General features: G+C 34.9%; 1 protein-coding gene across 4 annotated transcripts; it reads right to left on the bottom strand.

Moving 5' to 3' along the window:
- Nucleotides 1-16,865: 16,865 nt before the first annotated feature.
- LOC138320503 (sonic hedgehog protein-like) lies at nt 16,866-110,894 on the bottom strand. Of its 4 annotated transcripts, none has more exons than XM_069263495.1 (5): nt 110,251-110,894; nt 54,219-54,478; nt 42,748-43,673; nt 23,104-23,365; nt 16,866-19,127 (listed from the first exon to the last, which is right to left on the bottom strand). In XM_069263495.1, the coding sequence occupies exons 3-5, from the start codon at nt 43,045-43,047 to the stop codon at nt 18,460-18,462; spliced, it is 1,230 nt and encodes a 409-aa protein (XP_069119596.1). In that variant the 5' UTR covers nt 43,048-43,673; nt 54,219-54,478; nt 110,251-110,894; the 3' UTR covers nt 16,866-18,459. The 4 variants fall into 4 exon arrangements, with proteins under 4 accessions (XP_069119596.1, XP_069119597.1, XP_069119599.1 ...); XM_069263496.1 differs by lacking the exon at nt 110,251-110,894 and adding an exon at nt 91,303-91,574; XM_069263498.1 differs by lacking the exon at nt 110,251-110,894 and adding an exon at nt 84,188-84,310.
- Nucleotides 110,895-132,719: the final 21,825 nt, after the last annotated feature.

The raw sequence follows: 132,719 nt of genomic DNA, 5'->3' as shown, positions 1-132,719 counted from the left end.
TACCTGATACTCCATGACAACCCTCTGTTATTGTTTACCTGATACTCCATGACAACCCTCTGTTATTGTTTACCTGATACTCCATGACAACCCTCTGTTATTGTTTACCTGATACTCCATGACAACCCTCTGTTATTGTTTACCTGATACTCCATGACAACCCTCTGTTATTGTTTACTGATACTCCATGACAACCCTCTGTTATTGTTTACCTGATACTCCATGACAACCCTCTGTTATTGTTTACCTGATACTCCATGACAACCCTCTGTTATTGTTTACCTGATACTCCATGACAACCCTCTGTTATTGTTTACCTGATACTCCATGACAACCCTCTGTTATTGTTTACCTGATACTCCATGACAACCCTCTGTTATTGTTTACCTGATACTCCATGACAACCCTCTGTTATTGTTTACCTGATACTCCATGACAACCCTCTGTTATTGTTTACCTGATACTCCATGACAACCCTCTATTGTTATTGTTTACCTGATACTCCATGACAACCCTCTGTTATTGTTTACCTGATACTCCATGACAACCCTCTGTTTATTGTTTACCTGATACTCCATGACAACCCTCTGTTATTGTTTACCTGATACTCCATGACAACCCTCTGTTATTGTTTACCTGATACTCCATGACAACCCTCTGTTATTGTTTACCTGATACTCCATGACAACCCTCTGTTATTGTTTACCTGATACTCCATGACAACCCTCTGTTATTGTTTACCTGATACTCCATGACAACCCTCTGTTATTGTTTACCTGATACTCCATGACAACCCTCTGTTATTGTTTACCTGATACTCCATGACAACCTTGTTATTGTTTACCTGATACTCCATGACAACCCTCTGTTATTGTTTACCTGATACTCCATGACAACCCTCTGTTATTGTTTACCTGATACTCCATGACAACCCTCTGTTATTGTTTACCTGATACTCCATGACAACCCTCTGTTATTGTTTACCTGATACTCCATGACAACCCTCTGTTATTGTTTACCTGATACTCCATGACAACCCTCTGTTATTGTTTACCTGATACTCCATGACAACCCTCTGTTATTGTTTACCTGATACTCCATGACAACCCTCTGTTATTGTTTACCTGATACTCCATGACAACCCTCTGTTATTGTTTACCTGATACTCCATGACAACCCTCTGTTATTGTTTACCTGATACTCCATGACAACCCTCTGTTATTGTTTACCTGATACTCCATGACAACCCTCTGTTATTGTTTACCTGATACTCCATGACAACCCTCTGTTATTGTTTACCTGATACTCCATGACAACCCTCTGTTATTGTTTACCTGATACTCCATGACAACCCTCGGTTATTTTTACCTGATACTCCATGACAACCCTCTGTTACTGTTTACCTGATACTCCATGACAACCCTCTGTTATTGTTTACCTGATACTCCATGACAACCCTCTGTTATTGTTTACCTGATACTCCCATGACAACCCTCTGTTATTGTTTACCTGATACTCCATGACAACCCTCTGTTATTGTTTACCTGATACTCCATGACAACCCTCTGTTATTGTTTACCTGATACTCCATGACAACCCTCTGTTATTGTTTACCTGATACTCCATGACAACCCTCTGTTATTGTTTACCTGATACTCCATGACAACCCTCTGTTATTGTTTACCTGATACTCCATGACAACCCTCTGTTATTGTTTACCTGATACTCCATGACAACCCTCTGTTATTGTTTACCTGATACTCCATGACAACCCTCTGTTATTGTTTACCTGATACTCCATGACAACCCTCTGTTATTGTTTACCTGATACTCCATGACAACCTCTTGTTATTGTTTACCTGATACTCCATGACAACCCTCTGTTATTGTTTACCTGATACTCCATGACAACCCTCTGTTATTGTTTACCTGATACTCCATGACAACCCTCTGTTATTGTTTACCTGATACTCCATGACAACCCTCTGTTATTGTTTACCTGATACTCCATGACAACCCTCTGTTATTGTTTACCTGATACTCCATGACAACCCTCTGTTATTGTTTACCTGATACTCCATGACAACCCTCTGTTATTGTTTACCTGATACTCCATGACAACCCTCTGTTATTGTTTACCTGATACTCCATGACAACCCTCTGTTATTGTTTACCTGATACTCCATGACAACCCTCTGTTATTGTTTAACCTGATACTCCATGACAACCCTCTGTTATTGTTTACCTGATACTCCATGACAACCCTCTGTTATTGTTTACCTGATACTCCATGACAACCCTCTGTTATTGTTTACCTGATACTCCATGACAACCCTCTGTTATTGTTTACCTGATACTCCATGACAACCCTCTGTTATTGTTTACCTGATACTCCATGACAACCCTCTGTTATTGTTTACCTGATACTCCATGACAACCCTCTGTTATTGTTTACCTGATACTCCATGACAACCCTCTGTTATTGTTTACCTGATACTCCATGACAACCCTCTGTTATTGTTTACCTGATACTCCATGACAACCCTCTGTTATTGTTTACCTGATACTCCATGACAACCCTCTGTTATTGTTTACCTGATACTCCATGACAACCCTCTGTTATTGTTTACCTGATACTCCATGACAACCCTCTGTTATTGTTTACCTGATACTCCATGACAACCCTCTGTTATTGTTTACCTGATACTCCATGACAACCCTCTGTTATTGTTTACCTGATACTCCATGACAACCCTCTGTTATTGTTTACCTGATACTCCATGACAACCCTCTGTACACTGTTTTACCTGATACTCCATGACAACCCTCTGTTATTGTTTACCTGATACTCCATGACAACCCTCTGTTATTGTTTACCTGATACTCCATGACAACCCTCTGTTATTGTTTACCTGATACTCCATGACAACCCTCTGTTATTGTTTACCTGATACTCCATGACAACCCTCTGTTATTGTTTACCTGATACTCCATGACAACCCTCTGTTATTGTTTACCTGATACTCCATGACAACCCTCTGTTATTGTTTACCTGATACTCCATGACAACCCTCTGTTATTGTTTACCTGATACTCCATGACAACCCTCTGTTATTGTTTACCTGATACTCCATGACAACCCTCTGTTATTGTTTACCTGATACTCCATGACAACCCTCTGTTATTGTTTACCTGAATCTATACTCCATGACAACCCTCTGTTATTGTTTACCTGATACTCCATGACAACCCTCTGTTATGTTTCCTGATACTATGACAACCCTCTGTTATTGTTTACCTGATACTCCATGACAACCCTCTGTTATTGTTTACCTGATACTCCATGACAACCCTCTGTTATTGTTTACCTGATACTCCATGACAACCCTCTGTTATTGTTTACCTGATACTCCATGACAACCCTCTGTTATTGTTTACCTGATACTCCATGACAACCCTCTGTTATTGTTTACCTGATACTCCATGACAACCCTCTGTTATTGTTTACCTGATACTCCATGACAACCCTCTGTTATTGTTTACCTGATACTCCATGACAACCCTCTGTTACTGTTTACCTGATACTCCATGACAACCCTCTGTTACTGTTTACCTGATACTCCATGACAACCCTCTGTTATTGTTTACCTGATACTCCATGACAACCCTCTGTTACTGTTTACCTGATACTCCATGACAACCCTCTGTTATTGTTTATTACCTGATACTCCATGACAACCCTCTGTTATTGTTTACCTGATACTCCATGACAACCCTCGGTTATTTTTACCTGATACTCCATGACAACCCTCTGTTTTCGTTTACCTGATAAAGAAGGCCCAAACATATCTTGTGTTAAGTCTTAAACACAACTGATTTGATAATGACAGGTTCGTTTGTGAAACTTTGACTGATTAATATAATCAATGCTTTCCAACTAGACAATAATAAATGTTAAAGACTAGGTATATATGGGTTCTGTTCCACACACAATCCTACATTACCTATGCACTATACTTCATTTTAGATGTCTTTGGTAAGTTACGGACGGTTTGGTTTAATTGCTTCATTTAAAGACGTGCCAGGTGTAGGAGGCGGAGAAATGTCGGACCCCTCAGAGATAAAACCACCGACAGGTTCCTGACAACAGCTTTGCATAGGATTGAGTCCGCTAGGTAATTAAAAAACGTTCGGAAAGAAATGCAAGGCGTATTAAAATGGTACCGATGGATATGATATGCCATTATTTCATTCCATACTCGGTAGTAAACACTGAATATGGATTATCAAATACTCAATGTTTGGTGGTATCTACCTGAAACGCTTCGATTTATTCGATTAGTGACACGATTGAGAATACTTATACCTGGTAAACACGAACCATTTTGAAGAAAATCAAATACTGAACATGATGTTTTCGAATTTCTCCTATGCCTTTGATGTATGTACCCTTCCAAGTCATGACGTCTTTTCTACCTCAAGTTTCCATTGAAACCAATGATCATCCACTAGGAAGAGGAGTAGGGAATCGGTACATATGGTTAGTGAAGATGAAGATATCTAGGAGTCACGGGAGGATAACACAACTGTATGGAGTAATTTTCAACAGTTCTACGGTGATCACTACGTTCAGCTTTATTGTGTCAAAGGTGAATCAGTTGTATTATGTCCATATCATCAAATATTTGCAGATTCGTATTCTTTATATCTTTATAATTAATTTCTATTTGTTTTCATACAAAATCCAAATCTTACCAGATTTGACATACAGTTGATATAAACCCTATCCGGAAGAAAGATAAATACATATGTAGAATGGCGCCCGTCAGGGCACCATGAATATTTATATTTCTGACGGATGGACTTCATATCAACTGTATGTCCACTCTAGTAACAGTTTATTAATTATATTTCCATTACGACCATTAAAATTCAATACAATAAGTGCATATCTTTTGAATTTCCCGTCACCACGTTCAATAAACGGAACAGCTTCTGAATATAGTTCCACCCAAAAACGGTTTAAAACAAACGAACAAATGAAAAGTATGCGATGATTTTTATCAATACGTGTTATTTTGTCAACACGATGATAATACTATTGGAATTTAAAGACCGCACAACTTTAAAACCACTTTTTAAATTGTTTGACCGTTATGTATACGCGTAAGTATACATCGTATACATTGTCAGTGACGCGACGGAAACGTTAAATATTAATACGCTTGACCAGATGGGAGTTCATAGCCTGATATTTCCCATATGGTTTAACATAGATTAAACGGGAAACTAAAAGTAGAATGGAAATATAGTGCACTCTGTGAAATGTGTCCCTGTCCAGTTGGCATTCATATTGGCTATGAATACCAACTGAGAGACGTTCAATGCTTAAATGAAAAAAAAAAGAAAAAAAAACCCCAATAAAAACCCGAGAATGGCGTGAAAACCCGACGCTATCATGACGTCACAACCGAGACGTCGACGTAGCGTATTAATTAAGAAAAAATGACCCTTTGGTAAATCAAAGGAATCTAACGTTTAAACGTATTTTATGTCATCAAGTAGTCTGAAAGAAATAACCATAATCACTTAAAAATAAACATAGCATACACCATAAACATCTCTCACCATACATATGTTTTCTTCCTCCGGGTTTTTTCGTAAAAGAATGTGATATTGCAAAAACATTCTATTTTTGTACTTTTCCTCGTAGATAGTGAAAAGGAATTAATGTTACAGACACTGTTTTGTTATTATCTAGAACTATACTAAAGAGTATCATAGAAATCATTGACCTTGATTCCGACTACATTATATTGTTGGCCGAGAATGTTGTGTTACCTAGTACATTTTTATCTTTTCAATTTGAAATATTACACAACATCCTTACATTGTAATTGATTTGTGTGATAATTGACATGTCCTCCACAAACTTCACATTGTAACGGATATCTATCAATCGAGCATCTTTGGAATTAGCAGATTTCCGGAAATTGTGTGTTGTGATGATTAATTTGCACCACTACAAACGTATAGAAGACGTGGTGGTTAGCCACGGGGGATAATTTACGCGGAGGCAGGGTGTAAATCTGATACTCCATGTGGGTGGTTTTACATACACGTCAACATAACACTTCATGTTAAAGTATAATGCGTTTCTCAAAATCATCAACACAACAAATAAAGCTTATTCAATTTGGAAATCATATTGTATTTACGAGATGTACGTATATGATATGACACTTTAATTCCGTCTGCAGATATCCCCTGTACACAAAATGATTGTCTGTTTCCGAAATCCCCACAATACATTTTGTTACTTCACTGTACATGTTCACTTATCAACGTGAACAGTCATTTCACCTAATCTCCAGTCAATCCTTATGAAATAATACACAGAGAAAAATTAAACAATTTATTTTCGTATCCTATCTGATGAGTGTTTCACTAGACCTTCAACAATAAAATTTTCCGTGGCTGTATAGGGACACACACCAGTCAGTGCACGTGCTTGCCTTCACCATTTACTGAAAAAGTACAATTTACATAACGAGTAATCTTATAATGAAAAATTGATTTTTAAAAAACCCCAACAACCCGGAAGTAATGGAAGAATATAGCATGTATATACCACGTGGTAGTATCTGATAAATATATCGACCGTATCATATTAGTTATCTATAAATATAATCTCTAGTTATGAACTATTAAAATAATATGACAGTTTCGGTGTATCTGTAACGTATTTTTCTCTAAGAGATGCATAGTTGATTACCTGTATTAATGAAGATTTTGTAATAAAAAGAATTGAAGAATTTCACAATACCTACATTAGCAACGACAATATAATGAGAGACACAAATCTCGACCGACGAAAACAAATCCTTCATTATGTGGTTTACTATAATAAAAGTAATATACTACATTATCGACAACTTTATGACAAACTAACTAATGATAAATATGTTTGGTTTCCAACAATATTGAAGTTAAATTTCCTACATATCAAAATTTTTCAAATATAACTTTTTTCTGCAACGATGAAGAACATGAAAAATTTGTCCTCATAAAATCAGATTTTAAATGAAAACGACTACTTACATCACCAAACAAACGTCCTATACCATTCGAGCTAAAACAAAGACATGTACGTTATATCATATCATGTATAAAGAGAAATCATGTAACCAATATTACCCACGGAATCTATTTCCCGAAGGTTTAATTAAAACTATATTTGATAATCAAATGATGGCGAAGAAAAACTAACAGTTTTCAACATACAGACCTAGAATAAAAACATCACACTTATATAACATTGTCTGTCATAAAACCATCATCCACGTCAGCATGCTGCTAATCGTACGTGGTTATACTACCCCGATGATTGAGTCCGTGATAGGCAGGCTATATTTATATACAGAGATCCACCGTGTCGATCAAACTGCAAAATCTGGTCAACAAAGAGCAAAATCATCACGTAAAAATGTCTGTTGTATCTAACTAATTGAAAGGCATAGGTGAAGTGTTTCCTGAACAAGAAGAATCCAACACAGATTAATTGTAGACTAATCGGGAAGGGTTACGCACCATTTAACCACGAGAGCTCTTTCCCTGGGATTAGATAGTGAGTTCAACTACGTATATCTCCGCGTCGTTGAAAATGACAATAATTGGTTATGACATTTAATCCCGATTTGATGTTTTAATTAAAATAATCGCAATTCCACATCGAACAATTTCCCGCTGACCACTTAAAGACCATGCCTTAAGGAAGCAATGTGGCGCCACCTATTGGCGCTGTCTGGTACCACCCAACTTCTTACCTGGCGTGCTAGGCTAAGTTTACCTGTCCTGTAACAGTTTTATAATAATAATAAAACTTCTAACATATATATATATATATATATATTACGGACTAGTTTTACATTGGCGCCTTTTGAATTAACGGGATGTATCAAAAAGGTTTTATCTGGCTAATCAAACCTGTGGGAAAGTGATAAGGGGTGGTTATCGTGCTCAGTAGTCGGGGTCAGTAGCCTGCTGAGCGAACTAGGGGTATAAACAATATTCAACTTAACGATATCATTAAAACTATTCTGTGTGTTGTATTGATACAATCATACCTGTATGTTTGTTACATTTGTAGATTTACTCTCGAAAACAAGCCACATGAATTAGCTTTACTTGTTGCCTGCAGGGCTTGTTGGTGGATCCTCCCACATGTTGGACTGAGTAGGCCCACAGATACTCGCTATCACCAGCGCTCCCTGTTATTGATCAAACCTATCTGTATACACCTTATCATCTAATTAATTTCTACGTATTTAATAGAACTGTTTATCCTGGTTCTATCAAGCACCTGGTCGCTGGCGTGGATTAGACTGCGGAGATCGACGTCTACCAAGTAGTCTGTCGCCCACCAGCTAACTAATAATCTAATAATTATAACTCTCAAGTATGATGCTGCAAAAATACCTAACTACGTAGAAATATTTTAAATACCTGTCACGAGTGTGTTCAGAAAATACATAGTAACATTTACACATTGTATTTAGAATATCAATACAGGAAATGAGAAGGAATAAAATGGACTACTTCTCTGTAAATCTAGACATGTCGGGGACACCTTTTATTTCAATGATAAACGGCCATATTATTATTGAAATATGGGGTATTTGCAAATACCTTGTTTTTGTCTTGTATGTCTATTTTATTTTATTGAATATGTTTCAAATATGGCATGTCAGAAACATATATTAGATTATTAGCAAACCGCCATTTTACGCTCGACAGACATAACTCTGTATGTACCTTGGTTGTTTACATATATAAGTACAGTAGGATGTTTGATGTTTCAAAAAATTCAATTAGTTTGGTGTGATTTTTGGAAGAAAAACAATACTTTTACTTTTATACCAACAAATTACACTTGCTGTTTTGAATGTCTAATTTAAAAAATAAAGTAAATTGCTTATTTTCATGCTTTTTAATGTCATATTTATAGGAAAAACGGGTCATATCAGACCATGATATGTTTGAAATTATCATCTTGAAACGAAAAAGTCGGAAGTAGTTAGCTAAGAAAAACGAATATAAACCAGAAGTCCCTCTGCCTTCAGCAAAGACAAAGAGAGGAGTTGCAAACCTCTATGTATATATATTTTCCCCAAGTGGTTGTGGAAAATATCTGTGACAGAAGATTTCGAGGTTCTGAACGAACTATTTTAGTATATACATCTTTGGTAAAATAAATTACTTATCATTTTTTTGTAGAATGCTGCTTTTACTTGACTTACTATTTTACAAATTATTTAAATTAGTAAATATCTTCGGTAGACTTGATAATTACCTTTGATAATGTTTTCACCTGTTTTACTGATATGATACGCCCATATCCAAGTCCTATGTTTTTCTTGTTGTAAATAAGTATACTGTTCAATGTCATAGTAAGTATATTTATCTTTTTTTTTAGTTATCAGTTGTTGACGTTATATTCCATAAAATCCCTTTTAGTACTGCTATGTCATTGTTATTGGAATTATTGAACTTTTGGAGTAATAACTCTTTTATTTATCCCATTGTCCGAATTTTGAAGATAAAAATAGATGTCGATGGAATGACACTAACTCAACATAGATTCATGAGATATTACTCCCTCTGATAAACTGAACTGTAGCGTAGGGTCGTTCGAAAAACACTCGTAAGGGCCTTAAGTGGCGATAAATAAAAGTGAATTTATCCTACATTTAAAACAAGAGTGAAGTTAGGAAGGTGTAACAGACAATCATTAATGGGAATGATAATGATAAAGGAATTATTGAGCGCTATAGCACCTTAAGCACTGCACTGCGTACTATTTGGAAGAAGTAAAATGCATTTTGACTCTGCTTACTTAATTTGATCTGAATGGCTTGATTTCCCTTTTAATTCCTTTCACTGCCTACACACGCTAAATGCTACAATAAAAAATGTTAATCTATTTTATAGATCAGTTTGATTACAGCTGAAGCCTATAAACTTATCTATGAGATAACATCACTCACCAGACCCAGTATTCCAACTTATAACCAGTTTAGGGCCTCCCGTGTGGCTGATAAAGACCACAATGAAAGTTTTACAATTCGCTTTACTATTTCAACAGTCGTTTGATGTCAGCTGTAAATACTTTATTATATACTACCCTGTGATGTACATACTTTTCCTGTGTCACATGCGCGTCCACCAGATAAGACTGCTGTGTTGGACCAATGCAGCAGAGATAGAGATAGAGAGACAATAAATTGACCATGACATATAGGGAGTGGAAATAGGCGGACGTAAAACGCTTCCAGTCACATCACTGTCTCCAAACTGCTGTAGACCGTCAATAACACGCCAGATAGCGACGAAGTAAGCACTTATCGGCAGTCAATGAAACAGTGAAAAATATGCTGACTTGTCAGAAACAAGTGCAGTTAATTACGCGTGGACGATTGAATACGCATCATTAAACCGACCTAAATAAGGCATGCACGTGCGGAGTTATGATGTAATATTAGATATCACTCGTCATCAGCCAGTTTACAAGTTTGATCACACCAGGCAATTACTGAGCTAACACACAAAATCAATGATTTACGATTCCTGTGACAGAATTATTATTTAAACAGTACATTAGAGATATGCAAAGTCTTATTAAACTGAATTGTACTTTAAGAACTTAAGCACCATAAGCTACAGCACATTACAAATGGTAACGTCATAATAGCTTATAATAGATTAATAAGAGGCGTAATGACCAATATCAGCATTATATGACTTCTGAAATGGCGCAATGGTATTAGAATCATAAGTTCCTGCAGAGTAAGCGTTATCATCTAGGTTACGGCGATATCGGTAATACATTATCTATTGTGGGTCACGACAATATCCGTCATTCATATCTAAGTCACCACAATATCCGTTATACATACATGTATCTAAGTCATATCGACGTCGGCTTTTTATATCTAGGTCAAAATGGAGTTGCAACAACACTGGACAAATACTGACTTCTGATTGGCTGAGCACATAGGTACTATTCCAAAATACTCTTGAAGTTGTCAGAGATGGAATGTAAATATATTGCACACACAAAGACGTCAACATGGCAAACAGGTTAAGAATGAATAAAGATTTAGGTTATGGCGACTATTGGAATTTACTAGGTTAGGGAAAGAAATCCCAAAACGAATATAAATATATTACAAATATGGTGTGTCGTAATAAATCCATCACTGCATTGTTGAGAAGGCACTATTGCCTCCTGATGGGATCTACTCCATTGCCCGACACACTATGAGGCGATAGTGTCCTTTCAACAAGACACAGAGTATCTCTCAACTGTAATCATGATGTTGACCTTTGACCTGTACTATGCTACATTATAAACATATATGGGTCATAGCATAAGCAAAATGTTAGATCGTTACTACAGTGTCACATATTTCTTTCACTGGTTCTTAATGATAACCATTATCATTTTGCGTACCTTCTCGCCTCACTGCTCCATCCACTGAAGAGACTCGGCATGTCTGGTAGCTGGTAGTCCAAATCATAAGAATAGTCGAGATATCAGTACCAAATTCGTCGAAAGCCAGAGAACAACCAGTGTTGTTCATCTTTCAAGACCCATCCATGAGATGTGGGATCTCCCTCAGATTCTAACATATCGTACATGCTCTTTCAGACTTCTCCGGCATAATAGAAACTACACCAGATCCACATTATTCGAATGGTGGATTGGGTTCTCCTTAGCACATAGCTCTTTAATTTGTATGAAGTACCATTCATCAATCTCGTGGACCCTCGTGCGACCATAAATGGCACAGGTGATATCATCGAGGTCATTAATAAGGCCATACATGTTAAATGTTTTTCATTGGTCTGACTTTTCCCACTCCCTTGAAGGTGTTGTGTCACATCTGGTGTATGCATAAAGAGACCATTGAAGACTCTCCAGAAAAGAAGTTCTCTACAGTGCTTTCCAGACTTGGCAAATAGTGGAACTTTATTGCAGACCTCATTTATGACCTCAAAGAATCCACCTGTGCCATCTATGGTCACAGAAGGTTTACAAGAATGAGGAATTGTGCTTCATACGAAATAAAGAGAACCAGTTCAACCCTTCACAGAATGTGGATCTGGTGATCTGCCGGGGAAGTCTAGAACATCATATACGATATGTAAATCACTAGGTTGGAAACGGCTCCCACATCCTTGAAACCGATATTTCTTGTGTTAACTCTGGCCATAGACGGTTGACAAGTTACAACCACGATGGCAAACCGGTTATGTAATGTCACATATGCTCATCAGCTCATCGCCGTCGAAGACAAAGAACTAGTGAAAGAAATATGTGACACTGTTAAGTAACCATGTGACATTTCCTTACGTTATACACAGGACATAACACTGGATGTGCTCATTCGAAAAGGCACAAAACATTTCGGAAAGTGTCATGGTATTTACGGAATGACAGAATTACCTTAGTTTTAATTTGATTCCATGTAGCTATTAGTTGGCGTTTTGCTGTAATAATTCAGTTTGAGACGCTACTTGTCTACATTTCGAACATGAAAATTAATTATTTTGAAGTCCCACTTAGATATTCAGCCAACTTTAATTTCGAATCTGATAAGATTTAAATTTTCAATATCCAATGTTACATTCAGGAAATTCTAAGACACCAGGAAACTGTAGTGTCGGCGGTTTGGGAAATATAACAATCATATGCCCTGTATACGCAAACGGTGATGTTTTATAAACCAAATGATGGTATAACAATTATTATAATAATTCTGTGTTGATTCTTTATATTTTTGTTGTTGTTTTTACCGATTGACAAGCTATCAAATAACTGATTACGATCAATAATAATTGTTGGGAAACATTTTTGCTGCATGAAGGAAAATATGAAAAATTGGCTGAAAATTACAAATTTTTTGAGCTTGAAATCTTATTTTTTCATTTCCTGCGTAAAAAACGCTACATACATTGGATTAATTGGTCCTGATATGTTTTTGTTGTTCTATTGTGGTCATTTTGATACCTCATTTGTCTACTTCGGTTGAAAAATGTCAATGTTCTGACAATTTTTCATTTTTATTGAAACTCGAGATGACGGCCATCTTGATGAAGTCATTACCGGAACTTATACATTGTTAACATTGGTTTTCTTGTTGTTATTGTTTAAATTGATTTATTAGTGGACAACAAAAACTGATTAGAAATAATAGTTTGCTGTTGGAAAACATTTTTGCTGCGTCAAGCAAAAATATGAAAAATTTACTAAAAAATTACCATTTTTGAGTTTAAAATCCCATATTTTCATTTCCTGTGTAAAAATCAATACACATGTTGGATTATTTGGTCCTGATATGTATTTTTTGTCCTTTTGTGGTCATTTTGATACCTCATTTGTCTATTTCGGTTGAAAAATGTCAATGTTATGACTATTTTTCATTTTTAGTGAAATTCGAGATGGCGGTTATCTTGATGACGTCATAACCGGAAGTTCATCCCAACTTATGCAATGTTAACATTTTGATTTGTGATCAGTGGGTCATAAGTGTTAAGAAAAGTATTGGTTGGGAGGTTTGGGGGGGGGGGGGGTGCATGTGGGACCCTCCTAGCCCATGGCCTATTACTTAGTAGTAAATTATGGCAAAGAAGTAATTTAAACAGTGTGGACAAAATGTTGTCGAATATTTTTCTTGGCGATCTGCAACTTAATCGAGACACAAAATAAACAAATGTACATGTATCAATAAACATATTACGCTACTGTGATAGGATGATCACGCCTTGAAATTTCTAAAACTTACATGAAAAAGTAATACGTAGTAAAAGGTTCGAGAGATGCGACATAGTGACTCGGCAAAGCCTCGTCATCTCAGTTTTCCTAAGTCTCGCATCAAAATAAACATTTTCAGTTATAAACCATATATTCTCTATATAAACTTACAAATACCTTCAAATACAGCAAAAATGATTCCGCACTTAAATAATGCCTTTGTAGAGAAGAAAAATGACTGATCCCAGATCAATTTTAGAAGAAAACTGAAGGAATGAGGATTTTGCTGGCTGTTTATTTTTATTGTTGATACAAATAGAAGTTAAGTGAATAAAATCATTATTCTACATCTGTGCTGGACAGCATGCCATGAATGACAGAAAAAGTATGCCACCAGTAGTTAAGACTGTATGATACTACTTATAATGAATTGTGATAAACCTAATGTCATAAATTAAAAAAAAAACACGTGCAGACATAAGCAAAGTTACGTTATGGAAATTTGAAATAAGAACTGTAATATCGGTATCCTCAATTTCCTGAAGCATTATATGATATGTTTGGCAAATATGGTCCTAAATGATGAAAGTCGTTGAGTTGTAATGTTATGCTATTATCAGGCACGTTATATTTAACACTACATTTACTGTTCAGCTACATATTGCTCAAACATATTTGAGTTATAAAGAGAGATAAAATGAAGCAAATTTTATATTATCACATTACGTCAACTTATGATCTTCGAACTACTGTCGCATCATCCCTTTACCGCGTTGTACCTCAGAGGAATTTATAACACACGTTTGGTATGTAAGGGTTTGTTTTATACACAGTACTACATAGTACCTAGTAAGCTTAAATCACTGAAGGAACGCCACAATACTTTAGAAAGTACAATTACCGAAATGTTGGAGACCCAAATAATGTATCGACTAAACAATGACAGGGATACGACCATTTTCCCAGTAGGTGTAAACAATACCTATCCAGCGATATACCAATATTATAAAGGTTTCACGGTTATTTGCGTATTTCTTTCACATGTAATCAGCCGAAATACCCTTTCTGGGAAATTAAATGATCCTCTTCGATAACATAAATAGAATAATATTGAAATGAAATAAACAATTATAATATTTTTAAACAGTAATAAAATTGTTTAGTTTCAAAATGCGAAAGTGAAAGCGAACTGTAGTTTACTACAGCATGTATTTGTTCTAGAATCTATACAACAACCCGATTTGCTCTTATTACCCAAAGGATACGTTAACCAACGTTTTCTATATATATATATTGAAGATCTAATCCAGTTTCATAATCATTCAATTAATTTATCTTATCTCGACCGAATCGTTTATCTTTGGTAACAAAATTTAAGAACTAAGAAAAAACTACATTTTACAAGTGTCTTTTAACGTTCGTATCCTTTCCAGAATCGTTATGGTTCCACTTTGGATCACTTCTCGTTTTACATCCTGTAGCGTACGTTTGTACTACGCGCAAATAGTAACATAGTCGAACTAGCATGTTCTTTCATTCGCTTCATTCCTTTATTTACTCATTATTGTATTTCTCACATTTTTAGATGATTCCATCTGTTAAGAATGATAATTGCCCTCACCGAGTTTCCTTCACTCGAGTGTCCTCACTTACGTCTGGCTTGGAACTGTGACATACCCATGGTTTGACATAGATTCATTAGACAGATCACGCTTAATAGTTCGCAACATTTCGTTGCAAATTCCAAGGATGTTCATAAAAACTACTTCTATATTTCCCGTTTGAATCCTTTTTATCAACGATGTTTTGTATCTTTGTTCGGTAGCTATGCCACAAATGCCCTAATTTGGTTATTTTATTGTTCGGTTGCTAAGTCACTGATGCCAAATTTGGTAATGCGTTTTATCCGTAGCCATATCACTGATGTCATATATTTGGAAAGATATTGGCCGCCAACCCTCGACAAGTCTCGGATTGACCAGCCAAATTCTTTCGCTCGGATCGAGATATACCTGTCCACTTGACAGACCCATGTAAGATTCTACTATTCTCTTCGGTCATCCACTCTCAATGTCTAGATATTGATCTGAGATGCGTGTTGTCTCTTGGCGTTGTTTCTGTCGAATCTCACCTCGTGGTGAATGATATTCAATTATTATGTAAAAAAGCAGTATTGTGCTATTTTGAAATTCCCTAGTTTTAATGGTTTCAAACAATATATAAGCAAACTCAAAACTTACGTAAAACATTATTTATTTAACATCATTTTCTGTTTCGAAAACATTTTAAAGCTAAATAACAAATATCAAGCAATACTTACAATATCTTGAAGCCAGTATGCGTGTCTGTCACATAAAATGATATCAATTGTGACTTATGAGGGGTTCTATAATCACTAATGTGAAGATATTCGATGACCATTGCATGCATTTACTTTAACTTAAACAGATTTGTTTATAAGGGAAGCAACAGAAATCAATGTCCCGATGAAGTGCACTGTAAAGTACACAAAGTTGTACTTAAGTGGTTTATTGGAAATGGAAATGAGTAACATCAATGTCTAAGAATATATGATTCAATAAGAAATAAGTACAGAGCAATGGAAAAGTTCAAGCATAGTTTTACTGTTTTTTCCATTGCTTTATTTTAGTTTGTTCGTTTCGGTTTAATGCCTTATCAACATCAATTGCTAATAATGAACCTGTTTAGTTTTTGAGGTTGAGAAAGAGAGGTATTTCAAGTGAAAAGCTATCGACCTCTCCCGACCCACATTTGCCTTCATATCGCGGTGAAAGGCATACCAAAGTTTCATGCAGACGTAACGTAATGCAATTGTATGCATATAAATGATAAAATCCTGATGTGTTACATCTCTAAAAAGCCCGTACTTTCGTTTGCGCCACATACAGTACTAATAGGAAGCGAGGTTTAGAGTTGTGGAATGACATGGAATGCATTTTATACACAACTCTTGGCTGTTATAAGAATACGAGAGAACTGAAGAACGACAGTCGATAGGAAACGTTGACAAGACAGACAAGTCTTGTACGTTATACAATTTCCCAGACTGACAAGAAACTGCTGAATAAAATGTGAATACATAATAATAAATTATGTTCTTTGAAGAGAAATAAAAGAAGAAATGGTAAACTTATAATGTGAAAACAAAGAGCAAAATAAATTATCAAGTGCAGAAATCCATATTCAGAGCGTTTTGGAAATATTGCTACATTAGCATGTTGAGTATGTATGCATATGTAATTGGGTAGGAATCATACGTGTAAAGATCATTGCATGAGGATATACAGTAGGGAACATTTACTCGTGGTCTTCATAATAATGAAACACTGATTTGGTAGCACTCATAACGTTTATGTCTAAAGTAGTATATTAATGAGTCGGCCAATCATTCCATATGGCATAAAATACAACGTATTACAAATAGCAAGTCTTTCAATATATAAAATGCAGGACACACCGAAAATCACAATGGTTTTATATACAAACATCCAGCATAGTCTTAAAGCCTTATTCCGACAGAGATATACTAGAAAAATAATTTAGGTTACATACAATGTATGCATTTGATGGGTGACAAACAAATATTAAATAAACAATTCATCTACTGGCAATGAAATAAATTAAAGGACAATGATATTGACAACAGTATCCGACGAAATCAAAGAATAGGATGACACCTGTTTATATAACAACAGCCTCGGTACCATGTTCAGAGTTTTCAGTCAACAACATTTAAATGAAATCTCCCGATTATGAATCTTTACATTCAAACACAGCAAACCTGTCTGATAAATGGGAGTGATTGTAACATACCAAGACCTCCGACACATATCGAGGTTTGCAACCTTATCTTTCAATTCATTCTCATGAGCGTTAGAACACATTTTACATATACATTACTTATAATATGTATCTATCTTTATATACAGTGCTCTCCTTCATCAACAATGAAGGGTGATTTAGTCATCTATTACAATGAGGAGTTGAATTGCAGCCACCTCAATCAATGGGTTGAAATTCAGTCACCTTACTCAGTGCGGAGATGCATTTCAGACACCTCAATCAATGGGGATATAAACTCCATTCACTTCAAGAAATAAGGTAAAAGAATTTCATTTATCTCTTAAAAGAGTAGGAGTGAATTAAGAAATTAATTTCAGCCCCTTAATTTATCAGGAGAGGTAAAACGCAATCAAAGTCTTAACGAACGAGAAGTAATTCCTTGAATCACTCTGCTGATGAAAGAGGACTGAATTTCCGCTCTTTTCTCTTTCAGTGAGAGGAAACTTTAGCAATGGGGAATACATGTTAGTGTTGTGTCTGTGTTGTGTCACTAGCCTATCTATAGATTGGTTTTCAGACGAACACCATTCCTCATGATAAATTCACCATCGCCAGGAAACAGATGCGCTGAGGATCAGTGTAAGTTTGTCTATCCTTGATATGAGTTTGTTTCCATTGTGAGGGATATGTCCGTCCGAAGTCTGAGTGAACACAACCTCCACGCACCAAAAGTATAGGCGGATGGACACTCAAAAGGTCGCAGTCAAGTGCATGAGTCATTTCCTGTTTGGTAGCGCACACATTTATAGATTTTAATTTCCGGCGTCCCGATGTTCTAACTATACCAGGTACAGCGTATCTTTGTCTAAAACGTATTTGCCAATTGTGTAGAGGAATTCTGCATACCAGTTGACGCCTTCGTGATGGCGATGGCTCCCATTAGAATGAGTCCACGGAAATGATATGTGCTGTGAAATCGTATGTAACAATCGCGTTGGCGCAAACACCGCATGCGCAATAAGTTCACTATTGATCACACCGTAGCACGAGGCTACAACGTCATCCACGACTATGCTGCCCTCTACCGTCAAGGGCGCGTACACACCGTCTTGAAAACCTATTTTTATGTCAATAATTTTTGATGGTTTTATCATTGCTGTCTTTTCGGCAATTAAAACATATTGCCCTATTTTAACAGTATCGGCGTATCGTGCCTGGAAAGAATTAAGAGCTGTTTCGTTTGACAGCGAACTGTAAATTAGATGTTTATCAGTGAGAGTTATCGTTCTTTCGTCGCTTGTGAACAATGTGTAGTATAAGCCTGGTCGTTGTTCGTCCCGGTCCAGGAATGTGATGACGTCACTGTATCGGAGAGTTCCGTCCTTTGTCATGGTCAAAACTTGGTCTCCAATCCTGATATCGGAAATTAAAACTCGCCCTCTGTCTGGCGTTTGTACCGTGCCTGATCCCGTGAAACAGCCTCCAATTTTAATGGCCGCGGATGATTCTGGTAAAGAATTAAAAATAATATTTGATCAGCAAAACAATTTACAGACAATAAGATAGTACGTATAAACAGCCTTGATATCTATTTAGACATGAATACATTGCAGAAACACAACATTGAACAAATATCGTTTTATGGACATTGATATCAAATTAAATATAATATCTTCTGTTCCTGTGAAATCTACTTTTACCAAAGTCACATTTACTTATACACTGTGGCGTTTATTTAAAGCTATTGATAAACATGTAATATACTCTGTGTGTTTAAGCATCATTATCGGAGAAAACAGTGATTTCTTGACAATTAAAATAACGTGGAGAGGGAATCGGTTGAGCCTGTCAATCGTTTTGTTTGATGAGACCTCGTATTGCCCGGTATTATGTGATAACTCTGATCAGTCTGTCAGTTTAATTGATGGAAATCGTTTTCAATTAAGGAGCTCACTGACAGTTATGTCTTCTTATCAAGTACATGTTCAACATGACGTGATTAGCCAGAGTTCCGTACACACGACTAACACGTCCCCGGGTAGCCCCACTATACCCAGGTATTTGCCCAACACTTTTCACCGTCAATACTGGTATTTAGAGTTGTATGACCATTTTACAAACATTCAATCAAAAAGAATAATTCTCGGCCCTGTTTGGATAAGTCAAGACAACGTTGTGATAGACACACACGAAGAGTATCTTCAGTGTATGTGGTACCTTACAGACTAGGACGGAACTCCGCCTGGTCAAGAGGGATCTCTATAGCAACTAGTACACAACCCACTGTCGTATATCAGGGAACACTATTAGAACGTCATTTTATAGAAATGTAAAACCCCTAAAGAGGAGAAGTATATCTGGTGTACCTATAACTACTGTCTACTTGTGAGTAAAGGACCCTAGATTATCAGTTCTACGTATGTCTGTCTCATCCTTGTTCAGACAAATGTAAAACCCCTAAAGAGGAGAAGTATATCAGGTGTACCTATAACTACTGTCTACTTGTGAGTAAAGGACCCTAGATTATCAGTTCTACGTATCGTATGTCTATCTCATCCTTGTTCAGACAAATGTAAAACCCCTAAAGAGGAGAAGTATATCTGGTGTACCTATAACTACTGTCTACTTGTGAGAGTAAAGGACCCTAGATTATCAGTTCTACGTATGTCTGTCTCATCCTTGTTCAGACAAATGTAAAACCCCTAAAGAGGAGAAGTATATCTGGTGTACCTATAACTACTGTCTACTTGTGAGTAAAGGACCCTAGATTATCAGTTCTACGTATGTCTGTCTCATCCTTGTTCAGACAAATGTATTGTCCACTTCACAGGTGGTTTTCTTGGTAATTTCATTATCTAATTGATTAAGCGTTACGTTTGGATTACTTTGCGATTCAAACGATGATGATTTAAGACGATATCCAACAGGTTTATTAAAGTAGGCTAGAGCATTACTTTAATCAACAATCATCTCTGTGAATTCACGCCAAACTTCCGCATTCCGTTCGATCAACTTTTAAAACTATTTCCTTTTTCCAAATTTTCTTTTATACAGAAGGATTCGGGACGCTTTGTCGAATGCTACAGTGCTCGCAGGTTAATAATATGATATCGGGATGATCATTGGCCGAAACCCAGGTTGTTCTCTGACGGGTTATTCGCGCACTATCATCAAGTACGATTTATATTACATAACGAAATTTATGCAATATCTGGAGACAGTCCTTAAATGTCCTTAACCTCTTAGGACAGGTATAAATAAATGACCTTGTTGTTGATAGGACGTTGAACAGGCCGACAATCATTAAATGACCTGAGCTGTTGATAGAACGTAAAAACAAACAAACCGAATCATTAGTTTGGGATGGTTCTTTTGTAGACTTCCCACTCGGGAACGATAGGTGCACGGGTGTGTCCATACATCATCGACAGTGAACCATTTCACATGGACATGCTGATCTGGCCATCTCTTGTATCAGTAACTCAATGCCCACGTATGCAATGACAAAAGTATCACCCAATAGCGTTATAATACCCCGAAATAGTTGCCAGTATCCTTCTAGAAAAAAATGAACATTTCGAACAGACAAATCATATCATGTTGTTTTCTTATGCCAACATACATAATGACATGAAGTTCCAGGTTTGGCGCATACTCTAGGTCTTGATAGTGGTCCTATCCGCATAGACGGCTGTAAATTAAGATATTCACGTAGCATTTGGTCGGTAATACTCCAGTTCAAAAACATTTAGATAAAATATCGTCATGAGAATCCGATTGACCTCTAGTTTGAACTTAACACGTAAAACGTGAAGAATTTCAAGTCCGCTTAATCCTTGGTACACACTGGAGTTGTCATCCGGCACTTCATAGGTGTGCTACAAGTACGAGGCACCCGAAAGGCCGTTACCTAAGGCAATTATCGAGCACAGCATCAGAGTGGTGATATGACATTGGTGAACAACATAGTCAATGATGCTGATATTTTAGTGATGATGGGTAACTATAGAACAATAGGATGATTATTTAGTTTTGGTTTAGTCCGTAATAATTAACTGGTGTCTCCCCAGCATTTCAATGGCAATGCAGAGCTGTATAATGTCAAAACAATTCTCATAATAAGGATTTAATACTGTAAAATGTTTTAAGTTCTATTTCGTCAGTATCTACTCCAAAGCTAGTGCCATCATTTCCCCTCATATGACCAGGATGTCCTTGTTCCGGTTATTACGAGTCTAGGACGTCTCTCGTCGTGTTACGCTATGTTCTATATTGTATCAGTTATTACTGGTATATCGTAGCAGCTCCTGGTGGCGTCCCCTAGTTTCTGGTGAGGTGATAAGTGTTTGGGGAATGTGTTGGGAGCCGATATCTGGGCTAAACACCTGGCTCAGTTGTAATTGTCGATAGCGTTTGAAGATGAGTAAAAACGACGAGCATCTCTTATACTTCAAGGGGATAGGAATACTTGGTTTACAAGTGCTATGGTAATGACGATAGCGTTTTAATAGAGGCTGTTGTACCCTGGTGGTGTAGTCTATGTCGGGTCGCCATTGTGTAACGCCTACAGAGGCTGCTCATTCTAACAGGTAGCGGCCATGGAATGTCAGACAGCCCGCTAAAACATCGCTAATGTGTTATGTAACCCACAGATCACTAGTGAATTCGGCAGGATTATCGGACGTTGAATTAACCCCAAGTAAACAATGTCTATCCACCTGTTTCTGATAGCGTGTCGGCTAAATAAAAGGTAGTTGTAACATGGGCTTTTATTTATTATTGCAGTAAAGTTTTTTTTTTTTTTTTAAAGTTTTTTAAGATTTTTTGTTTTAAAATGAAAATGACAAAATGTTTTAACCAACAATTTTTTTATGTTTAAAACTTGACGTCAAATAATTGTCACGCAGGCAGTTATATCAAAAAAGAGTTTTTCAGACATAATATCTTCGTGATTATATAATGAATTTTAACGTTAATATGAAAAAAACAACATTTGAAATGTTATGAAGATAAAATTTTGGGTATAGAAGCCGAGGAATATAAAAAAATGCTGACTCAGAAATTGCTCATGCTAATATCAATATGACAAGGTATTTTGTTATTATTTGACTGTGTTAGGATGTACTTTTCAAGGGCTCCCATAACGTGGAAACCAAATACGTGTTTCTATCTGAAATTCGACGGTTTTAGAAGATGATTTGGAAATAAAGATTACTAAAAAGTAATGAAGTTCAGAAAATGAATGCGGACACTCTATCCCTAACACAAATAGGTTTCACTTATACTTGCATCAAGACTGTTATGTCCTGAGCTTTTGCATAAAACCGCATTTTTCTGACAGTGTATTTGCCTGTAAATCTTTAGTATATCATTAGCCCAAACATTTTAAGATGCATTTTAGCATTGTAATTGTTGTAAAACAGTATTAAATTTTGTGGTGAAATGTATATTAAATCTAAAAAAGACACTAAAACTATAATTACCTGATTTCACGGAACAGTGAATGTGGCCACGTGATTCGTAATATACCCAATCAAATCCAGCCTCGACAGCAAGCCGGGCTAACAGTCCATATTTGGTCCGATCCCTGTCGCTTGTCGTAATGTCTACAGCTCGGCCCTCGTAGTGGAGGGAGTTTTTAGCGTGATGGTCATCTTCATCCCAAGCTTCGGTCACGCGCAGTTTCACATTTGGCCACGTGTTCATTACAGAAACGGCCAAAGTGTTGAGTTTGTCTTTACACCTCTGAAATGATAAAACAGTTATAGTTACTCACTGAACTTGACAGGTTCTAGGCAGTAGAAACACGCTCCAATCAGGGCCACATGAGGCTGATAGAAAACACACTGAATCTGTTAATATTTAGCTGTCTGATCAATTGTATGTTATTTTATCGTTTTTGGCTATTTACCGCGGTCATTATATAATATTGATCAGCAGTATGCAGCTATTAAACATGTAGAAGGAACATTATATCATTTAACGTCTAGGAATAGCGAGCTATGTAACAAATAAACCTGTATTTTATTGGTGGAACATTGGTACCTTCTACACACATCGATGTATGTCGAAACTACCTCATTGGTATCAAAATTACTTTATTTTTTACTTTAATTGCTTTATTAGGTAAGCATTTAATATAATATTGTTCGTGTTAATATTGTAACTACATTTGTATGTTAGTATTTTGTTGTTGTTTTTATCCAGTTAATATCCAACATCCATAATAATCTACATCCTCTATCAAAGGAAGTTATACTGCTAAGTCATGTATTCGATTCATTTATCATATGTTCAGGATCGATGAACAGGTCCAAAGAATAGCTAAAAATTAACATCCCGTATTATGAATCTAATATACTGGACGTTTAGTTATCTATGAATAGTTTTTCCCCCCCGTCATATGCGAGAGTAGTCACATGGACGGCATACGTCCCATGTTGAGGTGTCTGGCGGGAGGTGACGTTTATATGTCTGCTGGTCTACTGCTGTCGCCTTAAACAGTGACATTCATTAGAGGTTATATGACAGATCCGTTACCTAAAACAAATCGCCGGTGATCCCCCACAAAGTCCAAACAAACAGAAAACAGTGATATTGTTGCCCTGCCTCCGACCGTCATGTAGGTAATGTTGTATATGTGACGTTTATGGCGAAGAGATCGGCGATGATCAGTTTATAGTTGACTGATACTAGAAGGCCTAATCAGACTCTGGGCATCATTGACATTAATGAATTACTGATGAATGGTCGTGAGGTACAATAATGATTATCCTATACCACATTCCTCCTAATTACTCTTTAATGGCAGATGTGTGGACTGTACACTATTTGCTGTTTGTTTCATGGTCTTATCCAGGTATGTACAAAACACATTGTGGTGTTTTTGTACTGAGTATAGGATATAAGTCCTTAAGTGGAGTCCACATCTCCACTCGATCTAACAAGAAGGACTTATATATATTGTTGTGTCACTTTAATTTGCAATTATTTTACATTATAATCCGTATTTTATATTTAATGTAGAAACTGAACTTTCATATACTTGTACCACGTCGATATCATTTTAAAATCAATAAAAATATTCAAGGTTGTGTATTAAAAACAACCGATAATGCTGAGAGTCATGGATATAAGGAAAAGTCAGCCACCAAATGTCGGTAGCACGAGAACAGTTAAACATAAACATGAATTTAAATCACATTTAGGAAAATCAGAAAAGTATTCTTACACTATAAACATAAATCCTGTAAACTGTATTTTTGTATGAGATGACTATTATAGGATTATAAATTCTGAACATTTTTCATATTTATGAACTTAATTTGAAGCCGATTATGCGTTCCATTGAACTGTTATGTTAAAGAGTATCAAAAGTAAAAATAGAAAAATAAATAAATAAATAAATAAATACATAAATAAATAGAATAAATAAATAGAATAAAGATAGAATTATCAATGAATAATAAAGCATAGTATTCATTGTAAAACACAACAAAGAATATTACGTTTTTGAAGTATCCGATATATAATAAACTATGCACATGCCATTGTGTGGGAAACTGACTCCGACCTATATTGGTGACTTCTCGGAATTATCCCCAAATCCATTTCTAAAACTAACTACCTACATGGTCACTGATACCATGCCGGGACCAAAATTTAATAAAACTCCTCTTTATTAGATATGAAAATACCAAATACTATGAACAAGGCTAAACGTCCCGTAGCTATTTAGCCCTAACTTTACCAATATATCTGGTGTAAAAACTAGATTATTAACGAGAGAGCTTACGTGTGACAAATGAGTCCCTACATCAAAGCTCTGTGACTTGATTCCCCTGGCTTTTGGACTAAGTTGGTGATAAATGCAGGTACGACAGGCTTATTGGGATAAAGGAGAGTTGTAAGATAAAAACACTAGGTATGCTGACTCTTGTCTACCCAACGTGATCACGTTTCGAACCAGACACGGACATTTCTCAAATGTCTTTCACTATTTGACTGCGAAATGTTGCCATAAACACGATGAAAAACGCTTTAACAAAATTGCTTGTTGTAAAAGTGACATTGCTCACTGCGGTATGTCTGTGACCCTCACTAGTGATAATGATATAACTCAGCCACTTGACAAAGCTTAGTTCCAAGTGCTCGTTCCCGAATCGCTAGGTAACACTAGTGTTTAAAAAACTTTATAACCCCTATTTACGACGGCTAACGTTGTACGTCGCATGTTTGAGTGTAGGTTCAGTAAAAAGACAGTATCCTAATAAAACAATCACTGCCTGCACCTCGGTGTCACTGCAATGCTCTTATCATACCTCTTTCTCACATGTGTCGTTATGATACTATGTATCTTACATAAGAGGGCTAGAGTCTTTGGTAATATCAATATCCTCACCTTATTATTCCATATAACCCCCATTTAGCGGGTGTAATCAACATTATAACTGTATAGCTAGCTTTGTATGTAGATACAATTGAGGTTAATCATCGTTTAACATTTCTGGCACACTTAAATTCAGATCTGGAGATAATGTTTAAAGTCTTCCTTGTAGGAGGACAATTTTATCTCCCAATAATAAAGCGAAAGATTTCCATTTTGTGTGGGATGTGACTAATTATCTTATAGCGGATATTCTATTTGAGCATATGGTCTAAGCCAATGTTTTATCAATGAACTAATATTTCGTTATAATTTATATAATCTATAACGTCTATATTAAACTTTTTATGAGTGTCATTACTTCTTGATTAATTATCCTAAATCGATGTTGTTTAGTATTTGTGGACAAATTATAGCATTACTTCTAAGTGTGGGAATACCTAATGTTGTAATGTAACAAAGAATGAATAAAATTATCACAACAAAACACGGCCCCGTTACTTGGATACCCCTCTTTACCAGAGTAGGAAGACCAAATTATGTTTGATGCATCACCATCACCATCCTTTTAGAACTTGTTTTAAAGTCTAATTCAGTTTGTTACAAATATGATTATACCTTTTACCTGATCTTGCACCAAGACATTTAATGTTTAACGAAAACATTTTACAAACTTGTAAACCTGCTGGCAAACTGTATAATGGGAGGTCACCATTAGCGACATTGTGTGTGTGTTTTAGTTGCACTTAGATAGTCAAGATGTTATACGGCGCATACAGCAAGGCTCAAAGGTTCTCTGCTACCTGTTAACAGCGTGGGACATCCCTTATAGCAGCAGACAGAAATTTACCTCGTCTTAGCCGTGAAAACATATACATTGGGCCGATAAGTGGAGCTTTACACAGAACTGACCTTACTTGAAACGAAAGAAAGTTTTGTTTTTACGGAATATTTTGATGAGATAAAATCGACGACATGTTGGTCTTTAGGTTAAATGATTATAAAAGCCATGTTTTGGGTTCAATCGCGAGGTGGTGCCGAAAATTGCGGTATAGTAAGTGTAATAAGCGGTTAGTAATGTTATTTTTTCACTTTTATCCTAACCTCTAGTTTATTCCGAGTCATGAGTTTGAGGTTAATGGACTGTTTTTTTATTTGATCTATTTGCACTTGCGGCAGTACGATATTCGAATGTTTTATATCATAATCAACTCATGATTACGGTTTTTCATAGTTAGATCTAACCGTCATCTACAAAAACTTCCATATATGATGTGTTAACGTTCCATTACTTCCATATATAATAATGTGATAATATAAAATGTGATAAAAATCATTATTTATCTAAAATAACATAATGCTACCAATACTTTTGTTCGTATCCTTTGGAAAGTTTTGTCAATATCAGAACTAGCTGTTTTTCAGATAAAATATCAAAGCTAAAACATAAAACTCACTTCTAACAAATGTACGTAATATTATTATTTTAAAGAAATGTTAAAAATAGGATAACGTTTTTTATAAAAGCTACAATATCATCGATGTCGTAGGTAGGTTTGCAATCGTTTGATAATTGTAATAATGCGTACTTCCAAGCTATTATTAAAATGTTTTATTGATAACTATGTGCTATATTTGTATTTGTTACATAATTTGATCACATTTCATTAATATACGCCTTAGAAACGCTGGATTTTAATAGGTTAGAACGACTGTTACACCACATATAAAATTAATGTATGACTGTCGGGGAACATTTGGCGTATCAGATACAGTAGTATATTAACGGGTTCCTTATGATGCAGGGGATCTTACAATAGAACTGAAACTGTTTCATATGAATCGTGTATTATATTAAGCAAGAATACATCGTTAAATACATTAATATAGAAGTCCCACCAGTTTTTATGTTTATATACAACATAAAGGGGAATGAATAAACGTGCAGCGGGCAGGTAATAAGATAGGTACTATATGAATATATAGCGCATTACGTAATGGGCGTGGCTTTGTTAGAGCGTTACGTAATGGGCGTGGCTTTGTTGCAGTGTTAATATGGTGTATAGGCATGCGCAAATTTATTCCGGTGTCTATAATCACGTGCAACACGGTCATTAGCGTCGAAAACTGTAGGTCTGCTGTATGCGCACTCGTCTACTGCACGGTCTCTAGAGCGCGTGCCACAAACGTGTCTATGAGATATCAGCCAATTGTTAGGCCTTGGAAGGCTATTGGATACACCTTTATTCTGCATATTACAGTATGTTATCTAACAACGGAGAGATGAAATACCATTGTTATTAAAATAACGTAATAATTGAGAACATTTTGATTGGGCGGTCACTGACAATATCACGAGTCGTGTTACACCGTATCATTGCGCTTATTATTGGTTGTAAACTTCATAAAAAGTTTGCAATATGATATATTTTTTATATCGCTTTGAAAAATGCATTTAACGTGTCATTTAGCACTGGAGTACATTGTGTGTGTGACGGAGAGACCGACATTACATACAACCCTAGTGTCATTAATCATACAATCGTGAATCAATAAACGACAATTTAATCATGTCTGTACTCTATCGGCTTCTTTTTTGTTAAAACTATTCCGTTTGTTCATTAGCACGAGAGAGGCATTTAATAAATTGGTAGCGGGTATCGTTAAAGTGCAAACAGAAATGGTCGCGTTATTAGAAACACTTATAATACATTATCATAGATAGTGCAGTCTTGAATGGCTTCTGTTTACCGTTTAGGTTATCCATTAGGGTCATGTAACCAGTAGACTTAAACAAGAGTTGAACAAGATATAAGTATCTGTTGAAAAAAAATAACACCAAAACCTAACAAAGGTAAAACAATGACAAATTACTTGTACTTGTATTGTTATAAATACCACTTTAACGGTAAATAACATCGTATAGAAAGATTGCCTGAGTTTTACGACGGAGATAAACCTAAAATAAAATGTTAATGTTGACCTGTAACATAAAGCATTAAAAAGAGCATCGATACGGTGTGTTCCGAGACGTGAACACCTTGATCCTACTTTAGTATGCAGCCGCATGGACCGACGTCTTTATTGATAAACACTGTGCCGTTTTATTGGCGGGTTGGAGTAGAAGAACAAAGCGCTGCCGATCGGTTCAACAACACTGTAAAACACTTGAACATACGCATGTCAACATAGTCTGTCAGCATAGCACTCGCGCACCAACTTAAGTATACAAGTGGCACAAACTGTGTATTTTTAGACCTGTTGAAACGAAATTACTAATTGAAATCTTCAGATACTGTATGGCTTCTTAATAAAAGACTCGCCTACTTCCACGACATGGAGGTTTCTTATATAAATGGTAAACATTAACATTTCCTTTGTATAGAATGAATCTTAACGAAGTGATTCTACCGACGAAATACCAAACATTCTTTATAGTTATATGTGAGTAACGTAAACATTGATTTTTGATTCAATGCGAACGAATTTATTTAAGTAGGCCATAGGATGATTTTAAAAAGTGTATATTGAGTATGATTTATACAGATGAAAAAGACAGCGTATTATACGTAAGAATACCGCATACCATACTTTTTATATTTATAAATCACTATCCCACTTAGTGAATCATTGTACACTAGAGTAAACATTTAGTGAATCACTGTACACTAGCGTCGACAGTTAGCGAATCAGTACAACTAGCTTCGACACTCATTGAACCATTGTACACTAGCGTCAACAGTTAGCGAATCAGTGTACACTAGCTTCGACACTCATTGAATCATTGTACACTAGAGCAAACATTTAGTGAATCAGTGTACACTAGCTTCGACACTCATTGAATCATTGTACACTAGAGCAAACATTTAGTGAATCAGTGTACACTAACTAGCTTCGACACTCATTGAATCATTGTACACTAGAGCAAACATTTAGTGAATCAGTGTACACTAGCGTCGACAGTTAGCGAATCAGTATAACTACACTAGCGTTAACATTTAGTGAATTCATGAACACTAGCGTTAATATTGAGTGAATCAGTGTACACTAGCTTCGCCACTCATTGAATCATTGTACACTAGAGCAAATTTAGTGAATTCATGTACACTAGCGTTAATATTGAGTGAATCAGTATACACTAGCGTCGACACTAAGTGAATCAGTGTACACTAGAGCAAACATTTAGTGAATCAGTGTACACTAGCGTCGACATTTAGCGAATCAGTGTACACTAACTTCGACACTCATTGAATCATTGTACACTAGAGCAAACATTTAGTGAATCTGTGTACACTAGCCTCGACACTCATTGAATCATTGTACACTAGCGTTAACATTGAGTGAATCAGTGTACACTAGCGTCGACACTAAGCGAATCAGTGCACAGTAGCGATATCATTTAGTGAATTCATGTAGACTTGCGTTAACATGGAGTGAATCAGTGTACACTAGCGTTGACACATAGTGAATCAGTGCACAGTAGCGTTAACATTTAGTGAATTCATGTAGACTTGCGTTAACATTGAGTGAATCAGTGTACACTAGCGTTGACACTTAGTGAATCAGTGCACAGTAGCGATATCATTTAGTGAATTCATGTAGACTTGCGTTAACATTTAGTGAATCAGTGTACACTAGCATTGACACTTAGTGAATCAGTGCACAGTAGCGTTAACATTTAGTGAATTCATGTAGACTTGCGTTAATATTGAGTGAATCAGTGTACACTAGAATCAACATTTTATTGAAGCAGTGCACACTAGAGTCAACATTGAGTGAATCAGTGTACGCTGGGGTCGACAGTTAGCGAACCAGTGTACACTAATGTCAACATTTAGTGAATCGGTGTACACTAGAGGCAATATTTAGTGAATTGGTATACACTAGCGTAACATTTAGTGAACCAGTGTACACTTGCGTCGACAGTTAGCAAATCAGTGCACTCAAGAGTCAACATTTAGTTTATCATTGTATACTAGAGTCAGCATTTAGTGAATCAGTGTACAACTTGCGTCGACAATTGGCGAATCAGTGTACACTAGAGTTTACATTTAGCGAATCTGTGTACACTAATGTCAACATGTAACGAATCAGTATACACTAGAGTCATCATTTGTGAATCAGTGTACGCAGGCGTCACCACATAGTGAAATACCGTACAAAAGAACGAACCAAGATAGTGTAAACTCCCGTCCAGACGAATAGACGCATACTTAACATGCCGTCAGAGAGATTAGGAGACGAATGTACTAAATGTATGTACTAAATGTATGTTACATCGTGATAGATGTTTTTACACCATAACGTAAATTATCCGACAGTTTTACTTAATTGAGTAACAAATTACATGCCAATTCTACAATTACTGTATGGCGCACAAATTTCTACTCAGAAACATATCATTTTAAACATTTATGAATTGGTACACGAGTCTTAAAGTCTTAAATTCTAGACGTATATCCAAATTTACAATTCATGACAGGCTGATTTTAAAAGAGGACACGACATTTGTTAAAAAGTAATGGTTAATTATGCTATGATTTGAATAAAATAACATGAACGCATCCTCATTGAATGTCACTAGGCTAGACTACGAGTCCTAGAAGTGGATAGGAAGAGTAGGCGGAGTATGAAAGTCAGGGTATTTGTCAGGATGGGTGATTGATACATGTTTACGAGCCACAACCAGGTCACATGGGGACACATGGTAGATCCTGTCAAAGTAAACAACGGATCAAACACTGACCTGTTACGGAAATATTATCAGTACCCCTACACTTCACATCTACAGAGAGGCCGTAGATATTGGATGGGGACCGTTATAGGGGACTAAACTGTGATGAATAACACTAGTACGCATTCTGTCTCGCTTCACACGAATTTCTCTAGAAACATGTAGTTTCTTAACCTATCAAGCATAATTTTCTCGAAGCAATATTGATAGTTTTATTGATCTAGCAAAGTGTTATGTTTTCTTATTAAAGAAACCAAACTATTATTAATTTAGGTAGTAGTATGGAAATATCAATTTATTATCGGTAATAGACAAAGCATGATCTGTCCTAGGTCTCAACTGATTGAATGAAAACTGAACATGTTCTTTTTATTATTTTTATTGTTTTTTTGCGTCCGTGTTCTATCATCAAAAGATGTTATTAAATAGTATTAAGTTTCCACTTAAATCAGCGAAGTAGAATTACAATAATATGATGTTGTTTTATATACTTTATGTTTCACATATTATTTTTGTTATTTTTAAAATTATTTGTTTTATTTTTTATCTTATTCTGAAAGCGCAAAACACCAAGAATCCTAGTAAAGGCTGATACTCCTATTTATCGTTACATCTGATTGATTTTTTTACAGTTTTTAGCAATATTGCTTCATTATCGAGTTTATTCGGAAGTTTCCCAAATGCTCATAATTTGAATCCATACTTTTTTAACGTCCAACTGAAGAAAACGCTGAATTTCACGATTTTCGTGACCGAAAATATGTTCTGGTCTAAATCCGTCCTCTCAAACAATGTAAATGTTTTGTTACAAGCGAAGAATAATAGTTGATACACATTGCTTGCGAGATAACTGATCTGAAATTGACGATGATGGTTCTAAAACCAAAGCCACGTGATTGTATCGTCAAGGACAATAAGCGTCGGACTAGTGACTAACGCTAATATATGATCCAACAATGTATGCCGGAGAGAAGGAATTGAGATATATCGCCATGCCCGACAATGAACATCCAATCTAGGGTTAGATGCTAGGCAATTTATTCTTTCTCTGTGAAGTTATCTGGTTACGAGAAAATGCAATATTTCACCCGACCAATTTCCTATGGTGAAACTGAGCATTATTTTTATGATTAATCTTGATCCTATTCGTCTGTGTCGCTACCATGGATCGCTACAAGAACAAATGACTAGTTGTATTGAAATGCGAGTCTTCTCATGTTTGCAACATTTCACACGTGACGAACATTCTCGTGTAATGCACATTGTAACTACCAGTTCTATGGCACTAGTTATCTTAACATGATACCACCAGAACACACGAGTTAGTTTTGTTTAAAATCTCACTGTTTGTAAAGTATATAAAACATTTAAAAGTAAATATTAGCTTAATATGACGTTTGGAATGATAATGGGTGTGAACAGTGCATATACATTACAGGGGCAGATTCCGACAAAGGATTTTAGTAGAATTCCTTTTGTAATCCGTACATGAAAGTCGCCACATTTCGCCCGCATACCCCACCGTGTCATACCGTTTTCCCCAGCAGGATGACACTGCACTATATACCTCTACAACATAAGTAAGATCTGGGCAACTCTATACAGTGGGCTCATTAGCTCCACGTGGTGTAACGTGTCTGTCGAGTAATGCGAGTCATATGTGCAATGACGGTCATAATTCGCACAGTTTTATATTGTGTTCTAATTCACGAAAGAACATGCATTTATAATAACACCCTTCCGCCACTTTTAGCTGCAACGTGCATTATATTGTAGGATACATTTTCAGACTAGCTTTTCTTTTGATGAGAACATTAAGAACACTCTCAGAACATTATAGGACTCGCGACCGTGAAATCACGTTCCGGAAAAAATGTAGGATATTAATCAAAAATCCAATCTGACCCTAGATCACGTTACACAGAATAGTTACCCATATAACATGTATACATGGATCCTGTAGTACCTCGTGTATCAATGTTATTATGTCATTTACATAATGTACAGCAGAATATCATATGTACAAAATCAAAATAAAGTGGGCACAACTACTATATCAGCATAAATATTTCATAAACCAAGTTTACGTCTCAATAAACAGTTACCCTAGTATATCTACATATAATATCGTTATATCGCCATAAAGTTACGCAACATTCCTATTCTAAGCTTTTCCTGCTCTTTTATCATCACCAGTCACATGTTTACGATAATATGCTCTGTAGCTTTGTCATTTCATTTTTAACCCATTTTACAATCAAAACATGTTAAACAACTAAACGACCATTGTGATCTATGTAACAGATCTTGAAAATCAAACTTAGCAAACGTTTTAAGTTTAATTTCTGAATAAAAAATAATTCATAGAATTTTAACTTCAGCAAGGTAATTATATTTGTGTTGTTACTTGTGTATTTTCCATTTATTTTGGTTACTTAGAGGCAATATATTTGTGAAATATATATAATTTATATTTGTGAAGCGTATTTAAAAGAAATTAATGTTTATTTTACAGGAACACAAACTTTTACGCACTTTGGAGCAATTAGTGTTTACTTTAAAACGTTATTATACTTCTACTGTGACTTTCGTTATTTCATATATTGTACTTGTAACGTAATTAGATTTCCTTTGGAACCGAACATATTTTGCATTGTTATAATGTACGTATTTTGAAATAATTTATTTCTAAATGAATTGTATGCCATAACATTGCTTTAAAAAAAATGTTGGAGTCAATGTGCGTGTTTTTATTGACAGCATTTTCTTTGTAACTATATGTTGGTAAGTTTCTTTTCCATGCGAAAATATTTTTTCTATTTTTAATTTATGTATTAGGAACCAACGGATTGTACTTCTGTAACAGTATCAGTATATGTATGTAGCTGTAGAGGGTTCTTATATAGTGATGTACTTGAGAATACGCCACTTCTTTATACCGATACCAGGACGAGGAAGCGTGTGAAGGGGCCACTAGTAGTGTATATAATTGATTCAATTATCATACATATGTTGTCCACATAAACCCGTCTACATAGTATAAAGCCTTAAGTGAAATAAATTTAAAGATAAGACCAATCTGGTTCACGTCTCGTATTGTAAAGTTTGGAGGTTAGGATCAATACTAAACACTCAATACTTGTCTGGTCAGTGCGAAAGGTGGTGACCAGGACACGGATTTTTATAACGTTTATATCTTATAAGCGGTCACATTAGTGTACCTATTATACACTCAGAGTGGCTGACCAAACAGGGTACTGACTCACCAAGGCCCAGGTGGATATTGCAAGGTGTGTTATTAACGCACATTAAAACGAACATGAGTAAATCAGTATTATTTTGCATTAATACGAACAGCGGTTGTAAACGAGATAGGTGTTTGTCTTAAAACTAGTGGGATTAATTTGTTACACTTCATACATTGTAATAATCAAATAAAATAAAGTAAATAGATTTAAATATCGTTGAATTCACGGTGTTTTTAAATACATATTTTTACAGAGCAGTAACAAAAGGACATCTCGTTGTTTTGTCTTTTACAAATTCTGGATTTCTTAACACAAAATGAATCCTAGAAAGTTGATGACAATGTGATGATGCCTAGCTGAAATAGATTTATTGTCGAACAGATTGGGGAATGGATGTTGGTTATCGTTTTTTTGCGGTGATTGGGTGATGTTTCGATTCCAATTTAGAGTTTGTTATCGTGATTAGTTTTAACAATTCATTATTATCCATGAAATATGATAAATTTCACTGTTTGAGAAAAATGCGCAATTCTAGTTTAGTTTCAATTCGACACCGTAAAACCTTTTCAAATAATGGAATGCCCTTTTAATATTGTTTCAAATTTTGATTTCAAATTAATGAAGTACATATGTCTAGAAATGCATTTAAGTATAAATTCCCCTCAAAATAATTCCTTGTAATTAAAAACATTATTCTGTAACTGCACAAAGCATTGACACTTCATTTTCAATTATATGATACATTGGACTTATTGCACATTTCCTACTTGTTTACAAACTAACATCTGAGATCTTGAGAAATGTGTGTGGTATTTCTAAAGGACTCTTTTTATCCTCACACATTAGTTGATCATTTCTTAATACAAAAGCCCTTGAAATAAAGCCGAGAGTTCATACATGCAGGGGTGGTCCTGGGCCTCTAATGCGCTCGCTACAGGTAGTCGCCCTAAAGTATCATTGTGTTTATACTTGATGGGAGATTATTAAAAAACAAAGTAAAGCGACATCTGATTTCAATTATGAGCCCTTCGGGGGCAGATAAGAATTAATGTTAATACATACTACTTTAAGTATATAATACTATTAAAGTATAAAAGAAATTGCAATAAACAAATGTTCTTTGTAAGTCGGCAATCTGATGAGTGAGTCCCGAGCCGGCCGCATGGGCCTTTATTATAGCTGTTTCGTTATAGAATCTATTAAGTTCCTAAGCGATACTGTATCAAAAGAAGGGTCTAATTGAAAATAGTTCAACATCTCAGCCTCTCTCGTTTTCACATACATATAATCCGACATTTCATCCTCGGGTAATGAAGATTATGGACCGTTGGGATCATATCTGTTAATAAAGTTTTTTTCATGGCCTCGAGTATTATAGTATGGGCATCTGAACGGAATTAAGTATTTAAAAGAAGAACAATGAAGGAAGACAAGCTCATAGTCGTTCACACCTCCCGATCTGAGGGTAAATTCTGAAACCTTGGTGGATGGATATACAGTTTCTATGTTTTCAGGAATAATATCTGAATACCAGGAAAATGACCATCTTTAAATGTGAAGGAATACAGTAAATTATTGAAAAAAACGTCAATAAGAAATATAACGTAATTTTATTACAGGATTAGCGAAAAGTGAAATTGACAATCAATGACATTTTACGATAAAGGGATGTAACGTACGGTGCCCATATTTATCAAAGTGATTTGAAAATATTTTAATTTAAAAAAAAGAAGACAAAAATGTTTTGCTATATTCTGAAATGTGTATATTGAAACTAATTTTGGATTATTAAGCTCATCAAACCTCTTTGATAGGTGAGTATTATGTTTAGTGATTTTATTTTATATTACAATGAATGTCTTTAGCTTATATTGAATATTCATAACTTTAATCACTGACATCTTTACTAATGACGAGAGAAGTTGCAGCTTAGATGAGAAAATGTTTGTAATTTATTCTACCAATGATCCTTATAGACACGAGACAATACGCCAAGTAACAATAGCAAGGCAAAGTATTGATTTAGCTACAATTTTGAAATACATATTTGGAATAGATATGTGAAAAATTTTCACATAGAGTGAAATTACCAGTTATATACTAACAGCGAACTTTATAAAATTTGTAAATGGCTCTGGGCACACCACTGTACCATTTTTTACTCAGGAATTTTTCTATTTTAACAGAAAACTTATGAACTCTTGATGTTGATGTGGAAGAATGATATAAATTATCTTCCTAATGTGGTAACAAATGAATAGTTCATATATTATAGAATCACAAATAAAATTTTCAAAGTAATTAATGAACGATATACGACTTAGAGGTATTGATGACCACTTTATAAGTTACTGACATAAGGTATATGAAGAGTAACAATGATAAGAAAAAATGTATTTTAGATTTACAGTGTATATATGAACGGTACTTGCATGAATAAATTACGGAAGAAAGGTATATTTTTTGTGTATTATCACTTTTTAATACGAACAGTAGATATATAATCGAGTAAATGAATAACGGTATCGTTTTTTTTATTACCGGTTTACGCTAACTATATACAAAAGAAATTATATTATTGATTATTAATTAATGATTATTGATTGGTATCTGTTAACTGATACAAGTACTCAATAACAGTGTCTTTTTTGATTACTGGTTTACGATAACTGTATAGTTGCTATCGTAACGAGGTAAAAACGGTATAGAGCTAGAATATTACAAATTCGCAATAAAAGGCCAAAATAAATACAAAGTAAAAAAAAAAAAAAAATACAACTGCTAATTACTGTAGAAATGTTATCCGCAATATGATACATTTACTGAATAACGGTATCGGTTTTTAATTACTGGTTATGCGAAATGTATACAAAAGAAATTGCTAATTATTGAAAAAAAATATTTGTTACATAATACAATTACTGAATAACGGTATCGGTTTTTAATCACATGTTTACGCTAACTGTATAGTTGCTTATTACTTAAGAAATGTTATATGCTATATGGTACAATTACTTAATAACGGTATCGGTTTTCAGTTACTGGTTTACGCTAACTGTATACAACAGAAATTGCTAATTACTAAAGAAATGTTATCTGTTACAATAAGTGAATACTGGTACCGTTTTAAAGATACTGATTACGTATTTATAATTACTATTCGAATCACTAAATGACGTTCTGTTACCAGTTACTTTTCTGCACTGTATTTTCTATTGCATTATTGATACATGTATTTTATATTGAATTACGTTTCTATACTATGTGATTATAGATGATCTCTAAATCTAGATTTTAGATTTTAAAATAATAGTATATTACGGCTTGAAACTAACACCTTGAGGAGCATACTGGTTATAAAATAGCTCTCTCTCCCTCCCCCACCTCTCTCTTTCTCGCTCTTCCCTCACTCTCTCCCTCTGTCTCTGTCTCAAATACAACTTTATATATTATGTATATCTTCTCTTGTAAATGCCATCTTGTCTATGTAATTTGAATGTTTTATTATTTTTGGGAACGGGCTTTATATAAGTTGTATAACTTGTGCCCAATCCCATTGCACATTTTGCAATAAAATATGTTTAAATCAAATCTCTAATTACGGTCCTTTTTGACGGGCCATTAACGATGTTCGGACGGATGGTATCTGGTGGTATTTAACAGATGTTATGTTATATATTATTAATATATTGAAAAAAATATTGTATAATTTGTTTAAATAGATGAATTGTGTGTGTATCATTAAATTAAAGATCCTTACATCATCTGGTGATTCATAAAACTGAGAGTTGAACAGAAAATAGCAATTTTGTTTGCGCTGGGACAAGTTTTTCTTGTGTAAGTGTCTATTATAATTCCAACAAAGTCATGTTCTACCGCATTCGATAAAGTAATCGTGATATAGATTTTATTTAAAATTTTATTGCATGAAACAACTTTTTTGATTTTCTTTATGAACCTTCGAATCTATTTTTTGATGTTAGTGTTTAATAGTCATATCATTTCTATCACATATAGCAATATCACACACAACAATATATTTTATCCATATGTTGATTGATATGTTTATTGATATGTTTTGAGTATAATTTTAAGTGTACAGATGGAACTGCTATTCCCATGGTAACGTGTAAATATAGTTTGATCCATCTGTGTTTATTTTCTGTAATGTCCAAACCTCATTATTGATTTGGCTTCGACTCATATTAGTTCTAACATCAACCAGACACTGCATTACAAATTATTATTTCGACTTGATGATGGGAGCTTCAGGTTTTATTTCACTTCTTTGAAAAATGAATATATAGATATTAATTAATTATATATTGTATGTATACCAACCATATTTCAATCATTTCACAATGTTAATGTGAATTTTACAGTGAAATCTTGAAAATGAAAATAAAAAAAAATATTTTATAACTTTATTTAAATTTAGTTTTGGCACTTAACCATATGGTGATTTAGATTAGGGAGATAAGCTGTCGTTAACAATGTTTATATAAAGACTTGTCAAGAATAAGATGATGGCCAATAGTCAACAAACGTCGTGACCAGATATACGTCATGTACAGGGGTATATCGGTCACTTATTCTCGGTATAATAATCTTATTCTCTTATTCATCTTGATATTTGATTAAAACTTACATTTTTATTTGACACTATATTTAAATCGTCTATACACATTTTAGACGTATTATTGGATACAAGTTACTATTAATTAATGTAAATTGATTGGTGATTCCAAAACCTTTTAATAATAAGATAGCATAATAAAAAAAAATACGAAAAATAAAATACGTTAAAATAATCTTAAATTCGACAGGGATATTTACCAAATAATCTGAAAGAAGTGTTGTCAAGATGAATTAATGATGATTTTCTTTTAAATTTTTGCAGTCAAGACTTAATTTTACAACTTGTGAAAACTTTAAAAAGTGTCAAGCATTCTTAGAATAGTTAAAGTTATATTGCCAATGAAATCCAAAAGTTATACTGAACATTATAAAAGTTTAATTTATAACCTCATATACAATTTTTTGTTGAATCGTTTTAACGCTGTGATATATATTGATTCTAAAATGTAAAATTTCACGCACGTGATTAGAAAAATGTTAACAAATTATCATACGTTAACACGAAGTCTAAACATGATTGATTTTTACATTATGTAGTTTTCTTTAAAACAACGTCTTGTCTGCAATTTATTGTAAATTTCTCATTTATTATATTTTTCTCAAATATAACATTATTCTGATTGATTGTGTGCTGTTTTAATGCTTTGTAAATGCATTACGGTTTTTTATCCTTATCATTATAATGTTAATTGAACGTTCCATAGTTTTTAATATGAATACATGTATGTTTAAGCATCACACGGATTTGAGACGCTTCTTTTTTAAGTACGGTGTCACAGACTATGTCAAATATCGTCAACACGAGGACGATAAGATCTGTTTAGATAATGGCATGAGACAATTATACAGTCAGGTGCTGGCAATCGATAGGCACTGCCGTGTCTGTCACAAAGTCTATAGTTATTACTAATCGGCTCCTCCGGCTAACTCCCTCATTAAAATAACATTTATCATTTTCTTGCAAATATTCCAATTAGAGGAAACGGTATTTTAAATATCATCAACAAATCCTACATGAAAATATTAATCACAGATCCTATCTATCGTCTAGAAAATGTGTCATTTTGGAGAGTAGAGTTGTCGATATCTGTACAAGTAGTGAATGTTACGTAGGGATATCGGTTATTGATTTCAACGTTAGAAAATAAGGCTGTTATTGATTACATGGAATCAATTTTAAAACTATATGCAACTTGTCATGTGTCAACAAAGCGATAATACTTTCACAACCTTATTACGACTTTTATCCTTACAGGATATATAAATTCCTAAGCAATGTATTTTTGTGTGTGTTTCAGGTGTTTGTACTTATAATCAAAATCATTACAAAAATTTGGATTTTACACCTTTGATGTTCATAGTTAGAAGTTGATAATGCATCATTTGATCATAATGAGGCGGACGTACGACCTGGTATCACAAGGCTAATGACATCATAATCAAAGACAGGCTTTACTTTGCACAACGCTATTTATGGTAATGGAAGGGTTTAAATGGTTCCAAAAATAATACATCGATAATAATAGTAAGAAAATGTGCTGTTTATACCAAGCACGAATCTAAAAGACTGATGATCTCGGCAATGGTGTATAATCCTATTGACAAAAATATGATGAAAGGCCGAATAACTGTTTCGATTTGATATCGTTAAAGTATTTTTGAATTTTGTATTAAGTGCCACCAGCTCTAGCGTATAAAACTAGCTTCTTCATGATTTTTGAAGGCAACGCTGAACCAAGCCATAGACGTATAATTTACAATTTTTAGATGTGTGAAAATAAGCATTCATTTTGTCGCTTTGTTGTATTGAGTCTAGCGCCTGTACCTTGGGTTTTTATAACTAATGTGGCAATGGAGACCATCTTTAGTGTTCGTCTGAGGAGGATTTGTATACTTGGTAGATGTTAGATAGAGTGGTGACATTTACTGTTTAATGTGACCAAGGACGAAACATAATCAGAATGGCCGCGACTAGATATCCTACATAACATGCTGAATGGAATAGTTTGTATTCAACACTGCCGTGTCACATTAGGCCGCGGTCGCCTTCTTAAGAAGCACATGTTTAAGGAACTTTTTAATTAATACTACTCAAGGCACCCATAAACCTACCGTGAACCTGACATATTTTGACAAGTACCAGACTGAAATGTTTTGATCCTATGTATAGAGTGTTTCATACATGTCGGTTCCAATACCCTACACGGTCATTTGTCTGTAAGAGACAGTTTGAAGCCCAAACAATGGTTCTTTTGTGAGGTAATAGATAACAGATAAAAGTAATTTTGTTTACAATCTTAAATCTTCAATCCACAGTTTTCAATGTAAATGGACGTAGTATAAACTCGAAACTTTATTTGTCATAAACGATGAGCCATGGTCTTGATAAATTAGGATGTATTTTTGTCGTAAATTGAAAGTATTTTTATCTTTGATATTTGTAGTATGATTTATAAACTAGATCTTTTTCAATTTTTTAAAAATCGTCAATATTGAGGAAAGGTTCAACATAGAGCTTAATTTATTTTCAGCGAGCTCTTGATACTGTGTAACAGAGGACAGTTACAATAGTATACAAAACACTTCCATATTGCGTAATTTACGTTACAGACATGAAAGATAAAAGCCAATTTCATACTAGATATGATGTCATTTTATGTATTATGAGGCACATTCATTCATATTGGAAAAGTATGCAAGGTTTTTATGTAGAGTTAGTTCCTTATAATGATTTAAATGATTACGTTATCACCTAAACCAACCGTATGAAATATTCTATATTACGGAACTGTCTTCCTTAAATCGTATTAATGAAACATTGGTATTTACTGAGTTATAGTGTATGTCATTCCATAGTTTAATAAACTCATCACCTTTTTTTGAAATTGATTATTTACATATTAGTCTTTGTAAATGAGAAAAAAATTAATATAGCTGGTATTTCTAACTATTATTGCATTATTCAATAACTATTATTGCATAAGTCTTATACAGAATTTGTTGTTGGCGTCAAATCTGTGTTTTGATATGAAAGTTGTGTGATTCTCCTGGATCATTACGATTTCGTCTTTATGACATTATTATACAATTTTGAAGTGTAGTTATAGAAATGGTTACGTACCTGTGACATGATTCGGTCCGATCCATTGCCTTCTTCGTCCTTGAATATGATATTGGGATTATCGTTGGTAACCAGTTGTTTAAATTTCGGGTCGTCCCTAGTGATTGCACCTTCGCTAAGTCCACTAGCTCCTATTGTGTTTTCTGACAAATTCGGCACACCCTGTTTGTGGACTAAAGGAATCATTTTTGCAGGTCTTTTCCTTTTGCCGACCACCCGGCCACATTGTAGCGAAGAGCCAGTTAGGAGAAGGAAGACGAGTAATCCAGTGTAAAATCTGCGATAGGTAGGACTGTACATTACGGAGCCCTAGGTCTATTGTTTTATATCACACAAAATCCTTAATAAGAGAAACAAAATAAGAACCGTTCTTATATACACCTCTCAAGTTAATGAGTCACTTAATAAACATTTATTTTCTATATAAATTATATTTATTTCACTATAAAATATAAGATAATTAGCTGTTAGCCTTTCTTAGAGACATATTGGTCGGTGTTACAAGTCCAGTTCGCTACGGAAACCGATCGTTGAGACATCACAAGAAGATAATGTACCGCTATAATCCAATCAGCTATATCTATAGAAAATTCATGCTGTCTGTCAAACTTAAGTAACTAATTTGTATGAAGTAGCGATGATTTCTAACGTCGATGTGATTGATTGATGAACATTAGGTAGCAGCGGTCTATCGTAAGTGTAAGGTCGTCTGTGAGAGCTACAGCCCCCTGATTGGTAAGAATAATGTAATTAAATCACCTTCCTACCTAGACATATAAAGCCACTAGTAAAATCTTATTGGATCGTGTGACCGCCGACACTGCTGTCAAGTAAAAAACTGGCGAAGCTGCCCACTCTATTCTGGTCGGCGATAAGATCAGGACTCTCCGTCTGTCATGCTGGTTTGCTGTTATACAGGTGAGGAGCTGAAAAAGGAAAAGCGAAATAAATTCTTAAACTGTACACCTTTCACAGGTAAGGGGGTTAACCTAACTTCTGATAGTTTTTAGTGTGATTGGTGTGGTTTGGTTAGAGGTGTAGGGAGGGTCTACTGACCAGGTAAGGGGATAAGGTGTGTACATACAGGTGATTGACATCTTCACACAACAGAGCCCACCTCCACACCCAAACCCTATCTCAATCTCTAATGTCATAAAACAAAAGTTCCAAGATAAAACCTCCAATATATCACGGTTGAACAGGCACTCAATATCAACATATTTTCTACCAGAATGGCAATTAACAAGTCAGAGAATTTCTCTTTATATAACAACTTTCAGGCCAATTACCCACTAGTAGAGTAGAGATATTGTGTACTGTAAGCGAAACAGTTCGATACTTGGTTCCCACACTCACACTCAATCTTCGCACGATATTCAACAAACAATGCTTTATGTTAGACATCTATAAAATCTGTTGAAATCCATTTTGGAAATTTCTACGTTATACACTATAAGCTCGCAGTTTTAAGATATTATCTTACACACGTTAGATGGAAACTTTTATATTTGGAATTAGATATGTTTTTTCTACTGATTGATTTGTTTCTCGCCATTAAATAGAATATAGATTAGCATATATGATACATATAAAAGAACTATCAAATAACTAATTATCTAAAAATCATAGCATTAATTGTGTTAATATTTTAGAGAAAGAAAATATATCTTTTAAATATTTTACAATTTTTGCCAAAATTGAATGTTTCATAAATTTTGTACATGCCTTGCTTAAATAAAATGTTTTCATAGAAAATTTCATTACATCCCCAGCAATACAAAACTCATTTATTGTCATAATAAAACGAAGAAACACACGCTGTTTACTCATTTTGTCGCCAACCAATAAGAAAATGAATTAAATTTGAATGTAAAATGACATGCAGTAATGCCCACATCGATCGTTGATGCTAACTTTTCTAACAAAATCATTAGGTATTAGAAGTGTTCTAAGTGATTACTTCTTGTAGTTAAAAGTCTCTTATAGACAAGGAGGACGGCTAGCATGCATTATAACGCATTGGAAACTATAACGATATTAGAACAGCTATTCTATAAACTATATGTAGGTACAATCTAATTATTTTTATGAACTCCAGTATTAATTTTACTGCAGATGATTCTAAGATTCATTAAATTGATTTATGTCAAATATGTATTTAATGCTAGACTCCCAATTACCTTAATATGAACCAAATGTAGGCCTCCTAAATAATTCATCTTCACCACCCATAACCTTTATAATAAACTATTAACTAGTCTCCTACTACCGTAGAGATGTATTTCATCCCGGTCCAAAAATGTATATTTAGTCTTTAATGTGGGCTTAGTATACTTATATATAGTGTTATTTCACCAAGCCAATTTTTAAACAAATTATGTCTGTAAATAGATAATGTTTACCTACACTTTTTCTGGGCCCTATATATTTAATAATATTTGTCTCCTTCCATATTAATTAAAATTTTATGTATATTACCTATTTTTGATAGCTGAAACTTAACCTTTGCACACCATATATATTTAATTGATGATGAAGAAAGAATCATGCAGGTCAAACATTGTTAATTAACATCAATTGGATTGGGTATCAATGTAAGTAGTTTGCCGTTACGTCGTCAGGTCTCCTCCACCACACAAGTACACGAACACCAAACATTACGATGACTTGTAATAAGAAAATAACACCATTTGTAACACTTCATATCGTAGTCAGCGATAACAGAGCTATTCAGAAGCTCAGTATGACAGGATTGTTGAAAATTGATGCTTTATTTAATAGCATGTTGATCGCTATTCATTGTCAGGAAATAAATACTGTTATTTCCAAGTAAACATTCCTATGTATTAAACCCCCATACTAGTGTATATTGACCCATCCGCTGTTCAAACTTTCAATATTGGGATCGTTGGAGTATGTTAAGTCCCGTAACATTTATACAGTGGACAATGATCGTGAGGGTCAACAACGAACTAGGAAAAGAAGTGATTTGTACACATATCAATTTATCATAGCCGGCCACCGAATACGTATGGAGCGAGATACCTGTGATTTTGGTATTTATTGACACGGACTTTCGCCCTTGCTGATATTCTTGTTTAAATTTGTTCAAAAAAAATGACGTCATTGGAATTTACCACGGAAATTGTCGAATGACAGTGACCGTTAAATTATTATCCACAGGAAATAATTGTTATATACGGAGACAAAGAATTGATGATTAATTCTGACTGACCATAGCGTGGGAGGCAAGATTGATACAAAATATCGTGCTAAAGCATCATCAATTGTGAAATTTCATGAAATTGCGCTAAACGTTCAATGATAACCTAGCCGGCTGAAGTAACTAGAATTTTTTATGTAAATGATGCGTTATGATTATGATGAGAGTTAAAATACACTACAACAACAAGAGTTACTTTGCCCGAAAGTCAACAAAACGCAATGTTAATGGAAGACGCACTTTTTTAGTGAAGTTCACCAATCTATATTGTGATAGCTTCCATAACGTCTGACTACCTTTGTTGTCAGTCAGTGCTATGCGAGGAATGGCCAATCGTAGATCTAAACAATACATTTATCATAAAAACGAACCCAGGAAAAAAAGGCAAGAAGATTAACACCAAAGTAGCAAGCTAGTGTAGACGTTCACGGAAATACGTACATAGTGGATTTTCAAGTGAAGCGACTTAACCCCGCGGACCCTCTGGCACCAGGGCTAAGACGGGTTAAGCGGTAGCCACCAGATTATTATAGACACGGTATATAGACAGTTATGGGGTACACCTTTTACTCTCTTATACATATTTGTTTTAAGCGTTACGTAAGTGACATATGCATAATGAAGTAATATATAATTCGCCCTATATTGCGTAAAAATGATTTTATCAACAAAATACGGAAAAGTAAATCCACAAAATGTTCACTTGAATTAAGTTCTATTTAACAGTTTCGTAACCTTTCAGAAGATATTCAAAAGACAATTTTTCTGTATTTTCTATTTAAATAAATATTTCTTATCATTTTAATCATTTTTATTTTAGAGTTTGTAAAAATGGTAGCAATAGATTGAACTAACAAAAACATTAACAGTAATATGCACATATTTGAAATGAGGAAACAAATAATTTCTGAAATTAAATTGATTAGATAGTGATTGATGAGTACAGTATCATAAGTACAGAAAAGTAAAAGTGTGATTTTAGTAAGAGAGATAAGTTCTATTAGGAATTTCGTGTAAAGTTGATTTTTTTTAGATATTTATCTATCTACATTGTCATAAACAATTCGAGCACCGATTGTTTAACATAAGAGTGCAGAGGTGCATAAATCACGATATCTCTGTCTTTTGTTAATTATAGAACAGAAATATTAAGTATTACACGAATAATCAGGGTGAAAATAAACTCTATAAACCTCTAAACAAAATCAAGAATGTTTTATCTGAATTATAGGGGCCACTTTTGGGATATTAAGTTGAACATGTATAATTACAAACCCAAGATGATAAAATATTGATTTACAACATCTAAATATTACTAATACTGTATGGCATTATTTTTTTTACAAACATAAATAATATCACCAATTTAAACCCCCTACAGTTAAATATTTTTTTAATTCCCCAATTAACTGGAGGCGGGATTGTAAAAAAAACCTGTCGGGCCTCATGAGGGTATCAGACTGCTTACATAAATTGACATGTCTCTATCCAGAACGAGATACGCCGATAGGCCAATGTAATTTATTACCTATGCAACTGGTCGCTGTGCGGCGCAGTATGTAGAAAAACGCTAGGTTTATCTAGAATAAACACAAAGATTAGAGTCTTTTTACCCTGATAACGGCGTATCTTGTCATCCTTACTCTTAGCTCTACATGGTATGTATTTCAGACATTTAAAATCTTTAAGAAAATCACATTTAGGGAATTTTGTAATTTCCATTCTTCTCACTCTATATCTTGTAATTATTGTACTTATTCATTCTTCTAACCATTTTGTAACCGCATGCGTGTTAATTTCTCTCTGTCTCTCTCTCCCTCTCTCTCCGTCTATTTCTGTCTCTTTTCGATATTTCATACGACTTGATTTTAGAATCACATTAATGACAAAGAAAACGAAACAAATTAGAAATAAATAAATTTAAATCATTGATTAATTAACCATAAGTATAATGCTTATAATTTACATGAAAGGTAGACATTGAGAAATTACCAATGGTTTCCTATTATGCTTCCACTACCGAGATAGTATCTATTGTTACCACACGACAAATAGCTCCAAACGTATAATTAATGTAGGGTTTCCGTCAGGGAACACACCATCAATTGTGGCCTAATGAGAGGGGTTTACAGCCTCATTACCTACCTAACACAACTACACCCTCCAACTTACACTTTAACACCTTCTTAGACATGCCATTCACAGGGAAATAAATGCATTTACACATACCTTTAATACGTAAATTAGATTCTGCAATCAAAGTTGTGATAATGTATAACATCACGCCATCCCACAAACAAAGAAATTCATTTTGGTTTCCATGAGTAATGAAACAAGATTAAGCTCTCTTTTTAAAATGTATTAAATGCAGAAGTTCTGAATGAATATTTTCTTGTGTTTTTCTCCGATTTACGCTAAATCATTTCTGTCAGAAATTGGTATTTGAAACTGTCATAAAGCATTGACTCATATTTATAATCGACGAAGCATAACATTGTGGTACTCGTAGTAAAAAGTGAAAATCGTAGAATTTAAATAAGAAAACATTATCCTTTAAAGACGGTGGCAAACTGACATAACTGTGCGATATTTTTTTGAAACCGAAAACACGTCCACGATGGCTTATTTATCAACCTTGTTCATAACATATAAAAGGTTTTCACTGCTAGATTATTAAAATATCTTTTGATGAATGCAACTGAAAAATATATAAAACCCAACAAAAAATTAAGGTAAAAACTTAATTTAATCAATTACAATATGAATCATTATGGTACTATGTGAGCTCTTATATCAACCTCCGAATTAAGCTAACAGAAAACAGATCAAACATTAATATGTTTTCCTGATAACTTATATTCAAATTTTGTTGGCCTTCTCGATGTTTATACAACATGCAACATAACTAACTAACCAGTATCTAGTAAGTTTGCATTATTCTTAAATTAATACATAATTATTCAATAACAACGAAGCACTCTAAGTATATTACATTTTTGTAAGAGGCCATTCAATTCAACGACGGTACCTTAGTGGCCACAAATGAATGCAGAGTCATCAGTGATGGAGGTCACTCGATATTACGTGCGAATCTAACATTGAAGAATGCTTATTAATCAGGAAAAAAGGAAACTTAACATTACAAAGATAACTATCACTTGTTTCCAAATAATTTCTGTATTATGATGGTAAATCTAATGTCCTACATGTTTCTATAATAATCCTCGGAGACATCAACGATCTGATACTTTCAAAATAAATGTGGTAAGTCGCGCTTTCATATTTCCCGGCGACTCAAGGTTTATAAAAATTCTCTATTTAACAAACCTTGAAGATATTTTTTCTCGGTGTTGTTTAAAAATACACCGTTCTGAAACCTGATCTAAGACTGACAACCGAAACATTTTACTGCGTCTCAAGGAAAATTACCCCATTTCTTTATCCTAAAATCAAGTGAGTCTTTGATGACGCTTATTACTCACTTGGGTGCACGTCTTGATCTGCATGCCACGTTCAACATTCTGCAAATTCTGGTTTAGTAGGTATCCAGAAAGAAAAAGTTTAGCATACTTTTATCTTCTTTGTAAAGTGTATTACAGTACCGACGCCATCGGAGGTATAGATCAATAACAAAATATTCCATATATATAAATAAACAGAGGTAAGTTTGTAATTTCTTAGATTTCATAACCAACGAACGTGGTCGTTACAACTCGTATGGTGGTTGTATTTTCGTCACCAGACAACCGTTGTTTCAGTTTAATATTGTGTACGAAGACGATGACTTTAGGCTAGGTTAGATTAGGTTGGAGGTAACGAAATAAAAAGAAGCTATAGTGTTAACACTTTTACAATCGGTAAACTACCTTTCACTTAATGATAATTTGGCAGCAAGAAATTATTTTGATTTGAAAGAAAACATATGCTTTAAACTTATGGATGCGTTTTTGAGTTTGCCTAGTGCAATCTATAACACGCCAGCCCTTACAACAAATATAAGACACGTTCTGAAGTGCGATATATGCCATGGATATCACTATATCAACACATTATAAAAGTTCACAGAAACAAACTGATATTGATGACTTTTGAACTCCATGGTATGAAAACATCATTACGACACCTTCAGCAAAAAAGGGTCGGTGTATATTTAGTGACTGTGTTCGTAATCTAGCTACGATACCCTTACCTTGTAAACTGATCAGGTTCCCCTGGACGTCAAATACAATATGAAACATAAAGAACCAATGATGAAAAAACTCGAGTTGTGGTTTGATCGCCGAAGCACTTTTTATTACTCGTCTTTGCCTGTACGAATCAGTCCCTTGAAGAAATGATAACAATCTCACTCTGCTTTTTCACCCTCTTGGTAAAGACAGACATAGTCTTGTGTTCCATCGGTCAGACTTAAATGAACGCTCAGCTCGAACACTTTTCTGTGGTAATGCTATCCCGCATCTAGCCCCGCCCATTCTGTGCACCCCTTGCTCTGGGGCCCTGACTGGGTTGGCTGTGCCTATACTAGTCTAGCTGGATTAGCAGATCCCTGATATACGGGTATATGAATATCTATAATGTACAAGGCGTTCCATCTAGATCTAAAAGGTTAAGAGAAAACCTTGCATGGAGCCATTGTTTAAACGGTTTTCCGTGCAAACATGCGATAACGGATGCTTTGTTGGCTATGCAAACCTAAGATTCTGGGAAAAAACCAGCATACGTAACCCCAAATGTCTACATCACCCAAAAATTGATTGAATTTTGAAGTAAGAGGGGCATTATCTCTTTTTCCGGTTTTAAACACATCACATGCTGTGGATTTGACATCCATATGGAGTATTAACTGCTTAATCCGATAGCAATTTTAATTTACGAGTCGAATGTTTAAGTTGACAATGCAGCCTTGTTCAGTACAGGTGGATGATGAGGCTTACGTGACGCATTCAAACACCTTATGATTATCACAAATCACCATCTACTCTCTGTTTATATACTACAATCATTTATTTATATAAATAGCGTTTTACTGATAAAGTATGCCGGAATTTTCGTCATGAATCGCACCTGAACTCCGAGTTCTGTGATATACCTGGCAAATAGTGCAAAACAATTAGATTATTCAATATTCACAAGGCACAATGGTCCATAAATCATAGCGTTAACACGCTATACTAACCTCTGCTCCCGAGAACTTAACACACTATACAGTTACCGTTTTATTACCTACTAAGTGGTCTATAACAAACAAATTTATATTGGTTTTCAGTAATTGATTTGGATAAATCTATACCAACTTAAAACAACACACTACTTAGGGAAACCTGCAATACTTATAGACCAGACATGCTTTTGGTTCTGTTGTAACATAACGTATGTAAAAAAATCATTACTTGAATCTCACACACTAGCTAACATTGTAGGATCAAAAATAATAATAAAAACCTTTTTTTTCATTTCTCGTTCTTTCTATTTTTCCTTTTATCACTTTCACTTAAATGACTTTTTAAAGTGTACAACTTTTAAAATGACGCAATATTACCTAACGAGTAAAGTGAAAATCATCAAAATATTCTATCATATCAAATTACATGTTATTACCATGGTAATAATTGAAACGTAGCACATCAGTCCTTGGTCAAGGGTATCTAATTACGGCACTTTTTAAAATGAAAAATATTTGAAATTTCTAGCAATAAAATTGCTCCTGAAAACCTGTTAATAAACATATCAGATTTCGAAAAGGAATAGGGAAAGCATTCAAATGTGAAGAAGACATTTTTTAATAAAATTTCATTTTGGTAATAGTGTAGATATTTCCCGTCTAGTTAATAGTGAATATCTACAATCATCCGACAATCAGACATGTTTCATTTATAACACTACTGCGGTAAAGCCCTCCAAAATTTACAAAAAGTCCCGAATTAAGACGTACAATACTGATACTGGTGTATCTAAGGAACTAGCCACACAACACCTGGTTAGAAGAGAAGCCTTTTCACTTGACAGACCAAAGGACCCGTAAACTAAGGCCGTGCTTGTGTTTTATACGACGACCTGATTTATGGTGGAGATGCTTATCGACTTAACGCCAAAGAGAGATGTTTATTATTCAATGTTTAAACAAATATAATAAATTTTACTGTTGTTTGTCAAGCATCAACTAGCAGACTTGCGAAGGGTTTGGGTACATAGAGGACTGTTTTAGGTCCGTTCGGGTAGTTAATGTTTATCGGTGAGCGACATTGTACCGCGGTAACGGATACTCCAGCATACACAATCCTGAGCTCTGTATAAATCGAGCTGGACTTTAAGCATGCTCAAGTCAGAGTATGTGCCGAGTGCATTTATATTTGAAGATAAAGCAAATTTTGTATCAGCATGACAAACACTGTTCTCATATGTTTATTAAAAATATATGTTTACTTTTTTATGTTCGGAATGTCAACCGAATCTTGGTGTACATACCACGGGCATACAGTGCATTTCGTAATTTCAATGTTCTTCAGCATATACGTAAAATTGATACCTTTCTGATATTTGGTTGTTTAGTAGAAACCATAAATATACTAATATTTGCAATTGATGTACTTTAAATGCTATGTTATGGTAATACATTATGTTTGGTCTTAATCGGCCAAGTTATTAAGATAATCTAACCATCTACCTTTAGCCTTCTACAGTTGTATCGTTGTTTAAGTCGAGGTCGACATAGACAGTTAACATATTTTCATATTTATACAAATCTTGCTATTCTGCCTAAATTGTTTCAGCAATCTAAAGGAAGCAAATCTTAATATTTTCTCCTTAATTTTTTTATTTTGGCATGGTTTAACACATTTTCGTTTCTATTTTTCGTCAAAGGACTTCGATCCTGAAAGAACTTTTTTTCAAACAAGATTTTATTCTATTATAGATTTAAAAAGGTTGTTACAAATAAATTCAACCCCAGTTATAAGGAATCAATTAGAACATAAAACAGAAAAAAAAACCGTCAAAAGACATAAATAAAGATTTGTGACGATCAGATTGAAAGAACCACGGATTTGAGGCTGTAGCACTGGTAGTACCGACAGAACGTTCAAACCTGTCATATGCTCAATTTCACTTGAATGATTGTCCGTGGTAAAGTGTACTGTGCACCCACCAGAACGGGTTATAATGTGTAGAGAATGTGCTACATATCCAACTACGAGATACTGACAATATTATTAACAGTGCTTCTCTACAATTCGGACGACAAAAATATAACATATCCCTCCAAAATGCAACTCAAAGATCAAGTGCAGAGGTTTCTACGGTAAACAGCAGTTAAATAATTACGGTTAACGACAGCAACGTAAAAAATTGATCATGACATTTCAAATCGCTGTAGATGATAAAATAAAGTATATCCATGATCGTAGTAAGGTATTGTGTGAAAATATCAACTTCAAAAACAGATAGAGCACACACAAGGAGCGAGAACACTTGTTTGATTTACAACCAGAGAGGACTGAGCGGATTAACACGTTATGTTTGAAAATTGCATTCGATCAAATATATAACATGTCCTTTAGCTTACAAATGATAAAACAAAAACTCCCAAGATAAATAATATTTTTATTCAATCATTACATAAAAAGGTATGATCAAAGGATAATGCCATGTCATGCTTATAAGGTTTACCAAGTATATCCGCAAACGCTGCGGGTAAATATATTTCCGATTAATATTGTAAATTGTGTATGAAATACTTTGTTCTTTTGCTTACCCTTTTTTTCTCATTGAACATCTGTTTAATTATTGATGTTGTTAAAACATTATCAAAGAAAGACGGAATTTATATATATTTGAAATAAAAATATGTCACTAGGTTTTGGTAATTGAACTGCACAGCTTTTGATTTCTATAAAACTACAATAAATTAATTGGGAGCAACAAGGAACTAAAACAAAAGAAATGCTACTTCAACATAATTTCATTTACAATTGGCCAGAAAGAAATACATACAAATAAGTAGTTTTATCTGTTTTCTTTTCTTTCTCTGTCTATTAATGTGTCATAATCTGAAGAAATGTTGTTGGTTTTTTTCTTCAGAAATGAGAACGAATCGTATCATATTTCGCTACTTCACATTTTGTCAGAAAAACAGAGAATTGTAAAACCTATAGCTTAAAAATCTAAAGAAATGAAATATAAATATAGCTGACGGTAAAACAATGACATTTAAGAAGTTTGATGAAATTTTCACTGTGTAGAAAAAAATTACCTTCTGTGTGTGTTGATGCTATTCTTCCTCTGGCTGTTTCTGCTCAACAGGTGAGATGGCGTCTGCCTCCGACTGAACGCTTTAAGTCTATATATAGGTGCCAGGAGTTTGTCTATGAAAGAATCGGATTCTCAACGGTTCGTGCTAAAACGTTTAGAATATATTTTTTTTCTTTGACTTTATCGTCAGCATCAATTCTTTCTTCTCTTGTCTTCTTCCAAATATCTTCTACAGAAGTTTGGCGACTCGATTTGTGAAATCTGAAAGTAAAAGAGAAAGAAAACAACTTTTATACGTATGTATGAGAGGCTTTTGCATAATCTGATGATATTATGATAACAGAGAAAAGCACACGACAGCGAATTGCGTGTGATTGGTGTCTCTCAAACACAATATGTCGGTAAAGTCTCTGTTCCGTGTTTCCGTGGGTACGGCCTTCTATTTCATTTTTATGACTTTAATGAACACTTGAAGCTTTTAGCACCTAACCAACAGTTAACCATTTAGTTAGGATAGCGTTAAATTACTCAATAATAACCGTTTCATGATAAAGTTTCACACGCGAGTTAGATAAAGTACCCGCTCTCTCAGCTTCGTGGATTTAGTTTTTTCCTAAATTTGTTTTTTTAATATACAAGCTCTCGACATGCATACGCAATACCAATAACATTGATGTAATTGATGAGGATTCACAAAATTGGTTTTCACTTTGTAAATTATAGGTACAAAGGTGACTTGAACGAGTACCAACGTTAAATAGTTTCTGTGTTACCAACTTCATCATATAGATTCTACAACTATGCTTATAAGGTAACTATTATATAACTACTATTCATGGCTTAGCAAAGCCAAATTTCTAAATTTTGTACTTTGCAAGGTCAAAATGTAATATTTTGCCTTAAGCCTTGTTGAAGAACAGTTTACAGTATAAGTATTCTTATTTGCTCTTTATACGAAATATCTTGGCTAAGGATCAGAACAGTTAACATCCTTTCAAGAAATGATTTAGTTTTGAACTGTTCGTATGTAATGCTAAGACCCAAAAGTATGACAAAAGATGCCATCATTTCCTTTGACTCTTTACTATAATGGACTGTATCATTCTGAGTATTAGAGTATATACCAACATATAATGCATGATATATAAATACCTGTTCTATTATGAAAAGGATGTCTTAGCATGCATGAATAAAATGATAACGGACACAGCAAAGAAAAACATTTTACCATGTATGTCAACATTGATGATCAACACACTTTGTTTGAATAACAAAAATAGTATTTAATGCGCGGGTTTTGTGTTTGGCTAAATTGTATCAAGAACAAGTTTAATGATGTAAATGGAAATAATTCTAGTTCGCACTTCTTTAATCGCATTCCAGTGTAATTAAATTAAATATCGTAGATGATCGGAATTTCCATATTTATTTCGGCCATCATACTAAGCATGCTGACCCGTGTCTTGTGTATCTATTGGTCGCGAATCACGCCTTGTTATCGATTCCTTTACAGAGCTATATAATACAACTGTAAAGGGACCTGGCCAATTGTCAATTACACGTGAATATCATCTCACTCCGTCTATTTATATAACGATGACAGATTCTAACACAATACCTTGCTGCTTCCTTAGCATTGTATTCCTATATGTGTGATAAGGACATGTGTCAGAACAATTTCAAACTATTCATCATCACCACCACCACTAACATCAACATCGTCATCATCATCGTAATCGGGAAATAAACAACTGTACTAGACAAATGACACAATGAGCTGCGTATTTTTATGGAAATGAATTATCACTTTATACATATACATAAAGGGTCCTTCTGATCTTCATATATACACATTGTTGGTTGCTATGACCATTTCCCATATATAATCATATATCTAAGTTGTTTTTATTTCCTTCGTCATTTGAAAATACAAATAGGCATACAAATTTAATTACGATTTAACAGTAAAAATAATAATTAGAAATACATGTATTCGATATTTAAAAGAGAATTTCAAAATAAATAAATGAATCAATAAAATAAATAAGTAAATAAAGAATTTAGTCAAATTCACTAGCTTGTAAAATAACGACTATTACTGATATTTGTACCAATGAATTAATGCATAATTCCAAGGTACATGAAATTAATGTATAAAATCATACTGTCTTGTACAAGTTTAATAACAAATTTCAATAAAAGTATTATTTAGCTATAGTAAGACAGGTCTATACAATCCTAGTGTAATCAAGGCAAGCAGCGTCGGATGAATTGGAAAAGTTAAGACAATATAGCGAAACTGAAATCTACTGTAAATCTATATCTTGATATAGAGAAAAATTCATCTTTAATTTAGTTTTGAGCAGATGACTAAAATTTAGAATTGATAATTATAATAAAGAAATGTTTTGGTATCACCGATTCATCTTTGCTTTAATTCTTACAAAAACAAATACATGCACATCTTCACATATTCCATTGGTTAGGTAATCAGCTATCAGCATAATTTGATTGCCGTTTTTCATGATGTTGTGTGTTGTAAATGCTAGAGAGATTATTAAGAAGTTTTATTCCCTCATAACAATTAAGATATCCCCTTTTAGAATTGTCGGGAACAAAATGTTTCCAAACATTCAGTTTTATTAGCCGTTCACTTACTATTCCATTAATAATGATATAATTATTTTATGTAAATCTTGGTTTACATCAAACGTATTGTTTTTGGAATACACACAACTTCAGCTACCATTGATGAATTACATAATAACAGTACTGTATTACATTGTATTGAGTAATTGTCCTGGTTGTAACAAACGGCCTTGAAAAAACATAAACTAATTTAATATCAACTGTAACATACGCGATTGGATGGTGCATAATCAAACGCATCTTTTAAAAAAAATTTGGGAAACTACAATGCTGTCGAGACAATCGTATAACAACAATGTACATTTTCATAATTATTTTTACGTGTCTGTCTGATACTTAAAAAAGACAGAAAAAATCAACTATATGTGTGCAAACATAATCGTGGTTAGAAATTTGGTGAAATTTGCATGGTTCCCCATTAATTTTCTTATGCTAACAAATAGCATTGCTTATGTTATATGCTGTTATACAAAGGGTAAAATACATTTGACAGACTGCACTTCCGGTTTGTCGCTTACTAATTACTGTTATTTCTTGCTATATATAGGCTAGGACACATATAAATGGCTGCATTTCCGATTTTGCGTTATTTTTTTGTTACAAATTTAAAGGTATATATCAATGAAAAAGTAGCCGGTACGTTTTGAAGTTCCACTAGAATACTTTGCAGTTACCGGCAACCTGTATTCCGTTTGTTTATCGCTACCAAGACGTGGAGGGCTAATGATAGAATGTCGTAACACCTTTGTATTTCAGCTAGGCTTACTGTAGCCCCCCCTCTTTATGCGACATGGTTGTAATATTGCTTCAAAGGTTTAATATTATCAAACAGAAATTATACATGGCGTAAATACTTGTAACCACTGAAGCACTATACAGCGTGTTGTGATGTGAAATGTTTACTGTCACTTTCTTCATTTATATTTTCAGTTACAATTATTGCAATATCTTTCTCTAAATCGACATTTTAATATGTTTAACAAAGGAAAATCAAACATTCTGGTCCCAAAGACATAACGCTTATATCAATGCTCAAACAAATCGAAAAAAACCTCTTGTTTCCTTGATAATGACTTGGCTCATACATTATATATATGATCTAGTTCGATAAATTATAACCCCGACATATATGGAGATGATAACGGAAGCTACATTACATATAAACTTTACTATCTATAGACCGTAAATAAGGCTATATCAGTGAAATCGTGATATCAGCCTAACCATTGTCTGGAACACGTGTCCTATTCTAACACGTTGATATGATAAAGATTATGTCTTTACCAGACTATTACATAACGTCATGGTGTGTGATTGACGCCTTGTTTACATAGTGATGACACAATTGATTTGTGTCCAGTCGATATTCTATTTTATCAGGACCATCACAGCTGCTCCCCACATTAGACTTTCGTTTAGAGATATAATTATCAAGGATTCAAATGTCATTCAATACATTAAACTCTTGTCTTGCTTGCTTCAATACATCTTAGCTATTAGTACATACCAGTCCTGTCCAGGTTCATTCAAATTACCAATCGTTTCGCCAACTAAATCTTAAACATCCATTGCTTACTCCGAAACATGTCACCATATTCCGCCTTACTCCAAGCCTAACCTCTCTTATTCTACCTTAAGTTTGCCCCGACTATTGTTTTTTTATTTCAACGTTAGAAGGATTGAGTGTTCGCTGACATTTGATTATGCCAAGGCCATGACACGATTGTAATCTTTTTAATGTTTTTTCCTATCTCAGTGTTTCAGTATTATGTAATCATCTTATTTTCAAACGTAACTGATTCAGTAAAATGACTTAATTGCACGTACGTTTGTACAACAAGGAGTTTATCCGACCAATTCCAATCTAAAGATAGCCATTCACGTTTCAAAGTATCGACTGTGTTTACATTGTATGTATATATAACGTCGGGGTGCAGTGTAGATTTTAATGCGATTTAATTGACAAAAACACGTTGTTTGATTTAAACATTAAATCTAGAACAAAGATTTTTATCTGAAAGCGATACACTGAAATTAGATAGAATGGAGCTCTTCTCGGTGCATATTGTCTAAGAGCGCCCCCACCAGGGGTCTATAAGAGTACTACAATCCACCTGGGGTACGGGAACAAACTACCTACGGCAGACGTCAGGTAGATTTCTGTTTTTGAAGTTTTATGAATATAATACATAATAGGCAGTAAAACTAACATGGTTTGCAGAAGAAAATAACTCATAACGTGGATTTACTTTTCATCTAATTCTAAATTACATATATCCACACAGTGAACAGTTAGCCTAATTTATTGTGATTGTTTAAGATCCAGACAGACGGTTTCCCTTCAACAGGTGCGTGGATGTGTGTCGATTTAGTCGATGATATTAACTGATATTTGCAGAGACAAACCAGGCCTATCACAGTGAAGATCTAGGATCTGGGAGCCCCGAGCTATCCGTGTTGGTAGATTAGACATTACTTCGTACACATCCTTAATTCTACAAACACTCAAACATTTAAATTGTACTTAGCATTGCTATCAATGTTTGTTTTCTAACTGTTATTGATCGTTACTGCCATAGTGTATTTAAGATAAATTATCATAGACTAACAATGATGAAAAATAACAATTTGTCTAAGCCAAAAGGGTACTCAGCTATTCTAAAGACATAAGAAACCTATCTTAATAAGATAGATATCTTTTAACCTTTAACTCAATCCATTCCATTATCAATCGCAAATGTATACATGTATGCTATTTACAACCATTTAAAATGTGTCCAGATTTCAGAATATCTTTGTGATATTTGATAACATGAACTGAATATAATAGTTACTAATCAGTGGATTTGTTTACGTTAAAAATCACTGGAGTTGAACACTTTTAGGGCATTGTGACCTAGTTACCGAATATGGATTGTTACACGTTTGTATCAGCCACTTTAATGATAGACCAGAACGGTAATAGCTTAAACAGAATTCGAATGATAAAATTATTATTATTCTATAAAAGTATTTGATTATAATTTAAACTACATTTAAGTAGGGTATAAACATAAAAAGTTGTGTACTAAGATTAGTTTATGAATATTGTTCATTTTTTTTCAAAATAGACTCATACTGCAAGATAAATCAAACATTTACTTTTTGAACAAAAAAAACCCCATTAAGATATGCTTAGTTTATCTTAGAAACTTAAGTATAAATATAAGTCGAAACGGAAAAATTACAAAAAACAAAAACCCTAAAAAGCTGGTTGAGTTAATGAGCTACAATCGATGGAAATATAAATCAATAAAAATGAATTTAATGTTACTCCAACTGGTAAGGTTAGTCGTAATTTGCAGAAATGTTGCGTTTCTTTGAAAACGAAAACAAAACAGCTACGTCCAACAGGAACTAATATTAACAATTGCCTTTACATGAATGTGAGAAAGTAACGAATCTTTTCATTAGTAAAATTCATATGCTAAACTGTTTAAATTCAAAAAACGTAATTCAGAAAAAGTATTTTACATGTCTATATCGGAAGTTTTCGGTCTTTTTTATCTATTTTGTATTACCTATTTTTTGTCAACAAAGTTGAATTGGACTGTTATTAATGGAATCAGTGTGGGAACAGTTTCGCACTTCCCTTATGTCGTGGTATAGGATCCCTTCCTGGTCACTGAACCGTGAACGCAAGGACGTCACAACAGTGAATATAATTGACAACGAGCGAATCACATCATTTAATACTCAATTGCACTTGTTCAATTTCCTACCGATTACATATGGGTACAGCTTGTTTCATACCCTAATGATTTTAAATAGATTTTGGGAGAGAACTGAGTCACAATATTGTCCACGAGATAACTGGATACAGACACATATTAAACATTGTATAACATTGTATTAATCCCTATCTCAAAAGTAACCATACAATACAAGTGTTGATAGTAAACAGTGCAAACCTAACGATGCAGAAACGAGACACCTTACAGAATAAACAGGCTAGTCCCATACAACGATCCCATCCTATGGAGTTTCAATGATGCGTTTATCGTGTGAAATAGAAAAGTGATTTAGCATTATGTTATTAGGGTATTACCGCATTGTTTTCAGTACAGATACATATAGTTTGCATTATTGCACAACCATGTGTATAAAGTCTGACTTCAAATATATTTTAGATATTTCTAAAACGTTATCAATTTAGTTGGTACGTGAAAGGGTATTGTCTTTTCCATTTGTTTGTAGGATGGACGATATATAAACATATGATCTCTTTTGACACAATCATGTCACAAATCAAAACATCTGCAACGAAAATCCTAATTTCAGTGTGATCAGGTAAAAAAGCATCTTGAGATGATAAATTTCTAAAGTGTTTGTTATATACTTTATACAATAATCACTTTAAAACCATTATTTATTTTGTTTCCGATGGAGAGACAAACATGATGGGAAAATCTTGATATATCAACACAACTTATATTTATTGCTATAAATTATCACTAAGTACAAATCCAAAAAGGTGATAACAATATAAGAAGTATTCATTAAAATCCGTGCCATTCGTCTATATTTATAAAACGTAATAGAAGACGCGTTTACCACTGGAACGCCCGGTATAGATATTTGTATTGTTCTGTGGATAAATTTACAAAATCATCTTATGAATATTTATTCACTAGCATTTTCAATTAAAAGGTAGTAATTATGATACTGTTTAGTGTTATATTGGCCTGTAATTCTTTGCATAGAAATTACTTGAAGAAATAACATCTTCCAGTCCAGCTGTCCCCATTCGCGCTGTAATGGGAGCATGCACCAATTAGAAATGTAATGTTTGTAATTGTCATCCTGATAATTCTCTCGTAAAAACATAGATTGTGGAAGTGAAATTCGCTATAACGCTGATTATTTTACAAGGTGTTGTCTGACTGCCGTGGAGGAGTGAATTATAATCTGAAATGTTTGCCTATTTATTGGTCTGTCCTGCCCGTCCGTTAATTACCAGCCTACACCAAAATGGATAACCAGGATATTACTAAAGATAACCTCTTCATGAAGTCAGACAAGTAGATTCTACCCAATCATTTTTGAGGTAATACTTACTGTTTAGGAGAGAATACCTTCATTGCAAAATACAAAAAAAAAAAAGATTCTACAAGTGCATATAGAGCATCTGATGACGTTAAATGAAACCGCGCATAATTAAGACATTAAAACAAAACTACAACCAAAAGTCGAAATACATGTATGTTTATTTCGAAAACAACTATGACAAGATACAAATTAAAGATATATTCATTGTATACAGATTTTATTTTAAAATGGCAGACTGGATAACATGTTACCTTCCTGTAGCGGTTAAATGTCGTAATTATCGAAAACATCACCGTCGAAAACATTTAAAATCTTTTTTTTTTTTTTTTTTAAATTTGTAACAATTCTACCTATGATTTGTTTTTAGTATATCTTTCCATTATGAAAGTAATGTGTACGGTCGGATAGAGTAGTCCGCTGTAGGATATCAGGATGTCTCACAGGTCATCAGCATGGATGTCTTCATCATCATATCCATTCAAAGGGTGCGCACGACGTTAACTGCCGTGAGATTGGCCTGGACTTGATAAACATCTACACTGGCCAGACGATTGAACGATGTAAGCCGAGATGTTCCGATAACACAATATGTCAGACAAACGGAAATTAGCAGTGGATATATATTAAAGTATAGTATGGATAACGAAGTGTACAATAGGGTTTAGATAAAGTGATACCCGCGGTCACGGGCTGTCGGTGTAGGATGACGTCACTCTTATATCGCTCACGTTCGGCTCTATATACAGACGGAGAATCGTCAGGACACTGGTTCTGTAAAACATATCGACACCGGCCCAGACGTATTGTTCATATAAGTGTAATGAAATCCACTTGCTTTGTGATTTAAATCAACCATGACATAAAGCTTTGATTTCTTCTGGTTTCCATTTTCTTTTCCAACTATCTTGTCAATATTATCGAACTAGAGGCCTTGATTAGACATTCGAGTAAAAGATTCCGTTGTTAAATGTAATCAGTATTATTCGAATGTACTTGTAAGTCTTGTGCGATACTGGGTATGTCCCTGTATAGTGCTCTATCCCGGCTTGTACTAAAAGCTGTGACCTGGACTATACAATAAAGCACATTCAATAGTGCATTTTAATGATGAAACTGTAAGGAATTTTAAGGATGTTGTTTATTAATGTCAGGTCACATCAGGTTATAACCCGCTTGTCTGTCCATACAATTTCCTGGGTCGATCAAAGTTCTTAGAGTTGTTAGGAAGACTATAGATGTGTACTTCACCCCTTCAATGTCCGTCAAAGAAGGGCCATCAAATGACCAACCTTTCATCTTCAGGATAAGCATGGTCTTTCATGGCGTTTTAATTGATCGGCGATAACTGTGATAGTGTGTTGTGACGGGAGTCCAGTATGCCTGGTCAATATCACTGCCCGTAGTTCAATAGGGCAGGAATATACCCCGAACTATCCCAGGCCTTGTGTATCGTGTGTAAAACTAGCCCCCATTCCTTATCAACTAATTAAAAAAGAGTTTAATATACTGATAACAATAAAAAAAATCAGCACGGCCGCTGTGCACCCTCGGGGCAATACATTGTTACAGTATAACGGCAATACTTTAGAGGGTAATGCCCCAGTGAATGAAGGACGAAGGACATGCGCCGAGGAAATCGGCAAGTATGATACCATAGGGGAAATGTACTCAGGGCAAATTGCAGTCACCTTTTCAAACTATCATGGCAAAAACATGTCTGAAGTAGGATAATCAGAAATCGCATTTGTGTGATAGGTAAAACACTATTTACTGGCTCATTGATTTGGTACATCGTAAAAAAACTGAGTATCTAAGTAATACAAAGTTGATGTAAGAGCCCGTTAGCAGACATATGGTAGACAGGGACCAAGTCAGCAACTGACTTCAGCCAATGGAATTATACAACATTTACCAAAATATAGAAATAAAAAGCCAATACAGGTCTAAATCTGATAATGCCTTGATATGAATATTTTATGGGTTATTTATTGTTTTGACTGTGATAAGAATTATATGGCCGACCGAGCGAACCATTTACAATTAACTTATCATGGTTACTCGAAAATAATAAAAGAAGCGAGGCTTTTGTTGCTTTCTTTTGAAGTGGTTTAGTTATTCATATAAAAATCATGAGAATTTATCGTTAAAACAAAGAATATTGTGTTATGTTATCTCTGAGTAGCACTGATTGGTATCGGGAATACACGTAGGTGCAGACGGAATGGAAGTAATGCCAGTCGTATGTAGCTAGCACCCCCCATTACATCTAGACAGATATACACCGAACATAAGTCTTTAATTCATCCTAGACCCTGTTACCTTACAGCTTCCAACAAAAAACAATTGTGACAGCAAAGAAATGCAAACACGAATCAAATATGTGTACAAATGATTCGCCTATTGTATTTTTCCTTAATCACGATGGAAAAGGAATTTTTGCATTTGCTTCATTTGATATAATTTGAGATAAAGCTATTGCATGTTTTCCTATCAATATTGATTATCAAATAAACCGATTTCGCTATTTGTCCCGTTATTACTGCGCCTTTAGCGTTACTGATGCAATCACATTCACCCGAAAAACTAATTCTTTTAAACATAACTATGGCTTACTAATATAAACTGCAATGGCAGCTGGAATGTTCTCATTTGGAGATAGAAACTTAACAATTTTAGAAGATTAAAATACCGCAAACCACTGTCAAAAATACATGAATATCAATAGAAAGATACCGAATATGATTAATAATCAGATATAGAATATAACTGTTTCGGAAAGGAAAAGAAAAAAAAATATCATCATATACGTCTGTCAATTCAGCGTCAAAAATATCAATAGAGAAATAACAGTTACACTAGAAACCTTTATAGATCGTACTAAATCAGCCTCAAGTCATTGATATAGGGAGCTTCTTTACACAAAATATATCCCCTCCAAACTCTACTGCTAATCTTTATGAAAAAAAAGAACAAAAGTTAATAATAATAATTCAACAATATTTCGGCCTTCTTGATTTCCTTTACTTCATCTTACATTTTAAATGATAAAGATGGAAGGGTATCGAAAGATATGAATAAATGTTCTTTCCTATATGTTGATCTTTTGTATTTAGTAAAATAATAGTATTGATGCTAATTGGTGGTTTACATTTGACATTCAACAGAGCTTCATGAGATGTGTTATTGACGAAGCAATCAAGTGAGTTTCACGTCGAATGTTAACGACACGTTCACGTACATGCGAGAGGCTTCCAACCCCTTATTAGTTCGTTTTGACAACACTCACGGCTTCGAACTTTTCTTGTAGAAGAATAAGGGGGCGACAAGTAAACTTTCAGAATGTGTTCACAAAACTTGTTGGTATATTTGTATAGTTTGTTTATTGTAAATAAAGATTAACTCTGGATGAGAAGTGGAATAGGCAAAACAAACTTTTAAACAGGAAGGTGGCCATTAACGACTATAAAGCTAACACTATTTTATTATATTAAAATTGCAGTACTTTGCCTTAAGTTTGAGGCGTGCGGTTGGCTGGTACCATAACGCTCTGCCAAACGTAGGGGAAAGTTACTATTCAAACAACAGCCGCTATAAACTGTGTATTTGACCATAATCTGACGATGTGACTAAACCAATCTTAACACAGACATCAAATAGGACCGAAATATTCCGGACAGCTAACTGCCCACCACCAATCAGTTTAATGTTCAGTTAATGAAATACCAACATGGGTATTACAACTGTTGAAACATCGCACCTTGGTAAGTAAATATCACCAGGGTGTAAATTTATTTCTAAACATCCACTAAAATGCTTTGTAATTCGATTCCGTCATGTAGAGATTTGTGTATAAATATATAATATCAGCTCTGCAAACAATCGTTTGATCACTTGAAATCTACCACACGGACGAGAGCTATATGATTATGATCAAATCGACAGCGGTCATCAAATTATGATAGTTACATGTAATACCGCATAGTTCGCTCTTGTGACAAAAACGCTAAATCTAAAAACATTTTTTTCATTAATTTTGTATCAAGTTTGTAAACAATAAAATTTGTTTTGTATCATTTATTTTTCATTTTTTTTAAAGTACGAAATCATTTATGACATCATTCTACAGATCCCGATAACATCGTCCCATGATGCCGGAGGAAAGTGTCTTCTGTTCTGTTTTTTTTTTTTTTTTTTTAAATCATTTGATAAGAGTTTTGTTTCGTAATCAAAAGAACAAAGTGTAACATAACCAGTGCAACATTTCAAAAGAAATTGAAAGGAAATATATTGGAAAATTAATGTACTCTAACATTTTAAAAACTTATGTATATGTGTGACAAGAATGCAAATTAGAACTGCGCAAGTTGTTCGATTAAACAAAACGTTTTAATGGAACAATTAGAGTCTAATAATATATTAACTGCATCTTACAATCCCGGATAAGACAGAAGACGTATCATACTTTTATACCATTAACCAATTTAGATAATTAACTGTATGTAGGGCCGGATAGGATGGAAGGAGCAGTCTCATGCACCAACAGTCTACCTGGATGGAAGTAGGTCGTGTACTTTGTGCTACCCTGATGTAAGATTTTATGTTATCTAGGTGGTGATGGGACTAGACAGTCGGGAGACATCGTCCACTCCACGCATTGTGTGTGACCGGAGTTAGGCGTCACCTGGCCTCTGGAGCAGGCCTTCACAGATCTGTGTTAGTCCCAAAACCCAGACCCAAGGCTCTCCCCAACTATCATACTAATCTCTGTCACAGACGTACTAGCTAAACGATCAGGTGTTAAAACGCACAGCTGATGTCCGATCGACGTTCTAATTGAAGCCGATCACCTCATCCGACCTGTGTAAGTCTGTCCCAGACGGCCTGTACTGTTCTTTACATAGAGGACAAGGCAGCATCGTATTAACATCACAACAGCAACTAAAACTTCAACCATTTACATTTTGATGTCAAATTTGGCATCCGTCATCCGTTCGCCGTTTTTACACGCTTAAAGTTTAAATAAGTTGGTAATAACTTGTTTTTTTTTAAATTATATTTTTCCTCATTGCTATTATATAGGTAACAACCTTTGAAACCAGTTTCAAACATATGCATGAAGAGGTCTTAATATTGACGAAAAAAAAAATTAAAATCATACAGTTTGATGGAGGGTTATGTTTTACAAGAACTGCTAAACATATGCATACATAACACCAAACGATGAAAGATATATTTAGAAACAACAATATTATGATATCATAACTCAGAATCGACTAGGTGATGAACCAAGTGAATGTGCAGTTAAGCTTCATTAAGTCAAGTCGATGGTATTGAGTTATCGGAGTAGTCGAGATAAGTCATTTGACTTGTCACTTGTTTCAAATCATCTATATTAATAGTTGGAACAAAGAAAACGCTTCACATTTATCAGGGTCTTTAAGCTATGGAAAATAGCGACTTCAGGACTTTCAACTGTATACGTTTGAGAACTATGATAGTTTGACCAGGTTTGTCGGGATGTTATATGTAAATATGTCAGATGAATGATACATAAAATATAAACTATTTCCAATTTATACTTTGTAACAATACGTTACCATTAAACATATTTAGATAATGTCGACAACCTACAAACTACAACCGATATAAAACAAACCAGGTCTAGATCAATGTCATCGTGTAAGAAAATGTCAGGATGAACCTAATGACGCCGAGTGCAAGGAACGCACTTTCTCACCGCCAGGATACTACCCGAGGGTCGGGACTACACGTTCCAGCGTAATCACTGTCGACAGGTTAATTCACACGTAAAACGGAAACCATTTTAACTAATAAAGACGTTAGCGATATAGTGAAAGGAATGTTTAAGGAAAGAATAAGGAATTAAAGGCAGAGCAGCGATCCGTCATGTAGTATTGTAGAATCAGATCACCTATTCTACCGGTGTAACTCTAGACTATTTGATTTTAATGTTACTCTCGTCTATTTGATGGTTTAGAAAGCGAAGGTGATGAACAGCTCGATGTATTATGAATTAACATTTTGGATAAAAGAATTATTCCTTTTTTGAAGGGATAAGAAAGTTTTAATAGACTCCAAATCCTGCTATAGTAGGCGTTAACAAATATTGATGAAAAGAAATTGAATCTTTATTGGTGGTGAAATAACCTTACATAGAGTGGGAGGGGTCGGTGTCAAACAACCCTATCATTGAGGATCACATTAAAGAGATGAGAGTGTGCTAGCCAACAAAAAGAGCAATACCACGGCTAATATATTTGCTCGGAGAATTCACATCTATTTATTTGATCAATCTTTGATTGTTCGATCGACGATCGACCACATTCAGACGAAGGAGAAGGATATATTAAAAGGAATTTACCATAAACGTGCCGTCAAAAGGCCAGTAAATAATAGCATTTTGGAGATAAAACGAGCGCTGACCTTTATCGGGGGTATAGAAATCCGTGTAAGAATGATCTCTCCTCATATCTTTGTGTTCGGATTAGCCTTATGATTGATCATTTTAGAAATGTAATGATAAGTAATAGTGAACTGTTATTAAAGTGCAATAATGAAAATGCAGATTGAATTCATACAAATTTATTTAATCAGAATCGCCTCCTAAGTTATGAATAAATACATTATCTATTGTCTACGATTATGTATCAATACTTATACCACAAATATTATTTATTATTTAGGATAGTTAATTACTATTGACATTATCGGAACTTTCAGATACTAATAAAAGCAGGTGCAGATTGTTATGTTATAATTAGAGTTAAATTATATTTTATAACTGTATATCATTTTGAAATAGCCCAACAATTCATAAGATTGAATTATGTAATATTAGGCGCTGGAAATGCTGATCGATATACATGAATCATTCAATATCACACCACCTCATTAGCATGCTAAATGATGAAGTGCAATGTAAAGAATCCTATATGTCTTATACAAACGATAAAACATTCCCTTCGTCAATATTGACAAGTGATAAAAATCAAATTAGTAGGACCGACACTTCTAACTTCCGTTTACACAAATATCTGTATCACCAGTTTATTTCCTTTTCCAACGAAGAGGGATATAAAACTACAATTTAAACTGCCCAACCCTGATGTTTTAAACCTAATTCTATATCAGCAGAATTCATCCCTTTACCAATAACATAGCTTACTCATCTCGCCCACTCAAGCTAAACTACAAGTTTACCAGTCTGATAATGCTAAGACTGATTGCTTAACCAACCTTATGGTCGCTGCTGTCTGATGTCCTCGTCACTAATTCCTAAAGTCAGAGTACCTGTACTACAGTTTTCACACAAAAAGGGCCATATCTACGAAACGTAATTTGTTTTCTTTTCTCTGATATTTATCTGAGTATTGTGGTGTAGATTGGGATCATACTGCCTGATAAGTGACTGTGTAAATTAAGTGTTTAATTGAGGCATTTATTGCCGGGTATTTATCAAACATTATGGTACCTACTTAACATCTCCCGTGCAAGCCGACTTTATTTTATTGCGTAACGCGCTGGCTGTTTTTATAACTGTTTTGTACAGTTGTGTAATAGCCACTACAACATGAAACCGACCTCGTCTGACGGTAGTGCTGCTCTCAGACAGTCATCGTCTCGACGTACAATTACCTACGACAACATAAATCTTTACAAATACCACTCAAAATATCCTGAAATGTATATTTCATGGTGTTATGTGAACAAGTGTTATTGAAATCGTATAAAATTGTTTGGAGTCCTGCACTGGCAGTTAAAATATGTTTCTTCCCTAATTCAAACTATCAAGTATTAGAGAGCCGTCAACGGTGACAGTTTTGAACCGCCCATCTTTTAAAATGTCGGCAGGGCACCACTGAAGCTAAATAGGTTATTCCGTCGTGAACAGAGTATTTGCGGACCCTGTGCGTGCTATCCCTACACCTGAGGCCGATTGACCGTGAGCCATACTCTTTCTTACAATACAATTCTACATTAATTTCACCAACAATATGAACTACCGACTGTAGATTTAACTTAATCCAAATTTCATCGCCACTGTTTCGTTGTCTTCAATACAACTAGTAATAAAACATCGGAATGCCTTTTTGATTTTCTTTATAGCCAATGGACTATATTTAGATGAAAGAGCATGATCTTGAACAAGAACATGACTTCGTCTCTAGTCGTATTCTAAAAACTCACTACAGTTTTAATTGGATTTCATGATAACATAAGCACATATAATAGAATATTATATATTTTAATGGAATTTATTCAATATTTTACAGGCATTGATATCGGCTTATTGAAGTTATAAAATCTTAAAAGAGGAGTTGTAGATGAATGAAAGAGAGACATATAATGTTAACATATCTGTTTATTATTGAACATCACAAAGAACCAAGTATTTTAAGAAGACCTTGTTCTGGTTCAATGGTATTTCTAAAGGATTATCTGGATAAGGTCTGTTCTATCTGGGCTATATGATAATTTATTGAAAACAAAAATTGAGGCATAACTGTTCTTCTCACTTCTTACACTATAGCTGATCTTATATAAATATGAGAAATTGAATTTTAAATTTCTAGGCAAGATCGCTTTGAAATGGATAAAGCTGTTTTTTTTGATAGCAGATACGGAGAAAAGAGGATTAATGTTGCACTTATTCCTTTAACTTGCCGTAATGATTAAATATGAAATATTCCATATAAGATATAATCAAATTGCCTGGGGTGTAGTTTGTATGAATGATGGTAATTGGAAGGGAATAACGGCCATAGAAAACAGTAAAATATCACCTGTTTGATGTCTTATCAATCTGCACAACTCATGCCAAACCACGCACGTTCAGAGATGTTATTGAAATTGATAACAATGAGATAGAAACATAGAAATAATCAGAAAAGTATGGGTATAATATAGTAAAGCAGTAGTGAATTCTATACTAGAAAAGTATGGGTATAATATAGTAAAGCAGTAGTGAATTCTATACTAGAAAAGTATGGGTATAATATAGTAAAGCAGTAGTGAATTCTATACTAGAAAAGTATGGGTATAATATAGTAAAGCAGTAGTGAATTCTATACTAGAAAAGTATGGGTATAATATAGTAAAGCAGTAGTGAATTCTATACTAGAAAAGTATGGGTATAATATAGTAAAGCAGTAGTGAATTCTATACTAGAAAAGTATGGGTATAATATAGTAAAGCAGTAGTGAATTCTATACTAGAAAAGTATGGGTATAATATAGTAAAGCAGTAGTGAATTCTATACTAGAAAAGTATGGGTATAATATAGTAAAGCAGTAGTGAATTCTATACTAGAAAAGTATGGGTATAATATAGTAAAGCAGTAGTGAATTCTATACTAGAAAAGTATGGGTATAATATAGTAAAGCAGTAGTGAATTCTATACTAGAAAAGTATGGGTATAAGTAACATAGTGATTTAAAGAAAAGTATGGGTATAATATAGTAAAGCAGTAGTGAATTCTATACTAGAAAAGTATGGGTATAATATAGTAAAGCAGTAGTGAATTCTATACTAGAAAAGTATGGGTATAATATAGTAAAGCAGTAGTGAATTCTATACTAGAAAAGTATGGGTATAATATAGTAAAGCAGTAGTGAATTCTATACTAGAAAAGTATGGGTATAATATAGTAAAGCAGTAGTGAATTCTATACTAGAAAAGTATGGGTATAATATAGTAAAGCAGTAGTGAATTCTATACTAGAAAAGTATGGGTATAATATAGTAAAGCAGTAGTGAATTCTATACTAGAAAAGTATGGGTATAATATAGTAAAGCAGTAGTGAATTCTATACTAGAAAAGTATGGGTATAATATAGTAAAGCAGTAGTGAATTCTATACTAGAAAAGTATGGGTATAATATAGTAAAGCAGTAGTGAATTCTATACTAGAAAAGTATGGGTATAATATAGTAAAGCAGTAGTGAATTCTATACTAGAAAAGTATGGGTATAATATAGTAAAGCAGTAGTGAATTCTATACTAGAAAAGTATGGGTATAATATAGTAAAGCAGTAGTGAATTCTATACTAGAAAACTAAAGTAAGAAAGATCAAGAACAGTTAAATAGTACAATATTTTGATATAACCACACTTTAAAATCATGAAATAAATTTTTTTTTCGTATTGGTCCTTAAATAGCTAATGAAGTATCTTAATTGGGATAATTCATTTTTGTTCGTGCGGCCAAAACGTCATATCAATTGGATCACAATACCATTGTATTAAAAGTGTTTATCAAAACATCTAAAATTATTTTTCTTCTACAAAAAAAGCCGTCTTACAAACACTTCCCATTTAAGGTAATTTGCTATTGAGAGATAGTAAATGTTAATTTCCAGTTAGGGTGTATTTAGAGTGTAAACAAAATTACAGTCGTTAATATCTAGAAAGTTTTGTCAACATAAAAGTCGATGTGAATAGGGTAAGAGTGCCCTATGAATCGATGTTTATATTCAGTTAATTTTGTTAGACAATGAGTCGATTTTGATATCTAGGTTTTTGTCTAGCTAGTAACTGAGCGAAATGGTCGATGTTTATATCTAGATAGTATGTCAGGCAAATAGTCCATGTTCATATCGTTTATACCTAGTTACTTTGTAAGCGAAATAGTCGATGTTTTATATCTAGTTAGTTTGTGAGCGAAATAGTCGATGTTTATATTTAGTTAGTTTATGAGCGAAATAGTCGATGTTTATATTTAGTTAGTATGTCAGACAAATAGTTGATGTTTATATCTAGTTAGTTTTTCAGACAAATAGTCGATGTTTATATCTAATTAGTATGTCAGACAAATAATCGATGTTTATATCTAGTTAGTGTGTCAGACAAATAGTCGATGTTTATATCTAGTTAGTATGTCAGACAAATAGTCGATTTTTATATCTAGTTAGTATGTCAGACAAATAGTCGATGTTTATATCTAGTTAGTATGTCAGACAAATAGTCGATGTTTATATCTAGTTAGCTTGTAAGCGAAATAGTCGATGTTCATATCTAGTTAGTGTTTCACCCCAATAAGCGATGACAGACTTAGGGCCCCGTGACCTCGTAGATACGGTCTGTAGACCTTAATGACTACATACCTATACCTACATAGACACCAAACTCGGCAGGCTTAACTCCAAACTATAATAGCATGTAATACCCCAATAGCTATGACAAATACTGAAATAAGCATTTGTATGCATGATTCATTTTTTATAAATTAAACTCTTTTGAATATGTTTTTGTTTACACAAACAACAGTGATGTACAATTCTGTCTGATTGTCCGTTTGTGAAGCTGAGCACACCTGGCGCGGCTTTCGGTACCCCTCAGTCTGTACATGTATGTGATATCTGGGTAAGTAAACACGTGTTAATTGCCTTCATTAGAAACTTTTATGTGACAATTGATCGTAAACTGTCTCCACATTTTCTATGAGATTGTATCGGTACCTTGTGTGTAGGCTAACATTCCCTCCACTGACATTTAAGGTTCTTTAACATTTCTGATTTTTACGCTAACAATGTATCGCTGTGATTACTGGTCTCCCCACCAGCTTTTATTACATACCTTTTAGATGTGTATCATGTTCAATGTTATTAGACATTTCCTCATTTAATTACTTTAGTTTCCCCGCGAGATAAAAACCTAAGTCTTCTACGTCACAACTTTACCATCCGTCACTCGATATAAACATTAACTTACAATCGGTGATTATAAAGGCAACAGGATAAAGGTTCTGTGTATCTAGTTTTTATATAAAATATTAATTGTAAAACAGGTAATAAAATGTATATGGTTTGCAGTGCAACACACCGGTACATGATGAAACATATCTTTATATTATGCCATAATAGTATAACTGTGAAAATCAAGCCAAAACATTTGCTTTGTTTTTATACACGTGTTTAATAATCTATTTTCTGCCTCTAAATATAATATATTTATTGTACATTTGCTGCAAGGATAATGTGTATTATCAAAACCCATAGGGAAATCAAACAAATTCTTTCATTGTACCTGCATTGGATTTGCTAATGTTAATGTGATACAGGTATACAATGAATAGCCTACCATGATGTTTTCTCATGAGGATTAGACGTTTAATTACTAGTACATGTACATATCGTAAGCAATACGTATACCATTCACATATTTTATATATGTCAGAGTTTTTTGTTTTCACTACCTGGATTTTGTTTTCAAAATATCATTAATTGAAGTCTTTTTTTATTTCATTGTTTATATGAAGAATCAAAAAATGGAATGATATGTTGAAATGAAAATGTTTTCCAGTCACCATGATATAGCGACGAGACGACCGACGTGATAAACTATTACTAGTTGTGATTGGTCCAGCAGATGCGGAGATGCTACAAAGAAGGATAACTCTGACGGACTTTGTCATCACATCAGTCAATTTCGACAAAAGCAGTGGAAATTCTTAATAGTGCTTAACCCTCGAAAACACGAGTTTAAATACTAGTGTAGAAGAAATAAGGCCCTGAACAGTTCATACATAACATCAATTGTTATACCATTACAATCAATTTGTAAACTTTGTCGTTAGATACTTCTCTTTGTAGAAACAAATATATGTAATTGACATGATATCGCATTGTTAATTAGACAACTTAGGATGTTGTATACAGTTGTACATTGTATTTGAATGTAGAAGTTTTCAATATCTTTTAGAAACATTAACATTGCAAATATGTACTATTGTAGTGAAAAATTGCACTTTTACTCCGCAACATCATATATAAAATCAAATATTAATGTAATATTACCATGCAAATCATTAGTAATAATACAGAGTTTTACAAAAGCCTTTATTTGAAACCGCAATGTACTATTTCAATATATGTATTACAATATTATAAGACTTTAACATGTTCTGTTAAGCAATATATGGAGAAAAGAAACTATGTTAATACTTGTACATTGTATTCAAATAACACTTCTATTCTTACATCATCTACAGATAACTGTTGTTTGACAAATGAAATGTGATAGGCCAAAAGAACCAGTATGATGTCTGATCCATACTAACTTTCATCATATACCAGACCATATTGATGATTACTATCAGTTTGGTGAATACGGGATACGGAATAACTAGAATAAATATTGGAAGATGTTATAGGCCTTCGTAAGATTTTGTCAATTAAATTATCAAAAATGTTGTAGCTATATATGCCAACTTAATTATGATGATATAATTGATGTATTAATTGAACAAAAGTAATGTTAAGTTAATAATTTTTAAAAACCAGAGTCTCATCATTTTACAGTGACTTTTTATGAAATTGAATTAAACTGTCAATGACAGGGGCACATTGATTCTAAACATGAAATTGATGTTAAAAATATGTTTTATAAAGAAACGTGTAATATATCGTTGTCAATACTTCCCGAATACTCGATTTTTTTAACATTTTGTTAATAAATAATTAACAAATGATTAATTAATATATGATTAAACATGAATTATACTAGAGTATTTCCATGGTACGTATGTCTATAAGGCATTAGACAAGTTAAACAGTTCTAGCGATGTCCATATGGTCAACACAGAAAAATGGGACTAAGACCCACACACCTGTGGCGGTTACAAAGAAATCGGTAGTGTCAGTTCGTACGTCAGTCCACAAAGTTTTGGGCACCTTTCACAAAGTACCTGTCCATACACATCTGCCCAACAAAGGCCATGCCTTCCAGAAAAATCAATTATCTTGCTTATAGCTACACAGGACAAAATAAGTTAGCCTAATTATCATTTAACTCCACTGCTTTTGCAGGGGATCAGTAAATCAGAAGATAACATTATTGTCAATAGTAAGTGAAATCGCATAGCGTATAATATGACAATTTGACGAGCGGGTATTTGAGGTGCGTTCTCAAACTTTTGTGGTGAGCACGAACGAGGGGAGTATTTGATTTGTTCAAATAGGTAAGGGGGAAATCTTTTTCGTAAATCAATATAGAGATCAGTTCGAATCGTTAGTGGTTAAAAAATCTAGGCCAGAAAAGATAAACGATGACAATAGCTGATAGGATGAAAGTGAAGAAACAGAATGATCTATCGAGAGCACGCAGCCAGAATGTAACATTATGTAAGAGTACGACAAGAAAGTGACTACTGGGAATTACTTCATTAAAATACATTTCAATGTTATGTAGTAACCATTTTCTTCATACACTGATCTGCTATCATGTGGCAGTACAATACAGCCGATACGAATATAAAAGGGTAATATATGAATAATTTCGCGAATTTTAGCGACGAGAATATGCCGTCAATTTGTATACATGTTGAATGTATATAATTTCATTTTTTTAAATCGCACAACGTTCATGAAACAAAAATGAAATAAAATAAAATAAAAAAAAACAAAAAAAAAAACCATTACAACATAAAAACAAATTCTATGTGTTAATCCATGTTAATAATTAGCGTTCATTTTTCTGTTTCGGGAAATGACGTAATGATAGTCAACTACTGCGCGATGACTATATGCTTAAGCTTTTGTACCGGAAGAATTGACACATTTATGCATCATAATCAAAGTGCACTTGAAATGGTTAATAAAACTGTATTCAATACCATATTTCAATTAATTGGAAATCTGTAGAACGATTTTATCTATATTTTACCCCCTGTTAGGAGTATTTTCGTTTTAATAATTACCAAATCTACCTTGGCCACGATCAGCATGATGTTGGACAGGTATCAATCTCAAGTAGTGAAGCGTAACGTAGAGTATTGTAGTGGAGCGTAATTACAAGTCTAAGTTTAATAAGATTGGACGGGTATTTGAATGTTTTATATAATTGTTAGTCCCTCGGTAGAGTATCAAGGGTATTTGTCATGTTTGTACATATTCAATGTCAATTCGGTCAGATCATCGTCTTCGGCAGATAACGTTGCCTTACTTTACATATCGCTTATCATCATTTTACAGACATTTATGATCCATGCGACCATTGTTCGTTAACACAGTATACCACGACATACTCGCATATTTAGACAGCTAGTCAATGAATTTAAAACGAACGTACCGGCGCTCATACGCTGTATCTATATGGACCTCATCACTGTGACTTTTTTAATCATATACAGTTTTCTACCTTTTCTAACTATAATATAAGTGCTGTTTTTTCATATTTTTATTTTGAATATAAATAAATTTGTTTATGATACATCATTACTAAATACATAAATCAAGGTTATAACGATTATCAAAGGTAACATCGTAGAGTTATCAAACTATTTATAGCATTTTACTCGACCTTCGAAAAAGTAAAACTTAAAAGAATGCGTGAAATGAAAGCAGCATGTGTAGAGTAACTTCTTGATACAATTAGAATACTCTTTTCTGCACGATTTTCTTTTATATACCCTTGTCATCTGAAAGCAGTTGGCCAGTGAGCTTTAGATGTACTAGGATTCAATATAACTTTTGTTTGTTTCATCACATCCAGAAATGGACAATAAAGGTATAATAATGATATGCAATTTGTTTGCTTATCCACCTAACATTAAGTGATACGGCACTTGTGAAAGAGAGTTGACTTCAGTTTCAATTTTGGCACAGACTACTTTATATGTTACATAAAGTCATAGATGTTGATTACAGCGTATGTTACATCACGAAAAGAAAATTACATGTTTTTAATTTCTATATTTAAAAATGAACATAACTCATAAAGAAAAGTTACGTTATATTACTGAATGATTTCATGCCATGTCTTTAAAGTCAAACGTCAAAATAGAACAAGAGATTCGTAAATTTGCATTAATTTTTCATGTTGTATCTATTTAGCGACATGTTTCACAGCGAGTTTGCATAATTTGATATGTATTTGTGAATGTCTTTCCTGTTTATTTATATTATTTTCATGATATAAAAAGTTATCTCTTTTACCAACTTAATTTGCAGAACTGATTCTTAAATAGTTTCCGCCCTTCTTTAATAAAACAATCACAACAACTACATTTCCTAAAAAAGTAATATTCCCTGAGAATGTGAAATCCATGATGCTGTAACATTGATCCGAAATACGATGCTGACGGACGTAAGACTGGAACATGAAGGTGCCCGATATCGTTATATACTAACAATGAGTGTAGACCATGCCGGCCGTGACCGGCGCAGATTTACCTAGTAACAACTACAGGCGTCATTCCTCGGTAATAAACGTTCATAAATGTTAGCATATAAAATCCCTCAAGTCAGAGATTTAGTTTGAGTTTTATTTCATTCCAGTAATTTAATTTGAAAGCCAGAAATTTCGACCCCGATTACTTTGCTGTTCTGGAGAGGTGTGACGAAGAACGCTCTTTCGTTGTCACACAAGCGTATAGCCACGGTAAAATTGCCGTGTTAGGTAGCTATTGTTAAAAGTATCCCGTCGGCCTATTTGTATGTATTTATTTATTCACTGTAGAGAAGAACGTTCAAGTTTGAGTTTTCAATTTCATCGCAAATAAACAGCAGCAGGACAGCGTCGATATGAAATAAATTAGTTACTGCAATCTGGATGTTATTTAGGCAAGTGTCACACGAAAAATGTCCGCCATGAACTTGACAGAACTATTTCTCACAGTCAGACGTATAGAGCTTCTCACCAAACCTTTTAATTACCATCCAGGTATCAAAATAAGATACCACTTAAATATAATCCACACGCAAAATTCTGAATTTTACACTCAACTGCTTGTACATTCGAGTCAAGAAGTAAATTGCCTACTATCATTCAAGAGTCAACTCGATTATTTTATTTTACAATGTGATGTTTATTGGAATCGCAATTTATTTTCTGTTGTTTACACTAAATTAAAATTATATAAATACTTTTTCATAAGATATATTTGTATAACTCAATATTTAAAGATGCACAGAATTGTTTGCAACTGATAAAATTTGCTTGTAAAAGCAATACAAACCGTTGTTACAAACTTACTTTCTTTGCTATTTTACCGTTGAAAACCCACAGTTTTATCGTTAAAAGAGCCAATCGATTAATAAATGTCTACAAATAATGGTATTTTCTCTTTATTTTATTGCTTGATAACAACAATTTACAACACATTTTACGTTCAGTTTCTTATTGAATTTCTCTCCATGCAGAAGGAGTAATTTTTTACGTCCACATGTACACGACGCATTTACCACGGAGGAGATAATATCTGTGATTTTAAATGTCGATTTCAATGTCTATAAAAGTCTAAACCGTTTATGTATGAGTCTAACCACTATTTTGCAATCCTTTGCTTTATCTGATCGTAAAACTGACAAGCGAGGACCACAAAAATGTTATTTCTAAACTTCCCTACACAGTTTGTCCGCTGTCGTACATTAATAAAACACGAGTAATGATTATCAACAAAACAATGAAAAAGTTGAACCGAACATTCACAAAATTATCGTAATATTACACACTACGCTAATATTACAAAACAACCAAGTTTCATCTTAATTCGTGGTATAACGACACCAGATGGTTTCTCGACTGTTTTCGAATTTTGACACTCGGGTCATCTGGCCTGCGCATGGGTACATTTAAGATACAAGGAAAGATAACATGAAAAAGACCACTCACATGAGATCTTACAACTGAAAACAATGGTCGAACAAACTTGTCACACAATCAGAACAACCTCTGTGTGAATAAGCTGTAAATTTCAATAGAGAAACGTGTAGGGCATGTAGCTTTCCGGTAGGAGCTTTTAAAGACCAACACCACACGGATATAGAACTCAGCAACTCGATAGGCTTGTGGAAAACACCAACGGCTTGTGTTTAGACTTGGGAAAATTAGACTGAGGAGTCATCCGAATCCACAGTGGAAAACATAATTGTGCAACCCCTCCCCTAGATAAACAGATACACCAAGGTACTTTAGTATGACAAAAATAACAAACACCTGTGTTTCTGTCAATCTAATCACAGGTGTGGTTTGTAGTTAAGTATCGACAATTAACATCTAATACATTCGACATTTATCACTGTGCTAAAACCTAGATATACTACCCTTATCCCCAAACCATTAAGAGTAATTAGTACTCAATCCTACCATCAAGCATCAGCGTTACAGCATTAATCACAGTACTCATAATCATCACAACTACTGCCTAACATTTGTTAGTGCAGCTCTTTTCGTTTTGTTTTCCTTCTAATAAATGAAAGAATGACTGTTAATAAATGAAATAGCGGGCCTAAAATGCCATCAGAGCACCAAACGCTGTACTTTTTATTGTCAACAAAACAGTGATCTTTGAGTTATGTATATAAAGAAGGCTGTGATAGCAATCAGCAGTAGGATTGGTAGAAAGAATGGGTAATGGGTGGTCTGGGTACATCACCACATTGGTATACATCTCTAATTAATAGGTAAAGTCTGTAGATAACAATCTCCGCTCATATCTTATGTACTATTGTCAATCAAACACACTCCGCCACCGACCTTCAGCGTAATCGGCAAACGTAGCTTGTTCGCCGTAATGTAATTATTATAAAGATACAACGATTTCGATTTCACGTCTAGATTGTGTTCCTTTGTTGTAACCTTAACGGGAATACATATTTACAACACTAGTTTAGTAGATCAAGCTATGCGATATGTAATGATTGGACTGATGTTTAGGTTAACATTCTAGGGAAAATACCCGTCATTGCCTAATGAATTCCGTTAATTATTCATGACGTTCGAATGTACTGTACGATAATCTAACAACGATATTGCATCATTTTTTTCCGAGTGGATTTTTTCATTCTTCCTCCGTGAGCATTAAATCGAATCTGATAAATGATCCGGGCACAGTCACCAAATATCTTTGCACATATATATAGATGAATACATCACAGCTTTATAGACATCCATGTGTCTACATATTACAATACACAATAATCGTAAGAATCAGACATTTTCAGGTTACTAGTGTCAGGTACGTACCACATGTATACAACTAACCTAAAGTATTTAGGATGTAGGTGGTACCCATAAAGAAGTTCGTTTTACGGTTCATGTTTTAGACAGAAAACATTTTATATATGATATTCTGACTATACCTCAATAAGTCAATCTTCCTTTTAACAAGCATTCGTATCGAAATAAATATATGTGTTACCATCTCATAACTAAAAATGACATTGCCGTTTGTAAAATCGTCATTGATTGGCTGAAATAACGAAGCAATGCTTTCATGAAAAAACTTGTCTCCAGAAATTTTGAATTTCAGAGGTTTAGATTGAATTATAAGGATTAACTTGCATATATTTTGTACTCTTATCATAAAGCATAACACGGTTTATTAAGAGTTACTAAATTGTTATGTCATTTCATTACTAAATAAGGCATTTGTTATGTCATGCAAAACTCTCAAATTATAATGAAACTAATCCTATTCTTTATGGATAACTAACTCCACCACTACCTACGGCATCAAGTTTAGCACTAAATAAATATGGCTTCACAACATTATGATATCAGTCAAGACTTCAATTCTACATTGCTATATTTATACCGAAGCTGTGTTGTTCCGATTTTTGCACGCATTGTGTTACAGTTTAATACGAGATTCTCCTGAATTGAATGTAAATCATCCAAAATTATTCATTTTACTCGTGACCTTAACACCAATGCAACCTCTACAACTTCTACGTAAACATACTGGGTATATCCACCTTACAAGCTACACATCACAAACACTAGCGAATGAAGGCGTTGTCTTCTGACGGACTATTAAGAGACAATTAATACCAGAAAAAGGTGTTATATATAGCAAATGTTGTTTTAATTCAAATGATGCCGAGTAACACCCATGTATTGTAAGCTCAAAACATTCCCTTTGATATTTTATGTCATTGCAATGCTATTTACCCAACCCAATGACGTGATATGTGTAAACTGAATATATATCCGGTAATCTATTGCTTCACTACCACATTTACATCAAATATCAAACACGACAAAACATCTAGACGTCACCACATTATTTGTCGACGTCACCATATTTGGATGGGGTTTATCGTCGGCGACCAGGCCCCGATTTACGTCACCATATTTGGATGGGGTGAATCGTCGGCGACCAGGCTCCGATTTCTCCAAACAACCTAGGATCATGAAACCTTCTTTGACTCAAGCTTTCGCTTAGCCAATAAAAATGACTTAACTTTTTGTAATGTCATCTGCCATTGACATCTTAAGACTGCTTTAGGTTAAGGACTATTTCATGCTTTTGGGGCCAGGTAGTACAATCGGTAGATATTTCATCTAGTTTTCTTGGGTTTTAGGTTCGAACCACAGTCAAGTCGTGCAGTTGCCCCCTCCTACTACATTAGTAAGACGCGATTTATGTCCTGCTCAACACTGCCAATAAAGAACGCTCAAGATTCTAAGTCAAGATATTGTAGGGACAGTAACAGGATTAAAATACAAGGTGATTAGACGAACAAAACGCTCGAATATAAAACGAATATTGGGAAATATTTACAATCCGGCGAATGTTTTTTGACAGAAGCGATATCCAGTAATACACAAATCAAGATACAATAAACACGAATATATAGGAAATAGCATTAAAACATCACGAGAACACCCAATATATATATAGAGAATGCATAAGAGGACATTCTGAAAACGGAAGTTGGAATATTTTACCAGAAGGGGAAGATTTGTAGCAGGTGGTACTTTAACGGAGGCACAGAGTATACAAAACTGAACTTCGACCTACACTATTCACCTGTTATTGTTACACATATACAAAACTGAAATTTAATGAACTAATTATTTTTGATACACTGACATTTGTCACACCAATATCGGGAATATTATTATTATATACAAGTATTTCGTTTTGAAACAATTTAGTATTCCTTTCCTTAGATAGAATAATAAAAGTTCCTGCTAAATGAAGTAACAAATGACTGTACTTGTAGAGGTTTAAATTAATCTTATATATACATATACTCACCAAAACATTACGGGTTTCGTAGAAACAAAATGTTCGACTGGATATTGAAATAAAAGGTCCATATTTACGTATGACATTTGCCCTTGTTAAGTGACGGAATAAACTGGTCCTTTCGACAGCAAGGTTTGTGATAAGCTGGAGGAGTGACAAGCTTATTTTACCTTAAATCTCAGTTAACATAATGACCATTCGTATCATTGTGGAAACTTTAACATGATTTTCAGCCGTTTGGTGCTCCTACAAAGCGATACTTGTGATACAGTCATTAATGTACGACAGTTTCTCCTTGATGAGGCAGGTGTCTACCATAAAATCGCCCAGTTCCGATGACTAGGTGTGAAATACACCAATAAATGGCCTACTCATCAATGTCAGCGATAATAAGGGAGACTATGTCAGTCTTACTAACGTGCCCCGACTAAACTGGGGCACAATTCAACAACGGGGCTGCAATAAAAAGCAATGCGGCGAAGTTACCGGTATATTGCCATAGTATACATAGGAAGTACTAAAAAAGGGCTGCTCGAAGTACATTATCATTTTAATAAAGATGCTCCATCGATGACAGAGCATAAACGATACGCATCATTTGAACAATAATTGGTTTTTAGTAGTCAATATATACATGTATGTCTAATTAATACAAAATTATATAAAATAATTTTCGTTTTTGGTGCATGCGCAATTAGTACTTCATTGCATTGAGTCCATAGTGTCACGGATTTTTTTTCATATTGAAGTAAAAAGGGAAGTTCAAACTTTTTAATGGCGGTATTGGTGTAAAGTTAGTAAAGTTTGCAGCTGAAGAAAATTACTAAATCACCTGTTGCTGTTTTTGATAGAGAGCAAAATACCATTTGTAGAGCATCTTTAAATGAAAAAACATGCTAACATTCGATTGGGTTTTTTTTCTGTTGATCATAAAGTCCGGGTTTTTTTTGTATTTCATAAATTCATTATTCCTAATTGTACCCAGACTGTAATACGTATAGTTTTTTTATACAGATATGCCGATTTGATCATTTTCGTCTAAGCCGTTGGGATGGGAGCAAACATTAAGAAGCAGTTTTCTCTCAAAGAAATAACGTCATAATAAATACCCGATCACAAGAGTAGACAACTCGAATCAAAGAAACGGCGGAAGAACATAGTAAAATTTCAAAGTATCTCAATTCAGAAAGCTCTGATAGGAACCTCTCAGTGGTCAACATTGTCCAAAGCAGCACTTACCTTCAGACTCCTGTTCAGCACAGCGATCTCGTCAGTTTGATTTATCACGTGTTACATTTGAAACATGGTCCCCAGAAAAAGGGATCAAAACGAATTTACTCAAACAGACATTGCATGGTTACAGTTGTAAGACATATGAAATGTGCAGCTGCATTGCCTCAGCATACCACATGTATGGTCAACTGTGTCTACAAACGTATTATATAACAAGACAGCGATATGCACATTTTGATAATATTTCCCGATTTTCTAGGCCGGTAATTATGCATTCTAAACGTTAATACCTTTTTATGGTTTTGGTCAAGTAAGGAAGAGAATAGTGTTTGTTTATCGCTAAAGCAACGAAAGTATATTTCATATGAAATCTACGTTATGCATAAAAAAGAAATGATATTTGCTCCAATTTACAATCAAGCTTATAATGCTTCCTCAATTTCTAAACGAGGTTAGTATCGTACCTACTAGGTTACATCAGAGCAGCTTACTGTCTTTCCCTTGTCGTTAGTTAGGATGTACTGTAGTAATAGATGGGTAACGTATCGGGTGACTGTTATATAGATATGGTATACCATCGGGGCAGGTGCACGCTAAGACCTACCCAGGTTGGTGATGGAGCCCCCCTACCGAAAGATGACAGCGTCAAGAGTAGGTCAAAGACGAGAGCCGGGTAGGAGGGAGGAGATATAACACATACTCGTATGCTAAGTGCTATTAGGTTTTATATGCTGGTATCAAATCAGCTAAATCTATTTTGCAAATGAGAAAACACATGCAGCCTATTCTTAAAGAGGGAGAATTACACAAATGATCCAACCGGGGCGTGGATGCCGTGTCATAGCTGACAGACTGAGGTGTTGATAAGTTCATAGGGAGGATGGCATGTCATCACGAGAGTAACAGAGGACGTATACCTCACGAGCGCTTTGGGTAGGATTATCAGACCACCCAGGGTACTTTCGAACGCCCTACTGGGGCAAAATGGCTGATACAGATGGACCAAAGTAGGCATATAGCGGATGTAGCTGCCATATTGATTTAAAATGTCGGCCCGATTCCCAGGCACATGAGATTCGTACCAGGTCCACTACTGAAAATCTTTACAAGACATACTCTAGATGTTAAAAAAAAGTATTTTCCGAGAAAAAAATCATGGCCCCTTTAAGCTTAAGCGTGGCCAAAGTTTACACTGGATCAGCCGGTTCGTATAATATCTTTAAATTGTCCCTGCGCCCAACAAATAATTAAACCTTTTCTATAGTGCATCACAAACCCATCCAAATGTAAGGCAATGGAGAGGTGACATCAGAGCACATTGAAATATAAGACTTGTTGTGTATGATTACAAAACTGAAAACTGATACAATGTTTATTTTTCTTTAAACCAACAAAGGTCAAAGACAAACGGTTAATCGTACAAATTAGTATAGATTGCGTTATAAACACAGCTTTGATAAAAACCTGGCGATTCAGTTGCACGTTGCTATAACATGTCGCCGGTGTGACAGATGTTGTCTTGTAAAGCATATGTAAATGGCTTTAAACAAGCCACAAACAGATAGTAGACGCTAAATATGTGTGTCTTATAGGGACATTGATACTGTTGAGGACTAAACACGATATTGTCAGTGACATAATGAGCTGCATCGGAATATCGACATTGATATAAGCGGCCCAACCAAAACAAGGAAGCATTGTGGTATCGTATTAAAGGCCATAAATCGCCGAAGCGTTTGAAAGGTTCACACCCCCTATTTCAACCCTATTACATGCATATCCCGGGTATTGTTTACAGGCTTGTTAAACACACGATAATTAAATAGATGTTCATGTGAATCGATGGGAATCTCCTCTGATCAAACGACCGAGTGTTGAGGTCATCAACATATCAACGGAAATCACTGGTCAAAAAATGTTGAATTACCTTTGGAGCAAGTCTTTGAGGTGAAGATAAGATAGTGCTGGTTGTCCAAAGAGGGTTAAAACCGAATAGATATCGATCTGAACAGTCATAAATATAGATCGGTTAGCCAAGGTGCAATTAAGAATAGAATAACGTTGACGCTTGGTCTCTAAAATAGATAAAAAAGAGGTCGGTGCGGGGTCGAAATATAATAATGTAATAGGTTGAGTAAGGATACTGTTGGAGTTAATCACACATCCACTGCCTGCTAAAGTCTACATATGATGCTAATCATCAAACCACTACCTGTATTTGATGTTCCTCGTAGCAAACTATTTCACTCATTCATTAAAATGCAGACGTCGACCGATTAATTGAATTAATTGTGGTATTTACAAGTGCAGGCCGTGACAAGCTATCATGATTTTACGGATAACGCTCTAAAAATATAAATAAATAAAAAAAAGAAATAATGCAAACGCAACATATTTTTTTCAAAACTAGATCATTAAAAAAGTAGTGCATAGAACACTTAATTGTCTCTCAATGTGTGCAGATATTGCAGATATATGGAGATTGTTTTAGTGTTTCTATATACAGATACATTTGATCAGAGGTAATATGCTTTGGTCTCGAAATAATGCCTATACAAGGGATTATGCTATCTTAACACTAACAAATATAAAATGATTTATGTGACATATAGCACGATTTGATCACAGTTGTTCTTACAGAAATGGCGGGCTTGTTAGGAATTCATATACAGGGAGGTTCAATAAATTAATACATGACATCAAAAATACCCTCTCCTTTAATCCAAGGGTCAAAATTTGTGTATATTGATGTTATTGAACACAGATAGATCCTAAAAAAATTGAGAGCGATAATGAGGATTTGTTTTGCTAGTACAGATCACAATATTGATATCAATTTATATGGAATGATCTTACAAAAATGGCTGAGGCACTTATTAGGATACGATTGTACCAGTTAAGGGATAGCATAAGGAAACATGCAAAGAGAACTATTATGTTTTGGAACATTCAGAAACCTGAAACACTCTTCGATACACATTGTAAACGACTTAATATGAAATGTCAGTGGGAAAGAGGAAATATACTCAGAGTAGAAGCAAAGGAAAAAAGCAAGACAGAGAAGAAGGTAATTTTATATACGGAGTCTGCGAGCCGTCCGTCTAGAGAGAAGCAATGACCAAATACAACATTGTCATAAAAAACCTTAAAATATTAAAAAATGAGTCGAGAGAAACTTACACAATATACAAATTTAAACTACATGTCAACCACAATATTCAAGATATGGACATAGAGGCAACTCTGTCTGCGTCCATCAACTAACTATATAATTAACTGTATAACGAATTGTAAACCTAACTTTATAACTAAAAATATAACTATATAACTAACTATGTAACTAACTATATAATTGTATAAGACAGCTGTAATATGAGTGTAGTACAGATGACCTTTAAATGACCCATTGAGAATACTAGAGAATTTGATCAAATTAGTATACACATACATTAGCGTGGTGCTAGGCTTAATACAAGGAAAAGGAGGTCTTTCACGATTATCCACCAGATGCAACTACCTATGTAGTTGAACTACTCATAAAACTCCAAATGAGTATAACTGTAATAGGTGATCGAATCCGGATGGGTCGACAATCAATAGAGGTTGAAATAGAAACATGAAAAAAAAAACGAAAAATAAATCGTTAATTTGCTTCGTAGCCATGACAAGAGTATTTTCCTGAGAAAAAGAGTATTAAAATCCTATTAAAGAATAAAAAGCGTAGACACACTACATATAACATTTGATTTTATGATTATTTTACGAGAGAAAAGGAAACGTTCGTTTTCATATACCCGATATCAGAGCTGTCACTTCATTCATAAAGGTGTCAGGCTAACACTGGTGAAATAGTCGCGGACTAGCGGACCATGTAAGGGTATAACTAAAGCAAATTTAATTATGATGTCCCGTTTTTGAAATTTCAGTTACTTCTACCCCCGAGATGATTTATAATGGTATCATATTCCACACAGGTATAACATTATAGAGAGCCAAACAGCAGATTTTTTTCGGAAATCGGGTAATTTCTCCTTTTCTCCCTGGCCACTTTGATGTATTGGAAACATGGGTTAATCTTGATCGCTCGTAAAACACGGAACAATAGAACTAATTTACATACTGTTATAAAAACCTTGTTTTTGTAATTTATTGTATATGTTTTAGATGGTATCACCAATAAGGTCTACAAAGTTACTCATCTGTTCCCTGTCAACCACTGTATGACTAGGTACGTTACACCTAGTGACCAGAAACCATCAGAGGGCGTCAGAAATACCAAAACTATCATCAGAACGCCTACAACTCAAATATATCTATGTACTGCACTTGGATTAATCATCTGTTATTTAAAATCACACATGTAACTTTCCCATAGAAGTTATTAATCGGGTACGACTATAAGATAACTGCTGTTACTCTTCGTATTAAGATTTCAAATAGGGGAAATCATAATAAAATTAAACTGTCATATCACTTAGGATGTAAAACACCACACAATATTGAGGATGCAGGAGAGTTCCTATCAAGAAATGAAATTTATCACCCACATCATAAACCAAGAGCGTATATTTTTGTTGGTAGTAGGTTTATAAAGTTCGAAAAATCATGACATGATATAAGGTTTGTGATCATACTACTATAACATGCTAATATTGGAGTTCGATTAAGAACGTCCCTTAAAATTTCACTAGTGCTAAAACCAAACATCTTACTTCATGAAACGATTTGAGTTTAGCAAGCCCGGATATACATTCATACTGTCAGTACGTCAACATGTCGATTTTCCACCAGGTTGAAAACGAATAAAGACCAAAAATCATAATGATGATTCTAGTGAATTGAGAATATAGAATTAACCCAAAACACTTGTCACCGTGAGTGTGAAATGCTGAAGAATTTGTATAGATTGTACCCGAGGATGGCAATTTGTACATATCCCCTTACACCATGATTATTTTATAGTAAGAGAATACCTTCTGAATTCCAAGTAAGGTTTGCAGGCCTACAATTACGGGGTGTACGGTAAAGCCACCAAGAGGAGGCTCCGAGACACTGATCAGGGGTCAATCATCACAATCTCACGTGAACATGCACAGTCAATGTGTATTTATTTGTCAGTCAGCGGGTTGTGACCTTTAACCTAAACAGGTTCACTGAGTTGGTAATTGAAGGTATACCTTCGCTTGTAAAGAAAACGTAGACAGAACTGATTTGAGCGTTTGACTTTTAGAGCCTTCCTTTGTTCGAAACAAGTATGTCCATGGCAATGACAGAAATGTAGACCTAGAGCCTAGGCAATTCCATTTTATCGGTTGGTGACCTCAGGGATTAATTTTGATATCCTCATCTTAGCTAAATATAAATACTGTGATTGATGGATATGCTGAACCGATTCAGGATTTGCTCATCAAGAAAACTGATCACATCGAAGAACATCTCAAACCATTGACATGCACATGTGTTTTCATAAGAATTCAATACATTCCAGGATAATAATATATTCAAGTTTATAATAACATTTAATGAAGAAAATGAATTTTAGAAATGTATTACAAGATCATTAAGAGTATGAAGAACGCAATTGTAGCTAAAATGACATACTCAAATAAATCAAAACTCATCAAAAGCAGTATCATCATTTCTATAGCCGCAAATAAGTTTACATCTAAAATAATATTAACGTATCGTTGTCACTGACAGGGGAGATAACCTTTGGAAAAGGGGAGATAACCCTACATACATAACGCTATTTCAGTGACATGTTTATCTGGGCGAATGTTTTCTTATCAATAAAAATAACTGTTAGATGAATCAGCTGATCCACGTAACCTGGTGTGACGTTCGGTATTAGGGTGGAGATAGATTGCTATCATTGACTCGGTAGGTACCCACAGTGATAACCGATAAAGTCGTTCTATAATTGTAACAATGGATATTGACCCTACCAATTAATACAGATCTATATCTTATAATTTTTGTGTTGTCATTTTAATACATATCTTATAGGGTAAAAAAGAGTTTAATTTGTATCTTTTCGTCTTTTAGTCAAATCAAAGACTAGACTTTTAGGGATCACAGAATGAATTTATGAAATCAATGAAGGTGATGTCTACAAATTTTTGCAACATAGAAAATACAACAGAAATAATTAGGAACATGGTTATATAAATTTCATATTTACAAAACAAACCAAAAAGTATAAATAACAATGCGTTTTCAGATATGAATATACTTTATGCTATTTAATTAAGGTGATTAACTTCAATGGAAAATAACCCAAGAAAACAATAGTATCAAAAACAATATATAGGGGCGAGATATAAAATATAAAATGGTGGTTTGACATATTATCACAAAACATCAGAATATATAAATTAAAAACCCCACATATACAACACAATCATTAAGATGGCACCCTTAATGCATATGTACTAAGATTGATCAAGAAACTGAATTGACGAAATATAAGATCTAGGGCTCGCTAAATATAAAACGAATATATTTCTATTTAAAGCCTACATAAAGGTCAGTATGCATGTGTCCAGATCAAAAACAAATCACATTAACCATGCCCGACATTAATTGCAGCATATACAAACAATGTGTGAGCTGCCACCCTTCAATAGCCTTGCTTTAGATATTCTTTACCTCTGATATATCAAACGGCAGGCTTTTTTTTCCTTTGCAGAGATTGACATTAAATTCAATTAAATATTTGAAATCTGAAAACATAACAGTACGCGAATAATTTGTCTATTCTTCTGTAAATGGGCCATGGAAGGGGTGTGCACATAAACTTGTAACTAGACCTACAATGACAATGATATGAAATACCACTGACTTGTATGAAACATAACGTCGGTATAATTCCCGGTTTGGATTACACAACATTATTTTTATATCCCATGAAGCTTATTTTGTTCTCCTTGGCGTTGCTATGGTTTATATTTTATATCCCATAATGATTTTAGTCTAAGCAACTCAATGTTGCTAAGGTTCGGTTGACTTTGCTCTACATTTCAAATACCCGTACATATAAATAATTAAATATATAACCTTTTTTTATTACACAATGTGTACGTATACATGCGCTAATGAGCATATTGGATAGGCACACTTACCGAAAGATGTAAGAGATTTGGGTATTTCCAAGGCACGAGTATATTCCTAGCTTTGCTTCCTGTCTCATACGGATATCAAACAGTTTGACAATGTTCACGTCATAATTACAGCACTTTGACCTTTGACCGGGCAGTTCTGTTACTACAGACCGCCATCACCTTGCTATGTCGTGGCGGACACAGGTCGACTCCACACACGTCCGAATACAAACAGACCATTTAAGGGATTCAGTTCGACAAGGAGGTTGACAGGCTGTACACAATCTACCTATCAGGCGATGGGTTAGGGTAAAAATGAAATCTGTCTGATGAAAGAGGTGGTTAAGATACCCTTCTGGTCAAAGTGTAAGGGTGGCTTCAAAGGAGCAGATTACTTCATTTCGTATTATCTGACAATGTATCAGTTTCTCAGCTCGATGTATCGCTTACGGGAACGTGTTTAAGTTTTACTATTGTTGCTTTTTGACAATAATGCAAACGATGACATATAGAGAGGCTTTCCTAACAATTGAATCCTCTGACGGTTTCAACTTATACGGCTACAGGGACCATATAAGTTGAGATTTTAATTTCCTTTTTAGTATCCAATTTTATATCTTATGAAAATGTAAAATGCTGAACGAGAGATATACAATACACAGTTCATAATCAAGTACCCGGATGGGAAGTGAGGTCATCAAAGTTTCATGATAGCTCACGTGTTAACTGATCCAATTGACATTACATTAAAATAGTAGGGAGCTTAGTTCGTGGGGCACATTGACGATTACTAAAAACTAACAACTTCAATTAGAAGTGGTTGTTGTAGGCCTTAATGAGTATACACTCAATATGATAGCAAAAACTAAGACTAAGTCTTACAAACTGTGACAAGAAACCATCACTACATATTATGAGCCATTTTGAATCAAATTTATATTTAGCACTTCAACTAACAGAATGCTGAAATTGTGTTGAAACAACATATAGCTTATATGGTCAAAATTATTTAACTATTTAACATCATCATCTAAATGAAAATAACAAAAGTCACAATGCCAAAAAAAATCCCATATTATTTTTCAAAACAGTCAACCAACTTGACATTTTCACTTAAGTCATTAAAAACAAGGTGTTCGTTATCAAACAACCATGCAATCTTAAAACGTCTTAAGAAAAAATCCAAATTACTTATAATTGTTTTCATATTATTATTTCAATAGAAATATTGCCATATGGACAAAACAACAAACACATATGAAACATGAGAACAAATTAACCATCTTTATAGCATGGGGAAACATTTTGCTAGTTTGAAGATTACACTTGGTATCGGGCTTTAGGTCAGGAGGACAAGCTATGAAATGTCACTTCATCCGGGTCAGATGACCTTCCAGAACTCCTACAATGAAAACGTAGGTGATAATATGTTCACACCATTGGTTACCAGAGACATTTCCATACAATCTGATTGAAAGAATTCATATTTGAATCATATGTAGTAAGTACCTGCAGATGTTGGATTGCGGCTTTTAAAGCTACTGACTCATTTCTGATAGACAAGGGCCAAGGTAGGTGTCGTACCTCTAACACAGGGTCTACACAGCAGGAAGTGGACGCTCTACAGCAATTACCCTGCCCTGAGTGACAGGAAACTAACACCTATGACAGAGGCAGGACAAACTATTCCTCATCCGGGTACTCAGACCTGGCTAATTCCTTAACCTGTCTCCGGTAAGCTCTATCCGGATTTGAAATATAAAAGTAGTTTAAGACTTTACACGGCTTCAACATGACAAACAACGTTATCTAGGCAGTGTTTAATGTAATTGCAATCAAAGTAGACTGCCTGATAAATCAAGGTCTCTTTGACTTTTGTTAGTATATATATTTCTGCAAATTTTTCCTATTGACGACAAAACAGTTACAAAAATGCTAACATATAATAGGGAAATTATTGTCTAAATGTGTTTTTTTTTAATTGCAAGGTAACTAAGTATATATTCTATACATATTGGTAACTATAATAAACATGTATTATAAATATATACACATTAGATAGGGTGACTGGGTGCAGGTTTTTATGATGTATTATTGCTGTAAGCTATCCTCATAAAACACAGATAGAGCCAAAAATAATAATTTGGAGAAGCATATATATACACCAATACAGTCAGACCATGTGTTCCGAAAGAGTATGCATTCTTTTGTTTATAGACAACATATGTTAAGTTGAAAATTAGACTCGGAAGGATAAAATGATCCGAGAACACGCATTCAAGAGCATTTCACTGTTTAACACCGAATAATTCAAATTGAATAAAGCAATAAAGATTTTAGCGACTTATATCGAACTAACCAATAAATCACTCTAAGGATAAACCTTTCAAAAGAATGAACCATTTATTTCTTTGTCAATTTTGATACAATACCCCAGTTATGAGAGAGAAAAAAAGACTACAAATATATATTTACCAGAAATAGCACATTGCTGAAGTACTTACGAATGTTTGCAATTGCGATACATTGCTGCATGTCAATCAATTGTCCAAATCCGGCTGTTGTTAATATCCGGTTTGATGACTTGGGATTTAATCACTCCAAAACAATTAATTACACATCCAACGCAGTAGGCAATATTGTACAATCGTGGTTATCGTATACAAACAAACACACAAACGTCTCTGTTGTTATTGGTATCCAAAATCGGGATAACAAGAAGGTGAAATGTAGTTCAGTCGAAGTACAGAAAAACTCTAGTCATAGCAACAGTTTGTTCACAACACCAAACGGGATTAACTGTTAACTCATTTAAAATGAAAAACAAATTAACAACATATTTGGGATTTTAATGATTGTTCTAGAGACTCCCAGAGGAACTTTTAATGGATTTTTGTAATGCTGAATTAGGTTTGTACACGCTAAATGTATTATTTGTAAACTTTGTTAGGTAATACGATGAGAGTACACTAGAGACAATGACAAGAGTTCACTTAATGTATCAGGCACTGTTCTCATACACCTACACCGACAGGTGTAAATTCATTATATGCGCTTTATCAAGTTGAAACAAATACTTAGAAGACATTCGAACAGTTATATAAAGAATCAACATTCTTATCTCTGAACGTTATTTTCGTATAGCATTTCAAATGTGAGTAGTTTTATTTAAAATAGATCAAAACACGTTGAATATATTGTCGACATATCTGATAAGAGCTTGACAGAGTTCTATAGACCGGTCTGTCCGTAAGGTGTCGGCAAAGAAACATCCTATCACAATTCACTATCAAAGTCGATTTATACGGGCGATATGGTAATGGTATCTGTTCTGATGACAACACCATTTGTTATACCTTAGATTTGTACAATATTTTACTCCTATAGATAGTGTTCATCGGCAGGCCGATTACACCTGTATTGTTTTATTGAAGTTTACAACTTAATTAAATGATAAAGATTCGTGTTTTGATTTTAGTGATTCCACTGATTCTACAAGCTTTCATGTGATCTTAACAAATTAAATACCAGGACTGGAGATGAGATTATTCGGCGATCTAGTCTTCATACGTCTGTCAACTTAAACACGATTATGTCTTTGATTTGGTAAAACAAATCCAAAGTTTCTACTTTTAAAGCGTATCGAGTTGTGCGTGAAGACAGGGTATGGACTGGTGATTCGGATATCTACGACGTACGTGTTTGTTAGTAAAGTTAATCAGGATGGTAAATAGACGAGTTGATTATAGTAACATTTAGGCCCTGTAAGTACAAGATCCCAAACTTACATTCGTTTTCAATTGAGGAAAACAATTATTTATCTTAAAACTAAACCATCATTAATTAAAACACCACATCTGTCAAGGGTACAATTAAACCCGTACGTCAGAAAACTATATATAACGATCAACAATAGAAGAATAAACCTCCAAATATTCTACAACACCATAAAAACAAAAAATAAAAACAATTACTTAAACACTTTATAGAATTAATTTCATATTTGATAAAAACAATAGTCTCAAAAATCATGCGATAAATTAAAGAAACACCAATATTTCAAAAATATCAATCGCTATTCTACTATGAATATAGTAAAGTCATCTTGATAAAGAAACAGTACGATGCTCTTCAAAACTATCACATACTGTTCTACAAAATCCTCGTATTAATTCAACGCAATAAATAATAATTTAAAAAATCTCTTTGATTGAAATCACCTGAATCAAGCAGTGTTTTATATCTGATACGTAAAATAACACATCACTAATAATCATATCATTGCAGTATTTTAAAATCAAATAATAAAAATGTAAACGTTTATTTCCTGTGATAAACGGTGGGATGAGGATGTGCGTCCTTGAACAGATGCACTGTATCTCGATTTTCATCGCTTCACTACCATGTACCTATTGCAATCAATGCAGTGGGTAGGTCGACGTTTTTGTGATAGACCATATTAGCGTGAACAACTTTAATGTAGCATTTGCCAGCGGACATTATCTGACAGGTTCAATGGTATACCGGAGGAGTGAGGGCTGCCCTTATAATAGTGGCGCAATCTTTAGATTAGCGGAGAGAAAGGAAGTGAGATCGGGTGCCGAGCGGTGCGGGGTACAAGTAAACTCAGTGACCGTTAGATATGTAAGGGACCTGTCTTTTTCTACACATCACACGGAATAGTATGGTTCTCCGCGCTAATGTAAGGCGACATCTAAACAAAAACCGAGGTCAGATCGGAGCGTTCATTCAATCATTTGGTTTGATCTGCTTAAATGCCTCGACCCTATGTAAGGTAGCAAAATTATCCGGAAATTTTAAAAGCCACTATTTCTGCATATATTATAACGCATTTAGTTATGTAACCCTAGCCGGCAGCGGGCTGCTCGTAAATCAAAACCTCCGATCGCTATCACACGCTATATGACATTGCATGTCTCGCGTAGTGCGAGATGTGGTGACCTTCGCCCGCACGGGGCCTAGACACTACGCAATGTACATAGAGAGTAATGAACCGAATTAATGTTTATTGTTGACCAATTACCCTCAGTACATATTTCATTGACTGCGATGAAATATGATTTCGTGTCGGCGTTGGGTAGCTCTAGCGCCACTTTTAATGTTCGGGTAGATTTTAGGGAGCACTTGGTAAATCGTGAGTATCAGAGGATACAATCTTAACCATTGGTGGGTAGTCACTGAATGGTCGGCTTCCTTAGCGATAAAAGAAGTACCCCTTGTACATATGTTAGATATTATATTGCCACGAGGGGACATATATTCTTTCTTAGTAAATAATATGGATAGTATTCTTCACAAACAGATTTAGTAATACATGCGTTTTACCTGCATTCGCTCTTCGGTCATTTTATGCGGTTTTTATGAGAAACATAATTAGTCAATTTAACAGTATTCAATGAATTAAAATAATCAGGTCTGGGAAATGGCTTGATAAATAAACACTGTCTCATAGTTGAGTCAATTTGGTATAAGGAGTTATGGAATGCTGTAGGCATAGGCATTCTTTTGACTGCTCAAAGTTGCCTTAATTCAGGTCAGTCATATTATAAATAAAGATTAGAACATCATCACATAGATTGTACATAGAAACAGGTCGGTGGCATAAGCCAATCCAATTCCAGTCGATCTGAGATATTGTTTTAATTGTGCAAAAATTGAAGATCATTTTATCTTGGAATGATGTATTTATGTAGATATTAGATAAAAACTGTTAAAAAAGAAATTTTGGTTTAGGCCTAATATGACTAAATTTAGAGATCTCTTGACTTCAGAAAATAGCAGCATTGTTAAAAATTTAGCTATATTTGTTCACAGAGCTTATGAAGTTAGAAATTCGATATTATTTGATAATTGATATATTTGGTGTGTGCATCCTTTCGCTGATTTCTTTTTTGATTTATATATATATAGTGTACATCGTTTTTTTCCAGAAAAGTCTGTTTACCATTGTCATGTCTGTATTTGTTTTGCACAAAGGCTTTTTAGCCTATTTGCTAAATGAAATAAAGAAAGATATTATAAATAAATTGTCTATAAATTCCTGTAGAGGATGCAGAATACCTCTCATTGTCAGTGTTGTACTTTTGTTCATATTCTCTCACTTAATATCAAATCTATGCCGGTTAATAAACTTACACATGTAAAAAAAATGAAAAACAATATATATATGATAAACCCCAATCAAACAAACAGGCAAAATGAAACTCCTTATAAGGTGTTGTTCTAACTTAACATGTCGTCGTCATGACTATAAGTGATGACAGTGGATACCAAATCAGAAAGTATTAATGACAAATCTAAACAGTTGCATGTAAGTACCACAGGGAGCAAGTAATGACTTTACACGGAGATATTTCCGTTTGAAGGGAGAGAACTCCGATACTTCATACAATCAGCCCAGACCAAGCTCGATTTCCAGTCAAACCTGACGTAATAGATTGCAAATCGACATAAAAGCGAATACAAGTGAAAAATAAATTTGAAAATATTTATTTTTTTATTTTTATTGATGAAATGAAATATATCGCTTTTACTGATTCTTCTTATATATAAACTTACTTTGAATTTATGTCTTCTAATTGAAACGTTCAAGAATTCGTTTAGGTGTCGTACCCAAGCAAACAAAACTCTTCTCGTCATTAGGATATGGGTGTAATAAACGTCAAAAGCAAGAAGCCGTGTTTCCTTATCATGGTCAGTTGATCTGGACATATCTGTGTCCTTGGTCAATTTACCATAATTGTTGTGGTCATTTATGCGTCACCAACAGAAAGTAGGTTAAACCGACCCACTTCCAACTTGGAGTAATTGAGTTTCCTAGTAAGATATAAATTCTCTGGTCCCATTGGAGAGTTCTTAGGTGTATGTAACTAGAATCATATCATGTTTGTTTTTGTTAAAATCGATAATTCTTTTGCAGTCTTGTCTTCAATTCTTTAATCAAGAGACATTTTTTCTAATTAAAGTCCGCTGTGAAGAATATGTAAAGTGTCATTTTTCTTTTTGTTGCAGGAGGCAGCATTTCTGACCGAGAAAAAAAATCTTATATTTTTTTTAATACTATAAGAATATATGGACACTTTGATAACATATTGACTCCATGATCCGCTTGCTCGTCTAATGCCCCGCTGTAAGCTACGCAGTTCTGTGATTATCCGACATAGGCTAGACATTCAGACAAACATATCTTTACGATGCACCCCTGTTTATCGATGCATACTAATTCTGCCACACCAACAGACCATATACTACTGATCTGGTATCGATTCACTTTCGTCGTTCTGTAAGTAAGAGGCAGAAAAGATTGCAGCCAGTCTTATGCGCCGAAATTTGAAAACCTCACAACAAGTTCAATGTACTAAATCACTAAGTTCTCAATTTTCATCGTTGATAGTTTCACGTATATACTAGAAAGTTTATCCAGTCAACAAGATACTAACATGGACCATGGAGGACATAGTCATAGTATCTAAGATCATAACACTGATTCCTCGTAGTATTGTCGTGTGCAAGGGGCACATGCCACATGGACCATAACCAACAAATACTGTGGAGGGGTAACAACATGGTATTAAAACAGGATAAGACTGAATTATATCATTAAGTTATGTAGCATCAACACATAACATAGAAATAAAATACAACTGAAATAAATCATTTACTTATGAAACAGTGCCATCAAATACTGTAGATGGGCACAATCATGGCCTCGAATGTCTATTGATGTAGCTAGCATTGATTAATAGCTTTCGTGAGGGCACCCTCTTACAAAACTATAAAATGGCACTATGTTCATTGGTGACCACCAGTAACGCAATTGTTTAAAAAAACAAAACCAATTCTATATATGTGTCCATTCATATGCTTTATCATTGATAGAGATCAACTGGAAAGTAAAAACAATATAAGCATGTTAAAGTTAGATGTTAAGTTAGTGTCATTTAGACAAGAATACGATAAATATTCTCAAAAGACAATATTAACATAGGAAACGGTGAAAAATGATAATTTTGTAAATTACACACAACAAATCACAAAATACAGAAAAGCTCAGAAAATGGAACTTGAATTCTAGATGAAAAAAGGATATTCGTGATGACCAGCGCCGACCAGTGTGTGACCGAGACTCCCGGAAGTGTTGTAACTCCCGCCATAATGTTCGATCCATTGAAGCAGACGACATGTTGCTGGTCTGTTCAATTAACACCGTAACCGCAGCAGGCGGCCAGTTACGGTCAAGCTGAGGTCCCAGGACGCACATAACATCAATATGGAAAGTGTAACAATGAAGTTCCTCCGCATGAATCATCCGGACACGATGTTGTGTGTCCAGTGTCCCTATTTTGGTCCATAAGACTCTAGTTATGTCTGAACTCCAATGGCATAAAAATGACCTTGCACATGTACCAACAAACCTTTTCGTTTAACGTCTGGCGTGCTAGATTTTCTAAGTATCTTGAAGATTGTTTATCCTGCCTGTCAAAACAACTCATATAGCTCAAAATGACATGTGACGTCAGGTTAATTCCATATTTCATATCTGTATAATATAATATGTAATATCCGTATTCAATAAAACAGATACATACCATATTCCTTAAATGTCAGTTCCAAAATGTCAGTTGGTGCAAATAGGGGACTTTATTTTTCTCTGCTTTAATTACCCCCCAAATGAACTTTGTAGTAATTAAAGGTTCTCAAAATATCTGCTAATCCGCCTGAAGCCAGAATTTGGAGACACAGACGTCATTACGCACAACTCGTTATGGGTCATAGCTACACAACGTGTTAATGGCTGCATAATTTAGAAAACCTCATTGGCTTTTTATCAATTTGGAATTAAATTGCTAAAGGCAAACCTGTGTAAAAAAGAATTGGTTTTAACCGCAAATAGTATTGTTCACTAATTTATGAAACTATGTTCTTAAATATCATCCCCGGAAAACTTCTCAAACGTACACATTTTTGTTCAATTTTTATTTTGAAGGAAGGATTACTTTTTTGGCAATAACATTTGCCATGGGGATACCAGCAGCGTCCTAAATATATCAAAACAAGTTCAGAGATTGGAGAAGGGTACGCTAGGTAATTTCATTGTTTTCTTATTCAAGATATGTTTTCTCAATTTCAGAAAACGTCTCCTCTAACATAAGGAGAGAGAAACAGCAGATCAGCATAATAATTTGCCAACATGATAACTTGTTTTAACCAGTTTTGACATTTGTCACAAGTGGGACTTACAGGCCACAGAAGGCACGGCTTCAAGAAGAGGGTTAGTGGTGCTAGTCCTCTATAGGGAGAACTTGATAAAACAATGCATAGATAGTGATGTTTCTCTACGCCTCGGAGTCCTTATCACTCAACAAGTCACGGCAAACCGCCATCAGGCCCCGCCAAAGGCAAAACGTACAGCCCTTCCGCAGGTCTCACTACCAAACTACCAGTTATGTCAGGAAGTCGCACTATGTTGCCGAGTCATTCTGACACTCATTAACTCTCCAAAATAAACCGACTACCTTGTTTAATTAGCTATTCTATAAAACAACCCACTTAATCCCTCACCCTAAACCAAAAGTCACCAAATGAAACCGATAATAATACTTATCTCTAAAACGTAAAGAACTGAGTCGAGTTGACATATTAAGTCTAAGATTTGTTGATTTCTTGGAGAGTATAATAGTGCCCTGTCTTGTTTAGCTTATATGTATGATCAGAGACATGCCTAGGGCCATAGCTCCAGTTAACAAATGTTCATTCTGGCCAACAATGAAAGCTGCAATGTCGAATCAATACAAATATAACATAAATTTATTCTTTATGACAGCTTATTCCAGCTTTTTAACGAGAATATCAGATCTCTTCTTTCGTTTACAGATTTTATTTAAAATGTGTTCATTTTCCATTTCGCTTACACAATCAACACAATATTAAAACATATCAGTGATCTTGGAAAGTACATCTGATTCACATAAACGATATGCATCAGTCGTGTGTCAAACCGGGAAATTGAAAACTGTATAACGACTTTGCCGTTAAAGGCGAGGGCGTTACACAACAACAAATATGCCAGCCAACATGGATGGATTTAATTTTAGCCTAATAAGCACCAAGATGGATCACTTCGGTTTATAAAAGTGACTCGTACCGGAAGTAGATCGATAATGACGTAGTTATCACAATGACATGTCTACTTTGAAACGCTGATAGTGCTGCGTGTAAACGGATTGGAAAAAGAGGTTTGCAATTTTTTTCTTTGAAATTAAAAGCTGACTGTTATAAAAGGTAAGCATGGAACTATACTGTAAGTTAAAAACATATTAAGAGCACAAGTGTTAATCAATGAAAGAGGGGATTGGTCATGCCGGACTTTTTAATGTCTAGGTGGCAGGTTGCATGTTAGGATGGTCAACAGCATCATTTCTACAATAAGCAAAAAAATGTACTTAAAAAATTAGATAGAAACTAATGAATATAGTGCAGGATATATGTACAAGTATTATTTACTAAGGAGGAGACTTGTTAAAAATGAAAGAACTAAGGAATCAGGTGATCCACAATAGTAAGCAATCACAGCGTCATTTCGTCCAATATTGTTCATCTTATTAAAAAAAAACAGAATTCCGGACTGAAAAAACCACGTTGATAAAAAACATGCCTTCACAAGTAATGATATTGGTAAAATAAAAATCTGAACCATGCAATGATATCAGGTTTGGTGCCAGAAATAGCCTTAAGGAGTGACTGTTAAACATAAATCAAACGTTTAGGAATATAAATATCATCCACAATAAGCTCATTAATATGATATTCGGATCATCCGAATACATTCCTGACTTAGTATAGAAATATAAACGGCGACTCGCATAAGGAATTTACACCTGCAAACAACACACATCATATAGTTTTAAAGAGAAAGCTGTAAACGAAACACATCTAAATCGTTTTCCATATGAAAGTGTTAATGTTCGAAGGCATGGTGGACGTGTACGAAGGCTAAGGTGGTTATCGTGTTTTTATAAACATGCAATATATTGGTATTTACAGATGGGGATCAATTACCAGTGGTCTTATCTGTACAGACAAACATGAACCTCTCTTGTAAATACCACAGCGAGCATGAGGGGACATATTTCACGTTTGTTATCATATTTAAGTTATTGCTTGATCGACGCCTAATACATTGGCAAGTTGCTTATCGTCAGGAAATACAATAGAAGAGACGTGAAATTTTCACAACGTCACGTATTTGTCAGACAGCCTCACACAATAATGGTTGATACCAATAATTAGCAATGAAGCATCTACACATGTCTTACACTTATGCGCTAGAAAGGAGATCGTTAACGATATTAGTGTTTTTTACAACAAGGTTAATTATGAATATTTTTGAAGATGAAAGTAAAAGAATTTAGATTAATTAACCCACATCATTTCATTTTCATCGTTTTGTTTCCGACTTCAAAGGATTAAAATGTTTATACGATATGACATTGATATGTTGTATGTTGTGGTTAATGTCAATTAGAAACGTTAGTCTCTAAGAACGTTTAATAGTACAATAAAATGTTTTGTACAAATATTAACAAAAGTGCTGAAAAAAAGATGCGCATGTGTGGATATAGATGTTAGTTGTCAACACCATACAGAAACGTACAGCCATATTTCCTCAATTGTTCATAAGTCATATATCTAATTCTTAAGTTTGCCAATGATTGCTTCCACAACAAGTTTTGTTCTGCAAGCGAGGATTGCGATGGTATCGGATGTATGTCTGACCCCGCTGATCCACCACCAGTAAGCCCTCGGCTGTACTTACGTTTTATTTCACCAGCATAAGCGTTTTACAGTGCTCATCGGCAACACGTTTTAGTGAATCAGCTGGGAGCATTTAACTTGTGATATTTAGTACCTGCACAAGTTAATCTACACAAACTATAGATAATAAGCTTGTCCGATATTAATCACAATTTGTTCCAGACTTGCCTTAGACGCTTGTTTCCAGGAAACAACACTATGTCCATTGCCTTGATATATCGAGCAAGGAAATTTTCCATTATTTGATAGTCGTAAAAGGCGCTTAGCCTCGCAGCAATTTAGATAATGGATCAGTAAAAGGAATTTAATAGTCTGGCGATATAATGCATGACGTACGAAAAGTTTACGAGGTGCCAAACAACAAGTATGAATTGAAACTCTTCAAAGATTCAAAATTTGAAAAAAGAAAGAATAAAAAATATGAAAAATATAAAAAAAATATAAAAGATATAAAAAAATATTCAAAATGTGAAAAAAGAAAGAATAAAAAATATCGCATATAATCTCTGATAGTCTTCTGCACATTATAGTTGCTGTGAAGATCCCCATAGAAGATGCAACTGAAATCTATAGACTGAAGAATACGATACATAGTGATTTGACATTGTGATCGAGTCTTTTGGTCCATATTTTTCCTCCTTGTACTTTTCCAGCAGTCATGTATTCATGCCCTCATTTTATTACATTTGATTTTGTGATATTAACTTCAATGATTAACAGAGAGAGAAAATAACCATAATATGTTATTGTTTATAAAAAATATCAAAAAGTGATTTCTTCAAATTGATGATTAAAATGATAAAACCCCTTTTTATTTAGCAAGGAGTTTAGTGCATATATACAATATATCATTGGTGATTTACACTTAAGATTAATTACATTGAACGGTTACTGCACGGTCACTGGACAAAAACGTTATGTTGAAGAGTTAAGTTAACCGTAAAATTATCCTATTTGTGACTATTTATGAACAACACATCACACACGTATGTAAATTTACACCTGAAATCCAAAGTGTATCAGATGTTGCCACTTTACATAGAAAGTGTCCCCGTATCGTTCCACGTTAGAACGTTATCTGGCACAATGCCTCTATCAAGGGGATCACTAGGAGACAGCGAATCCTACACTACCGCGCCACTGGTGTAATCGAGCGTCATTCACTGTAAAGGAAATGACAAGCTCTCTCTCGCCATTTTTTTGCTTATTTCTGACCTTTGTATAAAAAGGTGACAGAATAAAGCAAAGGTGAGTCGCATTTACACACTGTGAGGTCTGAATCAAGCAAGGTAAGTTGGAAACAGAGCGAAATGAGATTATAAGAAAGAAATCAGACCGAGGTTTCAGGTTTCTATGTAGTCCTCAAGTTTCCATCTTTGATGTAGGTGTCGGTAACTTCCGGTTCTGGCGATACCTGCTCAGCTTTGATTGATGTGGGATAGAATTAACAGGAACAAATATGGTGGCATGGATAGTAGCCTGATCAGCTTAACGACCTGACATTGACAACAAGTATTGGCACAGCCAAGTCATCGTTAAACAAAACTGCAAAAGTTTTGATGATAAAAGAAATGCATACAAATAGAAATCCCAATTGAAGTCGATAGTAAATCATTAGCGCCGTCGAATCAATACATGAATTTGAATGTATGTAACATCACAAATCACTACGCTACACTGCTGATTGTGAAAGCCGCGTCGTACGTCAGTGTAAGTCACCTAATTACGACAAAGACACTCCGCCGTTTGATGCCGTATCAAATAATTCTTTGATGAAATTTTTTGATAACAGAAAATAATATTTTTCATAAAAATGTAATGAAGAATGTACAGGGTCAAATGTTTGTGCATAAAAAATAACCTATATCTAGATATATTGTATAAATATCAAGACATCCTGCATCCCACCCATCCTTGTACACGTAAAGCTTCACCTCTGACCTTTAACAAGACTATGAGTAACATTCATACTTTCATGTTCGTCATATTTTCTTTTCAATAATACCTATATCGCACCACCATGCATTAAACAATTTTCATGTGACATTAAGTACACATGAAAAGTTACGTTTTCTATTACTACATACTATGTCAATAGGTGATACATGTAATGAATAAAAAAAACTTTATTGTTTTAGATTTTTAAAACAAGATTAGCTTTTGCGTACACTTTGCAGCTGCATATCGTAGGGCCTTATGTTTTGGTAATTCAATTTCCTTATATGGCATTGTAAAATGGCCACAGTTCTGTGATATTACAAAGCTAGTCTGTAAATCTGGAAGTCGGGTCCATCTTGCAGGACGATTCATCACAGTGTCTGTGAAACACATGGTTTGACATCCGACACCGAGACATTTGCTACAATCGAATGTAAAATTGCACTTGGCTTTTGAAGACTTGATCTGTATAGAAGACCTTTCTAAGCTCCGCGAACGACAGAACCAATATATTTGCCCATCCTATTATTCTGACAAAGAAAGTATGTATTGATATTACACAGGTTTTCTGGTTAGTTAGCACAGCATACACATAAGAGGTGACTTGTACGTTTTATTCATAAGGTTATATTTAATGATGTCCAAATGATGTGGCAATGTTATATCTAATCACATTTAAGAACCAGCTATGATGCCCATTTCAATACGAAACATATATGTGGCAATATTTATTTAAGATTTGAAATAAATATGAAAATGTTTTCTTTGAATATAAGGCAATCGCATAAAAAACCCTTTCAGACTTCGGGAAATAAAAACACGGTAACAAGAAACTGTCTCAAATTAAACTAGAGGTTCTCGTTAAAGCTCACAAAACTGATTTGTTCCTAATTATAGACGTGTCCATCCCTTGGAGTGTGCAGACAGGATATTTCCAAGGATTTCACACAAGTAAGCACACTATATACATTATAGGAATATTTTTACGTGGCTCTCAACATGTCATCGGTAATTAAAAGCTATGATCATGACACGTATATTTACTTCACTGCATCCTTTACCACAAATCTTGTGACACAAGAACATTCTCTTACCGTAATTGTAGGGCTTATAACAGTCTCATTCTATAACTTTTTGAGTTGTAACAGGCTCTTCATACAACTGTTTACGAACCACGAAGTTCTTTCTCGTGGACAACCTCTTTCCTCTACATCTATTCTGACATAACGTTCTCCCTTCCTATTAAAGTGTGGGTGTAATGTAGGGTGTTATGGACTTTCGTCTTATGACTATAGTGATTGTGACATCACAGTTTTTATTCTTTCAGCAATGTAGACTGTTGCAGTCTTGTGCAGTTACGTTGAACTAGCTGTCTCTAAAGCTGTTTGGGATGTAGCAATTTTTTGCAGTTTTCACAAACTTTCTGTCCAGTTATGTGAGCTTTTGTAGAATCTATTATTTCAGTTGTGTGGGCTATGCCAGTTTCAATAAGAAATGTGTCAGTTTCGTTTTTGTATGTTGGGATACATTTTTTCCTACAAGTTTTTTGGTTGTGATCAGCCTTTTGAAGGGTTTGTGTGTATTACGCATACCATTCGCAGCTATGTGAGTTTGTTGACCTCTTCCCTAGGCTGCGACTGTATTGGTGGATTATTTTCATCTCTCGATAACTTTTTAAGTTGTGGTAGTCTTCTTGCTTTAACTATTAGGGTGCTTTTCCCCACTGACAGTTATGTATTCCTCAGTATTTACCTCGAAGACGTTAAAATAATTATTTCATTAAATTCTTATGATTCTTTTTTATGAACATTTATATTATTTGTGTTTTAATTCTGAAGACTAAAAGAAGACTATGCAGCATTATCGCTCTGGCGGTAATACAGTTCGGTTTAAGAATTATCGAGTTATAACTTCTAGACATATCCTGGCTGCGTTGACTACCGTTGATACGTCGAAATGTTAACAAGAATAGTGTTTGGAGTATCGGGCGGAAATTAGTATTCCATCTTTCATGGTGATGTTTTCACAAGAGAACATCACAATACGATTCCCAGATGATATCAATGAATACTGCTTTATTAAACTTTGTCACAGCCACATGATTAGCATATTGTGTACTAATCAATTTCACGGATCGTAGTTTTCGTAAATGTTGGACAGTCAATGAAAAACCGTCAATTTAGACTCTAATACATCGATATTCTCACCTTCAAACGCTCACCTGCTCGAAAAGTCCCCAGAATTAACTTTGATTAAGTCAAACATTCTTAAATTAAAATTTATACAAAGGGGTCCATCGATACGGAGTCGTAGCTTGCAAAGCATATGTTTGGTTTGTAATTAGAGTCACTTCATTAAATGACCTGTGTAGCGATGCTGTATGTCCAGTCAATTGTCCAACGTTCATTGTACTGCTACAACAATCATCTGTCCAATACTCAATTTACTCCGGCTATAATCCCGTCATTTCTGTTACGCCCCACGAGGCAGTATCAGGGACCGGTCAGACGGTCTAGCTCTAGTAACAAACAAGAAGATTATCTAACAGTAGAGTTATACAACATATGTTTTAAACTTCGCATCTAAAGATGAGCATATAGCTTTGCTCATAGACATATATATTTTATCAGGAAGAAGCTATCGGGACAGGTATAGAAAGGACCAACACTTTGTCACTTGTCCTCAGTGTCCGGTGTCACTGCGCGTGCCAAGTCATGGCTAGTTTGGACGTAAAAAGGAATAAAATATCACGCAGCTGGTCTGTACAATACAAACTGACCAGAGATGACCATTAACGTAAATTACCCACGCTAAAGACACGGAAACACCCGCATTTGGCTGTCCTCCCAGTGTATGGAGTTTCTTTGTATCTGTCTCATACCTGTATATCACTATAGTTAGTACTGGTGCTGCCTTTGTCTATATGTAAACGAGCCCGTATAGTCTTATATACGGTGGACATATAAAACCAAGGTAAGACGATTTGCTAGAGAAATAGTTTTACTTTTACTTTTTTTCTACACACATCTAGGATTGCAGTTGCATTCGAGCTTGTTCAGACAGCACAAACACATTTCATGGAATGTTATTACGCACTTAAATTCTTTCATAATTTACAGACTTTCACTTCATTTTTCATAAAAAAAAACGTGTCATGGCGTTATTACGGACATTTGAATAACAAAACATAAAATCTATGCTTTATTTCATTTTTTCCAATTTGCCCGACCAAAGCTTTGATGCTATTAGTGTAATGCGGTAATCGGTATATGTTGTATGATTTTACAAGCAGTATCTATACCGAGTACCAACAGACATATCAACTTCAAAGGACACCCTAGGTATGACGAGAAAAAAACGGGATGAAAAGTAAGAAGAAAACGTTTGAAACATAGTTGGAAAGCATGTTTTCTATGAATGAAGTTAGATTTCGTGTTGCCTTACTTGTGTTTTCCTATTAACGGAAGACCCCTTTGCTTATCATCAGTGACCCCAGTGAAGACCGGGGTGTTATGTTACGGTATGACGCCAGCTAATCACTATCAACTGCTATTTACACCGCTAAGGACAAATCGACTGGCTCCACCGCGTTACTGAATGTCTGATATTTCCTTTCTTCCATACCCAGGATCTCAACATAGAAATAAATACAAGATGCAGCAATAATATATCAACACCTAATTAATGAGATAATGCCACCATATTTAAATATTGGTTTACGTCATAAAGACAAGTACCCTGAGAGTGTAGTAATTGTATTAATATCTGATCTGTCTTCTCAGATACCAACCGAACACCTACTGCCAACTAAAAGTTCAAAGGTTTACGATTCGAATTGATAAAAGAATGGACTTTGTTCAAAGATTTGAAGAAATGGTAATTGAAAACTAATATATATTATGCCTACCGATTTTCAAGCAGCGATTCAAATTTGCAATTCGGTCATTTATTACAATAATTAAGTATCCATAGTCTATATTGCATATGTGACCTAAAATGCTGATAGAAAACCCTTGTATTGCCTAGAGAGGTGATACTACCCTAATATACTATATTGTTTGCATTTTTAATATCTGATTGACCTCATTTGTCTCATAATTTTTTTTTACGTCTTATTAAAGTTTATCTAAGTTAATAGTGATATCTGTGGTTTTAGCGGATAACAAAAATGGAATACAAAGCTACGATGATTTCCTACCAACATGGATGGAACAAAGATACCTTAACCACTGGGACATCACACAATGTTAATGAACATGCATCCTACAAAAGGTCAAGTTTTACATACAGGTCAATACATGTACAGGAAATACAATGATAGTTGGTCAGAACATCTACAATTAACGGGTACTTAGCTTGGAGACATGGGACCAAGTTTTCCTGGCTAGTGCAACACAAACACTCTAATCATTGTTCACTAGATCAAAGCACAATCACGGACTTTCTAATGACCTATAATCATAGACTTTTCTCGCTATTATAAACACATATCTTATAGGACAAATCTTATCTGTTATAAACGGGTATCTTATGGCACAAATCTTATCAGAGTTTCAAGTAGAGTCGCGCATTTAATGCATGACGCTAAACCAATATCGATCACTCTGTATATCTGAAACACAATATGGTTGTGCAATCACAAAAGTAGATGTTCTTGTTTATTAGAAAAGTGCCGCTTCATGAATCAAATTTATAACATCTATTGGAAACTTGAGACCACTGAAACACTGAAGAGATATGTGGAAAATGAAAGGCTATTTTTTGCCGGGTAAATGAGTGAAATTGATTGTACATTTTAATTCGTGTGTGAAGGTAGACGTCTCGTTGACTATTTGATGTTTACAAGATTTACGATTTAAATTGAGAACAACGAAATAGCTTTTGGGTTGTTGAATCTGAAATGATCGCCGATGATAGCCGATAATCTGTCAATCAGCTGTAATGTTAGGGTTTATTGTACATAAGATTGTAAAGAATTCCTACCTTATTAGCTGGCCTAGGAGAAATAGTTCATCACGGACGAAGTTACAGCCGATTACACCTGCCGTTATATAGCTGTGGTTTACTTGATGGTTAGGCAGATAGCGCTTTCTCTTTCAACAATATCGTAACTAATTTTGTATGGCTTGGTCAATTGTCTACGCTAAATATACTGGACGTCACGTAATACCTTATAAGTACATAATCGTCACCTACCTTTGATACTTAGGTAATCACTCAGCAAAATGTATCCATTATCCACGTAAACCTTGTCAATAGCGTAAGAACTCTCAAAACAGCACACGTTAGATCGCCTTGAAATGGTCACTTGTTCACGAGAAATGTGGTATTTGTCCTCAATTCTCTGGCAGTCTTCTCATTACTGAAATCTGATGTTGTTTCCTGAAGTATTATTCATACGTACGTTCTTTTAAATGATGTTTTAATTTTCAATCATTTTATATGCAATATATCATAAGTCGTATCTACTCCCCGAATATTGTCCAGTTGTAACACATACTCTTGTTGCTTAAATAGTATGACCAATAAAAATAACTCCACAATTACAAAAATCACCAAACATGTGCAGACCGTTGCATGCACTGGCCGAACTCAATATATCAAAGACGGTTTGTCTAGATGGCTGTCTTTATATTGTATCCGAGCTACATGCGGGTAAGGCATTAGCATGTCAATGAATTAAAAATACCCCAATTTCTTCATTTGTCTGTCTAACTGCAAATACACATGTAAACGCTGGGGTCATTTAATAGGCACGAGTGCGATTGGATCGCTGTGCGTCTTGATGCGCCGGTTTCTACGGGACAGTGGCCATGGCGGGCTATCGTCAGTCAATGGTCGAGTGCTGTACCGTTATGTAAAACACATTAATGCCTATGGTGCGAATAAAAAGGACTTTAAATGGGAGGTTTTCACGAGATATATATGGACCGTCTGCAACGCAAGACTGCCGTCAAGGATATAGCATTGATTTCAGCTGAGATTTGTAATAGCAATAATTAATACGAACTATGTGATTTTTATTGCCTGAAAACTTCCTTTCCATGTAATCAGGCATTTGCTATTGTTCTAATGATTTTACCATCATGTTTGATTGTATTGTCAAGACATATCGCCTAACCTAATGTGTCTTTATCATTTCCTAACTCTAGCCAATGTGAATAAGTAAATCATTCTTTATGATTTGAATCTAGCCAACTGTAGTAGATTTAAGGATTGTCAAATTAAATAGAATTGATTGCAAAGCGAACTTACAAAATACAATGAACTGTATTTTATCATATTTAGTCATAACAACAGAATCCTGCACAAAACAAACCGTTGCACTTTATTCCTTGTAAACAATACATTCCTTATCGTTGACAAAATGTTTTATGGAAATTTAAGGAATCCTGTCGCATGGACATGGATTAGTAAGACATAATCAAAACGCACTCAGGCCTACATAGACAGACATGCTACGTCTACATGGTTTCACATGATAGTACATCTATACTACTGTTTGTCAAAAACCAATAATCCTTATGAAGTTCGTAGAATTTTTCAGAATTAAATTTTGATCTAAGTGGATCTCAATACTCAATACAGTAAGATTACTCAATAACAACGTAAACAAGACGTTGGAGACATTTCACAACTGATAGCTGAGGTGGACACTACAGGTACTTTGTACAAGTAAGATTGGCAACCAGGACTTAAGAAGACTGAGCAAATTTACCGTCGATGGGGAAATGGATAAAGGCATATGCACGAGAGGAAGAAAACCAGCGCGGGATACCTACATACCCGCGAGGAGAATGACAGAAAAGGGAAAATATGCGGTGAGATTAGACGGCTTAAGTGCCAGAGGAGGGTGCTGACCACGATTGAGAGAGTTTTACATTCAAGGAGAGCTAAAGTTTTAGGTTAAGCCTGCTCTTCGTTATCAGTGTCTGTACACAAGAACTTGATCTGAGAGAAACGAACAAATATAAGAACATGTAAGCTGAAAGCCATCGTACTGTATCGATAAACGTCTTTTCAGACAATTTCGTAAACAGGTAAAAATGTTTATTGTTTTCTGTATCCCAGCGTTTGCCATGTATACTACACATAAAGCCTAGCTCTGATGTATTCGACAGAGCGCGAGCTACTTAGTTCTGTCACGATACATCCGCATGGAATGTACCTGAATTCACTAGACAGATATTACTTTGATTACGCAAACTTTAAGTAGACAATGACTAAATATTTCTATTTTAAATATTTATTATTCTGATATTATATTGATCTGTTTGGTTAAAATTTTAAATGAATATATTTATAATTATCAAAAAGAACTTGTTGTCCTGTGTGGATATAGTAATTATGGTGTTGGATACAAAACAAACAGTATAACGTTACAAGTAAGGGTCACAGTCATGCGACATACGACGGAAACAAAGTAAACTTACATTATACGATGAAAACAATTTAGACACAAAGATTTACGGTCATATCGTGTCAAGTGTAATGGAATAGATGGGATTATCGGTTAGCTTAGATAAACTATACTGATTAAATCTTGGGGTTATGATAGCTAGTTTACAAGGTTCAACATGTACTTAATAATGGGGATCCCGAAAACAAGGCTTTAAAATCATCGCAAGAAATAAATGTGTATTTCTGCAGATTTATACTTTTGGTTTTGTTCAAATGCAGACATACAAGGAGGTAATTTTACAAATACAGAGACTTACAAGGAGGTAATTTTATAAATACAGAGACATACAAGGAGGTAATTTTACAAATACAGAGACTTACAAGGATGTAATTTTATAAATACAGAGACATACAAGGAGGTAATTTCACAAATACAGAGACTTACAAGGATGTAATTTTACAAATACAGGGACTTACAAGGAGGTAATTTTACAAATACAGAGATATACAAGAAGTTATTTTACAAATACAGGGACTTACAAGGATGTAATTTTACAAATACAGAATAAAAGATTTTACAAATACAGAGACTTACAAGGATAATTTTACAAATACAGGACTTACAAGGAGTAATTTACAAATACAGATACAGTATTTACAAATACAGGACTACAGATGAAGTTATTTTACAAATACAGGGACTTACAAGGATGTAATTTTACAAATACAGAGATATACAAGAAGTTATTTTACAAATACAGAGACTTACAAGGATGTAATTTTACAAATACAGAGACTTACAAAGAGGTAATTTTACAAATACAGGGACTTACAAGGAGGTAATTTTATAAATACAGAGACATACAAGGAGGTAATTTTACAAATACAGAGACATACAAGAATGTAATTTTACAAATACAGAGACATACAAAGAGGTAATTTTACAAATACAGAGACTTGCAAGGAAGTAATTTTACAAATACAGAGACTTACAAGAAGGTTATTTTAAAAATACAGAAACTTACAAGGAGGTAATTTTACAAATACAGGGACTTACAAGGACAGAGACTTACAAGGAGGTAATTTTGCAAATACAGAGACTAACAAGGAGGTAATTTTACAAAAAACAGAGACATACAAGAAGGTAATTTTACAAAAAACAGAGACATACAAGAAGGTAATTTTACAAATACAGAAACTTATAAGGGGGTAATTTTACAAAAAACACAGACATAACAAGAGGTAATTTTACAAATACAGAGACTAACAAGGAGGTAATTTTACAAAAAACAGAGACTTACAAGAAGGTAATTTTACAAATACAGATACTTACAAGGAGATAATTCTACAGAACCCGTCAAATATACAATTGAATAACATGTAAAAACGTAAACATTAGAAAATAATGCGCCTAATGTAGAAAATCGTGTAAGGAGAGCCAGAAGAATTTTGGACATCTCTAAAAACATCTTATAATCCAGAAACAAAATTCTTTGGGCAAAATCAAAGCAATATTACGAAGGACTTGTGCGGAAACTATAGTTAGAGAATCAACTCAAAAGCACCAGGGCCCGGCACCATAAACGTTCTCAGACAAAGTTTTTACTCAAGTCTATGCAAGATTACTAACTTGGGTGAAAAATATGTTATGATAAGTATTTCAATAATTCTAAATTATAGAAACTAATAATGGTCAAGTAGAAAACCCACAAAAATACGTGAAAAGGATTGTGAATAAACTTTTAATTTTAAGAAAACAGTAACATAACGCAAATGTAAAATAATGCAAGAGTGAAAAATGGCAGATGTAAACACAATAATACGTAAAACTACACGAATACGAAACAATATAATGAATATAAATATCTTATAAAACAAAGTTTTAGTACTACAAATCCAAAAATAACAAACATACCCTCAAAGAAAAATAAATAAAAATCAAAGACTATAAAAATATCAAATCAATTTTCATACCATTGTAGTCCAATTTATGTAATAAAATGTAATAGTTTTCCCACGGTAGTACTCATAGTGATGTTAAATTTTATGCCGTCATTCTTAACTCAAATAAATGACATTATTTTTTATAATGGGGTTTGTTAGTATTACCACATTCTAAAAACTGAGCATATCATTTTTCATCGATGCAGAGCTAAAAGATCTAATGCGATGATAGAACGGTAATTGGGCGGCTAATTATAAACATGACCTTAATGCTTAAACTTATTACAAAAGGAAATTAGTTTCAGTTATTAGGCGAACACATCAATACATCTACTGGAGGGACAGGGAAATATGTGATTCAACTTAATAGAAAAACGACGAGAGATGTGTTACAAGTAGAAGTGTTAAAGACCACCAAATATGTCGACATTGAGATAGAGTTTAGACTATCACTTCACCTTACATTCAAACTAAATCATTATCCTATTGGTGATACTAAGCATTTTTAATGAAATGACACAGCATACACAATAATACGATTTTATAAACTGATCACAAATGAATCAAAATATTACGGAATCACTTTAAATGTAATTTCGTATCTTGGAAATTTCGTAAAATGCGTTATATCTATCGACTTCTGAAAGTTTATAAACTTATCAACATTAAACACTAATCAGACAAGATCCATATTGCCAGGCTTAAATATATTTTGCGACACGGAATAGGAAAATGGGAGAGGACTTTAGGGTAGGAGTGGCGATATGTGGACTGATAGTGTGAGAATGTAACTAGGTTTGGGAAGGCCTGTCTCTCAATGGTACCGACTCTTCTCCAGACTTGTATCTCCTGATCCGAATCTCCCTGTCCAAGTCGCAGCGTTCCGCGTGCTTGTCGATGCTATTTTTCAATTCTTTTTGACATGTTACATATCAAGAAAATTCAAATGAACATTTATGATTAATGTGCTTGGCCGTCCCGATAATTGCTTCTATTGCGAACTTATTTCATTACATTCATTATGTGGCGCTCTTTATAGAGTGTCTCGGTAAATGAGGTGTGTGTGGGACCTATGGACCCTGCCCTCCCCATTTGTGTAATGATCTCACCCGCGACCATTACGGGGAGACCTTATTCGTCTCTATTAGGGGTGAGAGGACTGATGAAATCTAGACAATTCCTACGCTGGCCTATAATAGTGATCTGGAGGAGACATTTATATTTCGTTAGGGAGATATGCGCCAGAAACAGAACAGACCAGCGTTTCATTTCCTTCATTATCCTCTAAATGTGCTGCCTATCTTCTACGTACTTTTTATTATTTCTTTTCATATAGCTATTGTCTGTTACTTTCATTCATAGATTTTGTTCATGAAAGTTTCTATTCCCGGAAAAACCAGCAAATGGTATATCTTAATGAACATCAAATTTAGAAGCAGTTATTAAGATACAAGATATTTATCTGTGTAAAGCATACACATGGCATTACGATAATATCATTAAAATCGATGAATGGACCAAATATTAGGTGTTAAAAAGCAACATGTAAACACTGGCTAGATACAGGATGATAAATTACAGCGCAGCTTGACACTTCATCTGACATTGCCACGCGTACTATTATCGTTATATCGTTATAATTTCATTGCTAGAAAACAACATTTGTTTTAAATATGATGCTAGATATTTACGACTAAAATTGGCTGCATAAGTTAACGACTTCTGCTCGCATAATTAATCAAGTTGTACAATTATTTTGCATATCACCTTGCACATCATCCAAAAATGATAACATAACTAATACCTTAATAATTATCTTTTGACTTGAGAAAACATGAACATATCAAACTTTAACTTTAAACTTTATAACTCCAAGATTTTAGAAAACAGACAATAAATAGGTGCCTACCACGGATTATAATTAATTTTAGTTCGCTTCAATGCATCTGATACGAAGCGCACTGTTCACAGCGCTCTAGCTGAAATTGTGCTGTTCCTAAGTTGTGGATAAATGATAATGTAAATTTAGCTGTAAAAATGTTATTAAAACCTAGAAAGTGTTCTGTTTACCATTTAAAATAAATATGGAACATTCATACTTTACATTCTCATAAAAACAAACGATGATGTAAAAATAAAATAATAATACTGAAAACGTATGTCGAAGTGATTTAGTTATATAATGAATACGTACAAAATTATTATCTTTAGATTGTACCTCGTATTGATGGTTTAGAAATGAATTTTACATTTTATATTTGAAAAAAAATAATTCGAACAAAACTATACAGAGAAAGTAATTTTCTAAAATGAATGTAAACTTATTTTATTTCGAAAATAGTTCTTCGTGGATATCATTTCATTTTAGATTTCCAATTAAAATAGGACAAAAGTCAATAGATCTTCACCATGATAACTATATAATAATTTTTCTGACAAAATGTGGTGTGATATCTTAGATTTCATAATTTACTATAAACAAACTGCTCTGACAAAGTGTGGTGCGAGGTCTGAGATTTCATAATTTACTATAAACAAATTGCTCTGACAAAGTGTGGTGCGATGTCTGAGATTCCATAGTTTACTAAAGACAAATTGCTCTGACAAAGTGTGGTTTGATGTCTAAGATTTCATAGTTAATTATAGACAAATTGATGTGACAAAATGTGATTTGATGTCTTAAGATTTCACAGTTTACTTCAGACAAATTGTTCTAACAAAGTGTTGTGCGATGTCTGAGATTCCATTGTTTACTATAGACAAATTGCTTTGACAAAGTGTGGTTTGATGTACTTCAGACAAATTGTTCTAACAAAGTGTTGTGCGATGTCTGAGATTCCATTGTTTACTATAGACAAATTGCTTTGACAAAGTGTGGTTTGATGTCTAAGATTTCATAGTTCGAGTTACCAGAGCAGCCTCAACCTCTCGAAACGAAAGTGCAGACTTAAGCCAAAGTTTTTCTCCTTATGTACATTAAATGAAAATTTATGACTTGAGTCATTTTTTATACTTAAGTTTGTTTCGAGAAATTCGGGGCCTGGATACTATAATGTCAATATCATAAAACATCACTTAGTATTGTTCACTCATAATACCTATGACTAAAACTTATATTGATGTATTCAGTGAAAATGTTAAGCCTTTTTTCATTACTTCCCCCCAGAATAAGATTGATTAATAAGGATAACTTTTAATGTATCTATTTTTATTGAAATAACAGAACTAATCAGATTGAACGTCATTAATCGTTTGAATTTTGTGTTATAGCTCCGTAACATGAAAAATGTACTTTATCAAGTAATAAAATAAAATTGACTGATGATACATTTTGTTCGAATAGTATATACAATATAAACAAAATCAATATTACTACAGGATGGTTTCCTTCGTTTGATACGAATTTTGGGTAAGAACCTAAATCTTCAATATACATTTTCCCTGAACAGTGCTATCTCTTACTACTTCCAATCCTAAAGAGATGCAAAGTATCGCTAATAAAGCCGTTAGCCGACATTTTTATGTAACATCCATTACATCAATCACTGTTTCACTGAAATGGAATATAACATGTGTAAACTACTGTCTTGTATTTACGTTAAGAACATTTACATATACTGGACGTCCAAACGAAGGAAAGTCCCTTTTACGGAGTTTCTATATAGAATATCTGACTTACCTGGTCCACGTTAGAAAGCCAAGTGTGTTTGTCTAACTTCTAACTTTGGAGATTGGCATTTGTACTGGTATTCAAGGACTGATTTAAAACTAAATAAAGAGACACCTAATAGCATTAAAACATTTCAATGAGCAAAAATAAATTTCTTTGAGAATTCTCAGAACATGCGTCATTTTAACCAAATCCTCTCTATTAGAACTTATGAGCTAATAACACTGCAAGACAATTGGTGTTAACAGCTGTAGGACGTTTCGACAGAAGGACTGCTGGGACAAGACCATGCAAAGTTGTGGGCTGGGTGACAGTAATTGGGGATTTGTGACGCTAGGCGGCGCTGGGAGCACACATTCGTATTCCCAGCCGCGAGATCAATCAGCCGCACACAGGACCACAGTCATAAAACAAACCTACTGATTATAATTCTGTGGGAATAACTGAATGATGACGTCACATGCACTGCTGAATGCTTGGTAACTATTTGTTCAAAATATGTATTAGAGAAAGTAAAATTTTAAATTAAGAAAACAGCTGAATTGTCCGTCTTATAAATGTTTTTTATTGGTCATTGATTGTGATTAAACTAAGAACATATTATGTATGACCTAATCGGTATATTTCGGCGTCAAAGTCCTATCATATCCGGTTATTTTTTATACAATCAGTATACTTCGTATATCATTGAAACTTTGATTTTATATGTTTATTTACAGTGTTTCTAAAGAAGATTGTTTTTTAGCAAGTCTGCACCTTGTTTTCTCTTCATTAACTGGGATAAAATTAGTTAATACACTTACAGCCCGTCCTGAAGATTAATATGTTGTTTATAAATAAGACAAATGATGCTAAATATTAAGAACGGAGCTTTTATTAAGACTAGGAAATGGCATTCCAAATAAAGACCACTAATGGAGAATGAAAATCGGATATTGTGCATACTATGTTTTCTTATTCGTGTGAAAATCAAAACCTGGTATCATAGTATGTGATCAACGTCATATAATTTTTTTATTCTCGTGATGTGTGAATGTTGGCAAATCAATCGGGAATCGTCGGCACTTTCCGTAAATGTTGACGTCAGGAAAATCGATGTTCAGATGCGTATCTATCAAAACCCTGTTTAAGTGCCCGGTATTACACCAATTTCAATTTAAATTTCATTTTGCTTGGGAAATAATCTACTTATAACGATTGATACTTAGTGACAATGATGATCAAAATAAAATTAGATTAACGTTACAGTATATACAAGGCAATACGTCATTAAAGTTGTAGATTTAGAAATCCAACGGAATCATGTAACACCACGACCCCAAAGTAATTCCCATCCCAATTACTAGGGTATGTATACAAAACTTTTTATTTCTTCTAATTTTATACATTTGCTTCCAATGTAAATTCCACATTTCTCTTTACTCTTCGTAACATGAACAAGTTGCTATAAACACCCCTCAAACTCGATGTGAAATGCTGAACGACGAAAACGTTCATAGCCTGGGTCGAATACGTGTACATTGATGGTGAATATAATTCTGATAGTGTATTTTACTCTATACACTGTACCCTGATCTGAAAACAATGAAGATATCTATACTTCATATGGTATCCATTAATAAGAGTAACATGTTTGTTTACTGGCATTGCCTTGATTCACATGACCTCAGAATGTTTAAGGAGACAGGCTGTACGTGTCGGGCCTTAAAACCATTGAGTTCGGAAGCGAATGGTCGATTTCAAATTACCATAGTTCAAGCAGTTAATGATATAGAAGAATGACGGAGTTGTCTGCCCGCGGGACAAGTCGTTGTTTGTAAGTTAGTTTATAAAATGCAAAATTATGCTTACAAACATTTGAAAATATTAAACAAAGAATCGAGGGTGTCCAAGGTCACTGCAATAATGTATAATTACTTCCGGCTTCCGTTCTGCAAATGATCAAAGGCGGCTCTAATCATATTTATACCGGAAGTACAATTGAGATTGATATTTCTACGGAAAGTGTTTACTTGTTTCGAAATGTGATATGTTCTGACAAAGACAATACACATTTATTAACCAATATTTACAAAACATTCGGTAACTGTTACGTGTTCTGATAAATGGCAAAGACTCACGATAATTTCCAGCGATAATCAGTCATAGTCCTTGATGGACCGGCCTTGAGCTCACTGCTATTGTCTGTCTTAAAGATTGTTATTGTCGGGTAATTCAAGTGATCGTTACTCAACGTCAACTGAAGTCATCGTTTCGTTACTATCGCAGCTCCCTGAATAAGTCACAGTTTAACCATATAGGTCTGATCAAGGACAAATCGTCTGACATGTTGTTGCTGTTTCCTGCGATAAAAAAATCGTTTGACTTGAAACAAGACATGAATGAACAGAATTTATGAATGGGAAAAATATCCTAACCTGTATAGCACTTTATGACACGAGGACTTGGCAACATTTCCAAGTTCAAAAGTATTGATTGTTGTTACTTTACACTCTTTTTGAACGCATTTGGAGTTTCGACTAACTGATATATGTAATATCCAGAAGTCAATGGCTATGTGGTAAGTCGATAACTTTATAATCGATAACTTTACAATAAGAATACGATTTTAGCAAGAAAGTCTGCCATCAAGGTCATGTGCATTAACTTCCACGTCCATATAAGTATCTAGTGGGTCAATCAGTGCCTTTTGAGATTCGACTTCCTTAGTATACATATCAGTGTGTCAGGGCTTTATTTCTGCTGCCGACTTCAATCAAAACGTGAAAAATGGAAACAGACATATCTATTTGAATAATTTGCTGTTCTGAATCTCTGCTTATTTTCTTAGCTATGAATTCTATGCAACATTATCATAAAAGTGTTTGTTTCGATTATTTTAAATCCGTTTAAAAACTTCGGTAGTCAATTTGAATGCAATATCATTTTATTTAAATGTCAAAGACAATGTTGCTAGACTGTAGAATTCTTGAGAATATGACAATTTCAACGTTACGAAACGCGATGATTCATGAGCTCCCATGTGTGTGGTAAATTACATAATAGTAAGGAATTGGATGTATCGAGAACACTTATTGCAGCGATCCTAGAATTTAATTGGTCCCAGGACTAAACTATAAGTGACAATTGGATTCGCGTTTAACGATAGCAACGAAAAATAAAACCTGTGTGTCTAGACAAGCTGTCGGCACGGTCGGTGCTTTGGTACACTCTGTCAAAAAAGGAAAGAAGATTATCATCTTTCATGAAAAAAAGACGTTTGTCACTACTGCAAGTGCAATACTCTATTTATCATTATCACTGCTGTGATTATAGTACAATACTATATTTATCATTATCACTGCTGCGAGTACAATACTGTATTTATCATTATTGTTGCTGCGAGTACAATACTCTATTTATCATTATTGTTGCGCAGTACCATACTCTATTTATTATCATTATTGTTGCCGCGAGTACCATACTCTATTCATCATTATTGTTGTTGCGAGTACAATGCTTTATATATCATTAATATTGCTGCGAGTACAATACTCTATTTATCATTATTGTTGCTGCGAGTACATACTACTCTATTTATCATTATTGTTGCTGCGATACAATCTAGTATTGTTGCGCGAGTACAATACTCTATTTATCATTATTGTTGCTGCGAGTACAATACTCTATTTATCATTATTGTTGCCGCGAGTACCATACTCTATTTATCATTATTGTTGCTGCGAGTACAATACTCTATTTATCATTATTGTTGCTGCGAGTACAATACTCTATTTATCATTATTGTTGCTGCGAGTACATCATATCTCTATTTATTTATCATTATTGTTGCTGCGAGTACATATTTTATATATTGTTGCGCGAGTACAATTCTCCATTTATCATTATTGATGTTGCGAGTACAATACTCTATTTATCATATTTTCATTGCTGTGAGTACACTACTCTATTTATCATTATTATACCTCAAGTGAGAATCCTACATTCTGATTGGTTGAGAAATATTTTGTATTTTACACTATCACACGGCAGGTAACATTAGAACAATAGGAAACAATAGACACGTTCGTAGCAACCCCCTAGCAACGGATGATAGTGTATTTTTGACAGTGCAAAATATTAACCGCCCGAAAAAGATGCGCACTTGTTTCTTTTTTCGACGCCATCTTTGTTTTTTAAAGCGACGCTTAAAAATTCATCTAGAGCTATTTAGTAATAGATTTGCCAAAGGAGTCTATTTATCAATATATTTTTTTTTTCAAATTAAGGACGGAGCTTTCCGTTTAAACCTTTTCGCTTACCGTCCAGCGCTATATGTTGGTTTTTAAGAACCCGTCGGTGATTATGTGAACGGAAGACATGCGATTTCAAGAGTCTTTGTGACGTTGCTTATGTTGCAAACAGACGACGGGACGAAACCAAATTTCATTGAGATTTACAAAAACGTTAAGATTTTAACAAACACAGAAAAAAAGACAACAAGAATTTTCACTAAGTGCTTATTGTGAGTATTCTTTTTTATAATGCAATGATAGTTAGCGCTACTGAGTAGAAGCTGATATGCTATTCAACTGCCGCCGGTGACTATTCGACTTTTGCTAAAATCAGTTACAATGTTTCAATAGATTGCAAATTGCAAAACTAGTTTTGTTGCTAGACTTTTGATATAATAAAATAAATACTATACCTGCATTAGAGGGTGACAGTGCCTAGTGTAAACCCTCAGAATATCACTGTCATCCTCGGGGTGACACTAGGCACGGTCACCCTCTAATGCAGGTAGTATTTATATATTATCACTGCTGCGATTGTAGTACAATGCTCTATTTATGATTATCTTTGATACGAGTACAATATCATATTTATCATCATCACTGCTGCAATTATAGTACAATGTTCTGTTTATTATTATCATTGCTGTGAGTTGTACCTGCTGCCCCTATTGCATGATCGTAAAAGGCGACTAAATTTAGGATCTTATTTTTTCTCCTCTTCCTAATTGACTTTATCTTTCCTAATGCCTCCCTTGGAACCGCCTCACTTTTGGCCTTGAGTTGATGAGCCTTCGCTCCTGTGAGAAAGGTTCTGGGTTCTGTCCCCTGGCCGAGACACACCAACGTCTATAAAAGTTGTAGTTTCTTCACCTGCTTAGCGCTCAGCATACAGGGAGTGGGACGACTGGTTCGCCCGTTGTCAGTATAATGTGACCGGGTGGGGTGTGTTGCTTGGTGTCTTCGGCGGCATGCTTCATTGATATAGCACTATAAAAAGGGCAATAGTTCCACGATACAAGAAGACACAACATGAATATACCGCAGTCTCCTAAAACACGCACCTCGCACAACATACACGCAACACCCCGCATAAATGGGAGGCCGTCCTTATATGACCATAGCTGTTAATAGGACGTTAATTAATCAAACAAACAAACAAACAAACAAACAGCGAGTACAATGCTCTATTTATCATCATCACTGCTGTGATTATTGTACAATGCTCTATTTATCATTATCACTGCTGCGAGTATAGCAATAAGGGCACAGCCTCTTTGTCCATTCAAGGCCTTGAGTGCTGCGTATGCGAATCCTATGATTTCGCGCCATTTGTTGACGTTATGTGATGTCGTGATTCCTTGTGCTCATCTTCACCTTGGTGGATATATTGACTGCATTCTGTAGCTTTTAATTTTCAAAGTGTTATTATTATCATCATCATTTAAAAAATAATGAAAATGTTTAATTACCCCTGTTATGCATTTGTATTAGTTAAATATATATTTACTGGGGAGAGCAGTACCGTAGCAGCGCACAACCTCCCCATATGTATGAAAAAATGGCGGCCGCAACTGAAGCAGCTGTGAGTGTGTATGATTGAATTTTGAAGATTGTGTGTTTTTTTAATATATTTTTGTGTATTTGTTACCTTAGAAGGGCACGAAGGGCTGCGCCCTTATAATAATCTATCTAGACAAAGCGTTTATGAAAAAGAATGTCCGTCCTTTTTTGTCTATGACTTCATAACTCCAAAAGATATTAAGAATAATGCTTACAATTTAATTCAGATAACTCACTCAGCTACTAATTAGGCATAATTTCCGTGATTTTACTTACTTTTACAATTAAACAAATTGAGTTGTGGCGCAGTGATATCTTAAACAATAATTCAGTTAGGCCAATGACTGTGCCACTTTTAAAATTCCCCGCAAAACCATTTAGTATATATGACGTCATAATATTTGACGTATAATTCTTTCGGTCTATGGAAAAATAACCTCAAATATCTAACTGATAGAAATGAGTGCAACATTTGAAATGACGCACTAATAAATTGTGATGTCATACTAAAGACCTACCCGCAAAGAAATGTATAACTCTGTAAAGACGAAACTGCCAGGAAACAGGACAAATTACTGCACTAAGGTGGAAATGTCTATCTCTTAACCTATTTGTTGACATCCATGCATCCTCGCCTAGGAGGCAATAATGTTTTTAGTACCTAACGAATTGAAAAAAAAAATCTCTAATAACAATTTATTTAACGAGTGCGGCCACGTCTAACGTTCAGAAATGTCATGGTCGGAGGCGTCTAGATACATTGTTCTAGGCAGAAATCTTTGAAATCACTCACTGCATATTTCGTTGCTTGCTCACTTCTATTTGCTATTTTGTTCTTTTATAAATTCGTCAGCATTTAAGTTTCCAAACCGTTATATTTATGTTTTTTTTTTCAAAACGTCGTCCGAACACAACTTATTTGCCAGTGAATAGCGCAGATAGCAACAGTGACCTCATTTTCGTCAATATGATGTTCGTAATAAAAAGCGTGCGAAACCATAGTCCCGCGGGAAGCCATAGTCTCGGGACTATTGCTAAGCGAATGAAAACGCGAGAAAAAGTCACGTTATGTATGAAGTATATTATGTACATTACGCGACAGAATACTTGATTCTGATTGGCTACACACATGGGCACTATTTTCAATAGTGCCCGGGCGGCACTATTTTCAATAGTGCCCGGGCAAGCTCGAAATTGAACGTGAATGTATTGCGACGTCACCATTACATGACGTCATTATAACGTTGCGCTTCGACCGAGATGTCAAGTGGGCGACAGGCTGTTATGTGCGGGGATGGAAGCAAATGTTGCTTTTCTACAGAAGCCAGTTCACATATGTTCCAATATTGATATACTTTTAATCTTCTTGAAGCTGTATTCCGTTTTACAGAAACACAGTTTTCTGTGACAATTCATATGTTGTACTTTTATTGTAACAACGTGGTGTGGATTCTAGCCGAGGTGTCGCTTGACGTGTTTCTGTTACGATGACATGAACACGGTTCTCATGTTAGAGTGATGTACTAAACCCCCATTATGGCCTGGTTGAGAGGGCACTATTGCCTCATAGTATTGTCTCGTGTCATCCCTCAACAATACTATGAGGCAATAGTGCCATCAACCAGACCATAATAGATAAATATAATACAATGTTCTGTAGTGTTTGACCAATTATCACTATTTCTATGTAAATGTTACATTGAAATAGATATCCATGATTGATAGACTGAATTTTTAGTTTCCATTATATTAGTATTTATATTATCCTAAACAACATTCCCTCAATATGTTTTATTTTAAAACTTCTTACTGTCCTAAACAGGATTACAATGTCAGAACAAGATAAGCACGCGAACATCGAGATAGCTTCTTTCCAGTAGCTCGCTTAAACCTGGATCTCATGATTCAAAACCGATATTGTCTCAACCTGGAGATTTTAATGCATTTTGATATAGAGTGATGATGTATCTATTTTCTGGGATATCTAAACCTACAGCTGAACAGAGAAAGCGTACCGATCATGTGATAAGTCTAACACAGAAGCCCCCAGCATTGCTTGTTATAACTAGGATATAGGTATTATATACATCATTGTATCCGATTGATTAATTGGTGACTTTTGCAGACCACGACAAATTGATATGAGCAGCTAAACTATAATGAAAATCTACGGACCAGACACAGTAGTGGTGAGTCACAGCCGCACCGAGATATCTGCCAATATGTGTCGTCCTGAAATATAGATATATTAATACACAAAATATGTTTTATCCATTTAACAGGGAATGGGCGAATTGGACTTGGCGTGTCCTTTCTCCCCAGGGTATCGGGTAGGAAACTTAGATTTTTTAGATGAGACAGTCTTCCTCAGGGTATCAGGAGAAAGCTAACAGATTCGGATCAAGATATGCCGTCTTGGCCACGTGTTTGCATTATGCTTATCTAACAGTCTAGACGTGACAGGATCAATGGCGTATGTTTTTAAATAAATATATAATCGCCCATTCCTGCAACAGAAGTACATCTGCATAGTGCATGCAGGAATGGTGACACCTCGACTGGCTTGTTGAATGTGGCAAGTTTTAATAAAAGCTGCAGATTCTGAAAATAAGTTAATTTAATTAAGAAGCACTTTATCATTATCAAACTATCAGATAAAAGCTATATATCAAGCAGAAGCAGAAACTACCACTTTTATAGACTATAGTGTATCTCGGCCCGGTAAGGCGTCAGAATTGTACCTGCTTGCGTGATCGTAAAAGGCGACTAAATTAAGGATCTTACCCTTTCCTCTCTAACTGATTTCATTCAAATTTCCTTACGTCTCTCTTAAAACCGCCTCGCTTTTGGCCTTGAGTTGAGCACTCGCCCTTTTGAGGTAGGTTCTGGGTTCTGTTCCCTGACCGAGGTACAACATGTAGTCTAGCAGTGGTATTTTCTGCCCCTGCTTAACGCTCACCATTAAGAAGTTTGAGCGACTGGTTTACTTGTTATTACTCAGTATTATGCGAGAGTGAATGTTTGCTTCAGTGTCAGTGGGGGATATCACTACAAAAAGGCAGCATTCTTCTTTTACTTTGGTTTGGTGTATCTCTTGCCCTTTTTATAGTGCTGTACTACTGAAGCATGTCACCGAAGATACCAAGAAACATATTCTACCCGGTCACATTATATACACAACGGGCGAAACAGTCGTCCCCCTTCCTTAATGCTGAACTCTATGCAGTAGTAGAAACTATTACGTTAATAAATTACTGCGTATCTCGGCCACTGGCCACTGAAGCGATGTCAAGCAAGATGTTAAAGTGAACAGTCGGGCAAGGATGGCTAAAGTCGGTAAAAATGGTGTGAATGTATCCAGTAGAATTTCTTATGAAATAGAAAAATAAAATCTCTCGCCAAAATCTGTCTGCGTACGAAGAAATTAATTTAAAGCACAGGAATCCTAAAACGTCCTCCCGGCTGACTATGTCCGTGGTTGCATTTACACGCAGCCTCGCTTTCAATGCTTTCAACTTTCTTTTACTTTAATGGTCAGAACTGGGAAACGTAAGCAGAACTTGGCCGTCGCATTAATATGTGAGAACATTTGGAAGTCCAATGAACGCATTTAGACTGGTTTTCTTTGCCCGACTATTCACTTTAAGAGGAGGGTCGGCTAGAAAGAAAAAAAAAAGAGAAAAGATAAGATCGTAAATTTAGTCGCCTATTTTGCAATAGGGGCAGCAGGTACATTTCTAACACCCTAACAGTGGGGTCATAAGATCATGCAATAGGCCCTACCTGCAGCGCCATTATGTGGGGCGATTGGTTTTTCCTTTTTCAGGAAAGGACGGGACGTCACAGGAAAGGACGGGACGTCACAGAAAAGGACGGGAAATCACAGGAAAGGTCGGGTGTCATATGAAACGACGGGACGCCGAAGGACAGGACGGAGCGTCACAGGAAAGGACGGGACGTCACAGGACAGGACGGAGTGACACTGGAAAGGACGGAGCGTCACAGGAAAGAACTGGACGTCACAGGAAAGGACGGAATGTCACAGGCAAGGACGGAACGACACACGGAAGGACGGAACGACACAGTGAAGGATTGGGCGTCACAGGATAGAAGGGGCGTCACAGGAACGGCCGGAACGACACAGCGAAGGACAGGGCGTCACAGGACAGGACGGGCGTCACAGGAAAGGACGGGGCTTCACAGGAAAGGACGGGACGTCACAGGGAAGAACGGAGCGTCACAGGAAAGGACGGGGGAACAGGACAGGACTGAACGTCACAGAAAAGGACGGAACGACACATGGAAGGACTATCACAGGAAATTGACGGGGCGTCACAGGCAAATACAGGGCGGCGTCACAGGAAAGGACGGGGCGTCACAGGAAAGGTCGGGCGGCACAGCTAAGGACGGGGCGTCACAGGAAAGGTTGAACGTCACAGCTAAGGGCGGGGCGTCACAGGAAAGATGGGGCGTCACAGGAAAGGACGGGCGTCACATGTAAGGCCGAAACGACACTTCTTAAGGCCGGAACGACACAAGAAATGACGGGACGTCACAGGGCAGGACTGGGCGTCACATGAAAGGACGGGATGTCACAGGAAAGGACGGGACGTCACAGGAAAGGACGGGGTTTCACAGGAAAAGACGGAACTGCACAGGAAAGGACGGAATGACACGACACAGCGAAGGACGGGACATCACAGGATAGAACGGGACGCCACAGGACAAGACGGGACGTCACAGGACAGAACGGACGTGGATACCTTTTATCATTCCCATCCCCTTTTCATTGCGAAACATGAATCGTCAGTCTTTGGAGACAAAATGCTTTAAAAGTATATGTATTAATAATTTTATCGATTTTAAATATAAATCTGTCTGGCCCAATATCGCTTGGTTTTGCATGCATATGTATCGCTGCAGAATCAAAAGCACATTTTCAATATTTCAAACTTTGTGTAAGTATCCATGGCGTATACTGGTATTTACTTATACACTACATTGGATAACGTCTATGGATGAACACCGGAGTTAAGTATGAGTCGGTTTTTTTAGTTTTGAAGCTAAACACATTTATAAACTAATCGAGACCAAAATGATATGAATTGCGGAGACCATTGCATCAGTTCAAAAAACCACGAACCATGCTAGTTTATAAATCGGTATCAAAAACAGCAATTTAGACGGATAACTCTAGTCATGTTTACATAGAATCCTATTGTGGCATCAACGTCTCCTATGCTTTTGTCGTCGTATGTATAGGGTTATTGTAAGATTATTAAAAACAATTGTAGATGTTTACTACGTGTTAAATTAATTAGACAGAGACAAGAATGTTAGTTAGTTAATTAGTTGTTTTTGGTCATGCTTATTTATTCAATTGTTTGAATATCCGCATTCAATCATTATCATCAATACTCTATACATGTTAATGGTATCCATATCTCAAAACAAAACTAAACCAATCGTATACTAACCTTTGAAGAACCAATCGTCCGGAGTCGCCAACTGTCCGGTTTGGAAATTAGATCGATATAGACTCTAAGACACATCCAAATATGTCCGGCGATGCTGAATCATTGTTGATCACAGCGGTTTGTTACGGTATACTTCTGCCACTGATAGGTTCGATTTGACGACATTTTTAATCTATGGCGTAGGAGTAGAGTTTTTCACTCTTCAAATTATGTGTTTATTATTGGAAAAGACTAGCTGACAGCCTTTTATCGGTGAGGGGTGCATGGTGACGTTTGTCAGTCGCAGACTTTATGTTACAAAGAACGCTTACAAACGTTAACGTCACTCTCACCATAATGATCAGCAACAGTCAAGTTACCAGGAACTCCAGGTACGGACTGCAAAGGGGGGGGGGGGTACTCTTATCAAGAAAAAGTAGGTCCAAAAACCTATCTAAGTCACACATTTATTTATTTTTGAAAGAATGCTTCAATTACTGTATTAATAACCGATGTATAAATGCGAAAAAATTGCCACACGGCCTCCCGATAGAATTGAGGATTAACCTGGTTATTCTTTGAGAAATTTCATAAATTATATATATTGGTGAAGTATATCACAGCAGACAACACCGACTGCCTTCATGATCAATGTTCTTGGCAATATAGACATGCAGCAAACTCCTTGATTATATGTCTAGAGCCTTTCTTACAAGGGCAAACGCTAAACCTTTGAGACAAAATTTAGGCGAGAGGCGACGGCAACAGGCAATAAAAAGATAGCAGTTGAGTATGCTACCATAGCAAGGGAATGACCGGTAGATGGATGATAGGATTCTTATTACAACAAGGGTATAACTAGCAGAGTGATGGTAACCGGCTTATTACAGCAAGGGAATGACCGGTAGATGGATGATAAGATTCTTATTACAACAAGGGTATAACTAGCAGAGTGATAGTAACCGGCTTATTACAGCAAGGGAATGACCGGTAGATGGATGATAAGATTCTTATTACAACAAGGGTATAACTAGCAGAGTGATGGTAACCGGCTTATTACAGCAAGGGAATGACCGGTAGATGGATGATAAGATTCTTATTACAACAAGGGTATAACTAGCAGAGTGATGGTAACCGGCTTATTACAGCAAGGGAATGACCGGTAGATGGATGATAAGATTCTTATTACAACAAGGGTATAACTAGCAGAGTGATGGTAACCGGCTTATTACAGCAAGGGAATGACCGGTAGATGGATGATAAGATTCTTATTACAACAAGGGTATAACTAGCAGAGTGATAGTAACCGGCTTATTACAGCAAGATGAATGATAAGATTCTTATTACAACAAGGGTATAACTAGCAGAGTGATAGTAACCGGCTTATTACAGCAAGGGAATGACCGGTAGATGGATGATAAACGTCTTATTGCAGCAAGTGAATGACCGGTAGAGGGATAATAAACGTCTTATTAGAGCAAGGGAATAACCAGTAGAGGAATGGTAAACGTTTAATTACAGCAAGTGAATGACCGGCAGAGGGATGGTTAACGTATTATTAAAGCAAGGGAATACTCGGTAGGGGGATGGTTATAATCCTATTAAAGAAAGAGAATGATCGGTAGAGGGATGGCAACCGGCTTATTACAGCAAGAGGTAGAGGAATGGTAAGCATTTAATTACAGCGAGGGAATGACCGGTAGAGGGATGATAAGCATTTAATTACAGCGAGGGAATGACCGGTAGAGGGATGATAAGCATTTAATTACAGCGAGGGAATGACCGGTAGAGGAATGGTAAGCGTTTAATTACAGCGAGGGAATGACCGGTAGAGGAATGGTAAGCATTTAATTACAGCGAGGGAATGACCGGTAGAGGGATGATAAGCATTTAATTACAGCGAGGGAATGACCGGTAGAGGAATGGTAAGCGTTTAATTACAGCGAGGGAATGACCGGTAGAGGAATGGTAAGCATTTAATTACAGCGAGGGAATGACCGGTAGAGGAATGGTAAGCATTTAATTACAGCGAGGGAATGACCGGTAGAGGAATGGTAAGCGTTTAATTACAGCTAGGGAATGACCGGTAGAGGAATGGTAAGCATTTAATTACAGCGAGGGAATGACCGGTAGAGGAATGGTAAGCATTTAATTACAGCGAGGGAATGACCGGTAGAGGGATGATAAGCATTTAATTACAGCGAGGGAATGACCGGTAGAGGGATGGTTAATGTCTTATTAAAGCAATGGAATACTCGGTAGAGGGATGGTAACCGGCTTATTACAGTAATGGAAAGACCGGTAGAGGGATGGTAACCGGCTTATTACAGCAAGGGAATGACCGGTAGAGGGATGGTAAGCGTCTTATTACTGTAAGGAAGGGAAAATGTCTTTTATGGTAGCAGATTGGTTAGTGTAGAAGGTTTACATAGCCTCATGGTAGTACGATTTGAGGTAAAGGGTAGTAAGTTTGCTACCATATGTTAAGGTTCATGTTTATAGGCGCTCGGTAGAGTGAATGTAAGCGTAAAGAGGATGGTCAAGATAATTTCTAACCGAAATTAAATAGTATTCGTCGATGAATGGTCAGTCTGATATAAGAAGACGGTAACAAGTACAATATGTACTTTGCATATGATTTAACTGATTTTATATCATAAAACCTGATAAAACCACTTCCTTTCAATCCAACAAATTTCGCCCAATACCCCTGATGTTGAAAAGGCTTTTGTACCGAAGATACACCCCGCGCATCAATGTATGTATACCATGCGTAGCGTGTTTTAACATGAGATAAAACCTAGCAATGGCTGTCCATCGAGTGTAAATAGCAAATCAAACGGCAAGACTAAATCCAAGGAATCTGATAACTGACCGTGAGCGGTCATTGCAGCAAGCTGTTTCTGATCTCGACTGAGTGACAGAAACACAAATCAATATAAATGCGCATATTATGTGTGAAACAAAACATAACCAACGATCAGCGGTGATCGGCAGATTAGAACTTTTATTCCCGGCCCATCGCCACTTTGTAAATTCGCGCAGACGACAGCAACAGCTCGTCATAAAATTTTGGCGGGAATGACATACACGTTTAACGGAAGGTGATTAACTAATGTATAAATGTCACAATTCATTTCGTCAAAAAAGGCTGAGCGTTCAGAAAATCAATATCATACAGAATAATCTGTGGTTTGCGTGATATTCAATAAAATGCTTAACTCCTCCGTCAATTGGCATTAATTTATGTTTATGGGATAAGGTCACTACGTGTGGAAATGATTCTTCGATGGTATTTGTGTTTGTGCTTACGGCGTGGTACTGTCGCAGTCTTAGTTCCGATATAAAGGGACAAGTACT

The sequence above is a fragment of the Argopecten irradians genome, chromosome 4, assembly GCF_041381155.1.
Source record: "Argopecten irradians isolate NY chromosome 4, Ai_NY, whole genome shotgun sequence".
Taxonomy (NCBI): domain Eukaryota; kingdom Metazoa; phylum Mollusca; class Bivalvia; order Pectinida; family Pectinidae; genus Argopecten; species Argopecten irradians.
This window is presented reverse-complemented; position numbering and strand designations above follow the sequence as displayed.

Excerpts from the sequence above, each read along its gene's own strand:
- LOC138320503 (XM_069263495.1), bottom strand. The coding sequence starts at position 43,047 with ATGTACAGTCCTACCTATCGCAGATTTTACACTGGATTACTCGTCTTC. Across the intron at positions 23,366-42,747 it reads CGGACCGAATCATGTCACAG|AGGTGTAAAGACAAACTCAA; the intron begins GTACGTAACCAT and ends TTATCATTTCAG. Across the intron at positions 19,128-23,103 it reads TCACTGTTCCGTGAAATCAG|AATCATCCGCGGCCATTAAA; the intron begins GTAATTATAGTT and ends ATTCTTTACCAG.